General features: G+C 47.4%; 1 protein-coding gene across 1 annotated transcript; it reads right to left on the bottom strand.

The window, feature by feature from the left end:
* Window positions 1-22,921: 22,921 nt before the first annotated feature.
* ST6GALNAC2 (ST6 N-acetylgalactosaminide alpha-2,6-sialyltransferase 2) lies at window positions 22,922-141,562 on the bottom strand. The gene is made up of 10 exons (XM_075349560.1): window positions 141,222-141,562; window positions 64,497-64,580; window positions 64,369-64,417; window positions 64,073-64,256; window positions 53,714-53,876; window positions 33,596-33,734; window positions 26,461-26,564; window positions 26,288-26,371; window positions 25,938-26,037; window positions 22,922-25,163 (listed from the first exon to the last, which is right to left on the bottom strand). The coding sequence occupies exons 1-10, from the start codon at window positions 141,320-141,322 to the stop codon at window positions 24,996-24,998; spliced, it is 1,176 nt and encodes a 391-aa protein (XP_075205675.1). The 5' UTR covers window positions 141,323-141,562; the 3' UTR covers window positions 22,922-24,995.
* Window positions 141,563-144,179: the final 2,617 nt, after the last annotated feature.

Below are 144,179 nucleotides of genomic sequence, written 5' to 3'. Positions count from 1 at the left end.
AGTGCATATGAGGGAACATGGAGCTGCAGGGTGAGTGCATATGAGGGAACATGGAGCTGCAGGGTGAGTGCATATGAGGGAACATGGAGCTGCAGGGTGAGTGGCATATGTGGGAACATGGAGCTGCAGGGTGAGTGCATATGTGGGAACATGGAGCTGCAGGGTGAGTGGCATATGTGGGAACATGGAGCTGCAGGGTGAGTGGCATATGTGGGAACATGGAGCTGCAGGGTGAGTGCATATGTGGGAACATGGAGCTGCAGGGTGAGTGCATATGTGGGAACATGGAGCTGCAGGGTGAGTGGCATATGTGGGAACATGGAGCTGCAGGATGAGTGGCATATGTGGGAACATGGAGCTGCAGGGTGAGTGGCATATGTGGGAACATGGAGCTGCAGGGTGAGTGCATATGTGGGAACATGGATGTAATACTATTGTATGTTCTGAGGATTTCGATAGCGTTAGGGCAATGACAACCAGAGACGAGTTCTTGGTACAAAGATGTTTATAACATGTAACCACGATAGGTACACAAACACAGTAGAACAATAACACACGAAATACCTTCCCGAATCGGAGCGAAGGGAATTCCCGGGGCCACGCACCGGACTCCCCCAGGGAGACCACCAAGAGCGAACCCCTATACAGGGACTGTCTGGCAATCACCCCGGAAGGCCTAAATGCGCAGCAGCCGGGACACAAGGGGCAAGAGGTAAAGTCCAGAAGTGTCCGTAAGGGATGATAGTCCAGAGTGGTTACGAACCGGAAGGAACTGGGCAGAAGTGCTGACCAAAGACGGCAGACGGAGTCCGGGCACAGCTTGAAGAAACCGGGTACGGTCCAGAGTCGGTGTCGGTAGTCTTTCAGGAGGATCCAAATGGCAATCAGGAATTAGGAGCAGCAAAGCAGGAGCACACAGCAAGCAGTATACTGAGGCACTGGACTAGGCTTAGAGGCGGCCTTTTAAGCAGCTGGACAGGAAGTAGGGCAACAGAACAGTAAACTCCATCTTAACCGAGGGCAAGCTCTTTCAAAAGAGAACTGGAAATCCCGGAAACCTGACAATGGAGCTGCAGGGTGAGTGCATATGTGGGAACATGGAGCTGCAGGGTGAGTGCATATGTGGGAAGATGGAGCTGCAGGGTGAGTGGCATATGTGGGAAGATGGAGCTGCAGGGTGAGTGCATATGTGGGAAGATGGAGCTGCAGGGTGAGTGGCATATGTGGGAACATGGAGCTGCAGGGTGAGTGGCATATGTGGGAACATGGAGCTGCAGGGTGAGTGGCATATGTGGGAACATGGAGCTTCAGGGTGAGTGGCATATGTGGGAACATGGAGCTGCAGGGTGAGTGGCATATGTGGGAACATGGAGCTGCAGGGTGAGTGCATATGTGGGAACATGGAGCTGCAGGGTGAGTGGCATATGTGGGAACATGGAGCTGCAGGGTGAGTGGCATATGTGGGAACATGGAGCTGCAGGGTGAGTGCATATGTGGGAACATGGAGCTGCAGGGTGAGTGCATATGTGGGAACATGGAGCTGCAGGGTGAGTGGCATATGTGGGAACATGGAGCTGCAGGATGAGTGGCATATGTGGGAACATGGAGCTGCAGGGTGAGTGCATATGTGGGAACATGGATGTAATACTATTGTATGTTCTGAGGATTTCGATAGCGTTAGGGCAATGACAACCAGAGACGAGTTCTTGGTACAAAGATGTTTATAACATGTAACCACGATAGGTACACAAACACAGTAGAACAATAACACACGAAATACCTTCCCGAATCGGAGCGAAGGGAATTCCCGGGGCCACGCACCGGACTCCCCCAGGGAGACCACCAAGAGCGAACCCCTATACAGGGACTGTCTGGCAATCACCCCGGAAGGCCTAAATGCGCAGCAGCCGGGACACAAGGGGCAAGAGGTAAAGTCCAGAAGTGTCCGTAAGGGATGATAGTCCAGAGTGGTTACGAACCGGAAGGAACTGGGCAGAAGTGCTGACCAAAGACGGCAGACGGAGTCCGGGCACAGCTTGAAGAAACCGGGTACGGTCCAGAGTCGGTGTCGGTAGTCTTTCAGGAGGATCCAAATGGCAATCAGGAATTAGGAGCAGCAAAGCAGGAGCACACAGCAAGCAGTATACTGAGGCACTGGACTAGGCTTAGAGGCGGCCTTTTAAGCAGCTGGACAGGAAGTAGGGCAACAGAACAGTAAACTCCATCTTAACCGAGGGCAAGCTCTTTCAAAAGAGAACTGGAAATCCCGGAAACCTGACAATGGAGCTGCAGGGTGAGTGCATATGTGGGAACATGGAGCTGCAGGGTGAGTGCATATGTGGGAAGATGGAGCTGCAGGGTGAGTGGCATATGTGGGAAGATGGAGCTGCAGGGTGAGTGCATATGTGGGAAGATGGAGCTGCAGGGTGAGTGGCATATGTGGGAACATGGAGCTGCAGGGTGAGTGGCATATGTGGGAACATGGAGCTGCAGGGTGAGTGGCATATGTGGGAACATGGAGCTGAAGGGTGAGTGGCATATGAGGGAAGATGGAGTTGCAGGGTGAGTGGCATATGTGGGAAGATGGAGTTGCAGGGTGAGTGCATATGAGGGAAGATGGAGTTGCAGGGTGAGTGCATATGAGGGAAGATGGAGTTGCAGGGTGAGTGGCATATGTGGGAAGATGGAGTTGCAGGGTGAGTGCATATGTGGGAAGATGGAGCTGCAGGGTGAGTGGCATATGTGGGAACATGGAGCTGCAGGGTGAGTGGCATATGTGGGAACATGGAGTTGCAGGGTGAGTGGCATATGTGGGAACATGGAGCTGCAGGGTGAGTGGCATATGTGGGAATATGGAGCTGCAGGGTGAGTGGCATATGTGGGAACATGGAGCTGCAGGGTGAGTGCATATGTGGGAACATGGAGCTGCAGGGTGAGTGCATATGTGGGAAGATGGAGTTGCAGGGTGAGTGGCATATGTGGGAAGATGGAGTTGCAGGGTGAGTGCATATGTGGGAAGATGGAGCTGCAGGGTGAGTGGCATATGTGGGAACATGGAGCTGCAGGGTGAGTGGCATATGTGGGAATATGGAGCTGCAGGGTGAGTGGCATATGTGGGAACATGGAGCTGCAGGGTGAGTGCATATGTGGGAACATGGAGCTGCAGGGTGAGTGGCATATGTGGGAACATGGAGCTGCAGGGTGAGTGGCATATGTGGGAACATGGAGCTGCAGGATGAGTGCATATGTGGGAACATGGAGCTGCAGGATGAGTGGCATATGTGGGAACATGGAGCTGCAGGGTGAGTGGCATATGTGGGAACATGGAGCTGCAGGGTGAGTGCATATGTGGGAACATGGAGCTGCAGGGTGAGTGCATATGTGGGAACATGGAGCTGCAGGGTGAGTGCATATGTGGGAACATGGAGCTGCAGGGTGAGTGCATATGTGGGAAGATGGAGCTGCAGGGTGAGTGGCATATGTGGGAAGATGGAGCTGCAGGGTGAGTGCATATGTGGGAAGATGGAGCTGCAGGGTGAGTGCATATGTGGGAAGATGGAGTTGCAGGGTGAGTGGCATATGTGGGAAGATGGAGTTGCAGGGTGAGTGGCATATGTGGGAACATGGAGCTGCAGGGTGAGTGCATATGTGGGAAGATGGAGCTGCAGGGTAAGTGGCATATGTGGGAACATGGAGCTGCAGGGTGAGTGGCATATGTGGGAACATGGAGCTGCAGGGTGAGTGGCATATGTGGGAACATGGAGCTGCAGGGTGAGTGCATATGTGGGAACATGGAGCTGCAGGGTGAGGGGCATATGTGGGAACATGGAGCTGCAGGGTGAGTGGCATATGTGGGAACATGGAGCTGCAGGGTGAGTGCATATGTGGGAACATGGAGCTGCAGGGTGAGTGGCATATGTGGGAACATGGAGCTGAAGGGTGAGTGGCATATGAGGGAAGATGGAGTTGCAGGGTGAGTGCATATGTGGGGAGATGGAGCTGCAGGGTGAGTGCATATGTGGGAACATGGAGCTGCAGGGTGAGTGCATATGTGGGAAGATGGAGTTGCAGGGTGAGTGGCATATGTGGGAAGATGGAGTTGCAGGGTGAGTGCATATGAGGGAAGATGGAGTTGCAGGGTAAGTGGCATATGAGGGAAGATGGAGTTGCAGGGTAAGTGGCATATGTGGGAAGATGGAGTTGCAGGGTGAGTGCATATGAGGGAAGATGGAGTTGCAGGGTAAGTGGCATATGAGGGAAGATGGAGTTGCAGGGTGAGTGGCATATGTGGGAAGATGGAGTTGCAGGGTGAGTGGCATATGAGAGCTGCAGACTGACAGAAGGATGTGAAGGGGTGCAGAGTGTTTGAGAGGGGTAAGTTGGGGTACAGGCAGGGTGAAATATGTGGGCAGGGTGTGTGACATATGGGGGTGTAGTGTGTGTGATATGGGGGTGCAGGCTGTATGGGGAGCAGGGTGTGTGACATATGGGGGTGTAGTATAATACAGGTGTGCTATATAGGGGGTGTAGTGATGTAGTATATTACAGGTGTACTATATGGAGGTGTAGTATATTACAGGTGTGCTATATGGAGGTGTAGTATATTACAGGTGTGCTATATAGGGGGTGTAGTGATGTAGTATATTACAGGTGTACTATATGGAGGTGTAGTATATTACAGGTGTGCTATATAGGGGGTGTAGTGATTTAGTATATTACAGGTGTGCTATATGGAGGTGTAGTATATTACAGGTGTAGTATATGGGGTGTAGTGATGTAGCATATTACAGGTGTATATAGGGGTGTAGTGATGTAGTATATTACAGGTGTACTATATGGAGTTGTAGTATATTACAGGTGTGCTATATGGAGGGGTAGTATATTACAGGTGTACTATATGGAGGTGTAGTATATTACAGGTGTGCTATATGGAGGGGTAGTATATTACAGGTGTGCTATATGGAGGTGTAGTATATTACAGGTGTGCTATATGGAGGGGTAGTATATTACAGGTGTACTATGTGGAGTTGTAGTATATTACAGGTGTGCTATATGGAGGTGTACTATATTACAGGTGTAGTATATGGGGTGTAGTGATGTAGTATATTACAGGTGTAGTATATAGGGGTGTAATGATGTAGTATATCGGAGGTGTATTATATAGTGGTGTAGTATAATACAGGTGTATATGGGGGTGTAGTATATTACAGGTATATGGAGGGAGTGTAGTATAATACAGGTGTATATGGGGGGTGTAGTATAATACAGGTGTAGTATATAGGGGTGTAGTGGTGTAGTTTATTACAGGTGTAGTATATGGAGGGGGTGTAGTGATGTAATATATTGGGTAGAACTGAGGTAATTATATTAGTCCGGCCCTCTAAACCAATCCCAATTTCTCATGCGGCCCCATGGGAAAATTAATTGCCCACCCCTGTACTAGAGTGTTCGGGTCAGCTAGTTACCCAAATTCAGTTGCAAAGTATTTCCAATTTTTCTAGACATATCAAACAATGAATATTGCCAGACCTACTTAATCTAAAAATCTCTTAAATAAAACCGGTTTGCCAATGGAAAGCAGGTAGTCATTGTCATCTACCAAGCTTGAAAAGGTTACAAAGCCAATTTTAAGGCTCTGGGATTTCAACGAACCAAAATGACAGCCATTGGAAAAATTGTAGAAAAGTGATGTGCCTTACCAGAAGAAGGCTAGCCTACCAAAATTTCACAAAGACTCATCAAGCAGGTCATAAAAGAATCTAGACAAATATTTAAAGAATTTCTGGCCTCACTAATCTCAGTTGAGATCAATCTATAGGATGATACAAATAAGTAAAATGTAATCTATGAGCGAGTTTGAAATAACAAACCACTATTGACCATAAATAGCAGAAAGGGTTATTTTGACTTTGCCAAAAAATGTCTAGTTGACCCTCAAAACTCTTGAGATAATATAACTGAACTTTTCAAAAGGTGGCACTTTTTGCAGATGTTACATCTTGTACAAAGCTATCACCACATTACACAATGTGTCCAGCAAGAAAATCATACAACAGTCACCAGTGGGATTGTGATAGAACCTGGACAATTTGTTATAGCGGAAAAAACCATCAATTGACATCTTTATTAGAAAATTGTGAAGGATAATGTCCTCCCATCTGTTTATGGCCCAAAGCTAAAGAACAGTTGGGTTATTTCACAGGACAGTGATCCCAAGAATAGAAGCAGGCCCACTTCTGAATGGCTCAAAATAACAAAAAAATAAGGTTTTGTATTGGAGTAGACCAACTAGAAGAAAAAAGATCTTTTCATGTGAATAGTCATATAAAACTAATGAAAGTTTTAAAACAAATCCTGAAAAATGTGTTTATAACCAGAGGCAGAGATCCTTCTATTCCCCTCTAATCAGCAGCAACTGTCATCTGCTATCTCATTAAGGTACAAAAATCTTCTTTTCTAAATACAGATTTCACCCATGACTTGAGAAATTTGAAAATAAAAGATCATCCAAGGCGGGCAAACCCTAATTTCTCTGATAAGTTATGTTAAAGAAGTTGTCCAGTTACCAAAACTGATTTTTTTTTTTCTGATAAATCTTGCTAATTATGTTTTTTCAGCAAAATTAGGTTTTATTGTGCACTAGCAGCACATGCTCATTGCTGGCTCCAGCTCTGATGGGGTTAATCTCTCCTCTGACTTCCTGTGTTCAGTTCCTACAAGTTCCAGAATTCTTTGTGGCTCTAGGGCGGTGTCTAGCTTATCTAACACCCCCCTCAGCTCTCCACCCAAAGACTCCTCCCTGCCTCTTCCCTGTGTGGATGAGAGAAATCACACAGAGACATCCGAAGCTTCCAGCTCTGCACACAACCAGGGGAAGAAAGTGTGTGTGAGTGTGTGTGTGTTTGTGAGTGTTTGTGTGTGAGTGTGTGTGTGTTTTTGTGAGTGTTTGTGCGTGTGTGTGTGTGAGTGTGAGTGTGTGTGTGTGTGTGTGAGTGAGTGTGTGTGTGTGTGTCTGTGTGTGTGTGTACACAGAAATTATGATTATTAGCCGGCGCAACATGTGAAAAAATAATTGGGGAAAAAAAAGTGACGGGGTGATGAGATTGCTTTTTTCCCTCTTGCCTAGTCTGTGTGTCGTCCGTATCATCCGCAAACCGCATATGACCGGATCCTGTGGATTAAATGTGCAGCGCATGCAACTGTTATTTTACCGGATCCTTCTGCAGCGGGACACAGAATTTATAGTCCGGCGCTGGAGTCAGCTGACTCCTGATCTCACAGCCCGCACACGCTGCAATGGCTGCAGGTGGGCTCATTCACATGACCGTTCCGTGTATCCTGGTCAGTTCCTGTTTTTTTGCGGCCCCACAGACAGGACCATCTCTTCAATGTCTTTTGTGTAGGATTGGATGGCACGCGGTAGCACTTCCATGTGCATCCGATCCTACAAAAAAAACACATCGGATGCCGTATGTCCGCTCCGTTATTATGGAACATGTCCTATTCTGTTCCGTAATAACGAACCGTGACTCAATACAAGTCAATGGGTCCGCAAAATTCCCGGAAGCAACACGGAAGCACTTCCATGTGACTTCCGTTGGGTGCCCGTGCAGTCAGTGTCCCGCTCCAGCCCCAGCCCCGCGGCTGCCCGCTCAGCAGTGTCAGCAGCAGCCCGCACTGCAGTGTCAGCAGCCGCGGGGATGACAAGCATTACTGTCAGGAGGTTAGTAAGTTCATTACATACGGTGATGAAGTCCTGCCCTCCTGACGTCAGCGGTCGTCACTGCCTTCTATGCCCGCCGCTTGTCACATCACCTCTCGCTGTCGACCTGAGACTGTGACTAGTGGTAACGTCACGGGCCGCTCGCGATACTTTGTTTGTGAAGGCGGCGGTCATTGAACTCGGTGACAGCACTGCTGTCAGGAGTTCAGCGATCATCGCAGGTAATATACCTCGCTAACCTCCTGATAGCAGCACTCGTCATGCCCTGCAGTGACCTGGGCTGACCTATTGATGTTAGCTCAGGTCACTGCATGGCTCTCCCAGCAAATAGGGAACATTCTGTTCTTCATTGACTGGGACATTGACTATGGTATGGATCATCGTGGGACCCCCTTGTATTACACCAGACCTGGATTTGTTTTTCTTTCTAATAAATTGGTGAAAGAGGGAATGTGTTGGGGAGTGTTTTTTCAAATAAAAATGTGTTTGTTGTCTATTTTTTTTTTTTTTTTAGTGCCTGGGTTGGTGATGTCGGGTATCTGATACACGCCTGACATCACTAACTCCAGGGCTTGATGCCAGGTGATATTACACATCTGGTATTAACCCCATCTATTACCCCGTTTGCCACCGCACCAGGACAACGGGATGAGCTGGCGCGAAGCACCAGGACTGGCACATCTAATGGATGCGCTACTTCTGGGGCGGCTGCAGCCTGCTATTTTTAGGCTGGGGAGTGTCCAATAATGGTGAACCTCCCTAGTCTGAGAATACCAGACCACAGCTGTCCGCTTTACCTTGGCTGGTGATCCAATTTCGGGGGACCCCGTGTTTTTTGTTTTAAATTATTTAGTTAATTTAAAATAACAGTGTGGGGGGGCCTCTGTTTTGGATTACCAGCCAAGGTGAAGCTGCCAGCTGTGGTTTGCAGGCTGCAGCCGTTTGCTTTACCCTAGCTGGCTACAAAAGATAGGGGGACCGCATGTCTTTTTTTTTTTATTTAATTATTTTTTGGCTAAATACAAGACTAAGCACCTTAGTGCCACATGACAGTCACAAAAGGATGCCAGCTTAGAATATGCAGGGGGGTAGGACATTATATATGTCTTTCTTATCTATCTATCTATCTATCTATCTATCTATCTATCTATCTATCTATCTATCTATCTATTCAGCCCTCTATTCATTCATTCATTCATTCATCCATCCCTCTATCCCTCTGTCTCTATATCTATCTATCCATCTCTATATCTACTCATCTATTTATCTTTCTTACTGCTTCCGTTTTTTGCGGTCCGCAAAAAAACCCGGAAGGCACGCAGATGTCACACGGATGCCACTAGGATGCATCCGTGAAACAAAAGGACCGTTTTTTGTGGCCCGCAAAAACGGAACGGTCATGTGAATGTAGCCTTAACAGCAGTCGCTGCCTGCTGCCGATCACATGTGACCGTGTGCGGGCTGTGTGTGCGGGCTGTGTGTACAGGAGTTCAGCTGAGTTCAGATCAGCTGACTCAAGTGTCGGCCGATTAGGCTGGGGCCACACGGGGATTACTGCGATCCCCTCGCATTACACTCGGCTCACGCTCAGTACAGCAGAGCTGAGTGTCATGCGAGTGTCCGTGCGACTGAGGTCCAACTGTGCGAGCAGACCTCAGCAGCGGGGGCAGACCGGCACTCGAGGGGTGTGCCAGCACTGAGGAGGGGTGGTAGGGATTTCTCTCCATCTCTCCTCCGTAGTCTACTTATGTACCGCAAGTGCAGTGCGATTTTTCTCTCACCACATACACTTGAATGGGTAAAAGAGAGAGTCTTGCATTACAGTTGTAGCATGCTGCGATTGTTTTCTCGGTCCAATTAGGGCAGAGAAAATAATCACTCATGTGCGCTAACACACAGGCTAATATTGGTCCGAGTGGAATGCGATGTTTTATCGCACTCCACTCGCACTGTGTTTCTCGCCGTGTGGCTTAGACCTTACTTGTTCTATGTCCCCCTGCAAACATCGCAGCGTGTGCAGGCTGGAGTTCAGCTGCGTTCATATCAGCTGACTCCAGTGCTGGACTGAACTCCGCTGACCTCACAGCCCGTACACGCTGCAATGGATGCAGGGGGACACAGAACAAGTAATCGGCCGACACTGGAGTCATCTGATTACTTGGGATGAATTGAGCAGTAAAATGCTCTGGTGCTCGATGGGCGAAGCCCATGTCAATTTTTTTTTTAAAAATTCACTTAAAAAAAAACCAAACAAAAAATCACATTGTTTGTGGGCTCCCGCTGCATTTTCTATTGTTAAGGGTAACCCAAGCAGCTACTGGCTGCTAACCCCCGCTGCTTGGTGTTACTTTCACTGGCAATAGAAATCCAGGGAAGTTTTTTTTTCTTATAAAGGTTTTTGCCTGAAAACATTTTTAAAAAAATGACGTGGGCTTCACCATATTTTTGTATGCTAGCCAGGTACAGCAGGCAGCTACGGGCTGCCCCCAACCTCCAGCTGCCTATTTGTACCCGGCTGGAAACCAAAAATATAGAGAAGCCCTTTTTTTTTTTACTTCATGAATTTCATGAAATAATTAAAAAAAAAATGACATGGGCTTCGCCGAATTTTTGAGTCCAGCCAGGTACAACTAGGCAGCTGGGGATTGGAATCCGCAGTGAAGGGTGCCCAAACTTTCTGGGCCCCCCGCTGCGAATTGCAGTCCACAGCCACCCCAGAAAATGGCGCTTTCATAGAAGCGCCATCTTCTCGCGCTGTATCCAACTCTTCCAGTGGCCCTGGTGACAGGTGGCACGCTGGGTAATAAGGGGTTAATACCAGCTATGTTTTACCAGCTGGTATAAAGCCAGAGATTCTTAATGTCAGGCCAAGTTTGACCTGGCCATTAAGAATCTCCAATAAAGGGTTTAAAAAAAAAAAAAAAAAAAACACAGAGAAAAATACTTTATTAGAAATAAATACACAGACACAGTAGGGACTCCATGTTTATTACTCCCTCTCACCCCTCCACGATGGAGAGATTTCTGTACTGACCATGCCAGGAGAGAGCGAGGGAAAAGAGAGAGAGCGAGGGGGGGAGGAAAAGAAAGCGAGGGGGGAGGAAAAGAGAGCGAGGGGGGGAGGAAAAGAGAGCACAGGGGGAGGAAAAGAGAGCGCAGGGGGAGGAAAAGAGCGCAGGGGGAGGAAAAGAGAGCGCGGTGGGGGAGGAAAAGAGAGCGCGGTGGGGGAGGAAAAGAGAGCGGTGGGGGAGGAAAAGAGAGCGGTGGGGGAGGAAAAGAGAGCACGGGGGGGGAAAAGAGAGCACGGGGGGGAGGAAAAGAGAGCGTGGGGGGAGGAAAAGAGAGCGAGGGGGGAGGAAAAGAGAGCGAGGGGGGGAGGAAAAGAGAGCGAGGGGGGAGGAAAAGAGAGCGAGGGGGGGAGGAAAAGAGAGCGCGGGGGGAAGGAAAAGAGAGCACGGGGGGAGGAAAAGAGAGCGCGGGGGGAGGAAAAGAGAGCGAGTGGGGGAGGAAAAGAGAGCGAGTGGGGGAGGAAAAGAGAGCGAGTGGGTAGGAAAAGAGAGCGAGGGGCGGAGGAAAAGAGAGCGAGGGGCGGAGGAAAAGAGAGCGAGTGGGGGAGGAAAAGAGAGCGAGGGGGGGAGGAAAAGAGAGCGAGGGGGGGAGGAAAAGAGAGCGAGGGGGGGAGGAAAGAGAGTGCGGGGGGGAGGAAAAGAGAGCGAGGGGGGGGGAAGAGAGCGAGGGGGGGAAGAGAGCGAGGGAAAAGAGAGGGGAGAGGAGAGAGGGATAAGAGGGGGGCAGAGAAGAGGGGGAAGAGGGGAGGGGGAGAAGAGTGGGGGGAGAGAAGAGAGTGGGGAAAGAACGGGGGGGGCAGAGGTGCTCTGTCACCAACTGTCTCCACTCTGTGACTTGTGGTGCAGGTGACAGAGTGCAGACAGTTGGTCCCATGCAGCAGGACAGATGGCAGAGCACAGCTGTGACATGCCTGTCAGTGTCTTCCTGCTGGGAGGAGCAGATGATCACACTGCCCGACACCGGCCGCTCTCCTGACATCGCAGCAGAGTGGGCGGGTGGACAGTGTGATCACATACTTACGTGCAGGGGGGATTCAGCTGAAGAACCCCCCCCCCTGTACTGCACACTGGCGCCCCGTGCCTCACCATCTGCAGGACGCCGGCTCCACACTGACGTCCTCCGGATCCTCCCCTCGATGCTGGGCTGTGATGTGCGGTAGTTACCGCCCACAGCCCTGTCACTCAATCTGAGTGGTGCCAGCCTCCTCTGACGTACCCGTCCAGTTTGAGAGCCCGGAAATGCCGGGACGTCAGAGGATACTGGCGGCCACAGCTCCAGGGGGTCATGTGACCGGCACTGAGCGTGCAGGATAGCGCCGCTCAGTGCCAGAACTGGAAACAGAAGCCAAAGGAGAAAACGCCTAGAAAGGTAAGTAGAACTCCTACAGAAAATAAAAAAAATGGGTGAACCACCCCTTTAAAAGTTGCTTATTTTGATATGTACTATTGAATTGTGAAATGAAAATTAATACAACTGCGACTCTTTAATGAATTCAGCGCATCATACTCCAGCAAGCCCTTCATTAACCCCATCACCCCTGGGGATTTTTCAGTTTTTTTGAGGGGGGTTTGCTCCCCTACTTCCGAGAGTCGTAACTTTTATATTTTTCCATCAATCTTGCCATGAGGGCTTGTTGTTTGCGGGATGAGTTGTACTTTTAAATGATACCATGAGTTTTACCATATAGTGTACTAGAAAACGGCAAAAAAATTCCAAGTACGGAAAAATTGCAAAAAAGTGCGATTGCACAATTGTTTGGGGTGTATTTTATTCACCGTGCTCACTATATGTCTAAATAAATGTGTCGATATGATGCCTCAGGTCGGTACAAGTTCATAGCTATCAAACATGTATAAGTTTACTTTTATCTAAGGGGCTTAAAAAAAATTCAAACGTTTTGTCCAAAAAAAGTGGCACACTTTTTGCGCCATTTTCTGCGACCTGTAGCGTTCTAATTTTTCAGGATCTAAGGCTCAGTGATGGCTTATTTTTTGTGACTCAAGCTGACGTTTTTAATGGTGCCCTTTTTATGCAGATGTTATGTTTTGATCGTCTGTTATTGCATTTTGCACAGAATTTGTGTCGACCATAAAACATAATTTTGGTGTTTGGAATTTTTGGCCACTGCGCTGTTTACCAATCAGATTAATTGATTGTGTATATTGATGGATTGGGCATTTCTGAACATGACGATAACAAATGTGTGTATAATTTTTATTTTTTTAACCCTTTAATTTTCAATGGGGTGGCTGTCAGTGGTGAGGAGTCTTATAGCTGCAATGCTCCTGTGGGTAATATTCAAATTGTCTCTTGAGGGAGGAAGGAGAAAAACTCTAGTGCCACCTATTGGAAGTAGCAATCCTAAAAGTCAAAAGTGGCCCTTTAACAAGCCTTTTCATATGACCTAGGATTTATGCCAGATCAGAATCTCAATTTGCAAACATAGTGTTTCGGGATGATTCTCCTTCGTCAGTACAAAGTATGAGATCTAGTACGTTGCACTGATGAGGGACAATTATCCCGAAACACCATGTCTGCAAATTGAGGTTCTGATCTGGCATAAATCCTAAGTCATATGAAAAATCTTGTTAAAGGGCCACTTTTGACTTTTAGGTTTGCTACTTCCAATAGGTGGCACTAGAGTTCGTCTCCTTCCTCCCTGAAGAGACAGTTTGAATACTGTATGTTTCAAGAAAGGCATTCAGGCCTTTCTGAAATTTTAGTAATGAATCAACCATTATAACACTATGTGGCAGAGAGTTCCATAATCTCACTGCTCTTTCAGTAAAGAATCTCTGTGATTATGATTAAACCTTCTTTCCTCTGGACGTAGTGGATGCCCCTTGTCCTCATTGCAGATATATGGGTAAAATGATCATTAGAAAGAGCTCTGTATTGTCCCCTGTGATGGTGGAATATGGGGGGAGGTGTATCATGTTGTGTAGATTCGTATTTTAAGCTTGGTTCACTGTCCATTATTTGTAGTGCTTGTCTGTACATTGTATTGTTTGTAGATAATCACCCCCTGTAGTGCAAGGTTATAGCTTCTTGAAGCGCTTCTGTCCCTAGGTGTGGAGGAGGGGGCCTGGAATCCACCTTACCTCTTGGCTTACCTGGGGGGATGTGGAAGTCTGTTTGAGAACTTGAAGAGAGAAGGATTGATCCTCTGGGAGAAGCTGTGACTTCTCAGAGAGACCTGAACATTTATCGCTGGACTAATTTTACCCTCTGTTTTGTGGATTATGTTATGGACCATTTGATTTTCTTGGAATAAATGATCTTTGGATTGTACAGCCATCTCTCGCTCTGTTGATTTTGTGATATGGGAGAACAACCCCGTCACACCTGGTGGCAGCAGAGGAATCAACAGAGCACAGCTTAATGGAGATCAACCTAGAGAGTGAGTACAGAAACTGGACTGCATCCAGTCTAAAGGAGAGAGACAGAGATCTGGGTCTGAGCTACCAGGGATAGAGTAAAGAAGCCTTAATGATCTACTGGAGGGATAGATAATGCCTTCCTGGACCAATTGGCCTGAACCTTGAGATGCATTTTGGTGCCATAGAGTTTGACATGGGGTTATGTTGTGAGAAGTTGTAGAGGGACTGTGTGAATTGGATTTGATTAGGGAGTGTGATAGACCGCCCTAAAAAGATGCGTTTTTAGGGTGCATCTGAAGCTGAGTAAGTTGTGATTTGTCCCAACTTCTTGGGGTAGAGCGTTCCAGAGGATTGGTACAGCTCGGGAAAAGTCTTGGATCCGGGAGTGGGAGGTTCGAATTAGTGTGGATGTTAGTCTAAAGTCATTTGCAGAGCGTAGAGAACGGATGGGGTGATAGACAGAGAGGAGGGTGGAGATGTAGGTGGGGGTGCCGCACTGTGGAGAGCTTTGTGGGTGAGAACAAGCAGTTTGAATTGGATCCTGTGATATATATGCAGCCAGTGCAATGACTGGCACAGAGCAGAGGCATCTGAGTAGTGGTTAGCCAGATAGGTGACCCTGACTGCTGCATTAAGGATGGACTGTAGAGGAGAGAGTCTAATTAGGGGGAGACCAATTAATAGAGTTACAGTAGTCAAGGCGAGAGTGGATCAGGGCCACGGTGAGGGTTTTTGTCGTTTCCATTGTGAGAAAGGGGCGGATTTTAGAGATGTTCTTGAGGTGCAAGCGGCAGGAGCGGGCAAGAGATTGTATGTGGGAGGTGAAGGAGAGATCAGTGTCAAGTATAATACCCAGACAGCGAGCTTGCTGCCTAGGACTTATCGTTGTGCCACACACAGAGAGGGAGATGTCAGGTTTAGGAAGGTTGGAAGACGGAGGAAAAAGAAGAAGTTCAGTTTTGGAAAGGTTAAGTTTCAGATAGAGAGCAGACATGATGTTGCAAACTGAAGTCAGGCAGTCACTTGTGTTCTGTAGTACAGCGAGGGTGAGCTCAGGGGATGAGGTGTATAGCTGTGTGTCATCAGCATAAAGATGGTACTGAAAGCCAAATCTGCTGATGGTCATTCCAATTGGGGCAGGGTAGAGGGAGAAAAGAATAGGGCCAAGGACTGAACCTTGAGGCAGCACAATGCTTCCTGCTAAGTTAAACAGATGACATTTAATGGTGAATTTATGGTATCCCTGATAATGATTCGAGAATCCAAACTGTAAAGTTCGGGATCCGTACCGGACACCTGGTATCCGTGCACAAGCCTAGAACATGTACTACTCAGGGAAGTCTGTGTTACTGCTTGGGTTCGGCTACCCGGATAAAGGGCTAGAGGGCTGCAAAAGGAAGCAAAATGGGGGTTAAAGCAGGACAATTATACTTACTGAGTTTCTACTCGACTGTCATGCTGATTCTGGGTCCACTCATTAAACCTTATGAATATTCACTGCTTCCCCCTACCCACCCTCTCTGACAGTGTCTGTGATTGGTTGCAGTCATACTGCACCCCCACCTTCTGCGCTGGCATCTGTGATTGGTTTCCCTCACATTTACTGTCTGGGTTCCCAAAGTGGAATGTAAAAATAAATAAATAATTGGAAAAAAATCACGTGTGGTCCCCCATATTTTGATACCCAGCATAGCTAAGGCAGCTGTGCCCAGCAAAGCCCACAGCTGTCTGCTTTATCTTTCCTGTATATCAATGTACAAGGGATCCTACACGTTTGTTTTTTAAAAATATTTAAATAAATAATTTCAAAAAACGGAGTGGGTTCCCCCCGCAATTTTGATACTCTGCCAAGATAATGCAGCCAGCTAGGGGCTAGTATTAGTATTCTCAGGCTGGGGAGGTCCATGGATATTGAACCCTCCTTAGTCTAAATATAGCAGCCTGCGGCCACCCCAGAATTGTCGCATCCATAAGATACACCAATCCTGGCACTTACCCTGCTCATCCCAATTACCTTGGAGTGGTAGCAATCGGGGTAATATAAGGGCTTAATGATGTGACAACTCAGCACTTAGCCACTTGTGTGGGGGGTGAACCATTCTTAATTAGGCTAGATGTACAGTATGTCTCATTTATTTGTTAAATCAAGAAAAGTTAGCTATTAGCTAAACACACCAAAAATGTGATGCAACGAAATAGTGAACGTACACAAATAACCTAATCTGGGATTGAGTTCAATAGGTTCACCTCAGATAAATTCACCTGAGCTCATAACTGGCGGCTCCCACTGTACCCTAGCTGTGACCTCAGGTGAACTCACCTCTAATCCCTGATTATGTCATCTGTCATGGGATTTTCTTGATAAATACTGTAGACAAAAAAGAGTTTAGCAGACTGGACTTTCCTTCATCATCTTCCACCATTTCACCAAGACTTTTTTTTCAGGGGGCAAAGACTATCATTTTTTAGTTTCTTACTGTTAATGTAGTTGAAGAATAATTTTAGAATATTTTTACTTTATCTGGAAATGAGTCTATCTCAAACTTTGCTGCCTTGCTTTGCTTTTTACAGAATTTATTTAATTTTCTATCACTACTCTCTTGCTTAACCCGTTAACAACTGCCAGCCGTACTGGTACTTCCTAAGCCGTATAGGTGTAATCACCTGCGGCTGCTGCAGGCAGCTGGCGGTGATTCTTGTACATGTCAGCTGATTTGAACAGCTGACGTGTGGATCTGCAATCCACTCGCGCCTGTTAACCTCTTAAATTGTGCTGTCAAAATGTGACCTAAACCTAAAAGTTCAAATCACTCCCCTTTTCATCCCATTGAAAATTAAAGGGTTAAAAAAATAAAAAATATACACACATTTGGTATCACCGTGTTCAGAAATGCCTGATCTACAAAATAGAAAATCAATTATTTCTGATCAGTAAATGGCGTAGCGGCAAAAAAATTCCAAACGCCAAAATTACGTTTTTTGGTCACCACAAATTTGGCACCAAATGCAATAACAGGCGATCAAAAGGCAGCATCTGCACAAAAATGGTACAATTAAAAACGTCATATCAAGACGCAAAAAATAAGCTGTCACTGAGCCACAGATCCCAAAAAATGAGAACGCTACAGGTCGAGGAAAATGGCGCAAAAAGTGTGCCACTTTTTTGGACAAACGTCTGATTTTTTTTTTAACCCCTTAGATAAAAGTAAACCTATACATGTTTGATGTCTGCGAACTTGTACCAACCTGCGGCATCACACTGATACATTAATTTTACCATATAGTGAACATGGTGAATAAAATATCCCAAAAACAATCATGCAATTTCACTTTTTTTGCAATTTGTTTTTGCACTTGGAATTTTTTTGCCGTTTTCCAGTATTCTATATGATAAAACTTATGGTTTAATTTAAACGTACAGCTCATTCCGCAAAAAAAAAGACCTCATATGGCAAGATTGACAGAAAAATAAATGTTACGGCTCGCGGAAGAAGGGGAGCAAAAAAACCCAAACAAAAATGGAAAATCGGCCAGGGGTGAAGGGGTTAAATTCTCTAAATGCTTTCTTTTTGTCACTTATTGCACCTCTTACAGCTTTATTTTGCCATAGTGGTTTCCTCTTATTTCTAGCTTGTTTATTTCTAAAGGTTATATATTGTGCATGTTTCCAGGTGTCCAATTTGCTTTTTGTATTTTTATTTCTAAGGACATTGTTCCAGTTAATGGCACTAAGTTCATCTCTTATACGTTGGAAATTCGCATTCCTGAAATTTAGTGTCTTTGTAGATCCTCCACCATACATCTTATTAAAGGGTACATGAAAACTTATTATTATATTTATATTATATATATTATCATTATTACTAATTATTTTGTAATCACTATTACCCAAGTAACCTCCAATCCTTATATATGATATGTTTGGCCTATTGGTTAATATTAGATCTAGCAGTACCCTCCTTCTTGTTGAGTCCTGAACCAGTTGTCAAAAATATTGTTGTCAAAAACCTGTTTCCTTTGCTGCACCTGCAGGTTTCTGCTCCCCACTCCCCGATTTATTTCAGGGTAGTTGAAGTGTGGCGCCCCTGACCTGGTCAGGCGCCACTGAGTATTGCACCTACGCCGGGTCAGTACAATACAGGTAATCGTGAAGGCTGATTAGGGTGTGGACACACAGACACCAGTAACTAGGAACACACACACAGCTAGCGGGGACCCCTGAGCATACTCAGGGAGGGGGCGTGGCCCTCGCCTCCCAGCTAGTGGTGGGTGGTGAGACTGGAAACGAGGACGAGGAGTTGTGCAGAGGCAGGCACCGAGGGGAGGTAGTAGTGAGTCGAGTCGGCTAGTGGAGCTGAGAGAGCGAGGAAGTGGAGTGCAGAGCAGCTAGGCTGACACTGCACCTGTAGTGGCTGCTGGTGGGGGAGCACGGCTACCTTGCAGTGTCGCCTGAAAACCACCTAGTGCCGGAGTGCTAAGAAGTGGCTGAGTAAGGGGACTGCCTGGTGGACCAGGTCCGCACGAGAAAACAGGTTCCAGTGCAGGAACCCATTTACTAGGCCTGCTTAATCTGTTGGTGAGGGCACTGCATGCCTTTCACCAAACCTACACAGAGTCCGCAGCTACAGCAGCAACGAGGGGGCCCATAAGTGACAGAAGGCAAGCAGCCAGAATTACTTGGTCCACGCTGCTCGCAAACGGGCCAGAAAGGGGAGAACAGGCGGAAGCAACTTCCCAGGGTGATCCCAGCAAGGCTTCAAGTCGGGGGTCACCTCAAAACAAGAAGGGCTAGGAAGGCGAGTCAGCAGTCACCCCTATATCAGCCGAAGGTATACCTGGGTCCTCCTGGTTCACCATAGCATCGTCCAGGTTAACTCACACCCGCCATCTGAAAGTGAGTAAAAACCCTGAAAGACTTTGCTGCTTGTGTGTGAGTTCTTCTGCGACCTGTGGTACTACACACTTACACTGGGCCCTGGGGCCAGCCTCACTCTCGGGAGGCCACAACAACTGACTGCACCTAACATCAGCCCCAGGCGTCCACTAAACTGCATTGGCAGTCACCCCTGACCGCAAATACCGAGAGTGGTGTCACAAATTCCCCATTGAAGGTAACCTACCTGTGACCAGAAGATTTCCAAGCCCGTGGAGACCCTGCGGCGTCCTGCATCAGAAGGTAATGCGGGGCACCACAGAAGCCTCGCTTAATAATGACTTCTCCCTGATTCACTGTCTAATCTATTTCTTTTATGAGGATGTTTTTTGCTGTTTCCATTATATTTGGAGACTTGTAACAAACCCTTTTCCATATTTTATTATTTTTTCTCCCTACCCTTATGTCCACCCACAGAGACTCTACATTTTCTTTAGCCTCACATATATTATCACATAGGATGAGTTGTAGCGACGATTTTACATATAAACACAAACCTCCCCCTCGCTTATTTGTACAGTCATTCCTGAACAGACTATATCCCTATAAGTTAACAGCCCAGTCATAATTCTCGTCAAGCCTTATGTCAGTTATCCCTATCATATCATAATGTTTTCCAACAATATTAATTCTAATTCCTCCATCTTGTTAGTGAGGCTCCTGGCATTGGTGTACATGCACTTTATATATTTTTCTGTACCTCTATTCTTGCTTAGTGTATTGACTTTCCTAACCCCTCCCCCTATGTCACCCCCAATTTAATTACTTATTCGCAGGTAACTATTTGCACTATGTTCCCTCCTCTACAGTAAATGCCCTCCCCCCAGTTAAACATTCCTTCAACCTTTTAGTCATTTTTTCCACAGCACAGTTGCACCCTCCCCATTGAGGTGAAGCCCATCCCTAGCATAGAACTTGTAACCAACAGAGAAGTTGGCCGAGTTCTTCAGGAACCAAAAACCCTCCTTCCTACTGTAGCACCCCTGAGGCCTCAGGTGCCACAAATAAATGTGAACTGTGGAAACCCAAACTCCGGAATATCCATGCCAGTCAACACACCAGCACCCTCAGGCCACATACATAACCCCAATTCCAGACTGGGAGACTGGCTAGCAACAGGTAAAATGGATGGGCACTTATTGGCTAATTGCCTCCCAATCTGTAGGGAGAGACCCAGCAAGGGGAGGGGCCAGTGGTCAGTTGGGAAGTTGGCGGTAAGAAGTGAAGAAGAGGGTTGGATCTGAAGGAGTGAGGAGAGTTAGGAGTGAGGAGTGAGAGAGTGAGGAGTGAAGAAAAGAAGGAAAGGTGTAAAGACCTAAAGTAAGAACGGGACGCTGTAAAGGAGAGAGGGACTGTGGAGTAAGGAACCGAGACTCCAGGAACCGTGAGTTACCTGGGGAAGTATAGGACTCCAAGAACTGTGGGGCGACTGTGGAAGTATGGAACCAAGGCTCACAGGACTCAGCACAAGGTAGGATGCAGACCCTAGGACAGTGGGACACTTTATGGTCAACTGTTAAATCTGCCAGGTGAGGGGATCTCCAGGGTCACTCACCAACCAAAGAGTCTGAAGCATCAGTAGCAAAGAGGGGACCTGGGATCAGGGACAGAAGTCCACCCATTAAATTGTCCAGGCTGCCTGCAATAGGACCAAGACTCAAACGGAGGAGCTCCCCCAGAAGCTCTAAGCCACGGGAGCCCAATACCAAGAAGTGTGCATGGAGGACAGCTACCTCAGGTCACAGCTGGCATGGAGAACAAAGGGAGCAGGAACACCTGAAATCGACACCAGCGGGTCCAGGTACCAAGCCAAAGCAAAAAGGCAAGTTGAAACTGCAATACCGGTGTGGACTGTTTCCTTCTCACCTCCGCACTACTATAGCCCCCTCATCATCCACTGCTGAGGCCTAGCCCTGCTTGCGGAGGGCCCAAAACACCTAAGCTGCATTACTCCACCAGCCCCAGCAGGACCCTGCAGCGGTGGTTCAATAGTCTGGCCGTAGTGGCGTAGTCAAAAACTCTTTCATTTTATTTTTCTTTTATTTTCTCCCATTTTTCACCCCCTTTTATCGGACCAACCCCCAGAGTCACGGAACCGGGCATCGGCTGCGACCACGACTGTTCCCCCCTGCGCACCACACGCCCGGGACAGAGTACCCTACAGCCCTTAAGCGTCACACTATACCAATTCCTGAGCCACTTATTTACCTATCTAATCTCCTACTGCCTCTCTGGCGTTGCATATGGGACAGGCAGTATTTCAGAAAACACCACCTTCGAGGTCTTTGCCTTGAGTTTACAGCCTAATTCCCTGAAATCATCTTTAATGATCTTTCATCCAAGACACACTTAGAAACAAATCACACTCACAGTGAAAGATCATTTAAATAGTTTCCTTTTCCCTTAGGTGCAATACAACCTGTAACTCACTGCAATGTTTGTAAAGGAGGCGATTAGGAGCAGAAGGGAGGCACATACACTGCGGCAATGACGCCCATCAAACCAGACCATCTGATTTATATACAGTGCGGGAGAAATCAAAATATATATTGGGGGGTTTACAGTGGGGGGTCAGGAGACAATAGACAACTTTGTGTAATGCTTTACAGGAGCTGCAAAAGTTTGTTCCTTTTCTTTCTGGCAGCGTAGCTTGCTTCCACCCATGGTAGACACAAGCACTTTCAGAACCCAACAAGAGCTAGGTCCCCACTATATATATTTTGTTTACATCTTATATTAATTTATATTTTCTCTATGTATTACCATAAAGAAAAGTGAAATAAATATTCTATGAAATCATGAAGGAAAACGTGGAATTTATATACTTAAAAAAAGTTATTTGATTGGTTAAAACCACAGTTTGGTGGTGGAGGGGATGGACATAATAAATAAAGGAGCATTACTTACCTGCTAAATCCCTCATTGTTCACGTACCACTGCTCTGTTTCGCAACGCCAGTCACTGTTGGGGAACATTCATACGACCATATAAATCAGTCCAAGATCGGACCGCAATGCTCAGACTTCCCACGTGTCTCCAGAACTTGAGCGTGACTGCTTCATATATTTCTATGCAGCTGTCATTAGTAAATGGGTTAGTAAAGTTCAGCCAGTCCAAACATTATGGTCCGATCTCAGACTGATTTATTCGGTCGTCTGAATGCACCATCATGATGTGTCAGCTACCATAAATAGCCATTATAGCCAGTGACTGTTTTTGGTGGTATTGGACTTAGGTCAATGACTACAGCTTTTATATGTATAGAGAGGATGCCATAACTGCAGCTAAAGAGTACTTTTCCACTTGCGTACAGCTTCCAGTGCGAGAGCATCGTAAGCGACCCATGCTGCGAGTGTCAGCCGAGGGTCATGTGACTGATGCGATCTTGTGATCGGATCACAACTGCGGAGAAGAGGAAGGGAGCACTTTCTCCCCATCTCCTCTGCGTCCTGTCTCTTTTTACATCGCCCTGCACTCGAATTACATGCGAGTGCAGTGCGATGTTTCACGTGCTCCCATAGACTTGTATGGGGGTGCGTAAGCTGAGACTCACTGCCAAACGCAGCATGCTGCAATTCATTGCTCATGCCGATATGACATGATAAATCAATCGCAGATGGACACTGCCTCATAGTTTTGCACTGGTGCGAGTGCAATGCAATGTTTTATTGGATCGCATTCGCACATGAAAATTGCAAGTGGAACATTACCTAAATAGACAGACTGTGGAGAGCCGAAGGAATTAGCATGTTAATAATGCAGCTTTTACTTTATTACGTTTTGAACCCATTAGCTCATATTTTAAAAATAGTACACGTTTTATTTAATTTTCTAAAATTGATGCTGCAAAAACAGAAACCAAAAAAAGAAATGTAAGATAGTTGAAAAGAAATATACTAAGATACTCCACTTTATTTACAATTTTACAATTTTATTAAAAAATATATATATATAAAAAAAACACTGAATAAGACGCAATCACCAAATCTGTCAGCAGGATTTCTTCTCCATACTATTTATATGCACATATTTTTCTTTCAAAGACAAGTCCAGCAATACCTTTACATGGCCTGTCCATTCTTCTGTTACTGAGAAATCAGCATGTGAATACTGTACCTTTGCAAATGAGGTTGAAGAAGAAGCTCTTCCCAATCCTCTGCTATCTCCAGCCTGTATGCAATGTAACTTTAAGCAAAGGAACTGTCAATCAAGCAGGAAGAGGTGGTGCTTGGTGGAGAACAGTGCTGGGGTGACAGAGGCTTGATAAGAGCTTCCATACACCAAAAGCACTTAAGTATCATTTGTATATCTATTCAAATGCTGATTTCTCAGGAATGGACTGGCCATGTAAAGGTATTGCTGGACTTGTCTTTGACAGAACTGCTGTATTTTTTTTAATTATAAGAGGTACTTTTTTTTCCCCAAAAATGGGGGGGAGAAAGAGGGTGCTTCTTATACTCCGGATATAGCTCACAGGGGGTGCAGCAGTCGTGGAGTTGGGTCACAGGAGGCAGGGTCGCAACTAAATGATAACGGCAGCGGCACAAGTGGGGCAATGCTGCCAGCCCGGGGTTAGGGGGAGGCTGTGTTGCGGCGGTGCTATGTGGGTTCCATTGATCTCCGGACAGTGGAAGCTATGGGCTTCAGGAAAGTGGCTGCGGAGGCAGCACAAGCGCAGAGTGAGATCTTGGAGAGACAAGATCTCAAACTGCGCATGTGCCCCCCCGAAATCATTTTACTTAAGTCCATCGCGTCGGAAGCGGCGCACCCGCAGATTGAGATCTCAACTCTCCAAGATCTCAATCTACATTCACTGCCCAGAGATCAATGACGCCCACATCACACCGCTGCAACATTCCCTCTTCCCAGCCCCGGGCCCTTGTGCAGCCGTTGTCCTTCAGCTACGACCCTGCCCCGTGTGACCCCACTCTACCACCGCCACACTCCCCCGATGAGTTATATCCAGATTATAAAACAGACTCTAGAAATATAAGACTGGACCCCTCCTTTTAACATTAAAAATATTTTTTTTTCCTGTTTTCTTCCTCTAAATTGGGGTTTCGTCTTATAATTCAGGGCATCTTATAATTCAAAAAGTATAGTACATGCGCATGTAAATACTTTGGGATGTGAAATCCTGGTAATAAATTCCCTTTAAAATATACTCCTTCCCTTTTAGCTTCCTAAAAAAAAACAAAAACTTAATTGCGACATCATCCAAGAGGTATTCAATTTCACATTGGCTCACAGTAGTAGTTAAGTAGTAGAAATAAGGCACGATCCAAAATAAATCTGCAATATTACAGTACTGACCATATGGCATGTGACACCATTGTAGCAAAAATCTGAACCACTCACTCGCAACTGTTTTTCTTAACCCTAAATGTTATTAATTAATCCAGTAGCACATATTTGGAATTATTGTTCCATCTAGAGAACATGTCTAGTAGATTATTGACCATGAGATAATTATTAAAAAAACAAAACACAACCCTGCTATCCAATAGAAGAAAAACAAAGAAATTCCCGTTTGGCAACCTAGACACCGTTTCTTTCTAATCTGACTGTTGATAGGCTTCAATGAAAAACAGTTAGGGGTTTAATATCACAGATAACTATCTGTTCATTATCTTAAGGTAACTAAATATTAATCCAAATTATTGGAATTTATAGGACAAGTTCTCTGTGTAGGAACCATGAATTTTCTGTAACAGTAATGAGGTGGTGGGCAATGATGAAGTTAAAATGTCCCATTCCATAATAAATCTTGTGGACCTTCTGATCTACAATGTAAAGGCCAGCCCGTTATTATTTTCGACCTAGTTATTCAGAGCTATGGAGAAACACAGCCTTCATCCTTTCAGAAGTCCAAATTGGCCGAAACCTCTCTTCATCGCTGGTATAAAGTCATGATCCCTCCATGATGCAGTTTGCTCCACAAGTGCATTTCCATTATCATGTCATGATTGGCATAGAATTCAAGTTCTTTCTTCGTTCTTTCAAAGTAATGGTCAGAAAATTGGTTGTAATTATTGGTGATGAATCCATATGCATCGACCTGTGAAGAAGACATACTTTTATCATAACGCTCGATATAAGCTCTGATTCAACAAGACCAGTGTTTTATAAGCCAGTCTTGATGAAGCATGAGCTAGGGTGAGATCTGCAAAATTCATCAAGAAGAGTGACCCTCAAAGACTGCCATGCCATCACTTTCATAACTTAAGTCACTTTTTTCACTGACGAGTTAACGAAGCATATTGCACTCCGTGTGCCGTGATTTTGGCACATGTGTGTTCTCCATGTGCTATCCATGATAGCACACGGAAATTAGGCCCTCCTATACTTACCTGTCTCCGTGGTGCTGATGTCTCCCGCTCTGCTGTCTCCAGCCGCCACTGTTTCCCCTCTGCTGTTACTTCTGGGTCGACTGTGCAGTGCCTATTCATGAGCATAATTAGCCAACCTAGAAGTAGGAGACAGCAGCGGCCGGAGACAGCATCGCTAGAGACAGGTGAGTATAAAACTCATTTTATTTCAAATATATGTGTTTTCTCTGGCACGTGTTATATGGATCACACCACTGTGTGGTCCATGTGACACCAGTGATGCCGAAGAAAAACTGACTTGTCTCTGTGCGGAACACATGGGCACACGTTTATGCCACACGGAATTATGGTCAGTGAGAAATTACTGATGTGTGCGCAGACACATTGATTTTAATGGGTCTGCATATGTCCGTGATTCCGGTACATATAAAAACAGTAACATACGTACCAGAATCACTGACGTGTAAAGGGGTCTTAGAGAAAGTTCATGAAGAAACCCTCACCTCATCACAGGTGTGTAGCGCAGTCAGTAACATTAGCCCACCAGTACTAGGCATATACAGGTCTGCAAATTCTGTTTGTAATATTTCCGACTTTAAGAATCTGTAAGATAAGAATTACATTATGGCTGATTAGGTAACGTTAGAGGAAGGCATTCATATCTAATTTCTGTTTTGCTCTGTAACAATATTGTGAAAAAGGACCTGAGACCTGCAAAAATAACAAAGTTGACCCAGGATTAAAGGTTAATTTATCGTTAAAATTTAACTCTTTGATAACTGACAACTAAATTTAAAGTTGCGCTTGTCATCGTCTTCAAAACTTCAATTAATATACAAAGAGCATTAGTCACCTGTCTCGAATGTAGACTAGAAAGTCGGGATGCAGAAATTTGAACTTCTCCGGCGTCGCCTCAGGACCAAAATATGAAGAAGGACTAAGTAGAAAAACAAAGAGGATTTTCTGGATTTTTGTGATGATTTAGGCATCCCACCATTTCAGTTACATAGCGAAAATCTCACATACTTATCTCTTATGTCAGCACCACTTGGGACAGTCACTCCTAAAATGCTGGAACGTAGCATAACATAGTCCCTTATATCTGATGGTATAAATATGTATCGAAGTCCCTGTAAAAACAAACAAGAAATGTACCGTAATTACCACTTACACTAATGATAGTAGATAAACAGGATTAGCTATATACAAACTAGAGCCCTGGACAACAAACAAGATTCAGTGCTTTGTGAAAGTATTCACCCCCTGGCATTGTTCGTGTTTTGCTACTTCACAAACTGGAATTTTCCTGTTTTTTTTTAGGGTTTTCATCTGTTCATGTAAAGAACATGCTTCCAACTGTGAACATTTGGTTTTCATTTTATTGTGAAGCAAACAACAAATATGACAAAATAACTGAAATCTTCAATGTGCATAACTATTCAGCCCCCGAAAGTCAGTACTTAGTAGAGCCTCCTTTTGCTGCAATTACAGCTGCAAGTCATTTTGGATAAGTCTCTATGAGCTTTCCACCGGAATTTTTACCCATTCCTCAAGGTAAAACTGCTCCACCTCCTTCAAGCTAGATGTTTTCTTCTGATGAATAGCAATCTTCAAGTCTGACCAGAGATTCTCAATTGGATTAAGTTCTGGGCTTTCAGTAGGCCACTCCAATAATTTTATACGTTTCCCCTTAAAACATTCAAGTGTTACTTTAGCAGTATGCTTTTTATCATTCTCTTGTTGGAAGGTGAATCTCTGACCCAGTCTCAAATAACTGACACTATGGGGAGATAAGGTATGCACACAAGTGACTATGTAAGGGGAATACATGAAATAGCAGCTATTCATGTATTCCCCTTACATAGTCACTGGTGTGCATACCTTATCTCCCCATAGTGATTTTTTTTTAGGTTTTTGCACCCAGTTCAGACTTAGAATGGTGTTCCAAACGTTATTCCTTATTTTCAAATAACTGACAGACTGAACCAGGTTTTCCTCAAGAATATGCCTTTATTTTGCACCATCCATTTTCCCTTTGACTCGAACCAGTTTCCCTGTCCCTGCTGCCAAAAAACATCCCCACAGCAGGATGCTGCCACCACCATATTTCACTGTGGGGATGGTCTTCTTGCGGAAATGAGCTGTTGGTTTGGCGCCAGACATAGGGTTTAACTTGAAGACTTAGAAGTTCAATTTTGGTCTCATCTCATCACAGCACCTTCCTCCAGACACTTGGAAAGTCTCCCCCATGTCATTTGGCAAAATCAAAATGAGCCAATTTTTGTTAGTAAGTAAAGGCTTTTTTTTTGGCCACTCTTCCATAAAGGCCAGCTCTCTGGAGTGTACAGCTTATTGTGGTCGTATGGACAGATACTCCAGCCTCTGCTTAGGAACCCTGCAGCTCCTTTAGGGTTACCTGTGGTATCTGTCCTACCACTCTGATTAATGTTTTTCTTGCTCGAACTGAGATTTTTTGGGGGACAACCCTCTCTTGGTAGGTTTATTGTGGTACCATGTTCTTTCTATTTAATGATAATGGATTCGATGGTGCTCTGGGGGATATTTTTTAAGAACCCAACCCTGACTTGTACTTCTCAATAACTTTGTACCTGACTTGTTTTAAGATCTCCTTGGTCTTCGTGGTGTTTGGTTAGTGATGCCTCTTGCTTAACCCCATAGCGACGGCCTAACGTCTCAAGACGTCGGAAAAACAGGGTACTTATTCTGTTCCGACGTCTTGAGACGTCAGGCCGGAAAAACCCTGTAGCGCCCCCCAGTGACGAAAAATCTCGGGGGTTTCAGCTACCGGGGGTAGCTGAGACCCCCCAGATTATGAATCGGGGTGTTTTTTATGCACCCCGTTAATGCGATCGCCGGTATACACCGTATACCGGCGACAACATAAAAAAAAAAAAAATGGCTGGTAAAATCTATTTATTTCTCATCTGACGTGATCAAACATGTCAGATGAGAAATAAATGTGAGCCCTTAGTGCCCCCAAAGCCCCCGGTACCGGAGAAATCCATCCAACCCCCCCCCCCCCCCCTCCCCCCCGGAAAATCCAAGATGGCGCCGACGCGCGCTGAAAACTCCCGCCGCCGCCGGCTCTGCATTCATTTCCCTCCGATCTGAAATGATCAAACATTTCAGATCGGAGGGAAATGTCCCCCTCCTGACCTCTCCTCCGGTACACCGGAGCTCTTTGGTCCCTGGAGCCCCCTCCAGTTCTTCAGAGCCCCCCTCCGGAGCGTGCAAGATGGCGCCGACGCGCGCTGAAAACTGCCGCCGCCGGCTCTGCATTCATTTCCCTCCGATCTGAAATGATCAAACATTTCAGATCGGAGGGAAATGTCCTCCCCCTGACCCCTCCTCCGGTCCACCGGAGCCCTCTGGTCACCGGAGCCCCCTCCGGGTCTCCAGAGCCACCCCCCCTCCCCTGCATTCATTCTGCTCTTTCTGCCGCATGTGACACGTCACATGCGGCAGAAAGGTGTCCCCAGGTCCCCCCAGGTCCCACTAGGTCACCCCCCATCACCCCCCCCCCCCAGCCCCCGCTCATACGTTACCTGTCTGGTGATCCGTCCCGCGATCACGCCGCCTCCTTCTTGAATGCTGACGGCGCATGCGCAGACAGCGGCTGTCAGCTGGATTCCTCCCCCGGTCCACAGTGGAGCAGCCTGTGCATCAGCGACGTCAGTCTTGCAGGGACGCTGACGTCGCTGATGCACAGGCTGCTCCACTGTGGACCGGGGGAGAGTGAGTGCAGTAATCAGCAGTCTCTCCATGTGAGGAGTGTGGTCCTCACATGGAGAGACTGCTGTTCCAGAAAATGGGGGGTACGTTCTGTGAGCGTGCCCCTCATATTCTGGAATGAGGTTACTGCAGGTCACTCTGCCCTAAGTTGGACCGGGGCAGTGTGAGTGCAGTATTCTCAGATTACTGCACCCACACTGCTCATGGAGAGCTTGCTCTTCCAGAAAATGGGGGATACGTTCCCTGAACGTGCCCCCCATATTCTAGAAGATCCAGAGTCGGCGTGGGACCTCATGGATTACAGCGGATTACAGCGACCGTAATTTCTTTATTTTCAATAAATTGGGGAAAGAGGAATGTTTCGGGGAGTTTTTTTCTCAAATAAATTTTTTTTTTGTCTTTTTTTTTTTGTCTATTACTTGACTGGGTTAGTGATGTCGGGTATCTGTTTAGATGCCGTGACATCACTAACCCCAGGGCTTGATGCCAGGTGACATTACAGCTGGTATCAACCCCATATATTACCCCGTCTGCCACCGCACCAGGGCGCGGGATGAGCTGGGGCGAAGCGCCAGGATTGGCGCATCTAATGGATGCGCCACTTCTGGGGCGGCTGCGGCCTGCTATTTTTAGGCTGGGAAGAGTCCAATAACCATGGCTCTTCCCACCCTGAGAATACCAGACCCCAGCTGTCCGCTTCACCTTGGCTGGTGATCTAATTTGGGGGGGACCCCACGGTTTTTTTTTTTAAAAAAAACGCCTGGGGAGCCCTCCAAATTGATCACCAGCCAAGGTGAAGCTGTCAGCTGTGGTTTGCAGGCTACAGCTGTCTGCTTTACCCTAGCTGGCTATCAAAAATGGGGGGGACCCCACGTCGTTTATTTTAATTATTATTTTTTTGGGGGGCTAAATACAAGGCTAGGCACCCTTTAGTGCCACATGAAAGGCACTAAAGGGCGCCAGCTTAGAATATGCAGGGGGTGGGACGTTATATATGTTTGACATGTATCCATTCATCCATTGTAGCATTTTAGGCTGTGCGCCCACAATCGGGATTTGCAGCGTTTTGGGCGCAGAGTGTTTTCCCTGTGTCCATAACGCTGCATTGTGCAGTAGAAGCACAGTGGAAGGATTTTTAGAAATCCCATGCCCAATGTGCTTCTTTTCTCCGCCACATAAACTGACCTGTGGCGCAGCTTCCCGAGCCTCAGCATGTCAATTTATGCTGCGGAGATGAGTGTTCTCTGCAGGTAGCATAGAGCTCCACAGCGGCCTGAACCCAAATCGTGGGCATGGGCAGCTGCGTTCTCCCGTGGACAACACTCACATCTCTGCAGGAGGCTGACACTGTGTACTAGACGCTGTGTCGCTGGCTCATGGCCACATAGCCTAAAAGTGAGACATTGGTTGCTACAGCAACATTTTTGTGAAGTACCTGTGGATTCAAAATGCTTATTATACTCTTGAATAAAATCCAGTTTCCAAAATGGGGTCACTTGTGGGGGTTTCTAATGTATAGGTACCCAAGGGGCCCTGCAAATGTGACATGGTGCCCGCAATTTATTTCAACTTTTCCAGAATTCAAATGGTGCTGCTTCCATTCCAAGCCCTCCCATTTATCCAAACAGAGGTTTTTGGCCACATGTGGGGTATCCCTGTGCTCATAAGACATTGGATAACAACCTGTTGGGTCCACGGTTTGTTGTTGTCTCTTGAAAAAGTGAGAAATTTGATGCTGAAGCAACATTTTTGTGAAAAAAATGAAAATTTTCAATATGGCAACCTAAGCTTATCAAATTCTGTGAAGTATTCGTGGATTCATACTGCTCACTATACACCTAGATAAAAGCCTTGAGGTGTCTTGTTTCCAGAATGGAGTCACTTGTGGGGGACCTCCACTGTTTAGGCACCTCAGGGGCTCTCCAAATGCAACCTGGCGTCCGCTATTGATTCCAGCCAATTTTGCAGTCAAATGGCACTCCTTCCCTTCCGAGCCCTGCCATGCGCCCAAACAGTTGATTTCCACCACATATAAGGTATCGCCAAACTCAGGAGAAATTGCACAATAAATGTTATGCTGAATTTTTTCCTTTTACTCTTGTAAAAAAAAAAGCTACCTGGTTGAAATAACAATTTTGTGGTAAAATTTATTTTTTTTTTTTTCATGGCTCAACGTTATAAAATTCCGTGAAGCACCTGGGGGTTCAGGGTACTCACCAAACATCTAGATAAATTCCTTGAGGGGCCTAGTTTCCAAAATGGGGTCACTTGTGTGGGGTTTCTGCTATTTAGGTACCTTAGGGGTCCTCCAAATGTGACATGGTGCCCGCAATCTTTTTCAGCCAAATTTCCTTTCCAAAATTCAAATATTGCTCCTTTCGATCCAAGCCCTCCCATTTGTCCAAACAAAGGTTTCAGACCACATGTGAGGTATCACCGCGCTCATAAAAAAGTGGTTAACAAACCTTGAGGTCAAATTTTTGGAATTACCTCTTGAAAAAGTGAGAAAATTGATGCTAAAGCAACATTTTTGAGAAAATTATTAAAATTTTCAATATGGCAACGTAACGTTAACAAAATCTGTGAAGTACCTGTGGATCTAAAATGCTCACTATACCCCTAGATAGAAGCCTTGAGGGGTCTAGTTTCCAAAATGGTGTCACTTGTGAGGGATTTCTTCTGTTTAGGTACCTTAGCGGACCTGTAAATGCAACATGGTGCCCGCAATCTATTTCAGCCAAATTTGCTTTCCAAAATTCAAATATTGCTCCTTCTGTTCCGAGCCCTCCCATTTGTCCAAACAGAGGTTTCTGACCACATGTGGGGTATCGGCGCACTCATAAGAAAGTGGGGAACAAGTTTTGGGGTCCATTTTGTTGTGTTAGGTCTTCTAAAAGTGAATAAATTTGGGTTAGAGCAACATTTTTAGGTAAAATTTAATTTTTGCTTTTTTTCATTCCACATTGCTTTTGTTCATGTGAAGCACCTGAAGGGTTAATAAACTTCTTGAATGTGGTTTTGAGTACTTTGGGGGGTGCAGTTTTTATAATGGTGTCACTTTTGGGTATTTTCTGTCATCTAGGCCTATTGAAGTCACTTCAAATGTGATGTGGTCCCTAAAAAAATGGTTTTGTAAATTTTGATGTAAAAATGAGAAATCGCTGATAAACTTTGAACCCCTCTAACTTCCTAACAAAAAAAAATTTTGTTTCCAAAATTGTGCTTATGTAAAGTAGACATGTGGGAAATGTTATTTATTAACTATTTTGTGTCACAGAAATCTCTGGTTTAACGGTATAAAAATTCAAAAGTTGAAAATTGCTAAATTTTCAAAATTTTTGCCAATATTCAATTTTTTTCTTCAATAAACGCAAAAAATATTGTCCTAAATTTGGTACTAACATGAAGTCCAATATGTGACGAAAAAACAATCTCAGAATCACCGGGATCCGTTGAAGCGTTCCAGAGTTATAACCTCATGAAGTGACACTGGTCAGAATTGCAAAATTTGGTCTGGTCATTAAGGTGAAAATTAGCTCCGTCACTAAGGGGTTAATGGTGTTGCAATCTCTGTGACCTTTCAGAAAAGATGTATATGTACTGACAAACCATGTGACACTTAGATTGCACATAGGTACACTTCCCTTCACTAAGCATGTGACTTATGGAGGTAATTGCTTGAACCAGAAATTTATAGGGGCTTCATAGCAAAAGGGGTTGAAATATATACACATGGCAATTTTTATTTGTTTTATCCGATTAATTAAATTTTTGCCAATATTTTTATCACTTCACTTCCACAGCTTAGACTATGCTGACGCATCACACACAAATCAGATTACAAAGATACTTAAACACAGGTTGCAATGTAACAAAATAGGTAAAAAAAAACAAGGGGGGTTAATACATTCGCAAGCCACTGTAAGACTTTTCCTAACTCCCAAGTATGACATCTCTTTTTATTTTAGCAGAAATAATATATATAGTGCTTAGATAATACTGCCATAGACTGCCCACATTATCCCATAATATAAAGCAAAATATTTTTTAGTATCCCAATACTCAATTTAATCCCCATTATGCTTCCACTTAGTTCCCACTAAATACTACACCTCAGTAACCAAAAAATACTACCATACACTGCTAAATAATTTTGGCTGCTTGTAGTTTCCTCCTAAGGTTTCCATACTTTTAAGGGGGAAAAGTTGACTTTGGAAATTTCACGCTGTATATACATAAATTTGGACAATATGGGTAACTGAGTAATAGTCTGGATAGCTTTTCCAAAACTGTGCAAGAAGTCCACTGACGTTTACCTTTTACAGTCTTAAATATTCAACTACATTCTATAGCCTTTTTAGCAGTGACATTTTGTGTTCCATACTTTCTAGTAATTTATATCTTTTACCTGTCCTTTGGGTGTGTCAGTGAAGCCATATTCGTAATAGGCAATCAAAGAATTCTTCATGGTGTTAACCGTGAAGCCATAAAATGTTGTTTTTGTACCGACATCCTCCTCGAATCCTTTAATTACTGCTCCATTCAGTCTAAAATTACAAGATGAACATAATTCAAAAGAAAAACTTGTGACAAGGTACACGGGTATGCATGATAATGGCCAACACATTGCTTCATCTGTAGCAGAGAACTTTAAGTCATTCAATTGGATTTGTTTATACTGCTAAAAATTGCAGTACTCTAATATATAGGGTCCGGGACTTTTATATTGATGGCCAAACTTTTGGAAAGGTCATCAATATCTGATCGGTAGAGGTGCCTCCCATCAGCTGTTTCCTGTACCAGGAGTAGATGGATATGATTAGTTAACAGCAAAATAGCCACAGCTGGGTACTGCACATCCAACATTATTGATTGATATAAGAAGCCATTGTGCAGCACATGGCCATGACCACTATACAACTGATGGAGCTGTGCAGCTCCACAATTGATCACATCTGTCGCCCTGAACAGCTGAACAGTGTTGCACCCCCACTGATCTTATATTAAAGGGTGTAATGCCAGCATTCCTTGCACTAATCAACAGTGACGCCGACATACGGCACCACTGTTTGCCCTGCTGTTTCATCAGCGTCTGTGCAGGCCATCGCTCCCGGCTTCCGGGATGCACACATGCCACTTGAATTTGCTGGCCAAGTGTTCTTAGCTAACTCACACGTGCATTCCCTGCTTCTTAAAGGTGCAGAACGCACACACTTGATCCTTGATATGTTCACAGTTTATTACTGGGATGTACCAGGTAAGTACCTGATGTGTTCCCTTCCCATCCTATGGCTAGAGCGTTCCAGGTGACACCTGATGTCTCCTCTGCCTATCGCTAGGGAGTATCAAGTATTTATGGCACCCTCCGCTATAAGGAAGTGCCTGTGCAACGTTAGTCCTCAGTAGCCTGTGTGCCTCTTGGTTACTTACTAGCTTATTGTCTGGTCATTGAATCCTGCTGCAGATTTAGTACTCCTCCGTATGCCCAAACTGTTTCTGTATGTGAACCCATTCCGAGTGCCTGAACCTGCTCCCGTGTCCTGGTCCCTCCTGTCTCTGGTTCCCGGTTCCAGCCTGAGTTCCTGATCCCATTCCTGGTTCCTGATTCTAGTCTAAGTTCCTGATCCCATTCCTGGTTCACGTGTCCAGCCCGAGGTTCATGATTCCATTTCTGGTTCCCAGGTCGAGCCTGAGGTTCCTGGTTTCATTCCTGGTTCCTAGTTTCAGCCCAAGTTCCTGATTCCATTCCTGATACCGTTCCTGGTTCCCGGGTCCAGCCTGAGTTCCTGTTTCCATTCCTGATCCCGTTCCTTATTCTCAGTTCCAGCCTAAGTTCCTGATTCCGCTGTTGATGCCGTTCCTCTTTCCTGATTCCAGCTTGAGTTCCTAATTTCCTTCCTGATCCTGTTACTGGTTCCCACTTCCAACTCGAATTCCTGATCTGTTCCTGTGTTCCTGTAACCAGCCTGTATTCCAGTATCCTGAATCATGTTCTGGTACCGGCCTGTGTTCCTACATCCTGAATCCGTGCCTTGGTGCCAGCCTGTGTTCCTGTATCCTGAATCCGTGCCTGTGTCCTGGTGCTAGCCTGTGTTTCTGTAATCTGAATCCGTGCCTATGTCCTGGTACCAGCCCGTGTTCCTGTTTCTTGAATCTGTGCCCGTGTCCTGGTAGCAGCCTGTGTTACTTTATCTACTCCTGTGTCCTGAGTCCATTCCTGTCTATACCTGTACCAGCTTCCACCCTGTTGGTTATCCTGATCCTGTACCGTTGTGCCTGTTCCTGCTAATGTCAGCTTCCGTGGATCCGGGGACTGCTTTAGAGTGCTACCTGGTGGCTCACTGCAGCACAAACCTAACCTCACCACCAGGGGCTCTAGAGAAGACCAAGCAGATGTTTAGTCATGCCCCTCCAAGGTAAGCCCGCAATCTGTTGTCCAGTGGATCCACATCCCAGGACTGGCCAGATCAGTCATTGCCGTTCTGCAAGTAACAGGCTGCACAGGCCATGGATCTTGCTGACCCCATTTTCCATCGCTCACAAAGTCTTCCTAGAGAGACCCCGCCTATGGAATCGACAGGATCTATTTATGACTATAGTCCTGCGGACAGAGTACACATGTTCGCTGGACTTGCAGATGGTGCACACCCGTTATCTACTTTGGCCATTCCACCTATTTTCTGCATTGATTTTTCCACCATGGCCGAGGTACTGAGTTCGAATCGTGGGCACCTCAAATATGCTCATTAATCTTGGGGGTTTTTATTGTTGCCCCACCTTTTGGCTTCTTGTCTGTGCCTGTGTCCGTGCCTGTACTTGAGCCATATGTCTGAGCCTGGCAGTATTTTCATTTACTGTCTTCAGTGCCTTCCTTTTGCCTTTGCTTTTTGGCTTCAAACAGTTTTTTACAAAGATGGTTGGGGCGCAAGGAGGGGGTACTGTAATGCAGACATTCCCTGTACTAATTGGCAGAGACGGTGACGTACTCACTGCATTGCTCTCCACCCTACTGTGTCGCCAGTTTTGTACCCGTTCTGAGTGCCTGAACCTGCTTCAGTGTCTCGGGTCCTCCGTTTCCTGGTTCCCAGTTTCAGCCTGAGTTCTTGATCCCATTCCTGGTCTCTGATCCCTTCCATATTCCTGGTTCCAGCCTGTGTTCCTGTATCCTGAACTAGCTTCCACCCTGCCAGTTATCCCGATCCTCTCCAAGCAGAGGCTCTACTCCATTATGCCTGTCCCCACTAGTATCAGCTTTCGGGGACTGCCTTGGAATGGCACCTGGCGGCTCCCTGCAGCACAAACCTAACCTCACCACATGTCACTTTAGGAGGCTTGTTACAATAATTGCTGCTACCCAAAATTCCAAACCATTGTTACCAAAGAATGGTTCATATGTACTCACTATCTCCAGACCCGTTTCACACTCTCCACCTCTGTATCTCAGCAGGCTTTACTTTTGCAGTAGTCTTGAGTAATGCGGGCTTCACACGGTACGATCTATCGTGCGATTGCACAAGCGTTCGTACCCGCCCACGTCGTTTGTGCGTCACAGGCAATTAGTTGCCCGTGGCGCACAAAGACGTTAAACCCCCTTCACACGTACTTACCTGCTGAGCGACCTCGCTGTGGGCGGCGAACATCCACTTCCTGAATGGGGAGGGACGTTTGGCGTCACAGCGACGTCACACAGCGGCCGGCCAATAGAAGTGGAGGGGCGGCGATGAGCGGGACGTAAACATCCCGCCCACCTCCTTCCTTCCGCATTGCCGGTGGGAGCCGCGGGACGCAGGTAAGCTGTGTTCATCGTTCCCGGGGTGTCACACGGAGCGATGTGTGCTGCCCCGGGTACGATGAACAATCGGCGCCATTAAAAATAAACAATTTTTTAAAAGTAAGCGACGAGTACACGACTCACGATTTGTGAGTGATTCTGCATCGCTCGGAGGTGTCACACGAAACGACGTCGCAAGCAATGCCGGATGTGCGTCACGAAAACTGTGACCCCGACGATGCATCGCGCGATAGCTCGTCTCGTGTGACGCCCGCATAAGTCTAACGGTTTCTAGTTGCAGTAAAAAAAACATCAGGTGCACATTTTGGCTGACTGCTTAGTTGCAAACTTTACCTACCATATCTACTACTGTTTTTGACCCCAAGACGCCATTACTCTCCTACTCCATACTCCAGACCTGCCTAGCACGGAGCTTGGGCAGCACCATGCATACACATCCTACACAGGTGATCTGGGGCCTAAATGACCCTGTAGATCAGAGGTCCCCAACCTTTCTAACCTTGAGAGCCCATTCAGCTCTGAAAGAGGGTCGCAAGCCAGATCCAACTCTGAGAAATGGTCGCGAGCCACATCCAGCTCCCGGTAGTGACACTTAGAAACCCCATTACTGGTATAAGAACAGCCAAAGCTTTTCCACAGAAATCACATTGAGGCAGTATACCAGGATCCAGGGGGCCTACCCTTCCCATATTCAGGTCTAGTCTTCTATGTAGTGTTTCTCACAAAAGTCACCATCTGAAGACCTGCTTTTTACAGCTTTTTGCTAGACCTGGTGCTTATGCTCCGAGCTGAAAGACAAACGTGAGCCACATATCACAAGCCCGCGAGCAACACGTGGCTCACGAGCCACTTGTTGAGGACCTCTACTGTAGATCCACCACAAACAATATGAATAAAAGATTACTGCCTGCATCAATATATACTGTACAACTGCACTCCGTGTAAATAAAAATGTTATACAGCATATAAACAATACAGGGTGGTTTGCATGCTCCACAATAGAGGGCCCTTAGTCATTTAACAGAAGTTTTATGCTGGATGACAATTGACAACTAAATGATAGAGGACAGTTAAAGCTAAATGAGAAGTACTGGAGACTTTTTGCCAAGAGTAATCGGCAGCTTATCCACATGAAAAAATAAAGGGCGTCATTCACAAGTCTACAGTCACATAGAGTGACTGCAAACTTAAACCCTAAGCCTGCACAACCCCTTTGTTACGAGTGGAATGGCAACGACTGGCATTGTGATATGGATGCACTTGACCATAGATCACAGGCTTACTTAACCTGGAGGAGTGTGACTAAGCGGCTACCTAGTCTTCTCTAGAGTCTCACAGAGGCAGACAGGGAAAGAGACAGAGGCAGACAGGGAAAAAGACAGAGGCAGACAGGGAAAGAGACAGACTGGGAAAGAGACAGTCAAGCAGACAGGGAAAGAGACAGACAGGGAAATAGACAGAGACAGACAAACAGAGAGATAGAGAAATAGACAGACAGGGAAAGAGACACAGACATACAGAGTGATGGAGAGACAGAAAGAGACATACAGAGAGACAGAAAGGCTGCTACAGAGACAGATACAGACAAAGACACAGACAGACAGATGGACACAGATAGACAGACAGACAAATAGACAGAGACACAGAGAGAGACAGACAGAGAGATATGGGAGACAGACAGTGAAAGAGACACAGAGAGAAAGATAGAGAGAGACAGACAGAGAGACAGAAGAAGACAGGGAAAGAGACAGACAGAGAGAGACAGACAGAAGCAGACAGGGAAAGATGCACAGACAGACACAGACAGACAGAGACAGACAGAAGCAGAGAAGGAAAGAGACAGACTGAGAGATAGAGAGACAGACCGACAGAGACTGGGAGAGAGACAGAGAAACAGTTACTATTCCGGTCAATGCCCGGGTATTACAGCTAGCACATTTATATGAGTACTAGAAGGTGGCCCGATTCTACGCATCGGGTATTCTAGAATTTACGTATTGTGTAGTTAATGTATGATTTTTGTTATATATATATATATATATATATAGATGTTGTTGTGTGTAGTTACCAAGTGTTTGTGTAGGGGCTGTACATGTTCTGGGTGTTGTCTGGGTGTAGCGGGGGGTGAGAGCGGTGTTGTTTGTGTGTTGCGTTGTGTGTCGTTATTTGTGGAGCGCTGTGTGTCTGTATCGTTGTGTATGTGTGTTGCGCGGTTTGTGTGGGTGTGTGTGTGTGTTTTGGGGGGAGGTATGTTTTGTGCAATGTGTGTGTTGTGCGGTATGTGCGTATATTTGTGTGTGCCGCGGTGTTTGTGTGTTGGGTGTTGTGTGTCTGCTGCGTTGAGTGTGCGTGTGAGTCTGAGTGTGCGAGTGAGTCTGAGTCTGAGTCTGAGTGTGCGTGTGCGTGTGAGTCTGAGTGTGAGTGTGCGTTTGAGTCTGAGTGTGAGTGTGCGTTTGAGTCTGAGTGTGAGTGTTTGTGTGAGTCTGAGTGTGCGTCTGAGTGTGAGTGTGCGTCTGAGTGTGAGTGTGCGTGTGAGTCTGAGTGTGAGTCTGAGTCTGAGTGTGAGTCTGAGTGTGAGTCTGAGTGTGAGTGTGAGTCTGAGTGTGAGTGAGTCTGAGTGTGAGTGTGAGTCTGAGTGAGTGTGAGTGTTTGTGTGAGTCTGAGTGTGAGTGTGAGTCTGAGTGTGAGTCTGAGTGTGAGTGTGAGTCTAAATGTGAGTCTGAGTGTGAGTGAGTCTGAGTGTGAGTCTGAGTGAGTGTGAGTGTGAGTCTGAGTCTGAGTGTGAGTGTGAGTCTGAGTGTGAGTCTGAGTCTGAGTGTGAGTGAGTCTGTGTCTGAGTGTGAGTCTGTGTGCGTGCGAGTCTGAGTCTGTGTCTGAGTGTGCGTCTGAGTCTGTGTCTGAGTGTGCGTCTGAGTGTGCGTCTGAGTGTGCGTCTGAGTCTGAGTCTGCGTCTGAGTGTGCGTCTGAGTGTGCGTGTGAGTGTGAGTGTGAGTCTGAGTGTGAGTGTGAGTGTGAGTCTGAGTCTGCGTCTGAGTCTGCGTCTGAGTGTGAGTGTGAGTCTGAGTGTGAGTGTGAGTGAGTGTGAGTGAGTGTGAGTCTGAGTGTGAGTCTGAGTGTGTCTGAGTCTGCGTCTGAGTCTGAGTGTGAGTCTGAGTGTGAGTCTGAGTGTGAGTCTGAGTGTGAGTCTGAGTGTGAGTGTGAGTGTGCGTGTAAGTCTGAGTGTGAGTGTGCTTGTGAGTTTGAGTGTGAGTCTGAGTGTGAGTCTGAGTGTGAGTCTGAGTGTGAGTCTGAGTGAGTCTGAGTCTGAGTCTGAGTGTGAGTCTGAGTGTGAGTGTGAGTCTGAGTGTGAGTGAGTCTGAGTGTGAGTGTGAGTCTGAGTGAGTGTGAGTGTTTGTGTGAGTCTGAGTGTAAGTCTGAGTCTGAGTGTGAGTCTGCGTCTGAGTGTGAGTGTGAGTCTGAGTGTGAGTCTGAGTGTGAGTCTAAATGTGAGTCTGAGTGTGAGTGAGTCTGAGTGTGAGTCTGAGTGAGTGTGAGTGTGAGTCTGAGTCTGAGTGTGAGTGTGAGTCTGAGTGTGAGTCTGAGTCTGAGTGTGAGTGAGTCTGTGTCTGAGTGTGAGTCTGTGTGCGTGCGAGTCTGAGTCTGTGTCTGAGTGTGCGTCTGAGTCTGTGTCTGAGTCTGAGTGTGCGTCTGAGTGTGCGTCTGAGTGTGCGTCTGAGTCTGAGTCTGCGTCTGAGTGTGCGTCTGAGTGTGAGTCTGAGTCTGAGTCTGAGTGTGAGTGTGAGTGTGAGTCTGAGTCTGCGTCTGAGTCTGCGTCTGAGTGTGAGTGTGAGTCTGAGTGTGAGTGTGAGTGAGTGTGAGTGAGTGTGAGTCTGAGTGTGAGTCTGAGTGTGTCTGAGTCTGCGTCTGAGTCTGAGTGTGAGTGTGAGTGTGAGTCTGAGTGTGAGTCTGAGTGTGAGTCTGTGTCTGAGTCTGAGTGTGAGTCTGTGTCTGAGTGTGAGTGTGAGTGTGAGTCTGAGTGTGAGTCTGAGTGTGAGTCTGAGTGTGAGTCTGAGTGTGAGTCTGAGTGTGAGTCTGTGTCTGAGTCTGAGTCTGAGTGTGAGTCTGAGTGTGAGTCTGTGTCTGAGTGTGAGTCTGAGTGTGAGTCTGAGTGTGAGTCTGAGTGTGAGTCTGTGTCTGAGTGTGAGTCTGTGTGCGTGTGAGTCTGAGTCTGTGTCTGAGTGTGCGTCTGAGTCTGTGTCTGAGTCTGCGTCTGAGTGTGCGTCTGAGTGTGCGTCTGAGTGTGAGTCTGAGTGTGAGTGTGAGTGTGAGTGTGAGTCTGAGTGTGAGTCTGAGTGTGAGTCTGAGTGTGAGTGTGAGTCTGAGTGTGAGTGTGAGTGTGAGTGTGAGTGTGAGTCTGAGTGTGAGTCTGAGTGTGAGTCTGAGTGTGAGTCTGAGTGTGAGTCTGTGTCTGAGTGTGAGTCTGTGTGCGTGTGAGTCTGAGTCTGTGTCTGAGTGTGCGTCTGAGTCTGTGTCTGAGTCTGCGTCTGAGTGTGCGTCTGAGTGTGCGTCTGAGTGTGCGTCTGAGTCTGCGTCTGAGTGTGAGTGTGAGTCTGAGTCTGAGTGTGAGTGTGAGTGTGAGTCTGAGTCTGAGTGTGAGTGTGAGTGTGAGTTTGAGTGTGAGTCTGAGTGTGCGTCTGAGTGTGAGTGTGAGTCTGAGTGTGAGTGTGAGTGTGAGTGTGAGTCTGAGTGTGAGTCTGAGTGTGAGTCTGAGTGTGAGTCTGAGTGTGAGTCTGAGTGTGAGTCTGTGTCTGAGTGTGAGTGTGAGTCTGAGTGTGAGTGTGAGTGTGAGTCTGAGTGTGAGTCTGAGTGTGAGTCTGAGTGTGAGTCTGAGTGTGAGTCTGAGTGTGAGTCTGAGTGAGTGTGAGTGTGAGTCTGAGTCTGAGTCTGAGTCTGTGTCTGAGTGTGAGTCTGAGTCTGAGTCTGAGTCTGAGTCTGAGTCTGTGTCTGAGTGTGAGTCTGTGTGCGTGTGAGTCTGAGTCTGTGTCTGAGTGTTCGTCTGAGTCTGTGTCTGAGTCTGCATCTGAGTGTGCGTCTGAGTCTGCGTCTGAGTGTGCGTCTGAGTCTGAGTCTGCGTCTGAGTGTGAGTCTGAGTGTGAGTGTGTGCGTCTGAGTCTGTGTCTGAGTGTGCGTCTGAGTCTGTGTCTGAGTGTGCGTCTGAGTCTGTGTCTGCGTCTGAGTGTGAGTCTGAGTGTGCGTCTGAGTCTGTGTCTGAGTGTGCGTCTGAGTCTGTGTCTGAGTGTGCGTCTGAGTCTGTGTCTGCGTCTGAGTCTGCGTCTGAGTCTGCGTCTGAGTGTGCGTCTGAGTGTGCGTCTGAGTCTGAGTCTGCGTCTGAGTGTGAGTCTGAGTGTGAGTGGCGGCCAATCCGTGCGGGGGGGTCGGATCCGAGGCGAGGCGAGCGGCCAATCCATGCGGGGGAGGAGCCGAGGCAAGGCGAGCGGCCAATCCGTGCGGGGGGCGGGGCCATGGCGAGCCCAGCGGCCAATCAGCTTTGTGTCACCGTAAGGACACTTAGTGTCACCGTAAGGACACAATTTTGGAGCATGACAGACAGACAGACAGACAGACAGACAGACAGAATAAGGCAATTATATATATAGATTCCCTGTAATACAAATAAATCATACAGAGTGGTTTGTTTGGTTCACCATATGAATATAGGTGGCCAAATTCTTAATGGGAAGCTATCATCAGAAAATGACCTCTTGATTAACCCCTTCAGGACAGGCAATATTCTATTTATGCGCCTTTGTTTTTTCTTACCATTTTTCCATTGATATAGCCATGTGTGGGCTTGTTTTTTGTGAGATGAGTTGTACTTTTGAATGACAATATTTGATTTATCATGTGATCTACTGGAAAGCAGGAAAAAAACCTCTGTGTGATGATATACAGTCATATGAAAAAGTTTGGGCACCCCTATTAATGTTAACCTTTTTTCTTTATAACAATTTGGGTTTTTGCAACAGCTATTTCAGTTTCATATATCTAATAACTGATGGACTGAGTAATATTTCTGGATTGAAATGAGGTTTATTGTATTAACAGAAAATGTGCAATCTGCATTTAAACAAAATTTGACCGGTGCAAAAGTATGGGCACCCTTATCAATTTCTTGATTTGAACACTCCTAACTACTTTTTACTGACTTACTAAAGCACTAAATTGGTTTTGTAACCTCATTGAGCTTTGAACTTCATAGGCAGGTGTATCCAATCATGAGAAAAGGTATTTAAGGTGGCCACTTGCAAGTTCTTCTCCTATTTGAATCTCCTATGAAGAGTGGCATCATGGGCTCCTCAAAACAACTCTGAAATGATCTGAAAACAAAGAGTATTCAACATAGTTGTTCAGGGGAAGGATACAAAAAGTTGTCTCAGAGATTGAAACTGTCAGTTTCCACTGTGAGGAACATAGTAAGGAAATGGAAGAACACAGGTACAGTTCTTGTTAAGCCCAGAAGTGGCAGGCCAAGAAAATATCAGAAAGGCAGAGAAGAAGAATGGTGAGAATAGTCAAGGACAATCCACAGACCACCTCCAAAGACAATCCACAGACCACCTCCAAAGACCTGAAGCATCATCTTGCTGCAGATGCTGTCCATGTGCATCGGTCAACAATACAGTGTACGTTGCACAAGGAGAAGTTGTATGGGAGAGTGATGCAAAAGAAGCCGTTTCTACAAGCACGCCACGAATAGAGTCGCCTGAGGTATGCAAAAGTACATTTGCACAAGCCAGTTACATTTTGGAAGAAGGTCCTGTGGACTGATGAAACAAAGATTGAGTTGTTTGGTCATACAAAAAGGCGTTATGCATGCTTTGGAGAGAAGCTCTGCGTCACCGATATATAGGTGCTCAGGGGAAAAAATCAGACAAATGTAGGGAATACCCCGGCACACTATTACTCCCAACAAAAAGGAAAATCATGCGACTGTTCATATGCAAATTTCTTTTTATTGATCAAATTGTGCTGTAAAATATGTAGTATGATTTGTCCAAATAAGTTGACGTTTCGGCTGTGGGCCTTCGTCAGACTGGACTTTATCACTGTTGGTATGACAGTATGAAATCACATCAAGGCGTGAGCCAAAGAATAAATGGCGGAGGACAATACGTCTATTGTGACATGTACTGTTATAAAGTTTATATGATTATGCTGATAGTGAATGTTAAACGAGAACTATTATGCAGATGTTGGAAATGCATGTGTCACATGCTATGTCAATGAAGATATCACCTCAGTGGAGGATACTCCACTCACAGACCGCACGTCCAGCACCAGTGTGGTAACAGCCTCTGGCGTTTCCGGTCCTACCGGTGATATTACACATAATCAGCCTGAATATAGAGCTCACTTAGCTTTCATACCACATACTGGTCTGCACCCCAGCAATCTCCAGTCACGCCCCCTGCCACTGACCTGCAAAATATGGATCCCTCAACAGTCCGGCATTGATACAGTTAGGTCCAGAAATATTTGGACAGTGACACAACTTTCGCGAGTTGGGCTCTGCATGCCACCACATTGGATTTGAAATGAAATCTCTACAACAGAATTCAAGTGCAGATTGTAACGTTTAATTTGAAGGTTTGAACAAAAATATCTGATATAAATTGTAGGAATTGTACACATTTCTTTACAAACACTCCACATTTTAGGAGGTCAAAAGTAATTGGACAAATAAACCAAACCCAAACAAAATATTTTTATTTTCAATATTTTGTTGCGAATCCTTTGGAGGCAATCACTGCCTTAAGTCTGGAACCCATGGACATCACCAAACGCTGGGTTTCCTCCTTCTTAATGCTTTGCCAGGCCTTTACAGCCACAGCCTTCAGGTCTTGCTTCTTTGTGGGTCTTTCCGTCTTAAGTCTGGATTTGAGCAAGTGAAATGCATGCTCAATTGGGTTAAGATCTGGTGATTGAATTGGCCATTGCAGAATGTTCCACTTTTTTGCACTCATGAACTCCTGGGTAGCTTTGGCTGTATGCTTGGGGTCATTGTCCATCTGTACTATGAAGCGCCGTCCGATCAACTTTGCGGCATTTGGCTGAATCTGGGCTGAAAGTATATCCCGGTACACTTCAGAATTCATCCGGCTACTCTTGTCTGCTGTTATGTCATCAATAAACACAAGTGACCCAGTGCCATTGAAAGCCATGCATGCCCATGCCATCACGTTGCCTCCACCATGTTTTACAGAGGATGTGGTGTGCCTTGGATCATGTGCCGTTCCCTTTCTTCTCCAAACTTTTTTCTTCCCATCATTCTGGTACAGGTTGATCTTTGTCTCATCTGTCCATAGAATACTTTTCCAGAACTGAGCTGGCTTCATGAGGTGTTTTTCAGCAAATTTAACTCTGGCCTGTCTATTTTTGGAATTGATGAATGGTTTGCATCTAGATGTGAACCCTTTGTATTTACTTTCATGGAGTCTTCTCTTTACTGTTGACTTAGAGACAGATACACCTACTTCACTGAGAGTGTTCTGGACTTCAGTTGATGTTGTGAACGGGTTCTTCTTCACCAAAGAAAGTATGCGGCGATCATCCACCACTGTTGTCATCCGTGGACGCCCAGGCCTTTTTGAGTTCCCAAGCTCACCAGTCAATTCCTTTTTTCTCAGAATGTACCGACTGTTGATTTTGCTACTCCAAGCATGTCTGCTATCTCTCTGATGGATTTTTTCTTTATTTTCAGCCTCAGGATGTTCTGCTTCACCTCAATTGAGAGTTCCTTAGACCGCATGTTGTCTGGTCACAGCAACAGCTTTCAAATGCAAAACCACACACCTGTAATCAACCCCAGACCTTTTAACTACTTCATTGATTACAGGTTAACGAGGGAGACGCCTCCAGAGTTAATTGCAGCCCTTAGAGTCCCTTGTCCAATTACTTTTGGTCCCTTGAAAAAGAGGAGGCTATGCATTTCAGAGCTATGATTCCTAAACCCTTTCTCCGATTTGGATGTGAAAACTCTCATATTGCAGCTGGGAGTGTGCACTTTCAGCCCATATTATATATATAACTAGAAGGTGGCCCGATTCTACGCATCGGGTATTCTAGAATTTACGTATTGTGTAGTTAATGTATGATTTTTGTTATATATATATATATATATATCTATAGATGTTGTTGTGTGTAGTTACCAAGTGTTTGTGTAGGGGCTGTACATGTTCTGGGTGTTGTCTGGGTGTAGCGGGGGGTGAGAGCGGTGTTGTTTGTGTGTTGCGTTGTGTGTCGTTATTTGTGGAGCGCTGTGTGTCTGTATCGTTGTGTATGTGTGTTGCGCGGTTTGTGTGGGTGTGTGTGTGTGTGTTTTGGGGGGAGGTATGTTTTGTGCAATGTGTGTGTTGTGCGGTATGTGCGTATATTTGTGTGTGCCGCGGTGTTTGTGTGTTGGGTGTTGTGTGTCTGCTGCGTTGAGTGTGCGTGTGAGTCTGAGTGTGCGAGTGAGTCTGAGTCTGAGTCTGAGTCTGAGTGTGCGTGTGAGTGTGAGTCTGAGTGTGAGTGTGCGTGTGAGTGAGTGTGAGTGTGCGTGTGAGTCTGAGTGTGAGTGTGCGTTTGAGTCTGAGTGTGAGTGTGCGTTTGAGTCTGAGTGTGAGTGTGAGTCTGAGTGTGAGTCTGAGTGTGAGTCTGTGTCTGAGTGTGAGTCTGTGTGCGTGTGAGTCTGAGTCTGTGTCTGAGTGTGCGTCTGAGTCTGTGTCTGAGTCTGCGTCTGAGTGTGCGTCTGAGTGTGAGTCTGAGTGTGAGTCTGAGTCTGAGTGTGAGTCTGAGTGTGAGTCTGAGTGTGAGTGTGAGTGTGAGTGTGAGTCTGTGTCTGAGTGTGAGTCTGAGTGTGAGTGTGAGTGTGAGTGTGAGTCTGAGTGTGAGTGTGAGTCTGTGTGCGTGTGAGTCTGAGTCTGTGTCTGAGTGTGCGTCTGAGTCTGTGTCTGAGTCTGCGTCTGAGTGTGCGTCTGAGTGTGCGTCTGAGTCTGAGTGTGAGTGTGAGTGTGAGTCTGAGTCTGAGTGTGAGTGTGAGTCTGAGTGTGAGTGTGAGTCTGAGTCTGAGTCTGAGTCTGAGTCTGAGTCTGAGTGTGAGTGTGAGTGTGAGTTTGAGTGTGAGTCTGAGTGTGAGTCTGAGTCTGAGTGTGAGTGTGAGTGTGAGTGTGAGTCTGAGTGTGAGTCTGAGTGTGAGTCTGAGTGTGAGTGTGAGTCTGTGTGAGTCTGTGTGTGAGTGTGAGTGTGAGTGTGAGTGTGAGTGTGAGTCTGAGTGTGAGTCTGAGTGTGAGTCTGAGTGTGAGTCTGAGTGTGAGTCTGAGTGAGTGTGAGTGTGAGTCTGAGTCTGTGTCTGAGTCTGAGTGTGAGTCTGAGTGTGAGTCTGAGTGTGAGTCTGAGTGTGAGTCTGAGTCTGTGTCTGAGTCTGTGTCTGAGTGTGAGTCTGTGTGCGTGTGAGTCTGAGTCTGTGTCTGAGTGTTCGTCTGAGTCTGTGTCTGAGTCTGCGTCTGAGTGTGCGTCTGAGTGTGCGTCTGAGTGTGCGTCTGAGTCTGAGTCTGCGTCTGAGTGTGAGTCTGAGTGTGTGCGTCTGAGTCTGTGTCTGAGTGTGCGTCTGAGTCTGTGTCTGAGTGTGCGTCTGAGTCTGTGTCTGCGTCTGAGTGTGAGTCTGAGTGTGCGTCTGAGTCTGTGTCTGAGTGTGCGTCTGAGTCTGTGTCTGAGTGTGCGTCTGAGTCTGTGTCTGCGTCTGAGTCTGCGTCTGAGTCTGCGTCTGAGTGTGCGTCTGAGTGTGCGTCTGAGTCTGAGTCTGCGTCTGAGTGTGAGTCTGAGTGTGAGTGGCGGCCAATCCGTGCGGGGGGGTCGGATCCGAGGCGAGGCGAGCGGCCAATCCATGCGGGGGAGGAGCCGAGGCAAGGCGAGCGGCCAATCCGTGCGGGGGGGCGGGGCCATGGCGAGCCCAGCGGCCAATCAGCTTTGTGTCACCGTAAGGACACTTAGTGTCACCGTAAGGACACAATTTTGGAGCATGACAGACAGACAGACAGACAGACAGACAGAATAAGGCAATTATATATATAGATTGTATTTCTGAACATGTTTTTGTAAACAGCTAAAATAACAAAACTTGTGTCACTGTCCAAATATTTCTGGACCTAACTGTATGTGAGGCATGTGAAGGTGATCCTTTGTACAATTAACACTAGGTCCTGGAACCTGCTATTAACCCTCTGAGGTGATATCTTCATTGACATAGCATGTGACACATGCATTTCCAACATCTGCATAATAGTTCTCGTTTAACATTCACTATCAGCATAATCATATAAACTTTATAACAGTACATGTCACAATTGACGTATTGTCCTCCGCCATTTATTCTTTGGCTCACGCCTTGATGTGATTTCATACTGTCATACCAACAGTGATAAAGTCCAGTCTGACGAAGGCCCACAGCCGAAACGTCGACTTATTTGGACGAATCATACTACATATTTTACAGCACAATTTGATCAATAAAAAGAAATTTGCATATAAACAGTCGCATGATTTTCCTTTTTGTTGGGAGTAATAGTGTGCCGGGGTATTCCCTACATCCATCATGCTTTGGGGTTGTGTGGCCAATGCTGGCACCGGGAATCTTGTTAAAGTTGAGGGTCGCATGGATTCAACTCAGTATCAGCAGATTCTTGACAATAATGTGAAAGAATCAGTGACGAAGTTGAAGTTACGCAGGGGATGGATATTTCAGCAAGACAATGATCCAAAACACCGCTCCAAATCTACTCAGGCATTCATGCAGAGGAACAATTACAATGTTCTGGAATGGCCATCCCAGTCCCCAGACCTGAATATCATTGAAAATCTGTGGGATGATTTGAAGCGGGTTGTCCATGCTCGGCGACTATCAAACTTAACTGAACTGGAATTTTTTTGTAAACAGGAATGGTCAAATATACCTTCATCCAGGATCCAGGAACTCATTAAAAGCTACAGAAAGCGACTAGAGGCTGTGATTTTTGCAAAAGGAGGATCTACAAAATATTAATGTCCCTTTTATGTTGAGGTGCCAATACTTTTGCACCAGTCAAATTTTGTTTAACGCCTCTGCCACACTTACTTGACAAAACATAACGTTTTTGTCACGTACGTGTTAAAGGGGTGGTTTTGTCCCCATGTGCCGTGTTTATGGCACGTACAGTCATATGAAAAAGTTTGGGCACCCCTATTAATGTTAACTTTTTTTCTTTATAACAGTTTGGGTTTTTGCAGCAGCTATTTCAGTTTCATATATCTAATAACTGATGGACTCAGTAATATTTCTGGATTGAAATGAGGTTTATTGTACTAACAGAAAATGTGCAATTCGCATTTAAACAAAATTTGACCGGTGAAAAAGTATGGGCACCCTTATCAATTTCTTGATTTGAACACTCCTAACTACTTTTTACTGACTTACTAAAGCACTAAATTGGTTTTGTAACCTCATTGAGCTTTGAACTTCATAGGCAGGTGTATCCAATCATGAGAAAAGGTATTTAAGGTGGCCACTTGCAAGTTGTTCTCCTATTTGAATCTCCTATGAAGAGTGACATCATGGGCTCCTCAAAAAAACTCTCAAATGATCTGAAAACAAAGATTATTCAACATAGTTGTTCAGGGAAAGGATACAAAAAGTTGTCTCCGAGATTTAAACTGTCAGTTTCCACTGTGAGCAACATAGTAAGGAAATGGAAGAACACAGGTACAGTTCTTGTTAAGCCCAGAAGTGGCAGGCCAAGAAAAATATCAGAAAGGCAGAGAAGAAGAATGGTGAGAACAGTCAAGAACAATCCACAGACCACCTACAAAGACCTGCAGATTCATCTTGCTGCAGATGGTGTCAATGTGCATCGGTCAACAATACAGTGCACGTTGCACAAGGAGAAGCTGTATGGGAGAGTGATGCGAAAGAAGCCGTTTCTGCAAGCACGCCACAAACAGAGTCGCCTGAGGTATGCAAAAGCACATTTGCACAAGCCAGTTACATTTTGGAAGAAGGTCCCGTGGACTGATGAAACAAAGATTGAGTTGTTTGGTCATACAAAAAGGCGTTATGCATGGAGGCAAAAAAACACGGCATTGCAAGAAAAGCACTTGCTACCCACAGTAAAATTTGGTGGAGGTTTTATCATGCTTTGGGGCTGTGTGGCCAATGCCGGCACCGGGAATCTTGTTAAAGTTGAGGGTCGCATGGATTCAACTCAGTATCAGCAGATTCTTGACAATAATGTGCAAGAATCAGTGACGAAGTTGAAGTTACGCAGGGGATGGATATTACAGCAAGACAATGATCCAAAACACCGCTCCAAAGCTACTCAGGCATTCATGCAGAGGAACAATTACAATGTTCAGGAATGGCTATCCCAGTCCCCAGACATGAATATCATTGAAAATCTGTGGGACGATTTGAAGCGTGCTGTCCATGCTCGGCGACCATCAAACTTAACTGAACTGGAATTGTTTTGTAAACAGGAATGGTCAAATATACCTTCATCCAGGATGCAGGAACTAATTAAAAGCTACAGGAAGCGACTAGAGGCTGTTATTTTTGCAAAAGGAGGATCTACAAAATATTAATGTCACTTTTATGTTGAGGTGCCCATACTTTTGCACCGGTCAAATTTTGTTTAAATGCGGATTGCACATTATCTGTTAGTACAATAAACCTCATTTCAATCCAGAAATATTACTCAGTCCATCAGTTATTAGATATATGAAACTGAAATAGCTGTTGCAAAAACCCAAATTGTTATAAAGAAAAAAGGTTAACATTAATAGTAATAACATTTTGTATTTTGGGGGTGGGGGGCGGTTTCATCTTTCATTAAATGGTAAAACTAATCTAGCATTATGATTTTTTAGGTCAGTACGATTACAGCGATACCGAACTATTTTGTTTTAATGGTGAAAAAAAATAGAAAACTTGTAACAAAAAAAAATAAAAAAAATTGCTTGTGTCGCCATTTTCAGAGTGCAGTAACGTTTTAAATTTTTGGTCAATGGGGCTGTGTGAGGGCATATTTTTTGCGCCCTGAGCAAATTTTCTCATTAATATAATTTTGGGGTAGATATGATATTATGTTGTTTTGCGCTGTTGCAGCAGATGAAAAACCACAATTCTGAAGCTTTGTTTTTTTCTTCTTATGCTGTTTATCGATTGAGTTTGTCAATTTTATATACCACATATGTGTATTTCTTATTTTTTATTTCTGAATTTAATGGAAGGAAAAGATGGGCGATTCCTACGATGTATATATAAATATATTTCATAGAATCATAGAATGGTAGGGTTGGAAGGGACCTCATCGGGTCCAACCCCCTGTGACTGCAGGTTTTCCTAAATCATCCCAGGTTTATGTTTATCCAGTTTCCGTTTGAAGATTTCCATTGATGGAGACCTCACCACCTCCCGTGGTAGACTGTTCCACTCTCTGACTGCCCTCATTGTCAAAGTTTTTCCTATTGTCTATTCTGAATCTCCTTCCTTTTAGTTTCATCCCATTGCTTCTTGTACTTCCTTGTGTTAATAAGAATAGGGTGGTTCCCTCTGCACTGTGACTACATTTGTACATTTGTTTGCTCCTCTAGGGCACATGAACCTGTGATTGCTTGTGATTGATGATTGCTCTACTATTGTACCTATACTTGATGTAGAAATTAACTTAGGTAGTTCAACGATGACTCCCAAGCGGCATGCTCGCTGTCTTGGGGCCATTTTTGACACAGAACATTCATTTATCCCCTATATTCAATCACTCACTCATGTCAACTACATCTAAAAAGCATCTCCAGAATCCGAATTTTTCTCAACTTTGAAACTGCAAAAACTCTTACTGTCGCTCTTATTCATTTTCATCTGGAATACTGCAACTCTCTACTGTTCACCCGCTTAGCAAACTATTTCCACTCCAATCCAGCCAGAATGCAGGCAGTCATGATTGTATTTCTGTCCAGCCACTACACCGATGCCTCCACCTTGTGCCAGTCATTGCACTGGTTACCCATCCACTACAGAGTACAATATAAACTTATCGCTCTCATCCACAAAACTTTCAACAGTTCTGCACCACCATACATCACCTCCCTCATTTCTTTCTATCACCCTACTTGTGCTCTCCTTTCTGTAACTGATTTAAGACTAACATCCTTCATAATCTGAACTTCTCTAGTGCTGCACCAATTTTCTGGAATGCACTGCCCTGGATGATCCGATTAATACCAAGCTACCACATTTTTAAGTGCTTATTAAAACATATCTCTTTAGACAGGCTTATTACCTAATAACTTCACTATTCTACGTCTCTCCTGCTCCCCCTTTTAATTTTTCCTCAGAATCTGGTTCTTCTTATTCATTTGTCTACACATTCTTCATGCACCCTTCATGCACCCAATAACACTTGGTAATTGTACTGATACAGATACTGGCTGATGACGGCTCATGTAGCGTTATATCACAATCCCTATTCGTTATAATGATGGCTGGACCATACCAGCCAAGCATTTTCTACTTATTGTATCTCCCACCCCATTTCTTAGAGATTTTCTCCTGTAACTATTGAACTATGTGCTACTTTGTAATGTTTTTAGTGTCTGTATATGCCCCCAGCTTAATTGTGAATTGCTGCGGAATATGTTGGTGCTATATAAATAAAACTATTATTATTAAAAATTATTTCATTGGTTTGTAAAATTAAGAATACAACTGTTAATAATATAATTGTAGTGATATGTGAGTTTTTGTAATATGTGAAACTGGATATTAAACATATTAACCAAAATGATATCCTTAAAAAGACATATAATAACTATGTACTAGTTAATTCCTAGTTAATTGCCACTTATGCACAAGTCCATAAGGACTGTCCTTAGCTAGGAGGACTATTACTAGGACAATTTACACATTTTCTAGACTTGGGATTTTTTTTAAATGCTCTTCTGTTATTTCTCCATTAAATAAAACAATAAACTGACAACTGGGAGTTAACATTCTGCTGGTTGATAGGGTGGGTCCCTTTAGAGTGTGACACTGCAAGCAGTGATTGGGCAATTTCACAGTGTTTAGGGACTTTTCACCCAGTTAAGAGGTGGTCCACTACTCAGCCCTATTAAAGGTCAAACAGAAGGCTTTTCTCAAATACTTTGTCTAGTAAATTCTGATTCTGAGCGGTGCTATTGCAGTCCACTCATCCCCATCATATGATCCCTGGGCTCCGTGACATCTGAGATCCGATGTTGCCACATCAATTTCCAGTTGACCCGACATCACCGAGGCGGCCCCAGTCGCCATGAGTGACTGGGCTGTGGGCAGAGTTTCACCACTCATCACAGCCCAGCATCGCTCCTGCTTGCAGCGCTCTGAAGCGGAGGAGAGAGCGCATGAGATGCTGGGCTGTGCTGAGGGGTGAAACTCCACCCACAGTCCAGTCACTCAGGAAGACTAGGTCCTGCCTTGGTGATGTCAGGTCAACTGGAAGTTGACATGACATCACCTAATCTCAGAGGTCACACTAATTGTATACACATATGTTATTTTAAGGCTACATTCACACAGTTTATTTTTTGCTGTGGTTTTACAAAATTGTACAACAGAGTTTTTGCCACCGATTCAGAAAAGCACAGAAGAAATCTACGCCCGCAGCATGTTAACGCTGCCTAAAGAGTTCCATGCATTCATCCTCATACCTGAAAACATAGTCGTGTCCATCAATCTCTTTTCCCTTTCCGGAACCATTTAAGATCCCACCATTTCCCACCACTGCGCAGCGAACACATCCCTTAGGAGGCTGCCAATCAAACAGCTTCTGGTTGGCAGAATCATTAAGTAGCTTTAATGTAGACGCAATATCTAAAGAAAAGAAAGGGAAACATGAGACAATTCATAGGAGACCTATTCTGTAAATTGAAGAAACTGAAACATTAGGATTTTAGAAGCAGTTGCCATTTCTCTAATTGGAAACATAATCTTAATTTTGTTTGTACATCAGCAGAACATTGGACAACAGACAATTGTGTCAGAAAGGCTTCATGTCTCAGTGGTGACAACTACTGAACCTTCGTAGAGTTATGAGCCACATTATATTCTGTGCACTAGGCAGTCTAATGTACCCACAGCGCTTTGTATCAAAGCTATAATATATAGCTATGAATTTTGTTGTTTGTTTCTGTTGTGGCATACTTTTTCTTTTCTGCAGGTAATGGATAAAAAAAATGAAAAGCAGGTATGAAACATGAAAAAGTCAGAAGGCAGAATGTGAAAACTGTAGCAATGAACGTGACTCTTGATTGCCTGCAGTGGTCACCTGATACTCCCTGTCAGAAGAGATATCCAGGAGACAAGGCGGTGACGACAGCAGCAGAATGAAGAAGCCTGCCTTAAAGGAAGTCTCCCACCAGGTTTGGCCTACCTCATCGGAGAACATCATGATGTAGGCAAAGAAATCCTGAATCCAACAATGTATCACTTAGATTATAGGGTGAAGTTGTTCTGACACAATCAGAATTTTTAGATTTAGAAAAGTAGCAGAAGTGAGAAAGCTTCCCCACTCACACCAGGCTCTGTAAAGAGATTGTACATTGACGTTGTCAATCACAGGAAGGGACGTGTCGGACTGGCATGCGGGTGACATTGTAGTTCAGCAATGATAAAACAAATATAGCAAATAAAGAAGAGATCGGACCATGACAAGACAGGCATCCCTGAATTCTCTGTGTTAACCCTTACAGCATCTTCAGGTTACATAGCAAAAACCTGCTAACAGATTCTCTTTAAGGACCGTAGAGATCAGAAAGATGTTGCTCTTGATGTCATTCCTTCTGTGCCTTGCTCTGTACCACTCTGCCTATACACCTATTTTTTTTCCTATTTTTTCTACTTGGATTTTAACATGGATCAATAAATTCTATATTTTTATGCATAAGGGAGAAACACCTTCAAGCAATTGCCAGAAAACCTAAATAACCCAAATCAACAAAAATAAGTTGTTTTCTGTATAATTAAGGACCTTTGAGAAAGGCAGCAGACACTGAAACATGTGTTGGGAGAGTGGGGGTTCCCCGCATTGTAAGCTAATTATAACACCATGTTATCTTTTCATAGTGGCATATAGTTTATTCCAGCAATCCTGAATCTTAGCATGCAATATGCAGTTCATGTATAGACACTTTGAGACACAAATACAGCGCACTATTATGTAATGGGATTATGCAATATTGAGGATGGTGCAATATTTATTGATTATGTATGGCAATCAGTCTTAGTAGGCATATTGATCAAGGGCAGGTGCAAGATTAATTATTGGTGATATTATAAGAAAATTGTATTAATATATATTGTACTTTGATTATAATATTTCATTGCACTATTATTGCTTTATTATGTATGTAATTTTTATCATCACTACCACCCTATTTATGCCTATACACAGTATCACTATTGTCCATGATTAATGAAATTGTGTGTATCATCTATTTTTAGAATAATTTTGATCTTGTATCATATTGATCTGACTATTTGTTTTGTCATTATACTGTGACCTGTGTCTTTACCTTGCTTTGCTGTGGATATATTCCCCCTTGTATTGGTGTTACCACACTGTTGGGTCCCTTCCACCTTTTTATATCAGTGTTATTTTCTATTGATGTGATCTAATAAAGTTATGGCTTTTAATGATGATCATGGTACGCAATTTTATTGTTTCTCTTTTTTATGGATAAAACAAGTGCTGGTCTCCTTTGGAATATGCGCTGTTCTACCCTTGAGCTCTCTGATCGTGCACTTGACAGGTGAGTTCACTTTGGTTTCCTTTTGTACAATCTGATTTTGCTATATATACAAGTATACAAAAATGTATACAAACATTTGGTAAAAGTTGAAAACCACTTTAGCACAATAAATAACCATTATTCCCTGAAGATGCAATAAACTTTTTGTTATGATGTATTTCAATGAGATAATAAAAACCTCTGCACATCCAGGATCATTTATACATAACGTATATCAGAGTTTTATATATATACAGGGTGGTCCAAAAGTAGGTGGACAGTATGTGTAATAGGGTTATCAAACATGGTGTAAAGTGAAAGTGACTCAGTTGCCCTTAGCAACCAATCAGATTCCACTGTTCATTCTTCACAGACTCTCTGGAAAATGAAAGGTGGAATCTGATTGGTTGCTAAGGGCAACTGAGTCAGTTTCACTTTACACCATGTTTGATAACCCTATTACACATACTGTCCACCTACTTTTGGACCACCCTGTATATACAGTATATACTGTGTATATATATATATATATATATATATATATATATATATATATATATAAAAATATATATATATATATATATATATATATTTATATCCAAGAAGGTATCAGGGTTCACTGGCAGACTGACAATACAGGTCCAGAACATTGGCACTGTGCATGACCCGCACTGTTCACCCTGCTCACCTACGCTGCTGATTTGCATGCACATTTTCCCTTATTTCCCTTCAGCTCTGCTCTTATGAATCTGCTTTTTGTTCTGTCCCCATCGAATTGTGGGTTTGATCTGTATCATGACCCTATAACTTCAGCAAGAAAGCTTTTTCTGTCTGACATTCTTACCCGCATCTATTCATGCCTATGGCTTTTAACTGTTTATGTTTCTTACCGTTTATCATTTTTACTGTATATCTTTCATACCAATCTTGGTACTTTAGCATAAAGAATCCAGAATGGATCAATCAAATAAGACATGCAACATACATTTTGGCATCAAGGCTTGAGCTCTGCAGTAAGTTGTGTTGTGTCTTATGATCATTATGGTATAAACGCTGCCAGCCATCCTTAAAGGGAATCGGTCAGCAGGTTTTTGCTATTTAATCTAAGGGCAGCATAATATTGGGCACAAGACCCTGATTCCCAAGACGTGTCACTTATTAGGCTGTGTGTTGTAGCTTCATTGCTAACAGCATTTATTCAGCAGGAGATTAACACTACTGGACTACAGCTCACGTGACAGGTAGTCAGGCTGATCTATAGCCCGGTTGCGTCTCACAGAACCACCCCAGGTGAGCACAAGTGATTAATACTTTTAATTATGATCCTATATTGTGCACTTGTTTCCCCCTACAGCCCTCATCTTCCTCAGCGTTGAACCTTGTTTCATTACAAACACTAGAAACACCTTTAGGAGATTGTGCAGGGGCCGTGCGCACGTGGCGTCTTAGAGCGCAGCGCTTCGGCTGCTGCCCGAAGCGTGCGTTCTAAGAAGTGACATGTCACTTCTTCCGTGCGCTTTGCCGGCAGCCCCTGCTCTGTCTATGGCAGGAGCTGCAGGCGGAGCGCACGTTCTCTGCCGGCACCATGCGCTTCAGAACGGAGCTTTTCAGCTGCGCTCTGAAGCGCACCTTTTAGGTGCAGTGCAGAGCGCACACGTGCGCATATAGCCTTACAGTTGTCTTCTCACAATGTTGTCAGTTCTGCTGTATTGACCTTCTCCCACACTGGTTAGCTGCCTGTGAGATGAAAGCTGAAACACCATGAAAGGACTGCAGCTGTAAATGTTTGTAATGAGAAAAAGTTCACTTCTGCTCCACTGTATTAGCTCTGTTGTACAGTGTTAGCTCTGCTGTACGTGTAAGCTCTGCTACACTATGTTAGGTCTACAGTACAGTGTTAGCTCTGCTGTACCGTGTTAGCTCTGCTGTACTGTGTTAGCTCAGATGCACTATGTTAGCTCGGTAGGACAGTGTTAGCTCTGCTCTATAGTGTTAACTTTATTGCACTTGGTTAGCTCTGTAGTATAGTGTTAGCTCTGCTATACAGTGGTATCTCTACTGTGCAGTGTTAGCTCTGCAGCACTATGTTAGCACTGCTGCAGTGTGTCAGCTCTGCGGTACAGTACTAGCTCTGCTGTACAGTGTTAGCTCTACTGCACTGTTATCTCTGTAGTATAGTGTTATCTCTGCTGTATTGTGCTAGCTCTGCTGTAACATGTTAGCTCTGCTGTAATGTCTTAGCTCTGCAGCAGTGTGATAGCTCTGTAGTACAGTGTCAGCTCTGAATCACTGTGTTAGCTCTAATCTTACTGCAGAGTTGTGTGTGATTATGAGATCAGACTGTCTGTCGCTACATGTCTCACACTGGTAACAGCCCCATTCATTTAACATGAGCTCTAGAGCAGGGGTCTCAAACTCAGCTGGGTGTATGGGCCATTATAATTTGGGGGGCCACATTCTTTACAGGGCCAAGTGACGTTTTTAGTGGTACCATTTATTTCACTTTACAACTTTGGATCACTGTTTTTGAACAGACTTTGCTTGTTTATTACATATATAAAACGCTTTTTTAATGGTGAAAACAAAATCATGCTTTATTTTTAATTATTATTATTTTTTTTACATTTTGTCCCCTTCTTGTAAATAATATTACAATTAACACCATGTAGTAATCTTGGCCAACATTTTGTAGTAATTTTCCATCCTGGTCATCATCTTTTAGTAATGTATCTCATCCTGTTCCCCTTCTTGTACAAATGTGCCCCATCCTGTAGTAATGTGCCCATCCTGGCCTCCATCCTGTAGTATTGTGCCCATCCTGTAGTAATGTGCCTATCATGATCCCCATCCTGTAGTCATGTGTCCCATCCTGTTGTACAGTGACCATCCTTGTTCCCTGGTAGTAATTTGCTCATCCTGGTCCCCTGTAGTAATGTCCCCATCCTGGTCTCCTTGTAGTAATGTGCCCATCCTGGTCCCCTGGAAGTAATGGGCCCATCCTGGTCTCCTTGTAGTAATGTGACCATCCTGGTCCTCATCTTGTAGTAATTTGCCCCATCCATGTCCCCATCCTGTAGTAATGTGCCCATCATTGTCTCATTTGACAAATATGCCAACGCTGGTGCTCTTCTTGTATTAATGTCACCTTTTTTCGTCCCCTTCTTGTAGCATTGCCCTATAATAGTCTCGCCTATTGTGCCATTCTTTACACACACACACACACACACACACACACACACCGTTCATACAGCTCTGGGGTTATACGGTACTGGAGTGGGGGACATACAGCTCTGGGGGTATACAGCACTTGGGTGGAGGGGGACAACAGACAGTCCTGGGGGTACACAGCACAGCACGGGGGTAAGAGATCAGAGTTCTGGGAGGGTATACAGCACTGGCGTTGGGGACACACAGTTCTGAGGGTATACAGGCAGTGCTGGGGTTGGGGGTGCAGATAGTTCTGAGGAGGTATACAGGCAGCACTGGGGTTGGGGGGTCAGACAGTTCTTGGGGGTATACAGGCAGCACTGGAGTTGGGGAAGGACAGACAGTTCTTTGGGGTATACAGGCAGCGCTGGGGTTGGGGGGACAGACAATTCTGGGGGGTATACAGGCAGTGCCAGGGTTTGGGTGGACAGTCAGTCCTGGAGGGGTAAACAGGCAGCACTGGGGTTGGGGGGACAGATAGTTCTGGGGGAGTATACAGGCAGCACTGCGGTTAAGGGACAGACAGTTCTGGAGGGATACAGGCAGCACTGGGGGTATACAGGCAGAACTGGGGTGGAGGGGGACAACAGACAGTTCTGGGGGGTATACAGCACTGGGGTAAGTAAGAGAACAGAGTTCTGGAAGGGTATACAGCATTAGGATTGGAGACACACAGTTCTGAAGGTATACAGGCAGTGCTGGGGTTGGGGGGCAGACAGTTTTTGGGAGGTATACAGGCAGCACTGGCATTGGGGGGTCAGACAGTTCTTGGGGGTATACAGGCAGCACTGGAGTTGGGGGGACAGACAGTTCTTTGGGGTATACAGGCAGCGTAGGGGTTGTGGGGGAACATACAGTTCTGGGGGGTATTCAGGCAGTGCCAGGGTTTGGGTGGACAGACAGTGTGGGGGTGTAAACAGGAAGCACTGGGGTTGGGGGGACAGATAGTTCTGGGGGTATACAGGCAGCACTGCGGTTGGGGAGACCGACAGTTCTGGGGGAGTATACAGGCAGCACTGGGGATATAGAGACAGCACTGCCGTTGGGGGACAGACCGTTCTGGGGGGATACAAGCAGCACTGGGGGTATAAAGACAGTGCTGGGGTTGAGGGAGACTGACAGTTCTGGGGGGTATACAGGCAGCACTGGGGTAGACAGGCAGCATTAGGGCTGGAGGGACAGACAGTTCTTGTGGGTATAAAGGGAGTGCTGGGGTTGGGGAGACATACAGCTCGGCGGAATGCTGGTTCTTTGGCTCCTCTCCATCTGTATTTAACTGAGGAAAGTGCAACTGCCAGCTTGAGCACTGTGGTCCCCGAAACTCGGAGCCGCAAGATATATCACTGCCTTTCTCACCTGGCTGTCCTCCGTTCCCTTGTGTCCTCTTCTTGCGGCCTGCAGCCCCCTTGGTGATCGTGCCCCTGGCGCCGCAGTCAGTCAGCACTTTACTTCAGACATGCTGCGTAGACTCAAGATCTGTGTACAACTGCGACCTCTGCTCTAGGGGCTGATTCTCAGGGAAATCGGTGTCCGGCCCATAGATCTTAGCTGCTCATTTACATATAAGGAAAACCTGGATTTTGTTGAAACAAAACATTGTAGCATAGATATCAAGGTACCATGTTATTCAACTATCCAGGACCTATATGCACATAGAGATGGCTTAGGAGGGTTAATCCTACTAACAGACTCCCATTAATGACATGGTAAAAAAGAAAATCTTAAAAATATGTAAAACAAAATAGAAAAAATAGAAAACATTTCCTAAAAATATGTTTATGGTAAAAATGTTTATGGTAAAAATTGTATTTTTTAGATGCAGACAACTATTAGCCGTAAAAGTAACAGCACCAATGCTTGAACTTAACAGTGTTAAATAATTTTTAGGGAACAGGGCAGTGGACACTTAGGTGTATGATGATGGAAAGCTGGCTCATCATTCATTAGTGTAAGCAAGACATCTTCTGTGAGCGTTTCGCCTGAGTTGCCTTGGTGCCCATTGGGTTTTATGGTTGTCCTTCCTGCTGCTTCTCCTCCCCGTGCCTGCATCTACTGATTCCAGGTACATAGTCTCCATTTAGTGTCTGAACTCCTGTACAGTGATGTTGGCTCCTTTTCTGTAAGTTCCTATTATGGGATTTATCTGTTCAGCTTACCTTGCTATCCTATTAAGCATTTACTAAGCAGGTGGCTTTTATATGGACAGTTAACCATCGTACAAGATGGCGGAGAGTGGCATTTACTCATTAAGCAGAGCTCCAATGACAGTTATACTATTCAATGTATTTTCTCTCCAGAAATTTAGCTTCCAAATTGCAGTCTTTTGACAAGTCCCGTCTTCTCAAAGGGCTACTTGCATCCAGAGCTACCCTATTGGAGATAATTTAGGACATAAGAACTCTGTGTGTGACTCTGGGGATGGGTCCCGTAAAATGAATGAATGTCATTGTTTGGGAGATTTGATATGGTGAGGGAATGTCACACTGCAGAAATCTGTGGACATGTTGGCGTGCGTTCATTGTGTAGGCCATGGCGGAAGAATACAAGATTCTTATGAGTAGATGTACAGATAAAGTTCAGCAATCAAAAGAATGAAGGAGGAAACAGGCAATGCATTGTTTGGACAAATAGGATGAGTATGCATGATAGAAGGGTGAACAAAAATGTGATATATGAAGGCTTTTACTGAGTACACAAAGACTACAGGTGATGATATACAATGAGGAAAAAAATTACTGAATTTCCACGTGCCTCTTGTTTTACAAAAATGCAATAATTCAGCTCCACTTGGTTTCTTTCACATTACCACTAAAATAACACATGGTATTCAAAGCTGTGGAGCTGTATTCAGCTCCACTAATCGGATAGAACCACAATGGTATGCGACCACAGATTCAGAATATTTGATTGTGCGAGTCCAAGCACTCCTTGAAACAGCCTACAGCGATGCTGATCTAGGTCTACTTCTGAAGACCATATTATGGACTACAAGTGTGAAGGCCAGTTTCTTACATGACTCCACTGGTTAGACCACTTAGTCCTGTTTAGTGAAACCACACAGAGATCAGGTGTTCCGGTTGAGATACTGACCCTAAAATATAGTTGAAGTATGGAATTATAGAATATCTTTTAGGCTGGAGTCACACTTGCGTGTGACTTAGTCGAGGATCACATCACATAGCCAGGACTGGCCACCGGCTATCCTGGCAGGAGCATGTCAGCTGCATAGAAATACATGCAGCTGACCCGCTCCTGCCATAAGAGCCAGTGGCCAGTCCGGGCAGTGTGATGCGATTCTTGCTTGAGTGACTCCAGCCTTACTGCAGCTTCCAGTTCACTGACTTTGTGAGTAGAAAAAAAAAGAACACAGGGTTCTTTAATTCTTCTGTGTACTGCTCATTGCCTAGATTACCAGCCACTTCTGTAGTCTGATACAGGTGGTCAGTTTCATACACAATGTGTGCAGGGCTTGCAAGCTCTTTGTTATAGAGTTTGTTAGCACTGCCATGATGCATCTTCTGAATCATTGGCTCTAGCTAGGTTCAGAAATAATGCGCTCCTCTGATGATGCAGGGGCAAATCTGACTTTACCAGCAGCATTTGAGAGAGCACGTTCAGGGAAGGAGTGCAACCATGCTGCTGGCCTGAACTGTCAATCAATCAGGAGCTCACCGCCCCCCCGGCAAACAGGAAGTCAGAGGGGGCTCCTTAAGATAGAGAATATAAAGGCCCAGTCACACACAACGACTTACCAGTGATCCTGAAAACGATGCGACCTGATAGGGATCGCTGGTAAGTCGCTGGGAGGTCGCTGGTGGGATGTCACACAGTCAGATCTTACCAGCGATGCAGGAACAATACAGGTCGCAGTAGCGACCTGTATAACGATCTCAGCAGTCACTGTAACCCTGTCACACAGTGTCAAACACAGCGATGTGTCCTGCCCAGCAGGACATCGCCTTTGAAGAAAATGGCCTGGACCATTCTGCAACGACTAGAGATCTCACAGCAGGGGCCTGATCGCTGGTAGATGTCACACATAACGAGATCGCTAACGGGATCGCTACTGCGTCACAGAAACCGTGATTCAGCTGCGATCTCGCTAGCGATCTCGTTATGTGTGACGGTACCTAAACTCTCTAAACTGATCCTTGGATTAACAATAAAACTATGGGGCATCTGAGAAGCAAGCATGCAATACCACTGTAGCACCATCACAGGAGAAATAAAGCATTGTACAATTTGCATTGAAATAAAAAAAGATATATGGACAATCCACTATACTTTCTTGAATTTTTATGTTATATTATGGCTAGGCAAATTATAAGAAACTGAAAAATTGCATGCTCTGATTGCACCAAAACTGCACAGTATGAATGTGGTCTAAATTGATATTTTGCTGGTCTATGCAGGTTAGACCATATCTGACAGTAGGAAGCTCAGGCCAGCAGGGACCATGTAAGTGTTGGAACCAGAGGGTCAATTTGTTTTTTTGTTTTTTTTTGTTGTATTTTTTTTTAAAGCACGCTTTGCCATTTGGAAATAAAATTGTATTTCCTGGTTTTGTGGTATACATTTACCATTATAATTATTTCTTACTTTTCTATGTGCTTTACTTAAAGGGGTGGTCCACTACTTTTACATTGATGGCCTATCCTTAGGATAGGTCATCAGTGTTTGATCGGCACCTCCGCTGATCATCTGCTCTCGGTCCTGGCGGTGGCAGCCTGTGGCCCAAAATGCTCAGTTCTGATGCCGCTCCGCCTTCTGATAGCGGCCGCGGTCAAGTACTGAACATCTGCCTCCTATTTAGATCAATAGGAGGCAAATGTGCAGTACACGGCCAGTATCAGAAGATGGAGCAGCTCCGGAACTGAACATTACAGGCCACAGGCTGCTGCTGCTAGAACTGAAAACAGCTGATCGGCGGGGGTGGCGGGTGAAGGACCCTGGCAGATCAGACATTGATGGCCTATCCTAGGGATAGGCCATCAATGTAAAAGTAGTGAATAACCTCTTTAATAGTAAAATATTTAATACCTTGACACATTTATGACATATGATAATGGCTACCTTCTGTAGGAAGATTCTTCCAGCCATACGGTGGTGGTCTCTGGCTATAATTTTTCTTGGCATCCTCATTATAATGACTATCCCACATAAGCACTGGGATGTCAAAATCGAACAGATTTTTAAAATAAGCATCGCTCTGTATACGGGAACGTATAGATGTGGGGCACGCATGGTCAGCATACAGCTAGAAGGAAAAGAGAAAGGGTCTTAATAAAAGATTAGACATTGAATCGTTTTCACAAAATGAAACTTCTGCCGTGAAGCCACATTCAGTACATCTCGAGCATCCGGATTACCTTGACGTTAGACTTCGTTATTGTCACTGCGGCCTTTTGGTCCGTTTTCCTACATTGAAGCAGTAAATCAGAATTATTTCACTTTCTATTTACAGAACTTTTGATGCATGATATTATTTTTTCCTCACCTCTCCTGATTTGTTTCATTGTTGTTTTGATTTTCATTTGACCACCTGAAAATGGACTGAAGGCCAAATTCTGACCGAAGAGGTCTGTAAGAAAAAAAGAAGACACATGAAATCTAAATACCAATGATGTCTGTTTTGCATATTTTTACTCTTTAGTATCAATTGTACAATAACTTCCACGATTCACAGGACTTTCACCAGTTAATCCACAGGTCTCACAACTCTAATAATGTCATGTCTGTGACATCTCTATAGCCATATTTCATGGTCTTTGACTAGTCTGACATCTTCTTGGTCGGCAGTTATAAAAGTTGTGTATAGGTGCCATTAATACAAAATGTGTACTGGAGAATGTCAATAAGCTGGCCCTAGATGACCTGGATACATCCATACTTGCCGACACTCCTAAAATGTCTAGGCTGCCAAATCTTCCTGGCACACGCTGAAGGCTCACGAAAACCCTCGAATAGCAGAGCTTGCTAAAGACTTTTTGTGTGTGATGATGAAATGCTGTCTAATGATGGAACCCTGGTGTCCAAATGCACATTCAAGAAGCGTGGCAGACATCTGAAGAGCCATGGCAGGGACTTGGACGTGTGTGACATGAAAAGGGACAAGTTTGTGGGAAAATATTTTGATGCTGCACTTGATGCACTAGTATTGCAGTCACCTGCTGCCCTAGAGGACATGCCTAGAATTTTGCAAAATGTGGATAAACTCGTTGTTATTGTAAACTTGTACTAAGAAATTATAGAAAGATTTTCAATCTATGGTATTCTGTTGTAGAAGTAAAACATAGACAGTTTATTTCTTCTTCAAGGCTTTTTTTCATAGTACCACCTAATGGCAGGGGCAGACGGCCATATTTTCGGTCCACAAGAGATCTGACAAAACATTGGATCACACTTGGACCAATGTTAAGCCTGCTTTGCACGTTGCAATTTCGCATACGATATCGTATGCTATTTGCAACGCCCCCATCGTATGTGCAGCACGTTCAATTTGTTGAACGTGCCGCACATACGATTAACCCCCATCACACATACTTACCTTCCATACGACCTCGATGTGGGCGGCGAACGTCCACTTCCTGGAGTGGAAGGGACGTTTGGTGTCACATCAACGTCACGCGGCAGCCGGCCAATAGAAGCGAAGGGGCGGAGCTGAGCAGGACGTAAACATCCCACCCACCTCCTTCCTTCCGCATTGCTGGCCGTGAGCCGCAGGAGGCAGGTGAGATCTGTTCATCGTTCCCGGGGTGTCACACACTGCGATGTGCGCTACCCCGGGTACGATGAACAATCTGATGTTCAATTCGTCAGGAATGAACGACGTGCATGCGATGAACGGTTTTTCGTTCAATCGCAATTGCACGTCGCTGTCACACGCTACAACATACCTTACGATGCCGGATGTGCGTCACTTACGACGTGACCCCGCCGACACATCGTAAGATATCTTGTAGCGTGTAAAGCAGGCTTAAATCTGTGGGACTGCGCGCATGACAGATTTTTTTCTCAGATAGTATCTGTCTGAGAAATAAAAATCACTGGATGTTCAAGTCTGATCTGATATTCGTATCACATTTGGCCATACAAGTCAATGAGTTCATAAGTACGTGGAAATCATCGGACTGCACACAGATGACATCCAAGTACAGTGCGATTTGCACGCTGACAAAGTGGAAAAGATGGAGAAATTTTGTTCTTCATCTTCCCCTCACAGTTTAATCCGATTCTGCCATCCAAGAAAATCGGATCACACTATGCTGACACTTGGATCAAACTTTTATTAGAGTTTGATCACTGTTATATGCATAATCGGCCTGATTCATTTGGATGAAAGAAACTACGGCCGCCTGCCCCTGTCCTAAAATCCAATGGATGTGAACTTGTTGGTTAAATAATCTGTTTTGGAGAGCTTTATAGTGAGCATACTTGGCAGTCATAATGTTAATACTTTATGGAAAATGTTTGCATGTCCATACTTAAAATGAATCTGCATCAAGACGTCTCCATTTCACTTTCCAGTTTACAAACTGTATTAACATCTACTGCAGATTTTACTAAATTAACTAATTAGATGGATTATATATGATTTACATTGATTGTCTATTTTTAGAATGGATCATCAAAATATATCATACATAATTGATAACTTTTACTAATCAGCAGAAAGAAGAAGGGTTGGCTATATTCATTGCAATATCAATGCAAGAAAATTGATACACAGGTTAATGAGCAAGTTGAGTAAAAATCACTATCAATCATAGCTAATATTTGAATGATAGCTAATACAGCCAGGGAATAGTCACATATACAGCCTTGTGCAAAACCTTTAAAGGGAATGTGTCAGTAGGTTTTTGCTACCTCATCTGAGAGAAGCATGATGTAGGCAAAGAGATCCTGAATCCAATGGTGTATCACTTAGATTACTGGGTGCAGCCTTTCTGACACAATCAGAGCTTTTGGATTTAGCCATGTAGCACAGCTAAAAGATTATATATTGACAGTGAGGTTTCAATCAGAGTAGGGGGCATGCTGGACTGCCATGTGCTTGACATTGTAGTCAGAGCAATGAGAAGTCCTGCTGCTTAAATAAACATATCAAATAAACAACAGATCGGACCTTGACAAGACAGGCATCACTAAATTCCATGTTATAACCCTTGCAGGGTACAGTCTTTAGCTTACGATACATAGCAAAAACCTGATGACATATTCCTCTTAGGTAGGTGAGGAAAGAACTGGAGCCAAAAGCCATACTGTCAACATGTAAATAAGTAGAAATGATGCAACTATACATGCAAAAATAGGAAATCTTTACTGAAGAATAAAAATGTAAAATATTTGGCTGTAACAGAAGGCAGTCTGTTAAGAGAATAGCTGGAGAGCAGAAATGAATGTCTGCAGGCAACAGTGAACCATGGTGGAGGTTCTTTGCAAATTTGGAGCTACATTCCAGCAAATGGGGTTGAAGAATTGGTCAGTATTAATGATATCATCAAATCATAGAAATACGGGCAGATACCGATCTATCATGCAATACCAGGGGCAGATACCGATCTATCATGCAATACCAGGGTTGGACTAACTCACCAGTGCACCGGGGAATACCCCGGTGGGCCCCAGGTCCCCAGTGGGCCCCCATGCTTTATATTGTGTGGGGTACTGCGGACTTGTTACTGTGCACTGGGCAGGGGTGTTTCTCAGGGCCACCGTTAGAGCGGGCAGACTGGGCACCCACGCTCTGAGGGGCCCCCAGCCTGTCCATCATAATCTGCAGTGATCGTACAAATTCTGCGGTTGCAGAATGACTTGTGGTGACATCACAGTCATATGACTCACCAAAAGTCCTTAGGCCTGCACAATATGTGGTACTCGCAGGACCTGCAGACTTCACCTCTCATATTCAAATGCGCGTCTTTCAGGTGAGCATACATTTGAACAGTGCAGCACCAGAACTGAGGCAGAAGAGCTTCGCACCGACATACTGTCATCACCGGAGCTGCACGGAAAAAGTAGTTGCGCAGGCACCGGGTAAGCGCTCCTGAGGATCCAAACATGACATGGAGAATCATTTTAGATGCAGGGGCCGTGGTGGGGGAGGAGTGGTGTTACTTTAGAAGTTACATTATCGGGCAGTGGGGGACATGATAGGGCAATGGGGGACATTATTGGGCAATGTGGGACATGGTAGGGCAATGTGGGACAGGATAAGGCAATGGGGAACAGGATAGGGCAAAGGGGGACAGGATAGGGCAATGTGGGAAAGTATAGGGCAATGTGGGACATGATAGGGCAATGTGGGACATGATGGGGCAATGTGGGACAGGATAGGGCAATGTGGGACAGGATAGGGCAATGTGGGACAGGAAAGGGCTACGTGGGACATGATAGGGCAATGTGGGACATGATGGGGCAATGTGGGACATGATGAGGCAATGTGGGACATGATAGAGAAATGTGGGACAGGATGGGGCAATGTGGGACAGGATAGGGCAATGTGGGACAGGATAGGGCAATGTGGGACAGGATAGGGCTAGGTGGGACATGATAGGGCAATCTGGGACATGATGGGGCGATGTGGGACATGATAGGGCAATGTGGGACATGATAGGGAAATGTGGGACAGGATGGGGCAATGTGGGACAGGATAGGGCAATGTGGAACATGATAGGGCTAGGTGGAACATGATAGGGCTAGGTGGGACAGGATAGGGCTAGGTGGGACATGATAGGGCAATGTGGGACATGATGGGGCAATGTGGGACATGATGGGGTGATGTGGGACAGGGTAGGGCAATGTGGGACAGGATAGGGCAATGTGGGACATTATAGGACAATGGTGGACAGTATTGGGCAATGAGGGACAGGATAGGGCAATGTGAGACAGGATAGGGCAATGTTGGACAGGATAGGGCAATGGGGGACAGGATAGGGCAATGGGGGACATGATAGGGTAATATGGTACATGATAGGGCAATGTGGAACAGGATAGGGCAATGATGGCAAACCTATGGCACACGTGCCAGACAGCCTCATGCTGCTGCTTGGAACTGCTGGTGTGATCGCGCTAGCAGTTCAAAGTTGTGTTGGAGCGGAGAAGACATTTCTCCTCGCTCTGACACTCCTCTCCTAGGCCGCAGGCCTGTTGCCTAGGAGACACCGGGAGCGTCTTTAAGCGGTGCTGGCGTAATGACGTCTTATGGCCGCGCGGGAACTGTGGACCCAGCGGCCCGCAGCGCTGGAGCGGGTGTTGGAAGGTGAGTATGATTTTTTTTCTTTTTCTTTTAAGTGTGTGTGCGTCTGTACCATGATTGAGGACATGCCACGATGGAGAAACATGCCGGAATGGGGGAACATGACAGGCTGTGGGAAACATGCCAGGATGGGGCACATACCAGGATGGGACACATAAGGATGGGGCACATGCCAGGATGGGGGAACATGCCAGGATGGGGGACATACCAGAATGAGAGACATACCAGAATGGGGGACAAACAAGGATGGGGCACATACAAGGATGAGGCACATGCCAGGATGGGGCACATGCCAGGATGGGGCACATGTAAGGATGGGGGAACATGTAAGGATGGGGCATATGCCAGGATGGAGGCACATACACGGCTGGGGAAATATGCCAGGATGGGGGGAAAAATGCTAGGATGGGGGAACATGCCAGCATGGGGGGAACATGCCAGGATCGGGCACATGTCAGGATCGGGGACATAAAAGGATGGGGCACATGTAAGGATGGGGGACATACCAGGATGGGGGCACTTGCCAGAATGGGGGACATACAAGGATGGGGCACATACCAGGATGGGGTACATACAAGGATGGGGGATATACGAAAATGGGGGAATATGCCAGGATGGGGGAACATGCCAGGATGGGGGCACATGTCAGGATGGGGGGCATACAAGGATGGGGAACATGTAAGGGTGAGGGACATGCCAGGATGGAGCACATACAAGGATGGGGCACATACAAGGATGGGGCATATACAAGGATGGGGGATATACAAGGATGGGGGACATACAAGGATCGGGAAACATGCCATAATGGGGCACATACAAGGATGGGGCACATGCCAACATGGAGGAACATGCCAGCATGGGGTACATTTACCAGTATGAGGTACATTTACCACAATGGAGAACATTTACCAGGATGGAGGACATTTACTAGGATGGAGAGCATTTACCAGGATGGGGAGCATTTACTAGGATGGAGGACATGCCAGGATGGGGAACATTTACCAGGATGGAGGACATTTACTAGGATGGGGAGCATTTACCAGGATAGGGAGCATTTACCAGGATGAGGAGCATTTACCAGGATGGAGGACATGCCAGGATGGGGAACATTTACCAGGATGGAGGATATTTGCCAGGATGGGGACATAATAGGGACAAATATACCAGAATGTAGGAAATATATATCAGGATAGGGGACATATTTACCAGGAAGTGGCCCAGAAAGGGGGACATAACTACATATTGAAGGGGGGAGCAACTCGTATGTCTTTATGGGATTTAGAGATGTTCAGACTTTGAAATGTAGATATCAGTTTGGAATTTGATTGCATTCCATGCTAAAATCTGTCTGTCTAATGTTCTGCATTTCTTTCCCATATAGATCAATCCAACTGCTGTGTCTGGAGCGGGAAGTGGGATAGGCTCAGCATCAATGTGTGGTAAGCACGCATAAGCTTGATGCCCCATGCTGAAGAGAAGAGAAGACTGCAAAGTGAAGTTTAAAATCAATTAATTATTTACATAATAGAATTGGTTAAATTATCATGTTGGCACTTCACAAAAAAAATTTAGTTTTGGGCTGCAGTTTGGGCACTCGGCCTGTGAAAGGTTCGCCATTATTGGTATAGGGCAATGTGGGACAGGATAGGGCAATGTGGGTCAGGATAGGGCAATGTGCGACAGAATAGGGCAATGTGGGACAGGATAGGGCAATGTGGGACATGATGGGGCAATGTGGGACATGATGGGGCAATGTGGGACATGATAGGGCAATGTGGGACATGATAGGGCAATGTGGGACAGGAAAGGGCTAGGTGGGACATGATAGGGCAATGAGGGACATTATGAGGCAATGGGAGATATTATGGGGGAATAGGGGATATTATGGGGCAGTGAGGGACATATGAAGCAAATTAGGACATTGTAGGGCATTGGTGGACACTATGGAGCAATAAGGGACATAATGAGGCAATTAGGAAGGAGATTGTGAAAGGAGGCTTAGTATAATGACGAGCGAGGGGGGACTTTATGCAGAGATATAAGGGAGATATGATAGGGCAAATTTTGGGGGGACATTATGGAAAGGGGCACTTTGTGGGCTATTTTGGAGGGTGGATATTTTGTGCAGGAAGCAATTAACAACCCCATCTGTTTCCCCCAGTTAAAATAAAAGACCCTGTATTTAAACACCTCTGGTGCTGGCACCGTTTCAGCGCTGTCAGTAATCACGATTCGTAGCTCAGATTACATTGTGACATCATGGGAGCCCCATATCCAATCACTGCCAGCTTCTGTGTCCCTAACTTAGGAATGAACTATCATTTGAGGTAACATAGGGGCCCATTATTGAAGACTTTATCAAATAAAGGTGGCCAAGATGGGGCCATTATTAAGTAAAGGGGACCAGGATGGGAGATATTATTACTATATGGGGCCAGAACGAGTAACATACTGTACATTATTGGTTTATGGTGGCAAATAGTAGAGATAATTTCTGTAGGGGCAAATTAAGGGACATTATTATTGCTGTAATATAATTTAATTTTGAGGATACTGTCTTCCATGGGAACAAAAGTCTGACGTGGTGTAGAAATTGGGGGAAAAGTGAGGAATGTGGTCTGGGAGGAATCGGCTACAGGTGACTGTGTTATTTTCTGTACAGTCACATCATGGGAGGAAGAAGTTATGGTGGTCAGTGATGGGTGAAGAGTAAAAGAGAAGATGAATAATTTCAGCTAGAGACGTCAATGGTAAGTCAGTGTATTAGGCTATGTTCACACTAGAAAAATGATTTTTCTTAAGAAATTTCTTAAGAAATTTCTTAAGAGTGCACCTGTGTTAAAAAACGCACCAAAAACGCACCTGCGTTTTAGGTCCGTTTTAGGTCCGTTTTAGGTCCGTTTTAGGTCCGTTTTAGGTCCGTTTTTACCGCTGGTTGCTCCCTGCGTTATTGTGCCAATTATCTATGGCAAAAAACGCAGTTAGCTGCAGAAAAGAAGTGACATGCTCATTCTTTTTCTTAAGAAAATCTACTGAAAGAATTTTCTTAAGAAAAAAACGCAGTGTGTGCACAGCTAATTTTTTTTGCCATAGGTTTTGCTGGGGAATGTCTGCAGAAAGGTTACAAGAATTTCTCAAGAAATTTCTGCAGCAAAAACGGACCCAAAACGGACCCAAAACGCAGGTAAAAAACGCAGTGTGTGAACATAGCCTTAGATGTACACACACACTATACACTATATACAGAGCTCCTGTGTATAATGTCACTAATTAATGTCTCTGGTGATCACTGTATTACCTGTGCACTATATACAGATCTTCTGTCTATATTCATCTGTGGGAACAGATTTCTGGGACCTGCACTGATCGTGCAACTTTTATCACCTTGAAAGTGGAACTGATGTCCAACTCGTCCAATGATCCATTCATTGAATAAGTTATCGCCTACCTGACCTGTGCATCGGTGATCACTTGTTTTCACCAAAGATTCCCCTTACTGCAAACTACTGTACTGTAATTGTATATCAGTTATTGTGTGTGCACAGGAGATGTGCAGGAGCCACCTGTGCTTCACAGTCAGTGCTCCACTATAATGTGGATAACGGCTAACAGGTATTTGCATATCGCTGTAGGGTGGGCCCCTGTAGTCAATTCCTCTAGTGGGCCCCAGACACTCCAGTCCGACCCTGCAGCAATACTATCAAAAAAGCATCTAATTGGCTTTAAATTTATATTGCAGCAGGACAACAACGCAAAGGTACACCCATTAAAAACTATCTTCAGTGTGAAGAAGAACAAGATATCCTGGAGGTGACTGATGAAATGTCCCTACACAGCCCTGATTTCAACATCATAGAGCCTGTATAGGATTACCTAAATAGAAAGAAGAATTTGGACAAGCCTCTGGGATTAGTTTTTCAAGATATTTGGAACTATCTCCTTGCCAAATTCATTCAAAAACTGTACAAGTGTCCTATACCTAGAAGAACTGATGCTTTGAAGGCAAAGGGAGGTCCACAAAAAATTTTAATTTTGAATTTGATTTCTCTTTTTTCATTCACTTTGCATATTGTTAATTGATAAAAATAAACTAGTAATGTCGCGGGCGGAGGAGGGGACGCTGCGCTCTCCCACTGCGCGGGTCCAGCTGCCGCTGCTGCTGCGGCCTGCTGCTGCTCGGTGGCTCGAGCGATGGGCCAGATCCCGGGGACTCGAGTGGCGCTCCTCGCCCGTGAGTGAAAAGGGGATTGGTTTTGGGGATTTATTGTCCGTGACGCCACCCACGGTTGTGGTGATTGTGTGGACACCACTGCTGCTCTGTATGGGGATCCCGGGAGCGGTGACAGGGAGCAGCAAAGTTGTTAGTTCTCCCCTCCGTGGGTAGGGGGTGGTTGTCCCGGGGCCCAGTGATGAGGTGGGGAATGCTGGATGGCAGGGCCGGTGCAGGGCTTGCTGGGGTGCAGGGACGCGGGGGGCAGCGCTGTGCCTCACGGCACTGTGGTACTCAGCCTGAGATGGTGACACAGTTCTCGGTAAAACAAACGGCTGGAAAGACGGTTCCCACGGACGGCTGCTGTTGCTTTTCCCCGGTAGTTGACGGTGACGGTCTCTGTCCCTGCACCTAATGAAATGTTGGTAGCGATGGGTTCCCACCGGTAACCCGCTCCCTGGCTTGGATATGTGACGGAGGAGCCCCTCTTTGCCCGCAGGCGCTGGCCCTGAGAAACTGGTGCCTTGGCGGTGGTGGTGTCTCTCTCTAACGGTTGGACTGTTGCCTTCAATCGGGACTTAGTTGTTGGGAGACCCAGGAGGTCCCCTTCACTGATTGATTTGGCAAATTCACGGCGACTCCTAGCCTTGCCGGGATCCGAAAGGCCCCTGCCAATGGTGCTGGCTTCTCTTCGTATACCGCTCCGGTAGCGCCGGGCCACCACCCGTCCACGGTCCTTTCGGCAACCTCCGATCAGCCTCTCCTGCAGACAGTCACCGCCGTCTGCTAACCTTGCTGTTCTCAGTCCGGGGCACACACCCGGACCAACTTCAGGCTGTTACTTTCTCTTCCACTTTTACTCCTCTCTCTTGCTCCTCTACCACTTCCTTCCACTTCCCTAGCTTAACTCTATCTGTCTGGTTTCTCCCGCCTCCAGGGCTGTGAACTCCTCGGTGGGCGGAGCCAACCGCCTGGCCCACCCCCTGGTGTGAACATCAGCCCCTGTAGGAAGGCAACAAGGATTTTTGTGTAGCTTTGGTGTACCTATCCGTGGTGTAGGGTGTGGTGGTGTCATGACCTGTAACCCCTGGCTTGCCCAGGGCGTCACAGTAACACTTCTATTTTAAGAAAGTATTCTTAATTTGCAGCATTTTTTTCACACCTGTCTAAAACATTTGCACAATACTGTATAATAGTTTTCTATTATAGCAAGGTCTACCCCTATTAACTAATTACAGAGCTGCATTATTTTACATCAGTATTTGCAGCCAAAACCAGGAGAGGCAAAATCAGAGGAAAAGTATAACAGAAACGCTTCTGCGGTTCCGACCATGCGCAGAGCGCCTCTGAAGCCGAGAAGCAAGCACCCAGATAACAAGGCTGCGGGGATGGTAAGCGCGCACACAAGGGGATCTCAAGGAGCAGACGGTGATGTCACTCATGTAAATCCATGGTATCATGCAAATGTCCACAGGGCAGTACGACGCCCATGGGGCTAAAGCCTCTGCTTATTTACATAGGGAACACATAAGTAATAAAACATATTTTTATACATTCATATTACACGGTATTACAACACAGGGATGGGTAGGAATGGGTTATTAGGCCACATATCACCCTCCTTATAGGTTAGAACGCATAAGGGAATTAACAGGTTCCCTTTAATGGACTGCACTGGAAGTCAGAAATCAATATAAGTCTATGAGAGATTCATTCTGGCCCTCATAGACTTGTATTTAGAGCTTGAAATGTAACTTTTGACTTTCAGCCATTTAGAAGTTAAGGGCACAAAATAGCACCGTAGGACCGTAAAAAAGAAGGTGAAAGTGCGGAAGGGTAGGGGGCAGGGGACATGTGTTTTAAAGCACCACTCCAGCACTAAAAAACAAACCGCTGGAGTGGTGCTTCAAATATAGGGCTGTAATAAGCTGATAGGAGTAGATCCTGATGTCAGGTTCTCTTTAAAAAGCATGATAATTGGACTGCCATGTTTTTCTTTTTAGCCATTTGCACACAACACATATTAGAAGCTGTTAGCCAACGGTAGAACAATATAGGAAAATAGAACCATCATTTTAATTATATTTCCCAATGCTCAATGATTTTAAGTACTAATGATTGACAGCTAACTACAGACATATTTTTCATCGCTGACATTATTGGCAACATATGATTGGCCGGCGTTAGGCAAATGATAAGTCACTATATCTGTGTCTTGTAAGGAGATAAAAGGTGGAGAGCTTGGCTGGGCACAGAGAGCTGGCAGGAACATTGCTAGATTTGTGTCTGGAGGAAACTTAAGAGGGAACAGCAGGGCTCAGATCTGAGACATTTGGATCCCAGAGGAAATGAACGGGATGCCACGACACCCATCTGTGCTGCTATGTGTCTTTGAGAAACAGGTGTAGTTTAGTGAATTAAGGGCAAAAATATAAAAGGGAAAGACAGCCAGGATAAGGTTAACATGAAGACATGCTATCGTTGCTTTAGTACTATCTACTCCATAGAAATTACTGTCCAGATAAAAGGAAACACATTTTTTAAAACACATGTACACATTGTGAGATTTCAATAAAGTTATTTAGACAGGAAGTAAGATAAACAAAAATCGGTGCAGCAAAAACGCATTAAAAACGCAAGTGAGCGAGATTCATATGAATATGTGAAAACCTGAACAAACACTGATCGTGGCAAACAAGGGAAAGTGGTTGTAACACTGTGTCCCTGCCTCTCCCCTGTAAAGGGGGCTTTACACGCAACAACATCGCTAACGAGATGTCGTTGGGGTCACGGAATTCGTGACACACATCCAGCCTCGTTAGCGACGTTTTTTGCTTGTGACAGGTACGAGCGACCGCTAACAATGTAAAATACTCACCAAATCTTTGATTGTTGACACGTCGTCCATTTCCCAAATGTCGTTGCTGGTGCTGGACGCAGGTTGTTCGTCGTTCCTGAGGCAGCACACAACGCTACATGTGACACCCCAGGAACGACGAACAACGCCGTACCTGCGACCGCCGGCAACTAAGTGGGCGTGTCTTTCATGCGGCTGCTCTCAGCCCCTCCGCTTCTATTGGATGCCTGCCGTGTGACGTCGCTGTGACGAAGCATGAACCGCCCCCTTAGAAAAGAGGCTGTTCACCGACCACAGCGTCGTCGCTAGGAAGGTAAGTCCGTGTGACGGGTACTAGCGATTTTGTCTGCCACGGGCAGCGATTTGCCCGTGACGCACAAACGACGGGGGCAGGTGCTTTCACGAGCGTGTAAAGCAGCCTTAACAGGGAGACACAATGACACACCGCCACGGCTGGCTCCTTCGCTGCCCGGCATTCCTGCTCGCTCCTCCATGTGGGTTTCTTTGCTGCCCACCTCCAAGAGTCTTTGCCTCTCTCTTAAAGAGCAAGCGCACCTCTCCCAGAAAGTGTCTCTCAGCCTATCACTGAGAGGCACTGGCTATTTAGGGCAATCTTCCACTAGAGGAGTTGCCTGTTCAACACCGTCAGTCCTATTAGTCAGTTAGTTCTGTCTAGTCAGTTGTCAGGTCACCTGTCCCGTCTGATCCCATTCTCTACTGTTCCTGCCTGACCCATCTGGTCCCATCCCGTCCTGTTCTTGCCCGTACCTGGCTCCCAGCCCAACCTGCCTGTTGGTGTGAAGCCCCACAGGTGTTGTGTCAGTGCATTACCTTCAGGGACTCCACGTGGGATGGTCTGGTCACATGTAGGGAACCTTTTCTTTAGGATTTTCGTGACGCCACTCTCGGTATTGCGGTCAGTGGGGACCGCCACTGTAGTGTAAGGGGACACCTGGGGCTGATGTTGGGTGCAGTTAGATGTAGTGGCCTCCCGAGAGTGAGGCAAGCCACAAGGCCTTGTGTAGGTGTGTGGAACCACAGGTCGCAGAATGACTCAGGCACAGTCCAAATAGTCTTTCAGGGTTTTTACTCACAGTTGATGGTAGGGTGAGTAACCCGGGTGTAGCTGGGAGAACCAGGCTGGAACCAGGTATCCTTCCGGCTGGCTGATGATGGTGACTACCAACTCGCCTTCCTAGCCCTGTGTGTTTTGGGGTGACCCCTACTTGAAGCCCTGCTGGGGTCGCCCAGGGAAGTTGCTGTTGCCCCTCTCCCCTTCTTTTGGCCCGTTTGCTTGTAGCCTGGACCAGGTCACTCCGGCTGCTTGCCTCCTGTGAACTATGGGCTCTCTCTTTGCTACGTGGCTGCGGACTCTGTGGTGGTATGGTATGGGTCTGAAGTGCCCCCACTGGCAGGTTTGGCAGGAGAAAATTGAATAAATCTCTGCACTGGGACCTGTTACCCTTGCGGGCCTGGTACCTCCCTGGCAGTCCCCTTATTCTGCCACCCCTTTGCTCTCTCTAGCCTAGGGTGGATTTTGGGTGGCACTACCAGGTGACCAATCTCCCCCGTCGGTAGTCACTGCGCGTACCTTGTCTGAATAGTGGCAGCCTCAGGTCTCCTCTTTGCGTCTGCTCTCCCTGAGCTCCACTTCAGACTCAGCTCCCTCCTTACTACTCTGCCTAAGCAACTTAGCAACCAGGCTCTCTACCACACCCCTTGAGTGGACATGGAGGCTACGCCCCCTCCAGGATTCCCCAGGGGTCCCTATCAAAGATAGATGTGTGAGACCTGATTACTATGCGCCTGTGTAGTCACACCTCAATCAGCCTTCTGGTTTACCTGTGTTGCACTGCCCCCAGCATGGGTGCAGTACTCAGTGGTGCCTGACCAGGTCAGGGGCGCCACATTGGCACCTGGTTCCAGTCCCATCCTGCCTGTACCTGGACTCTGCCTGCCCTCTTGTTACTAGAGACTCTGCCTGTCTGTTCTGCTCTGTTGGTGCTAGAGACTCTGCCTGTCTGTTTGTCCTGGCTCTGCCGTCTGCCTTGTTAGTGACTTTGTCTTTCTGTCCTGCCCTGTTGGTGCTAAAGACTCTGCCTGTCTGTCCTGCCTGTGCTACCTGCCTTGAGCCACCCTGGTGTTTCCTGTCTGCACTTGAGAATCTGTCCCGTCTGCTCCTGTGTCTGCACTTGTCCTCAGGGTCAGCTGCCACAGTCCTGGTCCTCTACCCCATGTTAGGGTAGGCCCGGGGTCACCCTGTGATCCAGTGGTTCCACTTTCTAGCTCACCACTTTATCATCATCCGGCGGCGAGCGTGACAGTGGGGATGACGTAACGGGACACTAGATCAACTTTACAATTGTACAAGTAAAAACAAGCCGACAGGCCAATGGCTAACAGATGTTATCTTGTAGATGTGAGCTATAGGGAATCTCATCCCTCCGCTAGGACATTCTTCACCTTCAGAGTAGATGCTGGACATGGCCACTACCCAAACCCCATAATGATTCTAGGTGAGAACTGCTCTGAAATGTATCATGCATCGAAACGTGACATAATGACTTTATATTAATAATTTACAAACAAATCTCCATGTGTCTCCCTATAAAACTGAAGGCTCCTCACCGTACAGCATGGGTATTGGTGCCGTATTATAGAGCTGTATATCAATGTAAAAATGTGCCAGATTCTAATGTCGTATTTCAGCATTAGTATCACAAGGACAACACCTCAACACCACAGGCCATCCAGATTGCACTTCTACTTCAAATGTTATGCATAGCTCGACCAGTCCTTAATATTCGAGAAATGTGGTAATATAAGTGTATATAGTATAGTTGGACATTGACAAATTTAACAAACTCACCTTAGGCAAAACTTTGACATTTTACATTTTGCTGACTTAAAAAGGACCTGTCAGCAGGTTATTTGGCTCCTCCCTAATGGCATGAGTGTAAAGCGTCTTTCATGCTTTTTACATTAATACCTTATTTAGTATTTGTTGGGGCATTTTTGAGAAACCCATCCTTGAAGTTTTAATCTCAAAAAAAGCGAGACAGGTGCTGCACTTCCAGCTCTGCAATACTCTCTCCCCAGGCTTGGACTGGCCCACAGGAGTACAGGAGAATCCTCCGGTGGGCCCCTTTGCATTAGTTTGTCACTTACTCCCCAACATGATCAATAGTTGGCACCATACACTTGTTTCAGTATGTACAGACAAAGGAAGCATCTCATCATTCATTTTACAAGCTACCCAGTATATTGTTATATAGCAACATAGATAAATTTGTGAATGTAATATTATTTGCATGTAGTTGATCAATGGGCCCCCAGTGTCAATGCTACTGGTGGACCCCTGTCTCCACAGTCTGACACAGTCTCTCTCTTTTCCTCACCCACTGCCAACCTCCAATCTTTGACAGGTCACCTGTTCTCTCTATGACCTGTCTCCCCTCCACAGTTGCTGTCATTGCCTGTCCTTCTTTCATCAGAAGGTATGGCACATGACAAAATGTCATCAATAGACCGGCTCTAGAAACTTCATCAGCAGCTTGCTGTGCATGTACCACCCCTTTTGACGAGATGAACCCTGGTGGCATGGGTAGACGTATCATTGGTGCAACCTGGGGCCCAAGAGGTTGGAGGACCCATTTCTATCTCTAAAGCAGCTAGAATTGTGCATTATGATGAGTTATTTGACTACAAAGGGTCCATATATTGTTCTTACACAAAGGCCCTTTTCTGTCTGTCTGCCAGTGCCTGGTGGCTTATATCAGGGAGAATAAAATCAATTGCCTGGGGCTCCCATACACATTAGACTGTTGGTTGAACCAATCATTATCTGCTAACTGTTACCCTAATGTGTCTGGGCGTCTTTATAGTCTATAGCATGCATCATAATGCAATGTAGAATAAGGTGTGTAATGTAGGTGCCATCCAACAGAAAGGAGAGAGCCTACAGGCTCAGTACCTTGCATGCCACTATACAGGGTCGATGCATGCGGATTTGCAACTAATTTCCATAATAGTAACACCAGACACAGCCCTTGTTGAAGAGAGACGCTGTTTGTGTAAAATATCAGACCCCTGTTTTAATCCTGGGTACCACTTGCGTTATTGCTCAGTTTAATGATTATTCGTGATGACAGGACCACAAAGAGGCTTCTGTTGAGGGGTGGTGACTATGCTCAGCGTTCACTAGAAAAAGGAGCACCTGGGCAACTACCCATCTTCTTTCCTAATGTCGCTCATGTCTGTAACAGGTGGCTATCTAGCCTGTATGAAGTCCCAAGAGAGAATACTGGAAAGTTTATCCGATCAGTGCTACCTTTTTAATCTTTGGCATCCATGTGGTGTTTTTTCATTATAAACCATTATTTCTAATACCGCTGACACCTATGCACTCCTTTCCCACCCACTAGGTAAACGACCCATGCTGATATGCGTTGACATGTATTGTGTGTGACGTTACCTTTCCTATTCGTGCCCTTTCCCATCTTTGAGCTGCATGTTTTGTTTGCACACCAACAGTAGATGTGGAAGTTATGCACCAGCACTACCCTTAACCCTTACTTTGCACCTTCGTGACTTTCTAAGGTGTTAATCCAGTTTTACATGGAAATATTGCTTTACTTGGACAAGTTGACCTGCTCCCTCATTTATTTTTATGTCATCTCTACACATTGCCTTGAGGGTCCCTCACATGAACCATTAGGAATTGATTAAAAAATGGCTTTTAACTTACAGGACTGTTTCGAATAACATAAAAAAAGAGAAAATGCAGCAGTGATTCCTATTTTTAGATAAATATGACCGGCCCTTCCATAGGTGTCAGACAATGACCTCAGGTTTTCTGTTTGTACCATGGTGGCCTAAACTTTGTTTGATTTTTTTCCTACATGTCTTCAAAAATTATTTTTTGTTCTTAAATAATAAAATAATTTTTGCATCTTTTTTCATGATACATGGAACCTGATTTTTATGTTATTTTCATACTTTGTTTTTTTTTGTTGCCAATAACGGGTAATATCGGTGGGAAAATAGACGAAATATGTGTATGTTTTAACATTTTTTTTATGATCAAAAGGCACTACTAAAACACATTTAGGCACTTTTGAGGCACATTACGGGTGACACCAAAATTTGAAAACTGCAAAATAGTCACCAAATTTCTGATAATTTCACAAATAAATGCAAAAAATATATATCATCCTAAGTTTACCATTAACATGAAATACAATATGTCACAAAAAGAACATTGTCAGATTCACTGTTTCAATTTTATTACTGCATAAAGTGACACTGGTCAGAATTGAAAAAAATGGCCTGGTCAGGAAGGTGAAAACAGGCTTCCGGAAAGCGTAAGTATCATTTTAATTTTTATTTCATAAATCGATAGTACACATCAAAATAAGCAACTCTGCAATAAATTTGTTCTTTCTCCTCCTGGACTGATCTTTCATGCTCAAAATACTCAATTCCTGGGTAAAATCTGTCTTCAGTGAAGACGGATTTTTACATTACCTAGATAGATGTCAATTGCTACGTACAGGATTCTATTGTAGAAAACAGGACAAGAAGAAGGGAGGAGCTAGAGGAAGAGCTCCTTCTTCCCCCTCTCTCCTCCTTTATAGATAGAATCTTATGAAACCAACTGTCAAGCCTGCTTTACATGTTACGATTCTGCATACGATATCATATGCGATTGTAACCGCCTCCATTGTATGTGCGGCACGTTCAATTTTGTTGAACGTGCCGCACAAACGATTAACCTCCGTCACATGTACTTACCCGTCCATATGACCTCGATGTGGGTGGCGAACATCCAGTTACTGGAGTGGGAGGGACGTTCGGAGTCACATCGACGTCACGTGGCAGCCGGCCAATAGAAGCGGAGGGGCAGAGATGAGCGGGACGTAAACATCCCGCCCACCTCCTTCCTTCCGCATTGCTGGCCGGGAGCCACAGGACGCAGGTAAGATCTGTTCATCGTTCCCGGGGTGTCACACACTGCGATGTGTGCTACCCCGGGTACGATGAACAACCTGACGTTCAATTTATGAGGAATGAACAACGTGCGTGCGATGAACGTTTTACCATTCAATCACAATCGCACGTAGCTGTTACACACTACAATGTACCTTACGATGCCGGATGTGCGTCACTTACGACGTGACCCCGCCGACACATCGTAAGATATATTGTGTGTAAAGCGTGCTTCATTTCCAATCTCAGTAATGTAAAAATAGAAAAAAATAGGAAGATTCTTTCAAGCATTTTCTTCAGCCCTGTAGACTACAATAGGTAGTAAGTTTATGCATGAAACATTTGGATAGAACTTGTAAGTGAAAAACTAAGGTCTGAATGAGCCCTAAGGTGGAAAAACGCATTGATGATACAACAGGTGAAATAAGTATAGAACATCTCACAAATTTTTTAAGTAACTACTGTATACTTCTAAATGTTTTATTGACATGAAATTCTCACCAGATCATAGAATCATAGAATGTTAGAGTTTGAAGGGACCTTCAGCGTCATCATATCCAACCATCAGTTCAATGTGGGATTCACTAACCCATCTCAGCCAGATGACTGTCCCGCCTCTGTTTGAAGAATGCACCACTTCTCGTGGCAGCCTGTTCCACTAAGTGATCACTCTTGCTGTCAAAAGGTTTTTCTAATATCTAATCTTTATCTAGTGATGAGCGAACCCGGACTGTAAAAAAAAGGCTAGCGACTGGTCCCAAGGTCCCTTGGCTTGTTGGCCCCCTTAGCATGTAAGCACGCCCCTGTGGGCGTACTAACATGCTAATGAATGTGCTGCGTTAGAGGCATGGAAGCTCTCACCTCTCTACTGTCACCGCGGCCAACTCTGGTTTTCATCTCAATGCACGTGATCAGAAGTCCCAGCTAGGGATGATCGAATACCTCAAATATTCGGCTACGCCCATATTCGCTGAATAGGTCGCCGCTATTCGACTATTCGCGAATATTCGATGCGCAATGTAAGTCTATGGGGATCCCGAATAGTTGCCGAATAGCAACTATTCGAGCTTCCCACAGACTTACATTGCGCATTGAATATTCGCATAGCTGCGACCTATTCGTCGAGTATTCGCGAAGCTGAATATTGCCGAATATTTGTGATAATCGATCATCCCTAGTCCCAGCACTGCCAGTCATGCACACTATGAAGCTGGGTGTACACCTCCCGGCTTCAAACTGGTGTAGTGCGCATGACCGAAAGTCCGGGGACTTCTGATCATGCGCACTGACCCTAAGTCCGGCGTTCTGAGGCGGTGCAACGGATACAGGTACGCTCGTCACTGGCGATGATGACGCTGGGCAATAGGCATTGAATAGCATGTTTATATTTATTTAGCCAATTTCCATTAGCAGATTCCTTTCATACTCCTTACAATTGGCCAATGCTTCTAAACTTACTAGTAAAATATCCACCAGATGACCTTATGACTGCATTGAAGAGGAGGATAATAATAATCTTTGTTCAGAAGATATTTTAGGAACATTTAAGGACAAAGCATTTGCTTTGCTCAGCCGTGAACACATGGCCTTCACTGTACTAATAAATATTCTTCTCTAGTTCTAATATGGCAACACAAAGCCTTTCTAAAAATATCGCCGTACCGTACAGTCCTATGTAATATGCAAAAAACAGAATGCAATGATTTATGTCAAATGGCAAATCTCAAAGTGTGCTGTACTTGATAATCTTAGCTCTGCTGCGTTTGTGCACAGAGTATTTATCTGCAAAGTTGTAATTACAAGTCACACCTTTCACTGCCAGAGTAGAAGAATAGCCACCATGCGGGCCATGACAGATTGTCATTTGGACACATTCCAAAGATGAATGAAAATTATTGGTTGTGTAAACTAATAGTTCTAGGGCATGAGCTCATGATAGGACAAGCACGGGGCTGCTGATCTGCGTATGTAATTATAGATCAGCTCTCATACCTTGAATGGCAACACGATAATGTGCCAGGGCGGGCAAATATTGGCCTGGGGACAAGCACACAGTAAGTCTAACGGCTTCATAAATGGAGTAGAAGTTACAAGGCTGTAAAAAGATAAAGCCAGTGTAATGGTGGGATAGATGTCAAATGCAGACTTGATTCCGCTTCTCTCAGTGTGCAACTTAGGCCAGTTTCACATTTGCGTTGTTTTGACGGAAATGGAATCCAGCACAGATGCAGTATAGTACATTTATTTACAGCGGAAGTGTGTTGGCCACGCGCGAGCAGCCGGGCTGCTCGGATCCAGATCCGCGGTGGCTCGAGAGGGCTCCGGACCCAGTGGGTCGCACGGGTCCACAAACCAAGGGGGGTTATGTACAAGGGATAGTGTGTAAAGTTCGTGATGCCACCCGTGGTGCGTGGTAAGATGGGGTACCACCGCTGCGATTGGGAGTACCCAGTGGCGATGGTGTGGGCAGCTAGGTGTTTAACCCCTCCACGGGTAGCGGGGAATGCCCCAGGGACTCAGTGATGGTGACGGGGGTGTGCCGTTGGGACGGTAAGGGTCACTTGCGTACTCACTCAGTCCAATAACGCTGACACCAACAGCTATAGTAAACCAAAGTTCTGGACACCGCTGCCGCTGAGAGGGAGCACGCCTGGGTCCCGTGCCCATTGGTGTTACCTGTTAGTCTGTGACCTTTTTCCCGTGGCACCTTGTCTTCTAGTTGGTCCCTTTAGCCTGAAACTAATCGGGTCCCGCTCCCCAATATGGCTAACTGGGTGAGCTTGCTCTCAGGGTTCACGCTTGGGATTTTCTGGACCTTGTAGTGGGAAAGTCCTATCCCACTCGTTGCGCTAGTACCTCGATTTTGGAGCAGGTGGAGAACGGATCTTGAAGGCTCCATCCTCGTCGGGTAAATTGTCAGGACGCCTGAAGCTCTTTCCTGACCTAGGGTCCATGTACCCCATCGTGCCCTGGGCCCTGCCCGGAGATGGCACAAGGCCGACGGCTGTCCTCCTTGACAGTCCGTGCCCCTTGTCACGATCCCCTGCGACCAGGGTCCAGCTCTTACCTGGCCCAGATTAACGTCTGCCACCACGTAGTTCACGGAGCCCAGCTCCTGACCTCTCCTCTCAAGAGTCACTTCTCAACTCACTGTCTCCTGACACTCCTGACCCCCCTTCAACCAACCCCCCCAAGTGGGTGACCATATTCCACTCAGGCCGTCCACTGGTGTGTCTGGTGGGTGTGGTACAGAGTGTTCTTAGGATTTTGATTAGCTTGTTCTTGGCAACATCAAAGGTAAGTGACCCATAACCAAAGAGGAGGTGGATATTGCACAGAAGGGCAGATTGCACAATACCTAGTGACGACCTGATAGGCCAGGGTGTCACAGAAGCGCGACACCATGTGGACACATGCGGTTGTGTATGAAGCACACAACTCCATGGTGTCGCGCTTCCACTGTAAATAAATGAACTGTACTTCCTATGTGCTGGATTCCGTTTCCGTCAAAATGACGCAAATGTGAAACCGGCATTAGGTGGCTGAGACTAGTCATCACAAGACTGTAACTATGCAAATTGCATACTTGTGGGCATTACAGTGGCAACACACAGAGGAATAGTGACAGTGTGCACATAGCAAACTGTCACGATTCAGCAATCTGCAGTCACACCAGAAATGTGTCTATAGCCCAGAAAACCCTTTTAAATCTATAGAGACAGTAACAAATCCAGATGTTGTAAGTTTTGGGGCAATTAGCATGCAAACTGTGCAATGTCCTACCCTTGAATTGAATGTTCATTTCTCTACCATAAAACGTCTCCAAAGGTGTTTCAGAGAATTTGGAAGCACATCCAACTGAACTAACAATGACAGATCACATGCTGCCCGACTTATCCACCTCTCTCCTCAATACCACCCCGCTTCTCCTCTCTGCATGTCCCTCCACTGGCTTCCAATCTTCCACCGTATCCAATTCAAACTTCTAACACTGACCTACAAAGCTGTGCATAATCTTTCCCCTCCGTACATCTCCGAACTACTCTCCCACTACACTCCAACACGTCACCTCCGGTCCTCCCAAGATCTCCTCCTCTCCTCCTCTCTCATTCGCTCCTCACACAACCGACTCCAAGACTTCTCCCGAGCATCCCCAGTCTCCTGGAACTCGCTGCCTCAACACGTCAGACTATCCCCTACCCTTGCAAACTTCAAACGGAACCTGAAAACACACCTGTTCCGAAATGCCTACAATCTACAATGAACTCGCTGCCGCCCGACCACCGTGCGGAGCTGCCGCCCGACCACCGTGCGGAGCTGCCGCCCGACCACCGTGCGGAGCTGCCGCCCGACCACCGTGCGGAGCTGCCGCCCGACCACCGTGCGGAGCTGCCGCCCGACCACCGTGCGGAGCTGCCGCCCGACCACCGTGCGGAGCTGCCGCCCGACCACCGTGCGGAGCTGCCGCCTGACCTACACCCCACCTATTGTCTCCTCCCCATAATCCTATAGAATGTAAGCCCGCAAGGGTAGGGCCCTCTTCCCTCTGTACTAGTCTGTCTACTGTAACTTGTATACGTATTTTGTATGTAACCCCCTTCTCATGTACAGCACCATGGAATTAATGGTGCTCTATAAATAAATAATAATAATAATAATAATAATAATAATCACATGGAACCACAGCAGCTCCGGACCTCCACATGCAGCATCTCCTTCTCCAAGATTATCTGAGACCGGCCACCCGGACAGCTGCTGCAACCATCGGTATGCATAACCAAAGAATATTTGAATAAACTGTCAGAGAAGCTGATCTGCATGCTCATCATCCTCATCGGGGTCTCCACCTGACTGCAGTTTTTTTATGATCCACTCTTCTTCAATAGCTCTGCAAAGTTGCTGGATATTTACATGAGCTTAAAAAAACTTAGATCTTTGGGTTCAGCTCATGACAAATGGGAGAAAAACAATGTGTTTTGTTTATATTTTTGTGCACGATCATCCTAATATGGGCACCTTCACATGTAGACACCACATCTTTCTATAAATATAGACCCACACCCTGCTATACATATAGACCCACACGCTGCTATCACAGATCAGGAAAAATACACTTTAATAGCTAGCATCCTGTAAGGTTCTCCTTTGCGTTCCAGAGTTAAACGCAGCATGTGACCAACCATGTGTGACGCCCTAGACTAGTCAGGTCGTCACAGGGTTCTGCACAATCTTTCTCTCCCCGTGCAGGGCTCAACCCCCAGCATGGTTCTGGGAACCCAACCTGCAGTACTGCCTCCACCAGCATTCACAAATCCTAGATACACCTTGCACCACACCCTGTCAGGCACACCAGTACCAGTGGGCTGCTTAAGCTGGAATAGGACCGCCCACCTAGGGGTCAGGCAGGGAGGTGGGAAGTGTCAAGTCAGTTCAGTGGTAGCCCTCGAGCTGTGAGGAGCTCAAAGGAAGCTGGGAGTTGTAGCTCCCAGGGGGAAAAGCAGACTGGGTCGCAGACGGTGGTCTGGACCTAGAAGAGTCGGACCCCCGGTCGCAGGGGATTGAGGCTAGGTGCCTGGGACCTGTCTTGGAAGATGGTCATCAGCCTGGGCCTAATCACCGGTCTGGGACAAAAGGCACAACGGGGTACATGGACCCTAGGTCGGGGAGAAGCTTCAAGCAACCCGGGAATTAACCTGCGGAGGACAGGTCCTCTATGGACTGTTCCCACGAAGCTCAGAGATCGGGGCACTAGCGCAACGAGAGGGATAGGGCTTTCCAAGCAAGCGGCCCACTGAAATCCCAAGCGTGAGCCCCTGAGAGCAAGCTCTTCTACTTAGCCACAGTGGGGAGCGGAGCCCGGAAAGCTCCAAGCTAACGGGCCACAAAGGACACTCTAAAAATACTGTGCCAGGAGGCAGGTCACAGACCACCAGGCAATGCTGCAGGGGACGGGACCCGAACGAGCTCCCCCAAGAGGGCAGCAGCACCCAGAGACTTGGTTTAATCTGTTGTCAGTGTCTGCTTTATTGCTGAGTACCTGATTAACCTCTGCAACCAGCGAGCCTGCGTTCCCGCTGCACTCCATACCACCATCCGGAATCCCGGGGCCTTTCTCTACCCGTGGAGGGTAACGTCATCTTGCTGCCCCACTCCATCACCCCCGGGTACTCCCAACGGCAGCGGCAGTACTCCCAATTACCGTACTCTACGGGTGGCGTCACGAACTTTACCTCCCCTGTAAATTCCCCCTTCGAGCCACGAGCAGTGACATCCGGACACAAGCGGTTCGACCGCTGCAGGGGCGTTACACATGCGCACCTGCACACACCATGTACACTTCAGAAGTCTAGAAAGCTGACAACTTCTGTGAAGTATAGGGTGAAATGCATGTATATCATAAAACTGTATACTAGACGTGCTATACTATGTGCACATACCATATATATGTTATATACACTGAGTGATCCCACTTAGGTCTGTCTACAGGACCTCACAAATTATAAAGTATGGCACTATAGTATACGTTATACACTATGTAGTATATGATGTCCTGTAGGCTCAGGGTCAGACCATTCAGGATGCTGTATATTGGTAGGTGTTTGTAACTCGCCCACCCCAGGGCTATGGGACACCCGGTGCCGGGCCGGACTAGTCCAGGGGTAGTCAGTGGTGGCGGGGCCCGACTCCGTGACCCTGGCGGGAGTCAATTAATATGGCTTCAGTGGGGGTGCTTAAAGTTTATATTCGTGACGCCACCTGTGGTTTGCGGCTATTAAGCCGCCGCTGCTGTATGGGGCCTCCGGGGCTGGTGGAATGGCAGCTTGGATGGTCCTGCTCCCCACAGGCGGAGCAGTGCCCCGGGGCAACAGTTGGTGCTTGTAAGAGTCTATGAGGGTGTTGTAGATGGTGCAGTGCAGGCGAAATAACAGAGGCAACACCAGGGGGTGCAGTTTCAAGTTGTTTACTCACAGTTCCTGGTTTGTAATGCACTGGTGCCTTTGGACTGCTGTAACCCACTGTTAGGGACCTCCGCCGATCCCGGGTAGATCTGAGAATAAAAGCTGGTGCACCCTTCTATTGTGTTCCTCTCTTCAGCTGTCTTCTAAGCCTTGCCTTTGCTAGATGAACCTGGCTTGGCCTCCACTACAGCCTCCGGACAAGCTCCGTTCTCGTCGGGTAAATTGTCAGGTTGCCTGAATCTACTCCCTGACCTAGGGTCCCCTGTCGTGCCCTGGTCCCAGCCCGGTGATGGTGCAAGGTCCTCCTCGACAGTTCCGTGCCCCTTGCCACGATCCCCTGCGACCGGGGTCCAGCTTCTCTAGGCCCAGACCACTGTCTGCTACCTAGATGGCTTCTTAACAGCCCGGCTCCTGACCTCCTCTCTCCTTCACTTCCAACACTTCACTCTCTACTTACTCTCCTGACACTCCTGACCTCCCCTAACCAATCCCCCCAAGTGGGCGACCCTATTCCACTCAGGCCATCCACTGGTGTGTCTGGTGGGTGTGCTGCAGAGTGTACCTAGGATTTTAATTAGCTGATGTAGGCAACACCATGTAGTTGGGGACCCATAAACAAGAAGGATGTGGATATTGCACGGGAGGGCAGATTGTACAATACCTTGTGATGACCTGATAGTCCAGGGGTGTCACACACTTTTGTTTTAGTAACCTACTTTTGCTACCAAGAGCTTTTGACAACATAGCCTGTGCCTGAGTTTAGATATGTCATGAGGACATTACGGTGCATGTTCCGCTCCAGGCACTGACTGTGCCTGTGCTTGATGAGAAATCTCGGTCAGGTTAGGCCGGTCACTGAAACAAGATTTCAATGCTGGACTTCTAAGAAAAGCAATTAGTTTGAGGGATAAAATCCTCATGATAGGTTCTCTTTAAGAACTAGTGTGGTTCTCTTTTATTTATACATATTCTTCTGCTCAATAGACTTACACTACCACACATGCAAAAAACAAACACAAACACAAGCACGCTCATACAGCAAAGTACACACGTGCTGATACACAAACAGAAAAATACACGCGATCATAAACATAGGAAACTATGCAGAAAAATACATATGGGCTTATACACATAGGAAAATACACAAATACATCCATTCACACAGGGAAATACACAGACAAAAATACACAGACAAAAATACACACGCTCATACACATAGGAAAAAACAGAAAAATACACAGTAAAATACACACATAGGAAAATACATGATGCAGAAAAATGCACACGCTGAAACACAGAAAATTACACATGTACTCACATACACACATACAAAATACACAGATGCTCAAACACAGAAAAATACACACGCACGCTCATACACATAGAATACACATTAAAATACACACATACGGTAGCAAATACACTGTAACCTGCTATATTCAATTTATCACTTGTCAAATCCCCCCTCCCCCTCTTTGTTATTCCAGCATAGTAAAATCTGAGATTGGCAGTGCAGTTGATAAGGGGTTACCTTGGGTGCACCGGGCACTGGGCACCACATGGCTGGCATCACAATTCTCTGCTTGCACTGCTGTATTAGCTCCACGCTCCAACATTTTGTGAGTTCGCCCTCCCCTTCCTGGCTAAACCGACACTAGAGGTTGCTCTGCTCACTGACAAAGGATGCTGCTGCCTGCAATGGAAGTAACGCATCCTCCTTTTTATTTTTAAGGCCTCGCTCACACTGGTGTATGATACAAAGCAGTACAATGCGAGAATTGCACCAGGAACAATGTTGGTAAATGACGCAGCTCAGGCCTGCGAGTTTTTCCTCAGCTCTAATCGTACTGAAGAAAATATTGCAGCGTGCTGTATTTGTCAGCGTGTCTCGGATCACGTGCACCCATACAAGACTATGGGCGTGTAAAACATCAGACTGCATTGATTGCAGTCCGATATCCGCAGAGACAGGCAATGGTTGCTATACGCCAGTGTGACCCCAGACTAAAGTTATATGCTGGGCGCAGGGCTGCCCTATCTCTCCACAGCACAGGTGACAAGAAACCATATTCTACAGCTAATGCTGATCACAGCTGTGGGAGGCAGCGTTTTGCTGCACAGAGACGGGTAACTCACAGTCACTCCCCACTACAGTCTGATGGCTGGCACCTGTATGATGTACACTGCCAGTCCAGGGGGCATATGTTCCTCTGCCCCCGGCCCAGTCCACCCCTGATTTTGTGTGCATATAAAAATCACATGTATTAATGTATGTTCACACTATCTTTACTCACAATCAATATCAGGTTGGTGAGGGTGTGACATCTGGCACTCCCATTGACTAGCTGTTCTCAGTGCCAGCAGCATAAATGTTGCAATAATAAGTTATCCTCCCAATACATTTGTAAGGGGTGGGCAGACCCCTTACAATGAGGTACAGGTTCCCCGGAATGTTGATGTTATTTAATAAAAATGTTTTATTGTTATATGCACTGTTTTTAGGGGTTCCCCTAGTGGCCGGGTGGGACAGCTGTCTCCACAGAAACAGGGCAGAGGAAAGGAGGAGCCGGTAGCAGAAAGGGGAGGGAGAAGGAGAGTTGTAAAGGAAAAAAATTAGAACCAGAGGCAGTTGTGTCCGGGGCGGGAGAGAAGAAGCAGAGAAGGGGCAGAGTGTGGGAGCTGGGTGAATAGGAAAGTCGGAGAGAAGAGGAGAAGGCGGAACCTCAAGTGTGAAGCAGTACTGGTGTGGGTCCGGTCTGTGATAGCCATAGTGGGAGCCAGGTGAAGTGGATTAGCCGGGCACATCCCCACTGGAGGAGACGTCAGGAACAGGTTTTTTCCCCTCAGACAAAAAGTGTGAAGTCACCTGAAGTGTTGTGCCTCTGTGAAGAAGAAGTGTTTAATAAAAATGCCTGCTGGTTCAATTGATCCATGTCTGCAGAGTCTCTGTACAACTGACGACGGCGTCTGCACCACCACACTCTGCCCCACCAAGTCATCTCCTGTCCCAAAAGTGACGGCGGCACCAGGGGTAAGCCTAACCGAAGGGGCCACGACTACAACGCCCGAGACACCCCTGGCACCCCGTTACATGTGGCGTAGTCGGCAGGATCCGGATTATATGCAAGGGGTCCCGATTCAAGAAGATGGAGACCAAGTGGTGCCTAGGGCACAGGATCCGGATTATTGGCGAAGGGTCCCGATCCCATGGTGGGAAGAAGAAGTGGTGCCTAAGGCGTTGGACCGGGCACAAGATGGCGGCAAGATGGCCGTCGTCTTTATGGACACAGTGAGAGCGCGAAGAATTGGCGCCAAAAGAAGAGCCTGGGGCTGGCCGGTGAAGAAAAAGAAGTGTGGAGTGCGCCGCTCAAAGAGGGGAGGTGCTGGCCCCAGGATGCCGAGAAAAACATGTGAAGTGGGCGGTATTGCAGCAAGAAAGAAGAGCCGCCTTGGCCGGGTCGACGTGATGTGCGAGACTGGGGGTGGAGCGTACCCAAGAGTGGGAAAAGAAGGCCCGCCTCCACCTTCCCCAGCATCTCCACTGTCCCCGACGCCATTACAAGAAGAGACTACTCAGAAAGTGACGTCGAGCAATATGGAGAACTCAGAAAGACAGCAAGCTGCGGTGGCTGCGTTGGTCGCGACTAGCCTGGGCAGAGGACACCCGAAGCCGACTGCGGCTACAGCTGCGGAAGGACTCACCCCTAACTTACTGGCTGTGCCCGGAGGATCGGAGCGGCCCACGAAGGTTATCTGGGTTACTACCTGGGACGCCGCGACCGGAGAGACCACGACCGAGGTCCGAGCTACTTACACGGCACAGCTGCCGTCGGGAAACAGATTCCTGGGAACTCCCTACCGGTGCCCGGAGGTACCCCCTCCGGTCGCGGTGGGATCTTCAACCCACGCAACAGTTCCGGCCCCGGAAGAACCACACGCCCGGGAGCTAGAAAAGGACGAGTGGAGTTTCTTCTGGGATCCAGTGAAGCCGTCGTCCCAGAATCGGCGGAAGTCCCCATCACCAGAACCCGACCCGGTACAGGAGAGGTTGCTGGCCGAGACCGTGGCCCGTGAAATGATGGCTGGTCCCCGGAGTGATGAATTCGAACGACAGTGTACCGTCGGAACTGTGGTAAAGTTCAACCAGAAAGAGGGCTATGGTTTCATCGAGGATGAAGAGACCGGTGATCATTACTTTTACAACCGGGTGAACCTGAACACTGAGGGCCTACCACAACGCCTTCATACTTTATACCCGGGAGAGAAGGTGCGGTTCATGAGAGAGGTGGGATGCCGGGGCCTATTTGCGGTAGGAGTGACCCGGATGCCCACTACCCAAGAGGCTGCCCAATGGCAGCAAGAAATCGAGTGGGAAGAATACCAATACCGGCGGCGTGCACAGCAAAGACCGGTACTAGCTGAGATTTCCCACCTGAGAAGCACACTGGCAGTAGCCCCGGAAGTCATGCCCGGACCGAGCGCTGACCCAGAGAAGGGGACCCCGGCGGTGCTGGCTATTCAACAGAGCCTGGTTACTCACCCGGTGATCGTCATGGGCAGCCCCCAGCCGTCCCGTGCAGCGACCCCATCACCCCCGTCGGGGGTTGAGGAGACAAGACCGGAGACCGAGACACCGGAGCAACCTGTCAACTATGAACCCTTCCGGAGGCTGCGCCGGTTGCCTGGTCAGTCCTTGTCTGACTACGTGAAGGCTCAACGGGCTGAATGGCAACGTGCTTATCACCCTGAGTGAACCGTCATGACCGGAAGATAGTGGACCTGTTTATGTTACATACCGGCATTGTTCAGAGCCGGAAAAGTTCTGCTGTTTGCAATCGGTTCAGTTCAAGCTACTAAGCCCGGAAGGAGCCTGCTGCTGGACTGAGCCAGGGGTTCCCTCCGTGTGGTTAAAGAAAATTTTGCTATTTTGTGTTCCTGCCATCTAAGACCGGGAGTGCTGCAAAAGCCTCCGGGCAGAAGACCTGCAAAGACCGGGAGTGCTTACTGAAGGCCTCCGGGCACGTTACCTACTAAGACCGGGAGCTCTCAGGAGGGACTCCGGGCGCCGGACTGGTGCGCCCCTTGCGTGTGCCCTAAGGTGGACATGTTTGTAGTTTTATTAAAAATGACTTTGTTATTTAAATGGGGTTTTTAGGGTTATGCCTTGCCGGGAGGCTTAGGCTTAAAGAGGGGAGGTATGTAAGGGGTGGGCAGACCCCTTACAATGAGGTACAGTTTCCCCGGAATGTTGATGTTATTTAATAAAAATGTTTTATTGTTATATGCACTGTTTTTAGGGGTTCCCCTAGTGGCCGGGTGGGACAGCTGTCTCCACAGAAACAGGGCAGAGGAAAGGAGGAGCCGGTAGCAGAAAGGGGAGGGAGAAGGAGAGTTGTAAAGGAAAAAAATTAGAACCAGAGGCAGTTGTGTCCGGGACCGGAGAGAAGAAGCAGAGAAGGGGCAGAGTGTGGGAGCTGGGTGAATAGGAAAGCCGGAGAGAAGAGGAGAAGGCGGAACCTCAAGTGTGAAGCAGTACTGGTGTGGGTCCAGTCTGTGATAGCCGTAGTGGGAGCCAGGTGAAGTGGATTAGCCGGGCACATCCCCACTGGAGGAGACGTCAGGAACAGGTTTTTTCCCCTCAGCCAAAAAGTGTGAAGTCACCTGAAGTGTTGTGCCTCTGTGAAGAAGAAGTGTTTAATAAAAATGCCTGCTGGTTCAATTGATCCATGTCTGCAGAGTCTCTGTACAACTGACGACGGCGTCTGCACCACCACACTCTGCCCCACCAAGTCATCTCCTGTCCCAAAAGTGACGGCGGCACCAGAGGTAAGCCTAACTGAAGGGGCCACGACTACAAGCCCCGAGACACCCCTGGCACCCCGTTACACATTAATACGAGCAGAGATTTCATGTGGATACACGCATATATTGTGAACATTCTTCATACATATCAATGAGAATTTTGACACCACAAATATAAGCATATGATGAATACTTCAAATTATTTACATGTTTTTTCTCCCGTGTGTGTTGTTAACCCTCACACTAAATTGATTCGCAGCGCAGCGCAGTGTCAGATATTGTCACCAGGGTAAAAAAAGTGCTGTAGAATAATATAAAAACTTGGATTTCATTATGATGTGCAAACGTTTTGTACTTTCAGTTATTGAGTCTTTGTCATCAGACTATGCTGCCATAGTACTGTAGTTTTTCAACATTCCTCTTTATCAGCTGTCGTGATCTCCAAAAAGAATATAGATTTAGGCTATGTTTTCACCTTGTTTTTTGAGTTCTTTTGAGTGAAAGTGCTCCAAAATTCTCACATACAACTTCAAATACACTTGAAAAATTCTCCCTATTAATTCCTATGGGATATACACTTTGCTGTTCACGTGAGGTTTTTTTCAACTTTATTTCTTGAATAGGTCTTGAAAATCTTCTGGTGGGAAAAAAAGGTTTTGAAGAGCCTTGGAAAACATTTTTCAAAAGAGGTGGTTCACCCCTTTTAATTACTAGCTACATCAATATTATGTTGAGAAACAAGGTGTTGCTAATAGTGCCTCTGAACGGCGCTATAGCGGTCCGCTCACCCCCTTTGCGTGACCCCCGGGCTCCGTGACTGCTGATGTCTGGTGATGTCACGTCAACTTCCTGTTGACCTGACATCTTCGCGCCGGCCCCAGTCTCCGTGAGTGACTGGGCTGTGTGTGGCGTTTCACCTCTCATAAAAGCCCAGTGTCGCTCCTGCTTGCGGCTTTCTGCAGTGAACGAGAGAGCAGGGAGATGCTGGGCTGTGAGGCTGGGACGTGATGAGCAGTGAAACGCTGCTCACAGCCCAGTCACTCAGGAAGACTGTGGCCCGCCTCAGTTGACATGACATCACGGAACACCAGAGAGCAATAGCGCCGCTCACAGGCACTATTGACAACACAAGGTATTTGAGAGAAACCGTGTTTCTCAATATAATATCGATGTGGCCAGTAATGAAAAGGAGTGAACCACTGTTTTAAAGCATTCTTTGTAGCCTTTTGTTTTGAGAGTTCTCAGTTTGCAATGGATTCCATCAAAAACTCTTTCAAAGAAGTAACACAATTTTTTTTCCAGGTTTTTCAAAACCTTTTCAGGAAAAAAGGTAACAACTTCTTTATATGGACAACAAAATGGGCTTTCCATAAAAATTAAGAATTCCTCTAAAAACTCTGTGTGAAGATAGCCTCAGTTGTTGAGCGTGAGACATAAAAGTTCTAAAGTGACACTTTGATAAGACTTTCACATTTACTGACAAATGTATGGCCTCTTTTTGGTACTGGTGAACACTCCTAAATATATAGGCAATGAAGACCCCGACACTTCTCAGATGCATGTGACATCTCGGTCTATCATAGACCTTCACCACACGAAAGGATTGCTGCTGTAAGAGACAGGCAAAAACAAATAGTAGAATAGCTCTGCAAGTAACGTGACTTATCCATGAGTCTGGTGAAAGTCTAATAATAGTCTGAAACATTACATGGTTACCTGAAGACCCATGTCTTTTGACAAGCATACCACCTGCAGTAACTCTCAGTCCACCATAGTCACATGTTCATCTCTACCCTCACCTACCGTATCCTCAACCCCTTCTCTGTAGACTGAGCCCTCATGGGCAGGATCTGCTCTCCTCCTGTGCCTTGAAATGTTCACGATTATTGTACTTGTCTATGTATGCCCCTTTTTCACATGTAAAGCACCATGAAATAAATAATAAGAAGAAGAAGTTGAAGAAGAGGAGTTATACAGGTTGAAAAAAGACCTAGGTCCATCTAGTCCAGCTTTCCTCCATCAATTATACTGTACATTTTGTATAGTTACATAGGTAACAACATACATTTTTATTGTTGTATTGCCAATTTAATACATCTGATTTGCATCTGAGGGTTTTTCACTGTCGATTTATTAATAACTGACAAAGGCGCCATTTTTCCACTTTTATGTGTGATTCATCATGAGTAGAGTTGAGCGGATTGCTAATAATCAGTAGCGGGTTGACAAGGAAGTCCGAGATCCGATCCGGAATCCGGCCCAATATATCAATGATGAGCGAAATCCGGGACAAGAGAGAGAGAGAGAAAGAGAGAGAGAGAGATAGAGAGAGAAAGAAAAAAAAAATGCCGAATCCGGATCGTGCACCCGGAATCCCACGTCCGGGTCGGACCCGGATCGAACGCTGAAACCGCGCGGATTCGGATCTTTCATGTCCGGGTCCGCTCAACACTAATCATGAGGACAACCCAAAGAGACCTTATTAGAGATCTCTGGTCAATGATCTAATGGTACATTGTGTTCTTCTTTTTAGTCATCACTGGTCTAGTTGGTTATAAGTCAACCATATTGTCAATGGTTAGTTACAATTGGAGTTGTGTTTTGCCGAACTTTTGGACCCTGTTCATTGGATTCATTTTTGTGTCAGTGCCCTGACTCACTGGAATAGAAGTGTAGGGATATTAGTGTAAAAAGAAGGAATATGTTGGGAGGATTTTATAACATAAAGTATATCTCCAACGGATTCCAATCTATAGGTCTATGGTAGAATATATTGCTGATAGGCTCTCAAGGTAAAAGCAAAAATACAAAGTATGTGGATGGTTTTCTATAAAAATGTAGTCAAGTATGTTTTTCTTTATAGCAAAGAGGAAACATTGACAAATACTGGCTACTATTTTAGCCTCTATCTAGGTAAATGGGGGCCTATGGATATGTCTGATGTATACAAGTGGTGCGTGAAAATGCGTCATTATCGTCAATAGTTGTCACATCCCACTGTGCATGGCATTTGGTGTTGGATGGAAAATTGAATGTATGGAGCTCCAATTCTGACTTTTATTGGAACATTCCTTTCCAATTATCAGATAAAGGAAAGGTTTGTATGTTTTCATCCATTTAGTAAATTGTGTTCCTATCTCAGCTCATTAATGGCTTTACCATTTCATGAAGAGCAGTGAAATCAATGGGTCAGGTTAATCTGAGCATAAGCAGTTCTGGAATAATCGAGCAGTAAGTGCATCTGAGCAGTAGGGAGCTATATGCATTTAAACTGTTATTAATAGGCTTGGCTCTCACGCTTAGAAGCAAATGAAAATCTTTAAACATTTCAAAGCAACATTTCCCTTCAGATCTCAAAGGGTAAATCACCGGAATACTATTGAACTAAAACAGGGGCCCCAATTTATGTTTTCATTTTATTTGCTTTTTGATATGCAAATGAGCCTTCCTGATCAAAGAAAACCTGCTTTATTTAATCTGAGTTTATAATTGAAGCCTTTTACCATTGAGTGGATAATCTGTACAACAGACCTGGCGGGGAGGATAAAGTGACATATCCAGAATGTTCCCAGGCAGGTTTCTCTATAGAATCTTAGGAAATCCTGCTTTTTCTGGTGCGGGAGCCAGTCCTGCTACTGGCCCTCTTGTCTGAGAAACAGCAACTGTGATTGTTAATAGTGCATCAATAGATGATCCAGAGCTACTCAATATGTATATAGGGATAAGCACAAAGTATTGATTCCTGGATAATCACATATGAGCCGGCACCCACTGGGTATTGTGCCAATCACTGTGTTACACCTTATATTGCGATGTCAAATTATGGGTGCTTTTCAAGGGCATATCATAGAAAAAGAAGCTTTTACCCTTGATGGCCTCATCTCTTTGTTATTTTAACAATCACCTCTACAGAACTCCCCTTTTCAGAGCAAAGGAATTGCATTATTAGAAAAAAAAGGGTTGAGAATTATCCCAGTATTCATAGAAAGGACAAGAAAGAGGAAACATACATCAGACCTTTCAGTCCTAGGTGGTAAAACTGGGTATCTAAAGAGGGATCTTTACGATAGGATCCACAATTTTCTAGGTACAATGCTGACAGATTGATAAAGAAGGGCGACAGTGGGGAAAACTAATTCCTTGCTGGTTTGATAGCAAAATAGAGGCGGCTTGTGTATGGAGGTGGACAGGCTGTCACATTCCCCCTTAAGACACCAATTGTATTAAAGTGTAATGGTCTTAGTTGTGTTTAATGCAATTGGATTAACGTGTTTCATCCTCCCAGGCTGCAGGTCATGTTAGTCACACATTACAGGGTTAACCGTAAGGCTGGCTCATAGTGGTGAGGAGTGTTAAGCTGGTGTCACACTAAACGACAGCGACAACGACGTCGCTGTTACGTCACCATTTTCGGTGACGTAACAGCGACCTTGTAAGTCGCTGTTATGATCGCTGCTTAGCTGTCAAACACAGCAGAAGCAGCGATCATAAGGTCGCTGTGCTACATGTTCAGAGAGCAGGGAGCCGCGCTTAGCGCTGGCTCCTTGCTCTCCTGCAGCACACATCGGGTTAATTAACCCGATGTGTGCTGCAGCTACATGTCACAGTGCAGAGAGCAGGGAGCCGCGCGCACTGCTTAGCGCTGGCTCCTTGCTCTCCTTGCTACAGTATACATCGGGTTAATTACCCGATGCATACTGCAGCCACATGTCACAGTGCAGGAGCCGGCACTGGCAGCAAGAGCGGAGGCTGGTAACCAGCGTAAACATCGGGTAACCAGGGAAAGGTCTTCCCTTGGTTACCCGATGTTTACGCTGGTTACAGCTTACCGCAGCTGCCAGTGCCGGCTCCTGATCGCTTCATTTCGTCGCTCTCTCGCTGTCACACACAGCGATGTGTGTGTCACAGCGGGAGAGTGACGACCAAAAAATGAAGCTGGACATTCAGCAACGACCGGCGACCTCACAGCAGGGGCCAGGTCGTTGCTGGATGTCACACACAGCGACAGCGACGGGACGTCGCTGCAACGTCACAGAAAATGGTGACGTAGCAGCGACGTCGTTGTCGTCGTCGTTATGTGTGACACCAGCTTTAGGGACCAGTGTGTGAAAGGGTTTCTGCTTCAAAGACGTTACATAGACACCTTTGGAGAGAAGACAAGTCTTGGGAGTGTGTGTCTGGAAAAGGGAGCATGTCCTTCAAAGAACCTTTAGTGGAGCTCTACTACACAGGCAAGTGTAACGCCTGCTTGGAACCACAGACTCAGACTGGCTGTGATGGACAGGCTAGAGGAAAGCCGCTCACAAAGCAGGACCCCGAGAACCTGAAACCCTTTAACCCCTATAGAGGGATTTGGAATTACATAGGGCCCGGGAGATCACTACCTGTGGTAGTCTGCAATCCGATGAGAGTAGTAGCCAGGCATGGTCAAACTGGGAAATATAAAACAGGGACAGAATCAGGCAGGCAAAGACGTAATCAGATAGCAAAGCAGAGTTCAAATCCGGATCGAACAGCGAAGTACAAATACGGCATACAGGAGAGTAGTTAGAGAGCAGGCCGGGGTCAAAGCAGGAATCAATAATCAGAGTAGGGAGAACCAGAGTCTAGCAGGAATACAATCTATATCTGGCAATGGTCAGCAGACAGAAGGGGGGTTAAAAAGGGTGTGGTGTCTTCCAATTGGCTGTAGCTGAATAGTGGCAACCTCAGCTGGAAGACACACGCCACCTACACTCAGCCATTGGTACTGCAGGCATCAGGAAACCCAGCCTAGTGGATGAGCGGAGCCTGCGCCCACCAAAGCCACTGGCACCGATTCCTCCCCCATCACCAGCACAGTCCACAGCGGGAATACGGCGGCACCTGGTGACTGAAGCAGAAGTCGCAGGAGCGGACTCTGGTGAGGATGTGACAGCAAGTGGGCAACACCTGCTAGTGAGAGAGACTGTTCTGGGAGTGAGTCCAGTGTTGGCCAGTCGTGGGGGACCTAAGGAAGGAAAAGGATTTGCTCAGTTGAGAACACTAGAAGAGAGTAGTGGCTCTATGAGCACCCCTTGCAAGGGATCACTGTCAGAAGTTTGGGTACAGGATTCACAGCGCAGCACATTTACCCATGTGGCCCTGTATCAGGACGATGGAGGTTCACTGTACTGCATGTTTAACATTCACAAGAAAAGTGCCGTTGTCCGAAACCACAATGTTCGTACCTCTGTATTATGCAGGAGAGCGTACTAATTGCTACCCACGCTTATTCTTGAGTAAATAGAATTTTGACTTTATCTATTTGTCTCGTTAACTGATCAGGGGACAGAGGCCGGCCTGAAGGTGATGGTGTCAACAGAAATCACAATACTAACTTACATACACCCCCAAAAGCCACAATTTTCTGTGCTGGGGTGTTAATGAACCAGTACTTGCCAGTGACTACGTCCTCGTGACACCTTCCATTTGTCTGGGCTTCTAGGAGCAGACACAGATAATAGAGGGCGCTTGTGCGAAAACTATCTATGGACCCCCAATTATCCCATAGCTCATCATTATCCATTTGTGAGCAATGAACTTTATAAGCTTATGCCTTTATATGCAATCTAATTCATAGTAGGAACCTGCCTTTATAGGACAGTGAGCCCCTCCTTCCCTATTGGGAATCTGTGCAGCTGTACAGGTTGTACCAATGGTATTTCTGCCTCTTTGCCACACTGCTATTGTGGCGCCCCTGAGGCTTCCGTCGCCACAGGTCATTGCACCCCACCAGCGGTGTGATGCCCCATTCTGGGAGAGGAAGAGAGTGAACTCCGGTCCCCTGGTAAATCCACACTACACCCATTGTTAGGTACATACTGGGACCAGGGAAAGTGGCAGGCAACCCTCCCATGCTGCATGCTGAGAGGGGCTGTAAGACCCATCCCTGCTCCCATAGGGTGGTAGCTTAGCAACTGGGGAGGTGGGAGGAGCCACCAGAGAGCAGATAGAGAAAGGAAGGTCAAGTTAGTTTCAGTTTACCTCAGGGAGTGAGAGAAGCAGCATGTAGTTGGAGGAGAAGAACGAGAGAAAGGAGGGAGGAGGAGGCCTGCTGAGGCAGGCAAGGAGGAGAAAGAAGAGAAGGAAAGAAAGGGTCGCAGGGCCGCGGGTAGTCCTGTAGGTACCACGAGCTGTCCTTGTTGGGTACCGCTGCCGAGGGCCCAGAGGCGTTACGGGTAGCTGCAGGCTGCGGTGGCCCGTTCCACGGTGACATCGGTGGAGTGATCAGCTGCGACAGGGGACGGTCCCTAGAAACTGGAGGAGTGAAAAGACAGTCTCCAGACAGTAAAAACCGAGGCCCAGGGAATTGCAAGCTCCCAGGGCCAGAACCCAGAGCAGACCTTCAGAAAAGGGGTAATCAGCCGACAGGTGACCCCCCAGCCTGGAGGCTGTAATGGAGGCCAAGCCAGGTCCACCCTAACAAGGGCAAGGCTAGTGAAGACAGCAGAAAAAGAGACACTAAAGAGAGGGAACCGGATTTCACGCTCTGAATCATCCAGAACTGACGGAGGTCCCTGACAGTGGTCCCAGCAGTCTGAGGGTCCCTGCAACTGTGACGGAAACTGTGAGTAAAAGAACTTGAACTGCACCTCTGAAGTCGCCTCAGTTATTTCCTCTGCATAGACATTCACAAGCACCAACTGTGCCCCGGGCATTGCTCCACCTGTGGGGAGCAGTACCACCATAGCTGCCATCACATCATCCCGGTGGCCTCACACAGCAGCGGCGGCTTAGTAGCCGCATACCACAGGTGGCGTCACGAACACAAACTTTAACTTAAGCCACTTATTCTACTGACACCCACCAGGGCCACGGAGCCGGGCCCAGCCACCACTGACTACCACCGGACTAGTCCGGTCCGGCACCGGGTGTCCCATAGCCCTGGGGTGGGCGAGTCAACTTTTGGCGTCACGAACAGGATTTCGTGCCCGGTCTAACCGGGTACTGTGCGCCTGAAGAACCGTGTGACAGACTGTGTACTTTATTGAGAAACCGCCGCCATTAGCGCTGCTGAGAGCGGGAAGAAGGGGGGCGTGCAAGAAGAAAGGGCGCGAAGAGAAGCCCCGCCCCCTTGTCCAAGAAAAGCGCGCGAAGCGGTGCCCGCCATAGCAAGCGGAAGAAAAAGAAATGGCGACTAGATAAGCTGGCAGGCGGGCAGAGAGAGTCTAAATGCCAGACCAGCAGATAAAGAAAATGTACCTTATCGCAGCGAAGGTGATGCAGCAGATCCGGCAAGCGACGCGCGGAGCAGCGACCGCCAGAACACCGGAGATGCTACTGAGGGGTGAGTCATTTAATGCCCCTGCCGGCGCGGGTGCCCCAACCCCCGCTGCCATGCCCGCGGTCCCTGGAGGGACGCCCGGCGCGGCGACGCCGATCCGGGACGCAGCCACGCCAGGTGCGGCCCGCCAAGATTTTGCCGCCGGAGCGGCGCCCATCCACACCGCAGCAGCGACTCCAATACAGGCCGCCGCCATGCCAGGCGCGGCCCGCCAAGACCAGCAGACGCAGACTGTGCTGACCGCTGTCTACCTGCTGCCAGGTGGGGAGCCGGAGAAGAATCCCTACAAGTAAAGATGAAGAGATGCTGAACTGTACATAGCCCCTCATTCTTTTCGAAGAAGTCCCTCATGTTTTGCCCCTGATTCTTTTCGAAGATGACACCCTTTCCTACTGTACTGCCCCTGATTCTTTGTGAAGACGTCACCCCCCCCCCATGTTATGTGCTACCGGGCCACTGAACTGGAATGTGGGCCCCGGTGGAAGTGTATGTGGCATGTCATACCAGGCCACTGGACTTAGTGGCTGGTATGTTGTTTATGTGTCCTATGTAACCAGGCCATTGGACTTAATGGCTGGTTGATTGTGTCATTTTGTTTGATTGAAAGAAACGAACTGCCGGGCTACTGGACTTGTTGTAGCCAAAAATGTAATTAGTTGCACCTGTTGTGCCCCCTACCAGAATTATGGGGGATTTGCCTGAACCGTGCAATGGACTGGAAGTGCACACTTAGAGTTTTCTTTATAATAAGTTTGCAACGTTTATGATATGTGCCTCCCATAAAGGGAAGAAATGTTTTACTGTTTTATGTTATTGCATACAAAAATGTTTTTGCAGTGTCTCCACATGTTTTTGTTGTTTTTCAGCCCGAGGATGTGCTGGGATTTGCTGTGGGGGAGTGTGGCGCCCCTGAGGCTTCCGTCGCCACAGGTCATTGCACCCCACCAGCGGTGTGATGCCCCATTCTGGGAGAGGAAGAGAGTGAACTCCGGTCCCCTGGTAAATCCACACTACACCCATTGTTAGGTACATACTGGGACCAGGGAAAGTGGCAGGCAACCCTCCCATGCTGCATGCTGAGAGGGGCTGTAAGACCCATCCCTGCTCCCATAGGGTGGTAGCTTAGCAACTGGGGAGGTGGGAGGAGCCACCAGAGAGCAGATAGAGAAAGGAAGGTCAAGTTAGTTTCAGTTTACCTCAGGGAGTGAGAGAAGCAGCATGTAGTTGGAGGAGAAGAACGAGAGAAAGGAGGGAGGAGGAGGCCTGCTGAGGCAGGCAAGGAGGAGAAAGAAGAGAAGGAAAGAAAGGGTCGCAGGGCCGCGGGTAGTCCTGTAGGTACCACGAGCTGTCCTTGTTGGGTACCGCTGCCGAGGGCCCAGAGGCGCTACGGGTAGCTGCAGGCTGCGGTGGCCCGTTCCACGGTGACATCGGTGGAGTGATCAGCTGCGACAGGGGACGGTCCCTAGAAACTGGAGGAGTGAAAAGACAGTCTCCAGACAGTAAAAACCGAGGCCCAGGGAATTGCAAGCTCCCAGGGCCAGAACCCAGAGCAGACCTTCAGAAAAGGGGTAATCAGCCGACAGGTGACCCCCCAGCCTGGAGGCTGTAATGGAGGCCAAGCCAGGTCCACCCTAACAAGGGCAAGGCTAGTGAAGACAGCAGAAAAAGAGACACTAAAGAGAGGGAACCGGATTTCACGCTCTGAATCATCCAGAACTGACGGAGGTCCCTGACAGTGGTCCCAGCAGTCTGAGGGTCCCTGCAACTGTGACGGAAACTGTGAGTAAAAGAACTTGAACTGCACCTCTGAAGTCGCCTCAGTTATTTCCTCTGCATAGACATTCACAAGCACCAACTGTGCCCCGGGCATTGCTCCACCTGTGGGGAGCAGTACCACCATAGCTGCCATCACATCATCCCGGTGGCCTCACACAGCAGCGGCGGCTTAGTAGCCGCATACCACAGGTGGCGTCACGAACACAAACTTTAACTTAAGCCACTTATTCTACTGACACCCACCAGGGCCACGGAGCCGGGCCCAGCCACCACTGACTACCACCGGACTAGTCCGGTCCGGCACCGGGTGTCCCATAGCCCTGGGGTGGGCGAGTCACTATCTCTCCCGACGCCTACACACATGGAAACTCCCCTAAGCCGAACATTCAAGTGTTCTAAATGGGAATAGAAAAAAGCCAATATCGGACATCTCTTGAATTAAAATTCAATATGTCTGATCCTTTTCCCCAACATCATCGGTTAGAATGAGTCAGGAAGCTACCATTTACATAAATGGTCGGCTGGTGCTACCAAAATTATCAGTTCAGATTTTAAAGTGTATGGCCCACATATCTCCAGTACTAAATACTTCTAGTCAAAGTTATTTGATGAATTTTGGATAATAGATGTATCTTACAGAATTTTGGTGTATGCAGAATGTAACCCAGGGGTCTTAAACTCGCCTGGGTATCTGGGCTGCACATAGAAGAAATTCAAATTTGAGGAGCAGCATTCTTTGCAGGATGAGGAAATATTTTTAGTGATGCATGATTTTTTTTTTTCCATACGCCTTTTGATCATTTTTTTCAATTTTTTTTAAAGTGTTTTTTTTTATTTTAGTTTTTAAAATGCCATTCATTGTATTGGTTATGGTACAAATATATAACTTGGATCATTACAGATTTTGCAAAATCCAACATGCACTTTTCTGCTTACTTTAATTCATACTTACTTAACTCATACAAAAAACAGCATTTTTAGAGGAAAAATATTTATTCTTGCCTTAGTTTTACATTTTTTTTTACACTTTTCTTTTCTCTTTTTCTTGCAATTGGCCCTGCACAGTAATATCGTCTTACAATTAACACCATACAGTAAATCAGGCCAAGATCTTGTAGTCATGTTTCCATCCTTGTCCCTATCTTGTAGTAATGTCCTATCCTGGTCCACATCTTGTAGTAATTATTTAGTTTGTAGTAATTTCCCCATCCTGATCCCTATCTAGTAATAATGTGCCCAGCATGATCCCCATTTTGTAGTAATGTCCCCATCTTGTAGTAATGACCTATCTTGATCACTATCTTCTGGCAATGTCTACATCATGGTTCCCATCTTGTAGTAATGTCCCTACCCTGAACCCAATTTGTAGTAATGCTCCCATCCTGATCCCTATCTTGTAGTAATGACCTATTTTGTAGTAGTGTCCCGTCCTGATCCTGGCTTGTAGTAATGTCTCCACCTTGTAGTGATATCTTCATTGTGTAGTAATGTCCCCATCTTTGTCCCTGGTTTGTAGTAATGTCCCATTCTTGTAGCAATGTCCCCATCATTGATCCCATTTTGTAATAATGTCCCCATCCTGGTCCCTGACTTGTAGTAATGTCCCCATCTTGTAGTAATGTCACGCATCCTGGTCCCCATCTTGTAGTAATGCACCCCATTGAGTCACCATTCACATACACATTTAAAAAAAAATAAAAAAAATCCTTCTCACCTGTCCTCAGTTCCCACGGCGAACAGCATCTGTGGCGCCCCTGAGGCTCCAGTCACCAAAGAGTATTGCATCTTATTTACTGTGCGATATTCACCTTAGGTAAGGAGGGGGTTAATCCCCGGTGTTCCACATTCACACTTTACATACAGCTTAGGAGCCTTCTCACAGGGAGGGTTGGCTCAGGGTAGGCAGGGGGTAGCCATCACGAGGCATGGGAGTTACCCGGTAACTGAAGCCAGCCACCTGGAAGGCAGGTTCCACTTGGGGTAGAAGTAGGAGCAACTCACACAAACTTCGTTCAGTCTACCTGGGACACCAGTTCTGGGGCACTACACCACCACCACTTTCTTCTCTTCATGGGGTCCTGGGGCTTGGAGCCGAGCGCTCAGCTCAGGTTCCTCATTGCTGGAAGGGCAACTCTGACAACGGACTTTCTTTTTTCAAACACCGGTGACTGCTTCTAACTTATCTGAAGTCGACGGGGCACATCACAGCAAGTGACCAGTACTACCCAGGTGAGCGGCACAAAGAGTGAATAAAGACGCCTGGAACCACAGCATCTGACTCGGACTCATATTACTGGCGCTGCTGCCCTGTGCCTCGGCACTAAAGGCCTTCGCCATCACTACTCCCATCATCATCCTCCCCGGGGCCCGCTCCACCTGTGGGGAGCGACACCATCTCTGCTGCTATTACCTACCACCCGGAGGACAGCAACAGCAGCTAATCTCTGGCCGCGTACCACAGGTTGCGTCACGACATTCTTCGTACTACAACCCCCATCATCACCCCTCCTTATTGGTGTACACCTTGGGGTACGAAGCTGGGCAGGCCACCACAGCATCCCAGACCACCACACCGGCCCGGCGACGAGTGACTCAGGTACGATACCCCGTGCCGGATTTCCCCTGCTCCCTTGGTGCTACACATCCTCTTCTCTTCCAAAGTTAGGGTGGCCCATGGCAGTATCGTCATATACTGCCTGACATGCCAACATAAGCTGCCTGCCTTATCATTTTGATAATTTTGGTAATTATCACAACACATTTCAATTAAATGTGTGACCAAGGACGCACATTCAATTGAAAATAAGAGCTGCATTGGTGGCCCCCTTGATTGGGCCACAATCGGCAAGGGGGCTCCGGTGCCCGGGGGCCACGGTGCACCAGCATCGGTGATATGTCCTCCCCTGATTACAACTATATAGTGCAAAAAAGAATAGATATATCTTAATCAGTGCAAAATAATTTATATCATGTTACGCAACAATACATATATTATGCACCCAAACATTTTTCATGTGTTGTCTCAGCTTTACATCATTGCATTACACGGACATCTATTCATTTCATTGACGATTTTCCTTTTACAAAATCATATGGTCTTTAGAGCAGATTAGACATGATGACTTAAAAGGTTAACATTAGAACAGAAATGATGCTATAAGAATGGCATAAACATCATAATCCTGAAAGCTAATCTGGCATCAGTAGGGAGAGTGGACTCCAGCCAATTTTGGTCCCAGCCATTTTCTTGGTGAACCGTATAAGGACCTAATTGTGATTATGGGTCACCATCTGTTTAGTGTTTAATACAATTATCCATTAATTATAAAGCATTGCAGAACCCTTGACAAACGTCAGTTTAATGTAATACATACAAAGCATTTACGCAATAGTCATCATTAGGCCTTGTGAATGTAAAACCAGCATACACAATAGTGTTGCCATATATAACACTGATATCAAATTGCTTTAAAGCACAGAATTCATTTTCAAATGAAGTAAAAGAGCTCCGTGCATCATGGCAGGGCCAAGCATTTAGGTGCATCTTCCCACCTGCTTGTTTCCCATCTATCGCCGCCCTTCTCTGGCTTGATAAAGTAGAAGCGGTCAATCAAAGAAGATAGGGGAAGCATACAGGGAATACAAATATGTGGGAGGTTGTCATGATGTGACTGCAGGTGTCACGACAGGTACGAGGTGACTCCCGGTCAGTGGTGTAACACAGAAAGAACACCAGGGTAGCACTACAATGGATGGCCCTGTTGCTAAGGAGAGGTGAGAGGGGTCATCTCCTTACACTCACCTGAGGCCAATCCCTGCGCTCCCTAATGTTCCTAGATGGGACCTTTCCCTATGCGCCGTCACGTTCCTAGGCCCTCGTTGGCCCTGAACTCACCCTGACTGATGAAGGCCAGTGAGATGCTAGTCTTGCCACTGTAATAAGACAGCAGAAGGTACGTAAGACAAACAGGTGGTGAAAGACACAACAAACAACACTACAGCAGGAGCTTCTCAACTGCAACAGACTCAACAGCTCAGTTTTCTCCAGAGACTGGCGTCTTCAAAGTGGACAACATAGGTATGAGCTATAGCTGGCATAGGGAGAAGTGAGAAGCAGATATTTATAGTAGTAAGAAGTGGTTGCAGCTGAGGTTACAACTACCCGTTAGATCACTTTAGGATAGAAATGAACCTTAACCCCTTCAGTACCGTATGAAATGAAATACACTCCAACTAAGGCTATGTGTGCACGTTGCGTTTTTTCCCATGTTAATGCTGCGTTTTGAACTGCAGCGTTTCAGTGTCAAATTGCATGCATTCTGCTTTCTCAGCAAAGTCTATGAGAAGTCCAAAAATTCAATGCGCACGCTGCGTTTTTAAACGCAGTGTTTTGAATGCCAAGAATCGCTGCAGAAAAAAAAGCAGCATGTCACTTCTTTTGTGCGTTGTAGCTGCGTTGTCCACCCATTGAAATCAATGATGTGGGTAAAAACACAACCAAAATGCACTTGGACTGCATTTTTGTTACGTTCCGCATGCTTTTTTGACAAGCAAAACGCAGGTCTTTTCAGTCTCTCTCTGTCGATGTCAGTCAGTCTGTGTCTGTGGATGTCGGTCAATCTCTCTCTGTCCATCGGTCAGTCTCTCCCCCTCTCTCATACTCAACGATCCCCGATCACCAGCGCGGCGCTGCACGGCTGTCACAAAGATCCGGCGGCTTTTCCTCTTTTGAAAATGCCGGCCGCTCATTATTCAATCTCGTATTCCCTTCTTTGCCCTCCCACCGGTACCTATGATTGGTTGCAGTCAGACATGCCCCAACGCTGAGTAACAGCTGTCTCACTGCAACCAATCACAGCCGCCGGTGGGCGGGTCTATATCGTAAAGTAAAATAAATAAATAATTAAAAAAAAACGACGTGCGGTCCCCCCCAATTCTGATACCAGCCAGGGTGAAACCACATGGCTGAAGGCTGGTATTCTCAGGATGGGGAGCTCCAAGTTATGGGGAGCCCCCCAGCCTAACAATATCAGCCAGCAGCCGCCCGTAATTGCCACATCCATTAGATGCGACAGTCCCGGGACTCTACCCGGTCAATCTCTCTCTGTCCGTCGGTCGGTCTCTCCCCCTCTCTCATACTCACTGATTTCCGATCACCAGCGCGGCACTGCACGGCTGTCACAAAGCTCCGGCGGCTTTTCCTCTTTTGAAAATGCCGGCCCTCATTATTCAATCTCATATTCCCTGCTGTGCCCTCCCACCGGTGCCTATGATTGGTTGCAGTCAGACATGCCCCCACGCTGAGTGACAGCTGTCTCACTGCAACCAATCACAGCCGCCGGTGGGCGGGTCTATATCGTGTAGTAAAATAAATAAATAATTTTAAAAAAATGACGTGCGGTCCCCCCCAATTTTGATAGCAGCCAGGGTAAAACCACACGGCTGAAGGCTGGTATTCTCAGGATGGGGAGCTCCACGTTATGGGAAGCCCCCCAGCCTAAAAATATCAGCCAGCAGCTGCCCGGAATTGCCGCATCCATTAGATGCGACAGTCCCGGGACACTACCCGGGTCATCCCGAATTGCCCTGGGCTGGTGGCAATCGGGGTAATAAAGAGTTAATGGCAGCAGCCCATAGCTGCCATTAAGTCCTAGGTTAATCATGGCAGGCATCTCCCCGAGATACCTTCCATGATTAACCTGTAAGTTAAAGAAAATAAACACATACACCTGAAAAAAATCCTTTATTTGCAATAAAGACAAAAAAAACCACCCTCTTTCACCACTTTATTAACCTCCAAATACCCATCCAGGTCCAGCGCAATCCACATGATGTCCCACGAAGCTGACAGGAGTGGCCACAGACCAGACCGCTCTCTGTCAGCTAAACGCAGCAACTGAAGTGAACCGCACGATCAGCGATGACGTCAGTCAGGTTACCCGCGGCCACCGCTGGATCCTCCAACTGTGACAGCAAGTCGCCCGAGTGACTAAAGTGAGCTGCGCGATCAGCAATGACGTCACAGGTGAGTTGCGGTCTCGGGTGGAGGACTCTAGCTGGCCGTGGGTAACCTGAGTGACGGCAACGCTGATCGCGCTGCTCACTTCAGTCACTCAGGGGATTAGCGGTCACCGATGAGTCCTTCACAGGTAACCGCTAATCAGGACGCAACACACAGACAGAGCTGCGGTATGACAATGAAGTCGGGTGAAGTTCATCCGAGTTCATTCTCATCGCGTGACACTGTCTGCTGTCAGCGGGCATTACAGAGCTCAATTGCCGTGGGACCGCACTGCAAAAAATGCATCCAAAATGCACGCAAAATGCATGCAAAATGCATCCAAAATACAAGTGCCCGGCTGGAACCTCCACCCCCTCCCCAGGGGGTAGGTGGAGGCCGGCATGACGTGGCTAGGGGGGATAGGGTGAAGAGGGAGAGGGGTGGGGGTTTAGGGACCGTTAGGCTAGGAGCCAGAAAAGGAGGCATTGCTGCCGCTGCAGCTGAAGTGGTTGTCCGCCATTAACGGACACTGCTGTCTATAAAAAAAAAAAACAAAAAAAAAAACCACCCGTTCTCCTACCTGCTATGGACGGTCTGTTGGAGGAGCTGCGGGGGGCGGCCCGGCGCCATCCCTCCGGCTGGTTGGAGGAGCAGCTGCGGGCGGTGCTGGCCGGTGGCGTGGTGTCGGGTGCGTCTGCGTCTGCCCCGGCTAGGCCGCAGGCGCGGCCCGCTTGTTGCGGTCGGCGGGGGCTCCGGGGCCGGCCGCGGAGGTCTCCCCTGTGACTAGGGGGCGGCCATGCCGCAGGTCCAGGCCTCCGGAGCGTCTCTCTCCCGGCGGTTCCGGGCGGGCCACGGGGCAGGCGCGATCTGCTCGCAGGCCGCGGTTAGAGCCAGGGCGGTCCGGTGCAGCGCCTGCGGGGCCTCAGCGGCAGCGGGGAAGCCCCATTAGGGACCCTCCGGCGGTGGGGGAGGTGTCCAGCCTTGGGAGCCCCCTCCGCGCCGGGAGGAATTCACGTCCGCGGCTAAGGTCAGCGGTGGTTAGCAGGCCTCGGCCCGATAGGGGGGAGGGGCCTGCTGCTACCTGGCGTCAAGAGGACCTGGAGGATGCGGCGGGCCGCACTGGCGATGTTCCGGTCGGGCGGCCTGGCTGGACGGCACGGGAAACGCAGGACGGACGGCGGGATCCCTGGCAGGAGGTCGGCAGGCCAGGGCGGGACTGCTCTGGGTCTCAGCAGCAGCCTGGTGGTCGGGATCCAGGAGCGGCGGTGCGTGGTTACCTTCGCTGATCGGACCAGTGGAGGACTTCAGACAGGAGAGGGACGCGGCGCCAGTGACGGCTGGACGGCAGGATTCTGGATTGACGGCTGGCGGGATCACAGCTCCTGCGCAGCTTGGTGAGTACAGCTCTGTGTCTTGTTTGTCTCCTTTGGCTAATGATGTGTCAAGTAGCGCAGTGGGTCCGGCTGGGGCTGGGATGGCTCAGGGGCAGGCGGCTCCGCCGGGGTCACTAGGGGTTGGGGAGGTTTTGTCGGAAGTCAGGCAGTTGTTGGCGCGGCTGGAGGGGAGCGGGAGTGTCGGAAGTTGTGCTTCGGCGTGGGTGGGATTGAGGGTCCCGAGTGTGGGGGTGGCGGCGGCGAGTGCGGCGGAGGTACGGCGGGGGTCCGAGCCAGTGTCGGTTTCTGTGCAGACGGAAAAAGACAAGGATCTGATTCATTTGGATGATAAGGCGAGGGGGGAGGTTTACGTGTGTTTTGAGGGGCCGCTGGGCTCGCATTTAAAGAAGGAAGTTAGGGAGAAAATTTGGAGGGATGATTATGTTGAAATCTTCTCTTTGTTGCCGTTAGAGAAATTTAATTTGGACAAGAAAGACGACAACAAAAAAGAGGATGATGAGAAGCGGCGGTGGCGGTTGATCCCTCAGACGTTTACAAACTGGCTGCAAGCGTTTGCAATTTTAGCTAGTGTAATAAGGGAAAAGGCGCCGGACAACTGTTCGCACCTTTTCTGCTATTTGGATTCTATAGGGGAAGCTTATAGGGTGTATGGGGGGCAGGCCTGGTTGCGGTACGACGAACAGTTTCGTCAGCGGAAAGCCATTCGGCCATCCATAAGATGGGACCAGAAGGATATTGGGCTCTGTTTGCGGGTCATGGCACAGACTCGGTATGGGCAATCCTTTCCAGGGGCGGCCGGGGCTTCCGGCCAGGCTGGGGGGCGGTACGGCCAGCAGGCCGGCGGGGGAGCCGGAGGTCAGCCGGGATCGCAGAAATCAGGGCTTTGCTGGCTCTTCAATGAGGGCCAGTGCAAGTTTGGGGAGCAGTGTAAGTTTAAACACCACTGCTCACACTGTAGTGGCACCAATCACGGGGCGTCGAAGTGTTTCCGACGTAGCAGGGTCAGAGGGGGGCCTGGTAATTCAAAAGGGGGAGACTCCAGTGAAGCTTCAAGAGATGCTCCCTTACCTAAATAGGTTTCCTAGGAGGGAGGAGGCAGAGTTGGTAGCGAGGGGTTTTCAATTCGGTTTTTGCATTCCTTCAGGAGCAGGTCCGGGGCAGGGGCATTTTAAGAATTTACAGTCGGCAAGCCAGCATCCGGAGGTGGTACGGGAGAAGTTGGAAAAGGAGGTGTCTTTGGGGCGTATGGCGGGGCCGTTTCGGTCCCCGCCTTTTCCGGATCTGGTGGTTTCACCGTTGGGGGTGGTGCCGAAGAAGGAGGCGAATAAGTTTCGGCTGATTCACCACTTATCTTACCCGCGGAGGGGATATCGGTGAATGATGGTATAGATCCTGAGCTATGCTCGGTGGTGTATACGTCGTTTGACGAAGCGGCGGCCTGGGTGCGGCGGTGTGGACGGGGGGCTCTGATGGCTAAGATGGATATTGAATCCGCATTTCGGTTGTTGCCGGTTCATCCGGACAGTGTACGCTTGCTCGGCTGTTTTTGGGAAGGGAATTATTTTGTTGACAGATGCCTGCCCATGGGATGCTCGTTGTCCTGTTCATTGTTTGAGGCATTTAGTTCCTTTTTGGAGTGGGTGGTTAGGGATGTTTCGGGTTTGCAGTCTGTTATTCACTATTTAGATGATTTTTTCTGTGTTGGTCCAGGGAATGCGGGGGTTTGCCAGAGTTTGCTTGCAACGATCGAGTGGGTAGCTCAGCGTTTTGGAGTCCCGTTGGCGCCAGGGAAGACAGAGGGTCCGGGGACATGTATTTCTTTTCTTGGGATTGTTATTGACTCGGACAAGTGGGAGTTTCGGTTACCGGCGGATAAGGTGGTCGCTCTCAGGGAGCAGGTAGCGAGGGCGCTGAGGGTCAAAAAGCTTTCCCTGAGGGAGGTGCAATCGTTGCTGGGGAGACTCAATTTTGCGTGTCGGGTGATGCCGATGGGGCAGATTTTTTCACGGCGACTTGCGATGGCCACTGCGGGGGTGCTAGCGCCTCACCATTTTGTGCGTCTGTCAGCCGACGTCAAGGCGGATTTGGAGGTGTCGGGACGATTTTTGGCGGATTATAACGGGCGGTCCCTTTTTATGGAGCCTCTAGTGGGTAATTCGGAGTTGGACTTATTTACCGATGCATCTGGGGGTCAGGGTTTTGGGGCTTATTTTGGAGGAGAGTGGTGTGCGGAGCGATGGCCGGAGGTTTGGCGGTCGGCGGGGCTGGTGAAGAATTTGGTGCTGTTGGAAATTTTTCCGATTTTGGTGGCAGTGACTCTGTGGCAGGAGCATTTTCGGAACAGGCGGGTGCGGTTTTACTGTGATAACATGGGGGTCGTGTTAGCGATTAACAATATCTTGGCCAATTCCCCTCCGGTGATTAAAGTTTTGCGGAGATTAGTGCTGGCCTGTTTGTCCATCAATGCTTGTGTGTCTGCGTCGCATGTGCCGGGGGTGTTGAATTCTATTGCTGATACTCTCTCTCGTTTCCAGTGGGATCGCTTCAGGGAATTGGTGCCGGGGGCGATGGCCATGGGATTGCAGTGCCCTCCCGAACTATGGAGTGTGGTATGAGGGCAGTTGGACATTTGATCAAAGGATCGTTGGCAGAGGCGACTTGGACGGCTTATCAGCAGGCGTGGCATCAATGGGAGGCTTGGGTGCAGTCTTTTGGTTTGATTCGGTCGGTGGAGGATCAGGTAGGCGTGTTACTCTTGTGGATCGGGCGGTGGTCGGCATGGGGTTGGTCCCAGGCGAAGGTGGGTCGGGTGGTGGCGGGCCTGGCCTTTGGCTTTAAGTTGCGGAATAGGCCGGATTTGACGAAAAACTTTTTGGTGCGGCAAGCGTTGAGGGGGTTTCGCCGGGGGCAGAGTTGTGTGGATAGAAGGAGGCCAGTGTCTTTTGCTCTCTTGGAGCGAATGGGGGCCCACCTGAGTGTGGTGTGTTCATCTGTTTTTGAGGTTATTTTGTTTCGTCTGGCGTTTTCGTTTGCATTTTTCGGAGCGCTCCCGTTTGGGGAACTGGTGGCGGTTAGTCGGCAAGGTTCCGGGGGGATTCAGGCGCGAGATGTTCTTTTATTTGACACCAGCGCCGAATTTTGGCTCCGGAGGTCCAAGACGGATCAATCCGGCAGAGGACGGCGTGTGGTACTGGGGATGGTGGCGGAATCGGCAATGTGTCCGGTGCGGTGTTTGCAAGAGTTTAGGGGGTTGGGACCGCGGGTAGATGGACCGTTGCTTTGTCATGAGGATGGTTCGTTCTTGTCGAATTATCAGTTTCGGGCAATTTTCCAGAGGTGTGTGGAAGGTCTTGGCCTGGATCCTGGTTGTTATGCGCCTCATTCTTTTAGGATTGGAGCGGCGACTGAGGCGGCTGTGTGCGGGTTGAGTCGAGAAGGTAGGACGGAGGATAGGTCGGTGGGAATCCAGGAGATATTTGAGTTATGTGCGCCCTTAGCATGGCTTATGAGGTGGGGAGTTTTGGATTTGTTGGGTTATGGTATGGTACTGTAATGTTTTTGTTGTCTTCCTTTGCAGGGGACTTTTCCCGTTTGGTCTGGATATTGGGCCACTCCTTTGTGCACTGGGCAGCGATCCGGGCAGACATTCGATCGGAGGGTCGTCAGCTGGGCTTTGCACGAAGTGTGGCGGTAATCCGGTGGTTGGGTATCCGGGGCATGCGGTGGATGCGGGTGTTGCCCGAGGTGCACAGGGCAATGCGATTGGACCGGACGCCGGATATTCTGGTCTTGCACGTTTGGGGGAATGATGTGGGAATGGTGGTGGGCCGGGAGTTGATTAGAGATATAAAACATGATTTACTTCGGCTGTGGGTGGCTGTACCAGGACTTCGGACGGTCTGGTCAGAGATTGTCCCGAGACGGACATGGCGTAGGGCTCGGTCAGTTGAAAGGCTGAATAAGACCCGTATAAAAATCAATCGGGCCATTTCGGGTTTTGTAGTGAGGAATGGGGGGGTGGCGGTCCGTCATTTTGATTTGGAGGCGGTGGATCAGGATTACTGGTTGGCAGATGGGGTTCACCTGAATGCAGTGGGAACAGATTTGTGGTCTTTGGGGATTCAGGAGGGTATTGAGCGGGCCATGGCATTGTCCGGTAGAGGGGGGGTCTCGAGCGTTTGAGGGGGTCAAAGCGCTCTCGTTATGGTGGTGGGGGTGGGGTCCTCGAAGTTGGTGAAAATTGGATTGGGGGGTCCCAATGGAGGTGGAATCCCCCCCCGTTAATTACTGGTTTGGGGAGTGGTCTGGTGATCATGGGGGAACATCGGCTTGGTGGGGTCGGTTCCCGTGCTTGGTGGTTTAACCCTTCCCCCTCATATTTGTTTGGTGCTCCCGAGTTTGTGGTTGCGGCTGGGAGTAATGGGGTTGAGGGGGAAGGTAGGATCGGAGTATTGGGTGATCACCAGATTGTTTGAGCTTCGAGGACCACAACCCCCTGTTTTATAAATGTTATTATAAGTTATGTTTAAATAAAAGGCTGCTGTGGCCATTTCATCCAATTATGTGTCTGTGGTCATTTCATTAAGAGGTTAAGCTATTGGGGGTGGGGGTATGGTAGCAGTATAAGGGGTCACCAGGACTCCAGTATGCCAACGTCATGCGTTTTGGATGCATTTTTTTTGACAAACGCAGTGTTTACAGTTTTAGAGGGTGTGTTCTTTCCGCACTATTATAAACGCAACGTGTGCACATACCCTAAGGGTAAACGGTGAGCGGGCACTAAAGCGAATCTGTGAACAACAATACGCTGTGACCTTCTGATCCCAGATACCCATGAGATAACATCACATCTCAACAAAAGTGCACTTAAATGTTTGGCCCCCATCATGAAGCACTGAGCGCCTGTACTTGGTTTGAACAGGATTCTGTGTCTTAAAGAATGGAAACAAGTTTCAGCATTATTGTCAACATCAGCTGGGACCTGATGTGAGCACAACAAATAAAACATTATCCATTGTCTTCAAGTAGTGATCACTACTCCAAAACTGTGCATTGTGTGACTGAAATCAGAGCAGGATGTCAGAGATGATGGGTGGTGCAATTAATACCTTGCAGTGGTACAATGAATGGAGGATTTAGCAATGATGTGAGAACAGATGGTGCCACACATTAACCAGATATCAGCCACAGGTGGTAAGTATCAGGGAGAGTGCCAGCAAACTACTTTGTCTTGAAAATATAGCAGGAGCAGCAAAAAATATTTCTATTTCTGTATTTTTTATTATTTTTTAATTATTACTTTATTAAATAATAAAATATATATATATATATATATATATATTATTTCTAATATATAAGACAACATTTTCCTCGGCAGAGAATATTTAGACACTTTACTCTAAAGGGGGCTTTACACACTACGATATCGTTAATGTTTTATCGTCGGGGTCACGTCGTTAGTGACGCATATCCGGCGTCATTAATGGTATCGCAGCGTGTAACACTTACCAGCGACCTTAAACGTCCTCCAAAGTAGTGAAAATCGTTCACCATGGAGAGGTCTTCCTAAGACCAAAAACTGTTAATGGTTGTTTATAGATGTTGTTCATCATTCCTGCGGCAGCACACATCGCTGTGAGTGACACCGCAGGAGCGAGGAACCTCACCTTACCTGTGTCCCGCCCGCAATAAGGAAGGAAGGAGGTGGGCGGGATGTTCGTCCCGCTCATCTCCGCCCCTCCGCTTTGATTGGCCGGACGCTTAGTGACGTCACGGTGACGTCGCCGTGACGCCGAACGCACCTCCCCCTTGAGGGAGGGATTGTTCAGCAGTCACAGCGACGACGCCGACCAGGTAAGTGCGTGTGACACTGCCGTAGCGATAGGGGTACTTTGCACTTCACACGCACTTACCTGCCCTGCGACGTCGCTCTGGCCGGCGAGCCGCCTCCTTCCTAAGGGGGCGGGTCGTGCGGCGTCACAGCGACGTCACACGGCAGGCGGCCAATAGAAGTGGAGGGGCGCAGATAAGCGGGACGTAAACATCCCGCCCACCTCCTTACTTTCTCATTGCAGGCGGGACGCAGGTAAGGAGATGTTCCTCGCTCCTGCGGCTTCATACACAGCGGTGTGTGCTGCTGCAGGAACAAGGAACAACATCATACCTGACGCTGCAGCGAAATTATGGAAATGACCGACACTACACAGATCACCGAATTACGACACTTTTGCGATCATTTATCGGTGCATCTAGGCTTTACACGTTGCAACGTCGTTACCGGCGCCGGATGTGCGTCACTTTCGATTTGACCCCGACGAGATCGCAGTAGCAACGTGTAAAGTACCCCATAATGTTCGCTGCAGCAGCGATAACACGATATCGCATGCACGACGGTGGCGGGTGCTTTTGCGTATGATATCGCTAGCAATTGCTAGAAATATCGTAGCGTGTAAAGCCCGCTTTACTCATAGGTCACAGTAAAATCATGAAAATATTTTCCTATGGAGATAAAAATGTATTTTGCATAGCAGTCTATTGCAAAAAGACTGAAAGAGGAACATTGAAGGGTACGTCCACGTGGGATGGAAAAAAATCCGCTAAGGATTCAGTTGCCAATTTTACCCTACATCTTGGAAAAGGGTCAAATCCAAAGTGAAAACCCACAGAAAGAATTGACAAGTTTAGGACTTAAAATTATCCACCGTTTGTCAATTTCTGTTTCTTTCCAGCTGTGTATAGAAAAAGAGAGCCAGCAACTGTCAATCACGCTGTGAGGGGTAAAACGAGGCATGCCCATAAATACAATGGAATCATAAACTATGTGTCACATGAACAATAAACCATTGTTTAGTTCTCATCTTTTTATGGAAAAGATTTGGCACTACTTTTAATGTTTTTATTAATGGTGGTGTAAAAAAAGCTCCAAAAAACTACCGGACCCCTCTGTTCCTTTGTATGTCCAGGGTTTGCAAATTGCCATGTACTTTATACAAAAAAAAAAGTAGAACATGGCTTTTCAAACTTTTTACATTTGTGCCTCCCCAGTGACAAAATATTGCCATGCAGCTATCAACGCTTGAGAAATACCACTACACCGTGCAAATAACACCCCATAATGCCCCAAATACCATCGGGTCGCACAACAAAAATTCCAAGCAAAATGCCCCACAGCAGCTTCAAACAGGGCAGCACTAAATACTTCACTGACAATGCAAAACAAATACCTCAGGGCAGCAGAAACCACTCCCCGCACCTAAAGAAAGCAAATGACCACAAAGCAACATAGAAAAACACACGTCTTCCGCAACAGCATCCATAAAAGAGTGTGCGACATTACAAAGTGGAGCACAAAATACTCAAACAACATGGAATACTTATGGCACCAAGTACAATGGTGCAGCATAACATACACCCAATAGAAGAAAGGGTTAAATACAGTTAGATTTTTTTTTTTGCCATGATTTTTTAAAGGAATCCTGTCAACTTTATAATATTCACCGAGGGTCGATCCGGTCCGATGGGTGTTGTTGGTCTCGGTCCTCCACTTCCTCCATCTTGTGCTATTGCTGTCCTCCTGCCCAGCCCTGTGTGGATGACGCATCCTATGTCATCAATACAGAGGCTTCCATTGCGGTTATGCGCACTTTGATCTACCCGGCTGAGTGCAGATCAAAATATTGTAGTGCGCATGCATGGGCGATCTTTGACCGTTCCTCGCGCCTGCGCATTACAGTACTTTGCTCTGCCCTCAGTTTTGTAGATTAAAGTGTCCATGCGCAGGAGCGCAATGCCGGCCTGCGTGTGAATGACACAGGACGCGTCATCTACACGCGGCTGGGCAGGAGGATGGCGATCGCACAAGATGGAGGAGGCTACGGACTGAGAGTAGTGACACCCAGCTGACCAGACTGCCCCCTAGGTAAGTATTATAAAGGTGTGTTTATGTTATACAGAGCAGCCTGGGCTCTTATATACAGTATTCTGGAATGCTATCTATAAGGGCCCACCGGTGGTGGCCACAGCTTATGTGGGAAAAACCTGGTGACAGGTTTCCTTTAAAGGGATTGTCCACTACTGGCCAACTGCTTTATAATGTTGTTAATGTGTCTCGGAAAATAACTATAAAAAACATATTTATTTCCCAGATCGGATCTCGGCTCTAACAATCCTGTCTCCAGGCAAACTCGTCACATTATCAGTGACTGCTGATGGGATGTGTGACGCCCTGGGCAAGCCAGGGGTCACAGGTCATCACACCACCACACCCTACACCCCAGTTAGGAACACCAAGGCTAACCAAAAATCCTTGTTGCCTTCCTCCAGGGGCTGATGTTCACACCAGGGGGTGGGCCAGGCGGTTGGCTCCGCCCACTGAGGAGTTCACAGCCCTGGAGGCGGGAAAACCAGGCAGTTAAGCTAGGGAAGTGAAGGAGTAAACAGGGAGAGTAGAGGCAGAGAAAAGGAACAGTTAAGCGAGCCTGAAGTTGGTCCGGGTGTGTGCCCCGGACAGTGACAGCAAGGTCAGCAGACGGCGGTGATAGTCTGCAGGGGGACTGCTCGGAGGTTGCTGGAAGGACCGCGGACGGGTGGTGACCCGGCGGTCTGGAGCAGTATACGAAGAATAGTCAGCACCAGGGCAGGGGCCTTTCGGATCCCGGCAAGGCTAGGAGTCGCCATAATTTGCCAAATCCGTCAGTGAAGGGGACGTCTGTCTCCCAACAACCAAGTCCCGATTGAAGGCAACAGTCCAACCGCAACGGAGAGACACCGCCACCGCCAGGGCACCAGTTTCTCAGGGCCAGCGCCTCCGGGCAAAGTAGGGCTCCTCCGGCCCATATCCAAGCCGGGGAGCGGGTTACCGGTGGGAACCCATCGCAACCATTATCATCATAGGTGCAGGACAGAGGGACTGTCACCGTCACCTACTGGGGAAAGCAAGTGCAGCCGTCCGTGGGAACCGTCTTTCCAGCCGTGTGTTTTACCGAGAACTGTGTTATCGTCTCAGGCTGAGTGAGTACCACAGTGCCGCAAGGCACAGTGCTGCCCCGCGTCCCTGCGCCCACCAAGCCCTGCATCTCCCACCTCATCACTGGGCCCCGGGATCACCAACCCCTACCCACGGAGGGGCAACACAACAACTGGCTGCTCCATACCATCCCTCCCGGGATCCCCATACAGAGCAGCGGTGGTGTCAACAAACCACCACAACCGTGGGTGGCGTCACGGACAATAAACAATCCCCACACCCAAAAACCCCCTTTCACTCACGGGCGAGGAGGCCCCGGGATCCGGCCCATCGCTCGAGCCACCGAGCAGCGGCAGGCCGCAGCAGCCACGGCAGCCGGACCCGAGCAGTGGGAGAGCGCGGCGTCTCCTCCTCCGCCCGCGACAACATGGCGTCACGAACAGGATCTTACCGCTCTGCCGTTGGGTAGAGGTACGCCTTGTGACCGCCGGAGGTATCCGGCTGAAAAATTTCGAAAGACGCCATCTTTGGCGCGAAAAGTTCCCGCTCGAGCGTCTTCTCGAGTAGCAGAGGCGCGAAGGCCAAAACCCTGCCCCAATAGAGGAGGGGCCGAAAAGAAGCTAAGGGGGACGCGATGGCGGCTGGCCGCATGTAGCCGCGGCTATACAGATAAGGACGCTGGAGCCCCACGATCCGCCGACCCCTGCAAAGAATGGCCGCTCCCCCTAGCTATGCGGAGGCTACCGAACCGGTGCCCGGAACAGCGGCATGGCTGAGGGCCCAGACGGCAGGGATCTGCCGACACTATCGGGACCAGATCTGCCGGTTGATGGAACAGTGGACCGCGGAGGTGGAGGATGCAGCCGCGGTTGCACGAGTGTATGGAATGGAGGCCATGATGGAGGAGCTGGTGAGTGACCCATGCCCCTATGTCTCCGAGGGACCGGCCGCTGCAGCTGAGGGACCCTGTCTACCCCTGGCCCCCATGCCACCTCTGCCCTCCTTGCCCATGCACCGCGCTGCGCCTGGTCCATCGGGCGTACACTCCTTCGTGACCGTGGCCGAGAGAGTGACAAGCCTGGAAGCTGCGGAAGCTGGCGGCAACCCGCCTGGCGCAGAAACGGACGATAGTGATTCCGGGCCTGACACCGAGCCCGTCTCGGAGGAAGATGAAGGAGTCGTCGCTCTGCAGGGCACGGAGGCCACTTACATTCCCCGGAGTGGAAACAACGGGTATCGGGCGGCCCTTCCTCGCCGCGCTTGCTATGCGCTGGAGGGGCTGGTGCCCGTGTTCTTCCACCCAGAGCCGGGTGAGGAGGACGGAAGTGCACAGTAACGGCAGCGGAGCACCGTTGTCCAGTCCCCGTTGGGACCACCACTGAGTTGTGTTTGAAAGTTTAAAAATGAGAATGATTACCGAAGCTTCACCTGATTCTACCGTGATTGTGAGAAAACCGGCCGTTGCCGGCACCGTTGTCCCCATGGGGACCGTTTAAAAAGTTGCATGGAGGACTTTCCATGGACAAGCCCGTGAACTTGCAGGGCAACCACAAACGTTAGTGGCTTGTAAATAAGTTGTTTTACCATTACCGTTTCCGCATTACCGCCTCCGGAGAGGCAGGTTGGAGGGAGGGCCCTCAGCAGAGCAGGCTGGGGCCCAGACACCACAGGAACCGGTGGCTACCCTCTGGAGGGGAAGGACAGATCCCGCTCGGGTAACTTGTGCTGGACTTGGGTCAAGGGGTGCTGCCTGGGTTTTAGGGGCAGCATCAGGGCCAGGTTGCTTGGGTGGGAGAGAGCGGAGACCGTAACCGTAAACCGTTTGCAACGTTTACGAAATGTGCCTCCCGATGTGGGATGATGTCATGAATTGTTATGTTACCGTTTTACCTTTTTATATATTTTTCAGAAAATAAAACCGGTGTTGGACGGGCTGCTCGCGGACGGTCTGCATTTTGCTAAGGGGGAATGTGACGCCCTGGGCAAGCCAGGGGTCACAGGTCATCACACCACCACACCCTACACCCCAGTTAGGAACACCAAGGCTAACCAAAAATCCTTGTTGCCTTCCTCCAGGGGCTGATGTTCACACCAGGGGGTGGGCCAGGCGGTTGGATCCGCCCACCGAGGAGTTCACAGCCCTGGAGGCGGGAAAACCAGGCAGTTAAGCTAGGGAAGTGAAGGAGTAAACAGGGAGAGTAGAGGCAGAGTGTGTGCCCCGGACAGTGACAGCAAGGTCAGCAGACGGCGGTGATAGTCTGCAGGGGGACTGCTCGGAGGTTGCTGGAAGGACCGCGGACGGGTGGTGACCCGGCAGTCTGGAGCAGTATACGAAGAACAGTCAGCACCAGGGCAGGGGCCTTTCGGATCCCAGCAAGGCTAGGAGTCGCCATAATTTGCCAAATCCGTCAGTGAAGGGGACGTCTGTCTCCCAACAACCAAGTCCCGATTGAAGGCAACAGTCCAACCGCAACGGAGAGACACCGCCAGGGCACCAGTTTCTCAGGGCCAGCGCCTGCGGGCAAAGTAGGGCTCCTCCGGCCCATATCCAAGCCGGGGAGCGGGTTACCGGTGGGAACCCATCGCAACCATTATCATCATAGGTGCAGGACAGAGGGACCGTCACCGTCACCTACTGGGAAAAGCAAGTGCAGCCATCCGTGGGAACCGTCTTTCCAGCCGTGTGTTTTACCGAGAACTGTGTCATCGTCTCAGGCTGAGTGAGTACCACAGTGCCGCAAGGCACAGCGCTGCCCCCGCGTCCCTGCGCCCACCAAGCCCTGCATCTCCCACCTCATCACTGGGCCCCGGGATCACCAACCCCTACCCACGGAGGGGCAACACAACTGGCTGCTCCATACCATCCCTCCCGGGATCCCCATACAGAGCAGCGGTGGTGTCAACAAATCACCACAACCGTGGGTGGCGTCACGGACAATAAACAATCCCCACACCCAAAAACCCCCTTTCACTCACGGGCGAGGAGCGCCGCTCGAGGCCCCGGGATCCGGCCCATCGCTCGAGCCACCGAGCAGCGGCAGGCCGCAGCAGCCGCGGCAGCCGGACCCGAGCAGTGGGAGAGCGTGGCGTCCCCTCCTCCGCCCGCGACAGATGCAGCACTCACAGTTCTGTTAGATGGAAGGCTGTAGCCCATCAATGAACACTGATCACAAAATTGCAGGAGACATGGCGCTTGGAGCTGCACTAATCCAGGAGGCAGGTATGCTTTTTTTGCTTCATGGGGCACATTAGGGACATATTAAAAGCGCTTTCCAGTATCGAACAACCCATTTAATGCTCAGCAAGTCGGGACCCTAAAGGCTGCTTTACACCTTACAATTTCGCATACGATATCGTATGCGATATGACCCGCCCCATCAGATGTGCGGCACGTTCAATTTGTTGACCGTGTCGCACAAACGATTATTTCCCGTCATACGTACTTACCTTCCATACGACCTCGATGTGGGCGTTGAACATCCACTTCCTGGAGTGGGAGGGACGTTCGGCGTCACCGCGACGTCACGCGGCAGCCGGCCAATAGAAGCGGAGGGGCGGAGATGAGCGGGACGTAAACATCCTGCCCACCTTCTTCCTTCCGCATTGCCGGCGGGAGCCGCGGGACGCAGGTAAGATCTGTTCATCGTTCCCGGGGTGTCACACACAGCGATGTGTGCTGCCTCTGGAACATTGAACAACCTGACGTTCAATTTTTAGTAATTGAACGACGTGCATGCGACCAACGTTTTAACTTTCAATCGCAATCGCATGGAGGTATCACACGCTACAATGTAACTAACGATGCCGGATGTGCGTCACTTACGAGGTGACCCCGCCGACACATCTTTAGATAAATTGTAGCTTGTAAAGCGGGCTTTAGCCTCACTAGACAGTGAGCCGTGCATTTACCGCTTAATTTAAAATGCAGAATTTAAAAAAAAACACACTACACAGCCATAAAATCATGACACAATATATGCTGCAAAGTAAGAATACTTTCAAAAGTAGAAATATTAATAGTTTATTTGTGTGAATTAAGAAAATGCAAAATGAATGAATAAAATAGAAATCTAAGTCCAATCAATATTTGGGCTGGACCACCCTTTATCTTAGTCTCTTATCTCTTTATCTAAGTCTGGCCAAATGAGGTCTTTATTGAACAATTAGCCATACCTTTGACACAGACTCAAGGCCAAGAGGGTAAACCAGAGCCTGAGATCTTTTATACTATACGGTAGACATCTGGTAATTCGTATGTTGCACTTTATTGGAGTTACAGCTTGGTGTGTTAAATTGTCCCTTCATACAGTATTCATAGAAGAATCATACTTTACATCCCAACCTACTTCTCTTTCCCCATTATCCCGTAGACTGTAAACCCGCAAGGTCAGGACCCTATCCTTTCTGTACCAGTCTGTCATTGTTAGTTTGTTTATGTTTGCAACCCCTTCTCATGAATAGAACCATGGACCAATGGTGCTCTAAAAATAAATGATAATAATACTCCATTTATTTCTGAGATCCACATCCAAGAGGAAAATAAATAGACAGGTGGGAGAGTCTGTTCACCCTTATAGGAGATGCAAAAATAACGGACCCCCATTCTCCACATAGGTACAGGTCCCATCGTTGAGACCAGCATCCATCAGTCATTTATGGTACATCCTGTGGCTTTGCCATAAATGATTAGTTGCTAAAAGGTCTGATCATCAGTTCATTATAAAGACTTTGCTTGTGCTATGCTCATGTCATATCAATCAGTGATCTATATTTTTATAACGTATGTACCTGTACACACTGTATATTCTCTATGTACTCATCATAAGTCATCCAGTATCTATTTGGCTCTTTAACTCTTGAAATAGATTGAGACTTACAGTTAATAGTTACATAGGCTGAAAAAAGTCCTAGGTCCATCTACTTCAACCTTCCTCCACCCATTATACAGTATATTTCGTCACTAAATCATTTATAACCGACAATATTATATGTAATGAGGAAATCATCCAGCCCTTTTTTAAAAGCTGTTATAGTATCTGCCATTACTACCTCTTGTGGTAGGGCATTCCACAGTCTGACTGCTCTAACTGTAAAGAACCCTTTCCTATTTAGCTGCCGGAATCGCTTTTCTTCCACTCGCAGTGTATGCCCTTTGGTCCTTAGTCATGTGCCAGTCCTTTATATTGACCACACATGTATTTATACATATAAATGAGATCTCCTCTGAGACATCTTTTTTCTAAGCTAAATATATGTAACTTTTCCAACCTCTCATCATATAGGAGGCCTTCCATTCTTTGTAGTAGTTTAGTTGCCCACCTTTGAACTAACTCTAAAGCGGGCTTTACACACTACGATATCATTGCCAATATCGCTAGCGATTGTACCCGCCCCCATATTTTGTGCGACACGGGCATATCGCTGCCCGTCGCACACAAAATTGCGCACCCCCTTCACATGGACTTACCTGCTCTGCGACGTCGCTCTGGCCGGCGATCTGCCTCCTTTCTAAGGGGGCGGGTTGTGCGGCGTCACAGCGACGTCACACGGCAGGCGGAATAGAGGGGCGGAGATGAGCGGGACGTAAACATCCCGCCCACCTTCTTACTTCCGCATAGCCAGTGGACGCAGGTAAGGAGATGTTCCTCGCTCCTGCGGTGTCACACACAGTGATGGGTGCTGCCGCAGGAACGAGGAACAACATCGGTAATGAGCGTTAAACGATTTTTGGTTTTAGGACGACCTCTCCACGGCAAACGATTGTGGCCGCTTTTGCGATCAATTTGTGACACAAAAGTGTCACACGCTGCGATATCGTTAATGACGCCGGATGTGCGTCACTAACGGCGTGACCCCGACGATAAAACATTAACGATATCGTGTAAACCTCCCTTAAATTCTGAAAATCCTTTTTGAAATGTAGAGCCCAAAACTGGATCCCATATTCCAAATGTGACCTTACAAGTGATTTATAGAGGGGTAACAATACGTTAGGATCACGGGATCTAATTTCTCTTTTTGCACAACCTAAAATTTTATTTGCTTTTGCAGCTGCCTCTTGACATTGAGTGCTTGTAATAAAATATCTGGTTTATTTAGGGTATAGTGTATTCACATGTTGCAAATTTCCTAAAACACTTTGAAAGACTTCTATTCATTTGAATGAACATTATAGAAATCAATTAACATACTTCTGTGGAACTAATTTTAAGTTTCAGATTTTAGAGACAATTTTGTTGTGTGTAAATATACCTTAATACCTACTGTACCTTATGCACATCACTTGCACAAATATCATTCTTTTTTTTTGTAAGAAATCGGAAGGCAATGGCTTTCTACTATATTGCACTACTATCCATTCCCTAATTCATACAAACATAGTCATACTTTCCTTTCCAACAGACCTGAAGCCATAAATAGGACCACATAGTTGCATTGGAGCAATTTTTCATGCAAAGAAACATCTCTAGGTAGTTTTGGGGAAGCTGTATATAAATACCAGAAGTAGTCACAAAACACTAGAACACACACACACATATATATATATATATTCTGTCTGGAACGGAAATCCCACGTTGATGATTGGTTGCGCCAGCCGCCCGCGACCAATCAGCGACAGGCGCAGTTCGGCCGCGAATTGGCCCGGGATTTGAACCACGCTTCGCTGATTCATCGCACACAGACACCGCCGCACACAGACACCGCCGCACACAGACACCGCCGCACACAGACACCGCCGCACACAGACACCGCCGCACACACACACCGCCGCACACACACACCGCCGCACACACACACCGCCGCACACAGAAGCCTCTATATACACCCCAGCAGCCTCTATATACACCCCAGCAGCCTTTATATACACCCCAGCATATACACCCCAGCAGTCGGGTATCTAATTGGCCTACCCGCACCACTACCTCAGCAACACCCGCATATTCTAGAATACCCGATGCGCTAGAATCGGGCCACCATCTAGTATATATATATATATATATATACTGTATAACAAAATATTTTCTTAAACACAATTAAAATTACAGTTACATATAGTACAGAAATTGAGGTTTCACAAGAGTCTCAGAAAAGAGGGATGGTCCCTATAAAACATTATTCAGAGATACAAATGTAGCAATCAAAAACAACTGAAAAAGAGTGACACTCCCTTTGAGAAAGCACTCTAGGCGAAAAGTGCTTGATGGCATTTGCGGTGGTCCTTAATTCTCACACTATGGGTAAGCAATGATTTAATGGTCTCAGATACTTTTCTATGCTTGTATCCATCTTTATATGTACGGTATCAACACTATGCTATGGATTTACATGGGGGTTGTTTTTGATTGCTACATCTGTATCTGTGGATGTTTTATGGGAATGTAATGTTTTATGGAGACCATCTTTTCTGATCCTCAATTTCTCTACTATATATCATAATGTAATTTTAATAGTATTTAATAAAGTATATTTTATTTTACATATAAATTTGAATGTTGTGTGAATTCTTCTGCTATTCAAATGCAGACATTAATGTTTGAGCAATGCTGTCTAAAAATATAACTTGTATATTGACGGAGGGAATTATGCTAATATATCGTTAGCCAAATTTAATATCCATATATGCTATATGAATATTTGTGTACTTTTGGAGAGGCTGTTGGTAATACAGGAAACCAGTCAGCAAGAAATTAAAGGGGTTGTGCACTACTAGGACAATCCCTTCTAAGGGCCGCTTTACACACTACGACATCGCTAAAGCGATGTCGTTGGGGTCACGGAATTTGTGATGCACATCCGGCCGCGTTAGCGATGTCGTTGCGTGTGACACCTGCAAAAACGTTCAAAATCGCTAATCGGTGACATCGGGGTATATTCCCAATTATCGTTGCAGCTGCAGGTACGATGTTGTTCGTCATTCCTGCGGCAGCACACATCGCTGTGTGTAACACCGCAGGAACGAGGAACCTCACCTTACCTGCGGCCACCGGCAATGAGGAAGGAAGGAGGTGGCCGGGATGTTTTGTCCCGCTCATCTCCGCTCCTCCGCTTCTATTGACCGGCCGCTTAGTGACGTCACGGTGACACCAAACGCACCTCCCCCTTGAGGGAGGGATTGTTCGGCAGTCACAGCGACGTCGCTGAACAGGTATGTGCGTGTGACGCTGCCGTAGCGATAATGTTCGCTACGGCAGCGATCCCCACATATCGGCCGTACGACGGGGGCGGGTGCTATCGCGCTCGATATCGCTAGCAATTTCTAGCGATGTCGCAGCGTGTAAAGTACCTCTAACTCCATGTTTCTCCCAGGTAAAATAATAAAGCATATACTCATCTCCCGTACTGGCGCCCTTCCAGCGGTGCCAGGCTCTCAATGCCGGGGCTCATGTGGGGTTGTGACGTCATGCAAGCCCCGCGTCCAATTTTCAGCGGCTTCTGTATTCCCACCTTTGAACCAATTGAGCAATCAACAGGAAGGGAGCGCTCTGGCTGTTGGTCACTTCCTGTTGATTGCTCGTTTGGTCCGAATGCGGGGAGAAGAAAGCCGGTGCTGATTGGACTTGGGGCTCACGTGACATCACAACCCCACATGATCCCTGGCACCGTGAGCTGTGGCACTGCTGGAATGGCGCAGCTACAGAAGATGAGTATAGGCTTTATTATTTTACCTGTGAGAAACATGGAGTCAGAAAGGGTTGTCCTAGTAGTGGCCAACCATTTAATGCCATATCTAAGAGCAACATTTAATAGCCCCGATAAAGGAAGAGCCCGGACTGCTGACCCGAAGGGGCTTAAGGGAGGGCTACATGACTAGGAGGGATGCCAGGCCATAGGGTTAATAAGGGGTTAATGGAGAAAGTCAGTTTGGGCGCGAAATTTGGGGGTGGTGCTAAGGGGCAGTTAGGATCAGGGGTCAGTGTGATTGGTCAGGGGGTGGTGGCTATAGGGGGTCGTATATAGGGCAGGTCAGAGGGGGGTGGGCCATTCCTACCTGGACGTGACTGGAATCGTTGTGGCTGGATCCCGAAGATGGAGGACTTCATGGCACAGATGAAGAGGATGGCGGAGCAGCGTGGACAGCGTTGGATGGACGAGCAGCTCCAGCGATGGTCCGGCGTCGGCGAGGAAGATGGGACCCCCCTGCCTCCGAAGCGGCAGCGAAGAACTCGGCCCCCAGAGCGCCTCAGCCCGGAGATGACGCCGAGGAGCCGGCGGCGGAGACGGAGCCCGAGTGGATGTGCGGCGGTGGATCCGGGAGCAGGGACGTCGCGAGGCCCCGGCCGGAAGTCGGGCCGCGGGCGCCAAGGCAACGGGGCGGTGAGCGACACGGCCGGCCTCCCCTCCTCTTCCGGGTCGCGGCGCACGGCAGTGACGCGCGCGTCGCGGCCGCGTGACCCGGCGCGGTCACCTGACCCGGCGCGGTCACCTGACCCGGCGCGGTCACCTGACCCGGCGCGGTCACGGGGCCCGCTGCGCTCGCGTGACCCGGCGTCCCCCTGTGCTCCGGCGGCCTCACCTGACCGAGCGCGCTCACCTGACCCGCCGCGGTCACGTGGGGCGGCGCGGTCACGTGGGGCGGCGCGGTCACGTGGGGCGGCGCGATCACGTGGGGCAGCGCGGTCACGTGGGGCGGCGATGTCACCTGACCGGGCGCTGTCACCTGACCGTGCGCGGTCATGTGACCCCGCGTACTTACCCGTCCCGCCGCGTCCTCGCGATCCGGCAGGCTCGCCTGACCCGGTGCGGTCACCTGACCCGCCGCGGTCACGTGGGCCGGCGCGGTCGCGTGGGTCGGCGGGGTCGCGTGGGTTGGCGGGGTCGTATGAGCCAGCGGGGTCATGGGGGCCAGCTGGGTTGCGTGGGCCAGCGGGATCGCGGGGCGCAGATGAGGCCACAGTGGCGGCGGCGGCAAGGTTTAGGAGCAGAGCGGGGCCCATGCAGGAGCATGGGGTCCCAGTGGCGGCGGGGGAGTCCGTACGGAGACGGCCCGGATCAGCGGGGCCCGGCCTGGGATCGCAGCGGAGGGACAACGAAGGGACGGCGTCGGGATCAGCCGGAGCACGCGGGGATGCCGGACGGCATGCCCCAGGCGGCGTTTATGTGGCGGAGCCAGCGTCTGGATCGTCGCGGAGGATGGATGGTGCTGCGGGCGGACGGGGCCTAAGGTCGAGTCTGCCGGACGGCGGGCTCCCTGGGCCTGGGTCCAGTGAGGACGAGGAGGCAACCCTGGAGGAGGACGTCGCGGAGGACGGCAACGGGGACCAGATCGTGGAGGTCGGCGAGGCGGCTGGAGTGCGACGCGGAGAACATGTGACGGCTGTTTCGGGATCTTCTCGGAGTCAGCCTGGTAAGACCACGGTTTCTTCTATTTCTCGTGCACCTGGTTTGGCTATGGATGGTGTGTCTGGTGATACGGATGGCGTGCAGGGCGTGAATGTGGTTGGTGGTACGGGTGGTTTACTTGGTGGCCCGAGTGGCGGGCGGGTCGTGAATGTGGTGACGGGTGACGGCAGTGTGGCATCCGAGTTGTTGAGGTTGGTTAGGGGTTTGTTTGCCCCTGTGGGGGGCCCTAGCTTGGTGTGGCAGGGAGCGACGGGGCAGGAGGTTGCGACTCCTGCGGTTGGAGGGGTTGCTAGTGGCAATGCGGTTGGTGAGCCGGTGGTGGCGGCTCCCGCGGCCCCAGCTGCGGCTCCCGCTGCCGCAGCTGCGGCTGCAGTGGACATTGTTCGATTGGATGACAAGGCGAGAGGGGAAGTGTATGTTTGCTTTGATGGCCCGTTGGGGGCGCATCTGAAGCAGGAGACCAGGGAAAAAATATGGAAGGATGAATATGTCGAAATATTCTCATTGCTTCCGTTGGAAAAGTTTAATCTGGATCGGGTTAAACCGGATGAGAGCAAAAAGGACGAGGAAGAACGGCGGCGTTATCGCCTTATTCCCCGCACTTTTCAGAACTGGTTGCAGGCCTTTGTGATACTGGCCGGTGTGGTGGGGGAAAAGGCTCCGGATAACTGTACAGCGCTTTTCTGTTATCTGGATTCTATCTGTGAGGCGTATAGGACCTATGGGGGGACTGCTTGGCTAAGATATGACGAGCAGTTTCGCCAGAGGAAGGCGGTCAGACCCAGTTTACGGTGGGACCACAAAGAAATTAGTCTATGGATGCGGCTGATGGCTGCGCCGAAGTCGGCATCACAGTCCTTTCCAGGGGGCACCGGCGGGGGATCATTTGGCACCTCGTCGGGGCCCAAAAAGGGCGTTTGCTGGCAGTTTAATGAGAAGGAATGCCGGTTTGGGTCTTCCTGCCGGTTCAAGCACGAGTGTTCGGGCTGTGGTGGCGCCCACAGTCACCTTAAGTGCTTCCGGAAGGGAAAAGGAAAGGCCGCGGAGTCTTCGTCAAAAAGGGAGGACCCCGGTGAGGGTAGATCGGATGGCGCCGTTTCTAAGTAGATACCCGGACCGGGGATCGGCGGACTTGTTGAGTGACGGTTTTAGTTTTGGTTTCAAGATACCGTCAGTGGTTAAGACGGGAGAGATTCGTTTAAAAAATTTGCAGTCGACGCGCCTACATGGTGAGGTTGTTGCGGATAAGTTACGGAAGGAGGTGGAGCTAGGACGGATGGCGGGGCCTTTTGATGCCCCTCCATTGCCGGACTTGGTTGTGTCCCCGTTGGGGTTGGTCCCAAAAAAGGAACCTAACAAGTTCCGGCTCATCCACCATTTGTCCTATCCTACTGGCCGGTCGGTGAACGATGGTATTGATCCTGAGCTGGTTTCGGTTTCGTATGTCCGTTTTGATAAGGCTGTGGAATGGTTAAGGAAGTTGGGCTGTGGTTCGCTGTTGGCGAAAACAGATATAGAAGCGGCCTTCCGCCTGTTGCCGGTGCACCCGGACAGTTTTCACCTGTTGGGGTGTTGGTGGGAGGACAAGTTTTATGTAGATTGTTGTTTGCCTATGGGCTGTTCAATTTCATGTTCTTATTTTGAGAAGTTTAGTTGTTTCTTGGAATGGGTAATTAAGGAGGAGGCGGGTCTAGATTCAGTGTTGCATTACTTGGACGACTTCTTGTGCATGGGGCCTGCGGGATCCTCGCAGTGTTCCCTTTTGCTTCGGACAGTGGAGCAGGTTGCTCGCCGGTTTGGCGTTCCGTTGGCGCCGGAGAAGACGGAGGGTCCGGTTACGGTTTTGAAATTCCTGGGTATCGAGCTGGATACGGTTGCCATGGAGTGCCGCTTGCCGGAGGACAAGCTGGTGGATTTGAGGCGTTGTGTTCAAGGGGCCATTGAGGCCAAGAAGATTCGTTTACGGGACTTGCAGTCCCTGTTGGGGAAGTTGAATTTTGCGTGTAGAATATTGCCGATGGGGAGAGTTTTTTCCCGTCGCTTGGCTCAAGCCACCACCGGTGTGTTGCACCCTTTGCATTTTGTGCGTTTGAAGGTGGAGCATAAGGCGGACCTGAGAGTGTGGTCCCGTTTTTTGCAGCTGTACAATGGACGGTCATTGTGGCTTCGTGAGGTGGTGTCAAATGAGGAGTTGGTGCTGTATACGGACGCGGCGGGATCCAGTGGATTTGGCGCATATTTTGGGGGGAGATGGTGTGTCGGCAGGTGGCCGGATTCGTGGCGGGTTTGCGGTCTGACTAGGAATTTGGCCCTGTTGGAACTTTTCCCTATTGTCGTGGCCTTAGAGGTTTGGGGACAGGATTTGAAAGACAGGAAGGTGCGTTTCATGTGTGACAACCTGGGGGTGGTTCAGTGTGTTAACAAGTTGACAGCTGATTCCCCCCCGGTGGTGGACCTCTTGCGTCACTTGGTGCTGAAATGTCTGGAGTTGAACTTGTGGGTCTGCGCTGTACATGTGCCGGGGGTGCTGAATTCTGTGGCTGATGCTTTATCTCGCTTCCAGTGGGACCGCTTTCGAATGCTGGCGCCGGACGCGGAGCAGCAGGAGACCGTATGGCCCGTCTGGTTGTGGGACCTGGTTTGCAGCCGGCCTGGGAATTGATCCGACATTCGGTGGCACCCAGTACGTGGCGCAGCTATAATTCAGCGTGGGACCGTTGGCTCGAGTTGGTTGATGAGGTGGGAGGTCATGTATCTGAAGGTGACAGAGTTTATTTAGTTTTGTTTATGTTGGGCAGGGCTAAGGAAGAAGGCCTTTCGTGGTCGGCCGTGGCGGGCAGGTTAGCGGGCATTTCCTTCTTTTTCAAGTTATTGGGCTGGAAGGACGTTACGAAGGATTTCTGGGTGCGCCAGGTGATGAAGGGTTACCGGAGGGCAGGGGCGCGCCGAGACCTTCGGCGCCCGGTATCTTTTGAGCTGCTGGGCAAGCTGTTGTCGGTGTTGCCTCGGGTGTGCTGTTCGGAGTATGAATGCCAGTTGTTCGGGACCGCTTTTGTTTTGGCCTTCTTTGGGGCGTTTAGAATTAGTGAACTGGTGAGCAGAAACACGAGGAGTCACGGAGGTTTGTTGCTGGAGGACGTGGAATGCGGTATGGATGTGGTGCGGTGTTGCTTGAGACGGTCAAAGACGGACCAGCTGGGTAGAGGTCGGATGGTGGAACTATGGGGTGTACCTGGTTTAGCGGAGTGCCCTGTCAGATGGCTGTCGGCGTTTTTAGAGGTGAGGGGAGCTCGCCCGGGGTCCCTTTTGTCCCACCAGGACGGGTCAGCCTTGTCGAGTTACCAATTTGTCTGCATCTTTCGGAGGTGCCTGCAGTGTTGCGGTCTCAACGAGGCTGAGTTCGCGTCGCACTCCTTTCGGATTGGGGCTGCGACTCAGGCGGCTCGTTGGGGTCTGGGCGCGCAGGCTCTCCGTAAGATTGGACGATGGGACTCGGCCAGGTTTCGATCTTACGTCCGGCCGAACTTGTTGTGAGCTATGGGTGGGGAGGGGGGGGGGGGGGTCGGGGGCTGTATTGGTTTGGTAATCATTACCCATTTTCTTCCTTGTGCCCCCCCCCCTCCCCCCCCCTCCCCCTCTCCCCTGTTGTGTTGTCACCTTTTGTTTTGTAGGTTTCCCATTGTTGGTGTGGGTGCTCGGCCACTCATACGTGTATTGGGGGGCGTTCCGTGCGGGAATACGACCGGACGGCCGCCAGTTGGGGGTTCCCAGAGAAAAGGCTACTGTGCGATGGATCGGGGTCAGGGGCATGCTGTGGAGTGAGGTGTTGCCTACCTGGCGCCACCATTCGCAGCTGGACAGAGCACCGGACGTGGTAGTACTACACGCGGGTGGGAATGACCTGGGTCTCCGGGCTTCCAGGGACCTGATACAAGACATAAAATGTGACTGCCTGCGGCTCCTGTCTTCCCACCCGGGTCTAGTAATTGTCTGGTCGGATATGGTTGCGCGGCTGGCATGGCGGCACGCCAGGTCGGTGGAGGCAGTAAACAGGGCGCGAAGTAAAGTGAATCGGGAGATTGGGCGGTTCATTTCCCGGGTTGGGGGTGTCTCGGTTCGGCACCCGGAGCTGGAAGCGGCGTCCGCCGACTTGTTGCGCCGGGACGGGGTCCATTTAAATTCGGTGGGAAATGATATTTGGGCCTTAGGGCTGATGGAGGGGCTTGAGAAGGCTTTGTTGGTGTGGGAGGACTCGCGCGCACAAGGGGTCATGCGAGCTCGCGGTGGCGGAAAGGAGGGGGGTGTCTGAAGGTGGGGGTTTGCACAGAGGAGAGGACGGAACCCAGTGCCGGAGCGGGTTACCTCTAGCGGTGCAATTGTTTGGTAAACGGGTCCTTGCTGGGTTGAGTCTCAGCGGGACGTAGTGGGGGCAACATCTGGCTTGGGCTCTCGAGTCGGTGTGTTGCGGCTGAGGGTCAGGAGACAGGCTGATGTTGCAAAGAACATTTTGGTTAACCTTCAGGTACCCCCCCCCTTCCTTTTCGGGTTCTTCAATGAAGAGTTGTATTGTTACATGGCTGATGTTTATGTCATGAATAAATGAGGCTGCTGTGGCCTTTATATTCCAACGTCACACAGTGTTTGTGTTTATTTTAGATAAGAACCCTAGGGGGTAGGGTGTTGTTGGGGAAGGTCACAGGCCTTCAGTCAGACATTCCGGAGTCAAGGAAGAGCCCGGACTGCTGACCCGAAGGGGCTTAAGGGAGGGCTACATGACTAGGAGGGATGCCAGGCCATAGGGTTAATAAGGGGTTAATGGAGAAAGTCAGTTTGGGCGCGAAATTTGGGGGTGGTGCTAAGGGGCAGTTAGGATCAGGGGTCAGTGTGATTGGTCAGGGGGTGGTGGCTATAGGGGGTCGTATATAGGGCAGGTCAGAGGGGGGTGGGCCATTCCTACCTGGACGTGACTGGAATCGTTCCCGCCCGCCCGCCCTAATTGTGGATTCGACATCGATGAAGAAAAGAAGGAAGATCGTATTTGTCGCAGCGGCGGAAAGGAGGGGGGTGTCTGAAGGTGGGGGTTTGCACAGAGGAGAGGACGGAACCCAGTGCCGGAGCGGGTTACCTCTAGCGGTGCAATTGTTTGGTAAACGGGTCCTTGCTGGGTTGAGTCTCAGCGGGACGTAGTGGGGGCAACATCTGGCTTGGGCTCTCGAGTCGGTGTGTTGCGGCTGAGGGTCAGGAGACAGGCTGATGTTGCAAAGAACATTTTGGTTAACCTTCAGGTACCCCCCCCCTTCCTTTTCGGGTTCTTCAATGAAGAGTTGTATTGTTACATGGCTGATGTTTATGTCATGAATAAATGGGGCTGCTGTGGCCTTTATATTCCAACGTCACACAGTGTTTGTGTTTATTTTAGATAAGAACCCTAGGGGGTAGGGTGTTGTTGGGGAAGGTCACAGGCCTTCAGTCAGACATTCCGGAGTCATGCTGATTGTAGATGTCAGAGTGTAATAATATCCGACTTTTACGGTGTTAATGCTGTTTTATTCATTCTCGGTCAGTACCACACCATCGTAGTGAGAAGTATTCCAAATTATTCATGAGATGCCTTATTCATGAGATGCCATGAGATGGCTGGGGGCTGTTCAGTGGTCGCTGGTGAGATCTGCCTGTTTGACAGCTCACCAGCGACCATGTAGCGATGCAGCAGCGATCCTGACCAGGTCAGATCGCTGGTCGGATCGCTGCTGCATCGCTAAGTGTGAAGGTACCCTTAGTTATGTCTCCTACCATCTCCATGTGTATATACAGCTAAGATTCCCTACTAATGCAGAATACTACTGTATATTCTGCTATAGAACTCTGATCCTACGATAACATATGTCATTGTTGGATTGTGAAATGCTACAATCTTTGTAGACGTCTGTATTTATTTTTATTAGAAAAGTGCTGGCCACAAGTAATAACATGTAATCCTGACTTTAAAGAACCTTTTACTCTTTTCAAGGTAACCCGAGCATGACAATGGAATGTAAAGTGGCTGGTTCACTAAAAAAAAGAGTGACTGGTAGTATTCAGCCATTAGCACAACCATGCACGGATTAACACTGAAGGACAATATGCAGGAGACCGTATGTCCATACCTGGGGTCAACTAAAACGGCAGTATGCTGCTCAAGGGGTCTGTACACAGGTATCCACAAACGTCAGCACCAGACCATCAGAACGAGCTCACTGACAGATTCTCAGTAAACCCATTATGCAATAGAGAGAACAATACAGAGGCTATAGAGGGCTAAACTGTTAATGAGACCCATTTCCAAAAATGATTTTTAGGCCATAATATTGCACTTAAATAAAAATAAGGTTAGCAACCCCTATAATAATAATAATAATAATGATAATAATTTTATTTATATAGCACCAACATACAACGTTACAACCCATATGTAAATTTGTGGGTAGTGATGATCCCTTTACATCTTATATTTTTTACAAGATTTACTCATCTGTAACAAAAATAAAGGATCAGACACATCTATGATTGAGGGGTTGTAAGGGGGCCACATCCACATTAGCTATTTGGCAGAAAATGTTTTTCACAAACTAATATGCTGTTTGAATATAACTTGTTTTTTTTCTCTTTTTTTTAGCCAGTGTCTCTTATTTATATATTGTCCACCTGACAATTGTACGAAAATCTCATGAAATATTCATGTGCATGCAACTGCATGTATTCAATTAGACTACAACTGTTGAGCTACAGTGGAAATTGGAGCTTTTGGAGTATAAAAACTTTAGAAAAAAATGAAGATTAACAGGAAGCAGAGAGCAATTAGCACTAGAATGGCTTTGTCCAGGGTGGTCTCCAGGTAAGAGAAAGGCATGTTTTCCATCAGTGACAGTATGGGGGATGGTGATGGATCAGGCAACTAGAAAGTTATAAGCGGATTTCATTTCTTACTAGAATTGAAATTGGGTTTTCCAGCATTTTTGAAAATGTAAAACTTAGCATCCCTTTAAAGTCCCCCATGGCTTACGTGGACCTTGCTATTTGCAGAAGACCTTTACATCAGTTACCAGACCGCTGCAGCCAAAAACTGAAAAAATATTGAAGCCGCCCTCTTGTTATTCGCTGCTCATGTCATTTGCATAAACAGTAGGCCACTGATTGGCCACAGAACTGGGTCATATACGGAAGCCATAATGGGTACCTCAGGAAAGGCAACCCTGAAGCACCGAAGGATTCAAAGGACAAGTAATGCCTTCTTTTCCATTAGAGAAAAAAATATTTAAGCCATCACAATATGGTCCTCTTATTATTTGCTGATCATGTCATTTGCATAAACAGTAGGCCACTGATTGGCCACCAAACTGGCTGATATATAGAAGCCATTATGGGTGCCACAGGATAGGCAATCCTGAAGCACCGGAAGATTCATAGGACAAGTAATGCCTTTTTTTTCCATTACTGAAAAAAATATTGAAACCATCACTTAAGTTCCTCCTGTTAATCGCTGCTCATGTCATTTGCCTAAACAGTAGGCCACTGATTGGCCACCAAACTGGCTGATATATGGAAGCCATTACGGGTGCCTCAGGATAGGCAATCCTGAAGCACCGGAGGATTCATAGGACAACGAACTCCTTTTTTTTCCATTTGAGATCATTTGCCAATTTCTGGGCAAATTTTCCTAAATCTTGGAAAATCCCAGTAACAGAGGTAGACACAGACAGAAGAGGGACCCTGTGTAAGAACAGTTTATGGGCACTTGAAGTCCAAGAGCTCATTACATTGCACCCCTTTATGTGTGGTGGTTGCTGTGTTGGGGCGTGAAGGGCCTCCTCACCCCTTGGGCCCTTGTGTGGCTGCACAGTTTGGTATGTCCACCCCTACCCTGCAATATTTATGAGCTATGAGTCCTGGCTATAACTTAATGAGAACCTACAGGGGCTTCATAAGACGTTGGCATTGCCAAGTAGATGAGTCTTCAAGCTGGCTATTGGCATGAGAATGGAACTAGACCACAGATGGATCAATCTTTATTTTCGGCCAACATCACCACAAATATAAATAAAAAGATTGTCAGAAACAGGAAGAACGCATTATTAATACCCAGAACTTCAGATCTGACCAGCGTTCACTACAACAAATGTATCAATAGCTTATTAACATGGAAACGGTATCTATGCTCTACATAGATACCAACTTCCCATCAACTAAAGATGAGAATAACAGGAGCAACTGAGACCTCCCCACGAGCACATTTCTGGCTCTTTAGATTAGTTCCACCCAGGACACTATAAGGCAAAAAAACGTCAGAGAGAAAATCGGATGATCACGCATGAAATGAATGAAGCACAGTGCACAGCATCAAATGTGCCATCATATACCGACGAAACGGTATCACTGCTTGGCAATCAGAACTTGTGCGCGGAATGTGTAGACAGAAGGAGTAGCTTTATAGTATTGCCTTATCAGCTACTTATAACCCACAAAGCCAAGAAAGCAGAAGTTTTATAAGTTAGGACGTGGGTAGAAAAACAGGTAAGACATTTGATAGTAGCCATCAGGGATGACATTCATAGGCTGGAGGAAAGTACTACTCTCCAGACCCAAAACTATGGCTGCCCATCATATAGACCAGTGTTTCCCAAACTCCAGTCCTCATGGCCCCCCCAGTCATGTTTTCAGGATTTCCTTACTATTGAACAGGTGATGGAAACATTATCAAGGCATCACCTGTGCTGTATTAAGGAAATCCTGAAAACATGACCTGTTGGGGGTCGTGAGGAAAGGAGTTTGGGAACCACTGATATAGATGGACATTGCAGGCATCAATCACCCTAGACTTACCTGAGGTCATGTAAGGCCACAGATAATATGACGGATGACAGACAAATGACTAAATCTGAGAAACTCGGTCCTAGGATTGCAAAATTAACTCTTAGGGTACATGCCCACGATCCGTATAAGGGAGCGTTCTTTTGCGGAGATGCTAGAGTCCGGTACTGGAGAATTCGCTGTCTGTGCCAGTGTTCAGGATTACTGACAGCCTATTTTCGCTGTGTTCTCCCGCTCAGAACACTAATGTCTCCGCAAAAATATATTAACATGCTGTGGACCAGGGAGTCGTGTCACAAGTGGGTTTATTTAGAATTAAAAAGAACAGTGGGCATGAGCTTTCTATACATCCCATCCACTGTGCTTGTACTATACAACGAAGCGTTTAGGACGAGTTTGCAAATTGCTCTCTAACTTTTTCTTGCTGCTGTTTCTGACCACATATCCTAGTATCATGCTAAAAGACAGAATTTTACTGTACATGCCATAAGGATGCTCCCATTCCCTCCATGTCCTTACCTGCCAGAAGTCACCAAAGAAGTGTAGTAGTGCCCATAGAACACCGCAGACACTGCCAGCCCCACAATCAGGCTCAGGACTTTAAACCAACGGAGACGCATTTAGGAAGAGAAGAAAGAATGAGACTGGGAACAAGAGGGTGTGTGTGAAAGCTTGGGGTGGGGGTGAGCTCCCCCTTGTCACAGGATTACAGACAGTAAAAGTAAATCTTCTCCCCGGCTCCGCTGTAGGATCCTGGATCAAGTCTGCAGTCCACCCTCTTGTAAATGAAGTCACCCACAAGTGAAGAAGACAACTCATCCAGAAGAGCTGAGTGTGGAGCACTAATGTGCTCCCAGCTGGGTGTACACACACAGAGACACACACACACACACACACACACTGATCCCTCCCACTCACTTCAGCTGCTGCCCAGTGTCACTACTGTCACACAGCTTGGGCATGTTACTACAGTGCCGGCTTCCAGCTTCTCCAGGTGTCCTCCTGCTCCAGCAGGTGGGACCGCATGGACATTTGTGCTGCACTGCTTCTTGCAGGAATGATATGGGATAAACAAGTTTAAACAATATGGAATAAGACAATATCCACACATGCAAAAATTCTTGGAAATATTTCATTCACTCAAAAGGGGCTTGGAGGAGTCCACACATCTGTCATAAAAACAACCTCATTCAGATGGATGGAACAGATACGCTCCAGCAATGAGCTTTGGGTGCGTTTTTGACCCAGTGTATTTTTGCAGCATCTTAGGCTATATGCGCACGCTGCAGTTTTGTCTGACCACTATAAACTGTAATCAAAACTGCAACCAAAGCTGCACCTTGTCACAGAGAGCAAAAAAACCCCACTTGTAATGATGGTGGGCTTTTGCCACGATTTTGTTAATGCGTTTTTTAAAGGAGAAACAAAATATGACAGGATAGGATAATTGATAGATAGCTAGGATAGATAGATAGATAGATAGATAGATAGATAGATAGATAGATAGATAGATAGATAGATAGATAGAAAAAATAGATAGATAGATAGAAAAAATAGATAGGAAGGATAGATAGATAGATAAGATAGATAGAACATATAGAATAGATAATAGGAAAGAACAGATGGAATAGATAGAAAGAAATAATAGAATAGCTAAATAGATGGATAGCTAGCTTGGACAGCTGTTTTTTTTTAAAAAATTTTAGGTTAAAAAAATTATGTGCCTGCAGGCTGCAATCCTCGGCTCTCTGCTGTACCTTGACTGTTTATGAAAAATAGAGGTGATCCCATGTTTTTTTTAATTATTTGATTTAAAAAAAAATTACGTGGGGTCCCCCCCCATTTTTCTAAAACCAGCCAAGGTGCAGCAGACAACTGGGGACTGATATTAATAGGGTAGGAATGGCCATCATTATTTGACCCTTTCCATCCTAAGAATGGCAGCCCACAGCCGTCCCAGAAGTGGCACATCCAGAAGATGCGCCAATTCTGGCGCTGGACCCAACTCTTCCCGATTTCCCATGGTGCGGTGGCAATTGGGGTAATAAGGAATAAATACCAGCCCATGACTATCACTAAGTCCTAGATTAGTGATGGCAGTCGTCAATGAGACCCTGCCCCCATCACTAATCTATAAATAAATAAACACAAACACCCAAAAATTCTTTATTGGGAATAAAATACAGAAAGCTCCCTCTTTCACCACTTATTAACCCCCAAACACTCCGTCCAGGTCTGAAGTAATCCACACGAGGTCCCATGGCGATTCAGCTCTGCTACATCCCTGTCCTGTCATGGCAATCGCCATAGAATATGACTGCCTGCTGTGAGTGCACACAGAGCCGCGCTATCAGAATGAACTTGGGTGAACCCCTGACGACGTAACAGTTGTGTGACCCGCAATACTGCGTGTTTCACGTCAGTGATGTCATGGGTTCACCGCTGTGAGGCTCAGGCCGTGATCGAAGTGAGCCGCGCAATCAGCAGTGGTGTGACTTAGGTGAATCCTCCACCTGCCGCTCCCTTCAGCCACGGCCTGATTTGCGGTCACAGGTTGAAGACTTTACCTATGACCTGAAATCACCTGAGTGATGGCACCACTGATTGCACAGCTCACTTCAGTCACTCGGGTGATTTGCTGTCACAGGTGGAGGACTCCAGTTGTGACTACAGCTAACCTGAGTGACGTCACCGCTGATAGCACGACTCACTTCAGTTGCTGTGTGGAAATCACAGCAGTCTTGTTCTATGGCGCGCGCTGTGAGCTTCAGGTGTAGAAGTGCTGGAAGCAAGTGGGACCTTGTGTGGATTAAGTCAGATCTGGAGGGGTGTATGGGGGGGGGGTTAATAAAGCGGTGAAAGAGGATGATTTTTTGTCTTTTATTTCAAATAAAGGATTTTTGGGGTGTTTGTGTTTATTTATTGTCACTTACAAATTAGTAATGGGGGGTGTCTCAAAGACGCCTGCCATGACTAATCTAGGACTTAGTGACAGCTATGGGCAGCTATTAATCCTTATTACCCCGATTACCACCGCCCAGGGTAATCAGGAAGAATCGGGTAAAGTCTCGGGACTGTCGCATCTAATGGATACGGCACTTCTGGGCGGTTGCTGGTGGATATTTTTAGGCTGGGGGGCTCCCAAAAACATGACTCTCCCCAGTCTGAAAATACCAACGCTCAGTTGTGAGGCTTTATCTTGGCTGGGTATCAAAATTGGGGGAACCGCACGTCGGTTTTGTTATTAATTACTTATTTTCTTTATTTTACTGTATGATATAGACCCGCCCACCGGTGGCTGTGATTGGCTGCAGTCAGACAGCTGTAACTCAGCATGGGGGCGCATCTGACTGCAACCAATCACAGACACCGGTGAGTGGGGGAAACAGTGAATAGCTATGAGCCTAATGAGCGACCGGCTCGGGAAGAACAAAGAGCTGCCACGGGACAGCCTCCCTGGTGATCGGTGAGTATGTA

The sequence above is a fragment of the Anomaloglossus baeobatrachus genome, chromosome 5 (assembly GCF_048569485.1).
Source record: "Anomaloglossus baeobatrachus isolate aAnoBae1 chromosome 5, aAnoBae1.hap1, whole genome shotgun sequence".
NCBI lineage: Eukaryota > Metazoa > Chordata > Amphibia > Anura > Aromobatidae > Anomaloglossus > Anomaloglossus baeobatrachus.
Note: the sequence above shows the minus strand (reverse complement) of the source record. Positions and strands in the feature narration are given on the sequence as shown.

Coding starts and splice junctions, on each gene's coding strand:
- ST6GALNAC2 (XM_075349560.1), bottom strand. CDS start 141,322: ATGCGTCTCCGTTGGTTTAAAGTCCTGAGCCTGATTGTGGGGCTGGCA. Junction 26,372..26,460: donor GGTGCTGACATAAGAGATAA/GTATGTGAGATT, acceptor TTTTCTACTTAG/TCCTTCTTCATATTTTGGTC. Junction 26,038..26,287: donor CTAGTCTACATTCGAGACAG/GTGACTAATGCT, acceptor CTTATCTTACAG/ATTCTTAAAGTCGGAAATAT.